The 144,179-nt window shown below is 36.8% G+C and overlaps 1 protein-coding gene and 1 long non-coding RNA gene across 20 annotated transcripts; one reads left to right on the forward strand and one right to left on the reverse strand.

The window, feature by feature from the left end:
• Positions 1-6,314: 6,314 nt before the first annotated feature.
• RBM26 (RNA binding motif protein 26) lies at positions 6,315-89,425 on the reverse strand. 19 transcript variants are annotated; one of them, XM_027557764.1, is made up of 24 exons: positions 88,875-89,408; positions 62,245-62,363; positions 61,496-61,632; positions 56,828-56,916; positions 55,931-56,148; positions 53,949-54,209; positions 52,954-53,193; positions 52,156-52,326; positions 51,669-51,824; positions 47,722-47,833; positions 46,455-46,614; positions 44,139-44,303; positions 43,310-43,441; positions 41,976-42,047; positions 35,392-35,517; positions 34,970-35,044; positions 33,868-34,035; positions 32,131-32,235; positions 29,774-29,974; positions 26,552-26,638; positions 17,022-17,135; positions 14,238-15,403; positions 13,539-13,594; positions 7,051-9,551 (listed from the first exon to the last, which is right to left on the reverse strand). In XM_027557764.1, the coding sequence occupies exons 1-22, from the start codon at positions 88,943-88,945 to the stop codon at positions 15,314-15,316; spliced, it is 3,069 nt and encodes a 1,022-aa protein (XP_027413565.1). In that variant the 5' UTR covers positions 88,946-89,408; the 3' UTR covers positions 7,051-9,551; positions 13,539-13,594; positions 14,238-15,313. The 19 variants fall into 19 exon arrangements, with proteins under 19 accessions (XP_027413576.1, XP_027413575.1, XP_027413565.1 ...); XM_027557766.1 differs by having other exon boundaries at positions 7,051-9,548; positions 13,539-13,597; XM_027557762.1 differs by having other exon boundaries at positions 13,539-13,597.
• Positions 89,426-130,517: 41,092 nt separating this feature from the next.
• Positions 130,518-133,352, forward strand: LOC113902454. The gene is made up of 2 exons (XR_003513826.1): positions 130,518-131,544; positions 132,853-133,352. It is a non-coding gene; the product is annotated as an uncharacterized LOC113902454 (long non-coding RNA).
• The last annotated feature ends 10,827 nt before the right edge of the window (positions 133,353-144,179 follow it).

Below are 144,179 nucleotides of genomic sequence, written 5' to 3' on the forward strand. Positions count from 1 at the left end.
CTGTAGTAAACAATTCTCAACGTTGTGTATCTCTGTGTTGTAGCCACACTGGGTTTCTCTCATTCTTCAAATCCACATTTGGTCCCTCGATAGTTAAGTTTGTACAACACTGTTCACTCCCTCCAAGACTATGCTCCCCCAGAGTAACTCCTCAGCTCTCAGATCTCAAATGAAAGATCACTTTTTATGGGAAGCCTTTCCTAAGTTAGATCCATTCACTTTATACTTTTACAAAGCTCTGTTCCTTCGGAGCATTTCATTTATAACTTTGCTTTTGTTCTGTTTCCTTTCCCTTTGAATGATTTCAACCCTCCTGAACTATTAAAGGTCAGGAAGAGTACATTAAGAGTCGGCTTTTTTTCTCGTCTCCCAGCTTCTCATAGGTGGTGCCATTTCTCAGTCTGAAGTCCTTTCAGGCAGCAATGCTGATGGGAAGAATTAAAAGTCAACATACACATAGGACTACTTCATCTACTGGCACTGGTTGTGGTTTAACCAGTGGGAGAAATAAGTCTGCACTAATTTCAAAAGTTTTCAAGTGCGCAAACTCCATTTATTCCTTTTACATACCTCAGATACTTGCTCTCAAGACCTCATTCTTTAGGGAGAGCACACATCCAAGACATTTCCTTAGATTGCACTCTAAACTGGGACTAGATGCTAATCTGCCTTTGTGAAAATTAAAATTCACATACAGTTGTAAGAAATAATGGTGAAAGATCCCATTACCCTTTACCAAATTCCCCCTAATCCAATGGTAAATCTTTCAAAAATTGTACTGGTTATCACAACCAGTATACTCATATTGACAGACAAAATAGAGAACATTTCCATCATCGTAAGGATCCCTAATGTTGTCCTTTCACAATCACTTCCCTCCCACCTCCAAAATCACTGGCAACTACTGGTATTCCCCATCTCAAACTTTGTCATTTCAAGAATGTTATGTAAATAGAATCATTCAATAGCCTTTTGGGGCTAGCTAATTTCATTCAGCGTAGTCTCTGGAGATTGATCCAGAAGTGGCATGAATCGATAGTTTTCTTCTTACTGTTGAGTAGTATTTTCCTGAAATGGATGTATCAGTAACCATTCACCCATTGAATAATATGGATTATTTCATTTTTTACTGTTATGAATAAAGCTCCTCTGATATTTGTGTACATGTGTGAAAGTAAGTTAAATGTTCAAGAGTACAACTGCTGGTTTGTGTGACAGTTGTTATGTTTAGATTTTTAAGAAACCACACTGTTATCCAGAGTGGCTATTCAACTCCCACCAGCGATGTGATCTAGTTTCTCTGCATCCCTGACGTCGGTTTTTACTTTGGCCGTTCTGATAGGTATGTAGTGATGTCACACTGTGATTTTAATTTCCACTTCCCTAATGGCCAAAGATGTTAAATATCTTCTCATGAGCTTATTTGCCATCTGAATGTCATTTCTGATGAAACAGCTCCGTCTTTCGCCTATGTTCTACTTGGATTGTTTTTCATTCTTGAGCTTTGTTATTTATATAATCTATATACCAATTCTGACATATACTAGAAACATGGTTTGCAAGTCGTCTTCTACTTTGTAGCTTATCTTTTTGTCCTTTTAACAGATTCTTTCACAGAGCAAAAGTTTCAAATTTTGATGATGTCCAATCTATCATGTTTTTATGGATTAAGCTTTTGGTATCGTCTTAAGAACTTTTCTTGCCTAGCTTTAGGTTCCAAAGATTTCCTGGATTTTTTTTTTCTTATTATAGTCACATATTTAAGTCAACGATCCATTTTGAGTTGAGTAAGGTGTAAGATTTAACTCAGGGTTCATTTTGGTTTTGCCAACGAATGTTCAATTGTCCTAGGACCATTTGTTGAAAAGGCTGTATTTCTTCAATTGTTTTGGCACTTTGTTAAAAATCAGTTGGACATACTCATGTGCACCTGTGACCTCTATGCTATTCCAGTGATCTGTGTCTATCTCTCCCATAAAGAGCCCAGTTTAGAGAAGAAATATTGTACGACATCCCTTCTATGTGGAACCTAAAAAGAAATAATACAAGTGAATTTACGTACAAAACACAGACTCAGAGACTTCAAGATCAAGCTTATGATTGTCCAGGAGAAGGATGAGAAGAGATAGTCAGGGAGCTTTGGGGGAGAATTGATACATGTGTATGTATGGCTGAATCCCTTTGCCATTCACCTCAAACTATCACAACATAGTTATCAGCTATATCCCAATACAAAATAAAAAGTTTTAAAAAAGAACAGTCTCGATAACTTTAGCTATAAAATTACTCTTAAAATTGGATTTCTTCCACTTTATTAGTCTCTTAAAAAATTGTTTTATTCTAGTTCTCTTGCCTTTCCATATAAATTTTAGTACAATCTTGTGTCCACACACACACAAAATTATGTTAAACCTGTGTTATCAGTGTTAAATTTGTTTACCAGTTCTGGGAGAACTGACATATTTACTTTTGGGCTTTCTGACATAGGACTGTCTCTCCATTTCCTTAGGTCTCCTTTGATACTTTTTATCAGCATTTTGTAGTTTTCAGCAGACAAGTCCTGCACACACTTTGTTAGATTTACACCTAAGTATGTGACTTTTTCATTTACTAGAATTGGCACTGTATTTTTAATTCCAGCCTCCTTGTATTCCAAGGTAGTATTTAGAAATACAAATGATTTTTCTATCTACTGTATGCAGTACACCATATTTGTTCACATTTGGAACATACGTAATTGTTCACATTTGGAACATTTCCAGGTCCAACTGAGGAAGAACTACTACAGGTAGGTTACGTACACAGCACAGTAAAAATAGGAAAAAAAAAAAAAAATCTGGGACATCAAATCCGGACATTAGGCGTAAATGGTATGGCTTATGCTCTCTTGTCAGATTAGAGCTCTTTGTGAGGAGGGACATAAGAACTAGCTCAAATTGCTATCATAATCCCCATCTTGCTCTCCCATGAGAAACGCAGGTAGGACCCTGAATAGATGTGCTCTGGAGACATGCTTTTCCATGGAATTTCCTTGTCTTTTGGTGCTACATAAAGCTTATCAGTTGAGAAAAATGAAAATGTACTACTTGCTTCCAGGTCAGAACTTCCACAAATGCAGGACTAAATCTATAGCCTATCCTTTTCCCATCCTTGGCACCTTAGATGGATCTGTTCCTTTGTGAGCACTCCCACTCTGGGAATTCTCTCCTTTTCTCACTGCTTGTGGTTTAATCGCTAAGTCATGCCCGACTCTTTTCGACCTCATGGACCATAGCCCATCAGGCTCCTCTGTCCATGGGATTTCCCAGGCAAGAATACTGAAGTGGGTTGCTATTTCCTTCTCCAGGGGATCTTCCCAACCCAGGGATCGAATCCAGGTCTCCTGCATTGCAGGCAGACTCTTCACCGTCTGAGCCACCAGGGAAGTCCTTTCCACTGGAGACCTTGACAAAACAAAATTTAAAAGACCTACTTCTTTTAGGTTGACTGAATTGTTGGTTACAATTGTTTTTAATATATGCAGTTTTCATACTATTCTAAATATGACATGCATGAGGACTGTCATGACTAGTAACTGGTTCAGTATTCAGTGTTTTTGTCAAGATACCTATTTGATTTTTACTTAAATTCTTACCTTAGGCAGACATGACAACTGTTAAATGCCAGAGATCTCGTTTTTAATCATTAATTTGTTAATTCTGAATATTAACTTGATAAGAAAAAAAATGTAAAGCTGGCACATCATCTACTAGTTATTTATCACCAAAAACCAAAACCCTAAACAAGCAAAATACTGCATTAAACTTAGTACAAATTTGCTTCTAACTCCAAACTTTCAGTTATAATTTCTAAGTATTTCTCCAACACAGACTTTAATTTAAAAAAAAATAAAGGGTATCTATTAAGTTTTAAGTCACAGATGTTACTTAAAAAAAAATAGATTGGTAATGTCCCTGAAAATTCTGATTTAAATGAGATATTAAGGACAAATAGCATTTTAACATTAGGAAAAAGAAGGTCAAAATGTGAGACTCTTAAGGTTTACTTTTTGGTAATTTGTACTGTACCCTCTTTGAAGTCAGAAATATAAAATTGGTCTTTTCATTAACTCCATGACCTAAATTCAAAATCTTCAACACAAATACAGGGCATATTATATTTCAGATTATCAGAATGATTCTCACAGCACTGAATACAAGTTCTTGCATAGTACTTCAATAATACACATTTGAGATATATAAAAAGTAAATTAATGATCAATTTAAGAAAACTCTGCTGTAACACTGTAAAACCCTTGAATACTGGAACTGTCATATTATATATTAGAAAAAATATTAGATAAAACATGACCATGGATAGCTCAGGAAAATATTCAAGCAATATTTTGCAAGGAATCTTATTATTTTGAATAAAATGACTCTTCTAAAAATGGACTTTTATATAAGGAAACATATGGAACTCATCATTTTCTCATTTCTACGTAATTTTTTTCACAGTTTACTTCTCTTTATGTACTTCAATCACGAATGTTCATGAACTTCATGGGGAAGACAAATTTTTCTGGAAGCAGTTTGCAGAGCTGAGATAAAAAATAAGGGGAGTTTGTTTTTACTGTAAATTATTTGATACCTCTTTGAGTATTCTTATAGTGGCTATGGTATTAAGAAGTGGAAATTCCAGTCCTTATTCTTTCATTTATTTTAACTTATTTAATAAAGACAAAGGTTATCTGCCCTACTGTCCAATAAGACTAGTTATAAGACTGTGTAAGTTCTTGAAAGTTTATAAAATGCTGTGACAAAAGTATACAAATCTGTACTTCTCAAGGGGGAAACAAACTGCTACAGTAGGGAATATAAAATCCTGCCACAACATACTATAGAAAATAAAAAGAGCTTAACCACTATAACAAGCATTAATTTGCTATGTTTAGAACAATTTCAGTAAGTTCAACACATTTACAAAGAAAACTGAATGAATGGTCTTTTCCAAAGCTAAATTATGAAAATAGGTGTTCATACCTATCTGCCTATAAAAGATCAAATTAAAGTATATCATTTAAAAAATAATGTACTTTGATGCAGCAGTTCTGAGAAAATATCTTGAAGAAATAATCTAAGATGTTTAAGGATATGGCATTATTTACAATAAAATAAAAGCTGGAAAAGTCCTAAGTGCCCCAAATGAGGAGACAATACACTGTGAGTCATCTACAAATGGAGGGGCTTTAAAAATGGTATATTAACCTATTACCATACACCGAAAAGACAAAGCAATATGCATTATATAATCCCATTTTAAAATGTCTGGGGATCATTTGTAAATGACAGGCTTTCTATCATCCTACCTCTTTGTCTTTTTATTTTGAATGTCTAGCTTTTCGACAGTATGTCATATGTGATTTTTTACAGGATTAAAAAAGACCAAATCCACTCATACTCTATACAGAAGTATTTCCCAGGTTAAGTGAAGGCTAACATGATTATTCTGCAAATATTCCACATATTATATAATTTTTAATAATTTTACTGTCATCATGTATTAACCAAAATCCTCTACTTCAAGCCAGAGACTTCTATTTCATAACCAGATCTCTAATTGGATTTTTATCGACTTATGCACTTTGAAATGATAATGTATTTTCCTGTAGAAATAGTGGAAGATAGGCAACTACCAAACTTATTTAACCCATGTTATAGATAACAGAAGGAATATCTGCAATTAAAAAAAAAACAAAAACAAAAAATATCACAATACTGTTCACTCAATAAAAGCATGAAATGAACATGTTGAATGCTGGAAAAGCAGATCAAATTAGATCAGGAGAATAAACATTCAGATGAAAACTGAAAATTATGGAGGGACGTTCTGAAAACTTTCATTGGCCTTCGAGGTTGACAGAAATGCTTCATGTCTCTAATTTCACTTCAGAATCTATGGTAGTCCTTCTCTGATATTAGAGTATCGTTATACAATCACTCATGATAAGGAGAAACTTTTTAGTCCCCAAATGAAATAGAGAGAACATTTCCAGCAATAAATAGGCAGGAACTAGGGAGAAAAGGGATACGGAAGATTTTTGTATATGTGTGACAAAAGGAGTCAAGAACACTTTGGTACCAAAGGTGATTTAAAACAATTTTAAGTGAGAATGGCTGTGAAGAGAGGAAGAGGCAATATAGAGCCATTTCTTCATATAAATATTTTCAGAATTTTCAACTGTGCAATGCCTGAGAGCTGCAAATTCTCCTTTCTACTCTATGTTAATATAATTGATGCAAAATGCAGGACAATTTTAAAAAGTTAACAACTGCTTTTAGTAAGACTATTTTATTTAAAAAATTTTCAAAATATAAAAATAATAAACATTATGGGTATTAACAAACAAAACAACATAATTCAACTATAAATAATAAAAATGTTGACAACCCCACATAAACACATAATACTATAAACATTCTAGGCATACAAGAGTAGTTTTCTAGTTCAAGTTTTACCATTTTCAAGTTTTATCACTTTAAAAATAAACAAAAAAGCTGCTACAGCTTAACCAATTACTTTCGCTCCACTCAAAGAGCAGGGAATTTTCCCCCCATGCCAACACACATTCATGAAATGGGATACTTATGGGCACAGGTATTAAAAATTGGAATAATCCAGTCTCCAGACAAGAAAGAATTCCTTTGGTGCTTTTAGGTTCAACAATCCACAGAAATTGAGTTCAACTAAACCACTATTAAAGGAAATCTTGTGCCAGACATGTTCTGAAGTAATATTACACCCAAAACAGGTTCAGGATTCTGAGAATCAAAAGTAAACATCTATGAATGCTTTGCTGATACTTAAAAACTGTATCCTAAGAACATTCACTAAGATGCTGGAATGAAGTCTTGCAGATGCAGAAAATCTGCACATCAACACAAAACTTGTACAATGTAAATAATACATCTCTTTACAACTCATCAAATGTTCTATAAATATTTAAGAATTACCCTGCCTCCTGATGAGTAAAAGACAGATGGGAATTGAATGCAGAAGAGGATTACACCATTTTTTAGGATTAGAAAAGTTTTCCATTTGCAACTGGGAAAACTGAGCCATGCTCAACGTATCATTTTTTTTTTTTTTTTTAGTCTAGTCATATTAACCATTCCTCTTATCAAAAGAGCTGCTGACAAATTGAAGAAAATGTTTTCTTTCTGGGAAGCTGGACACCAATTAGTATGTCATTCTGCATCATTCTCTTTAAATTACAGGGTGTTTCTAATTGGCTGGGCTCTTTACCTGGCTCATCACAGACCACTTTTATAATTATGCTGCTAGATTAGATTAAGTTATAAGCAATCATAGATTTAAGCTCAGCAAAGTCTGGATAACAGGTTGAAAAATGATATTGAAAGGTTTTGTAGCACCAATGACTTTTTCCTAAGACACTTGAGGGGCTGCATCGCTTTAAAGTTATTATTTCTCTTGTAAACAAGACCAAAAATATTCAATTGATCTGTACTTTGAGCACAAATATTTATAAACTCTATTTGAAAAAAAAAACACACATATAGCATGACTAGGGCAGCTAATAGTGTAAAATCTAAGTATATTGAAAAATATAAAGATATATAAAAGGCTTTCATAATGCAATCGTGCAGAGGTAAACTGCTTCATTCAATTACACAAAAGTGATTCTGTACAGTTATCTACATATAGCTCCATGAGAATCCTCTTCAGGAAAATGAAATAATGAAAATCCTCATCTTTAATTAATAAACATATGGGAAATTATTAAAATATGTACCTGACCTACCAGATCTCAAAGCAATTTTTCAAAAAGTGCAATGATTTTAACGAGAATTAAATCATCTCAACTTCTGATTCCCAATGGCATGTTCAATTTCATTTTGCTTTATTTTGTTTTTAATTTAAAAACAAGGGGGTGAAAAAAAAGGAAGATGACAAAATAAGAGAGAGTAGTGGTATGTGATCCACAGCTATTAACCAAACCCAAAGCTGATAACAGCCAAGTACGGTCTCTTCAGAGAATTATCTTTGGGTTTTCAGCCCAGCACGTTAGAGCTATTCTAACTATTACACAGAGAGAGAAGCTCTCCTTACAAAGAAAAAATACTGAACTAATCTGGGAAAATATCTGCAAACTCCCAGTGGCCACACGTTAGTTTACAATGTGAACTAATACAAAAGTCTAATTTTAAAATGCCTTGTAGGCTACAAGGTCATACATAAGAAAAATTTCCAAAATACTTACTGTTCCTTTAAACCAAGCCTACATTAACCATGCTGTTTTCAATTAATATGAATCAAAATAGATAATTTACATTATGTCTGACATATTCATTCTTTTTTCCTGGCGACAAATGCAATGCATACTCAAGAAAAAGTGCTTGCAGAACAGTTAACTTTGCACAAAAAGGTGAAAATGTGAGCATGGCTGAATGGAACTAAAAACAAAAGGAAAACAAGGGTGAAGAGAATCAAATATAATTTGGACTCTTAATGAAAACTTGTGATCAAGTGTTAACTTCTAAAATGTTAATGAGAATCCAAGAAGGAATACTAAGAAATTAATGTTCTGAAAACTTTATGGTGCTCATTATAAAGAGGGTATTTTGGGTGAAAATTTAGAATAAAATTTAACTTCACTCTTTATAAATAATTCTACACCATATTGCTTATAAATAAAGAACACGGACATACACCTCTTAAGGCAAGAAATCTACAGTCTTTAACAGTGTTAGACACACACTATTTCCCCTTGCTTTTAAGATTGTCTTTGATGTCTTTGTTGCAAGTGAAGAAAACAAGGAAACACTGTGTAAATTAGACGTTCATTAGATATTTCTCAGTATTTATAATTCACAGATCATCCCATATTACTTGAAAGGCAAATTATTCTCCTTGTTGACTTTGAAGAGTTAAGAATTTTTTAAAAATTATTTGGGTAAGTGGCCTTGGTGTAGACTTCAATAAATATATTTAGAAGAAACAGGCAAGTTATTACCATGTGAAAAAAATATTTTAACCATTTGTTCAAAATTATTGTAAGTAACCACCCTAACTCCAGAAATGTATCCTAAAGCCCAGAAAAAGTAAAGCCAAACCACGGTTTAACTTTTTAATCATTTTCATCATTCTAGATTGTTCATGCTGATGAACATAGTATCATGGCTTTATAGATTTCCTAGATACAATTTCAACTTGGCTGAGCCTGAAAACTCATCTCATGTTAGGAAAACCAAGAGGATTTGTTTTTCCTTCTTAGAGTGTTTAAAAACAAACAGCTATAAAGGGGAGAAAACATTTAAGTATAAGATCAGACAAAGCACACACTCAGATTTACTTCTGGACTCAGATGTACCCTAAAATTGAACTGGAAAAATAAAAATGCTAATTATGGTACATGTAAACATCTATTCAAACTGATAAAGGGCAAACATAAAGTGATAGTGTCATATTATTGTAACAGTCGTCTCCAGACAGGAACAGGTCTTGCTGTTGTAGTCACAAAGCTAAATTCAGGCAATGATGATCTCCCTCTGCTGGAAAAAGAGAAGACTATTAAAAAAAACTTTGAAAACAGTAAATAAATCTAAAACTTGAATCATACCATACAATGACCTTAACTTTTTAAAAACATTACATCTGAGAAAAGAATCAAAATGAAAGTTGCAGACAAATTTTACAAAGATCAACCATGGTTTAAAATGATTTTAACAAAACCTCTCTGCAACACACTTCATTAAGCTGCACAGATAACAGCTCGGCAACACGGTTATGATCCAAATTTTTCATTAGGAAATGTCATCATGGACCATATAGTAAATTTTTATCAGTGTGGGTTGGAAAAGTAACAATTTTAAGAAATCATTAACAAATTTCAAGATATTGATAAAAAAATAAAAGCAAGAACAATTGTCTTAAGTTTCCCAAGGACTACAAAATAATCGTGAGCTATATATGTAATTTCCTTAAACTCCATGGGATAACCATTTCATTCTTCAATCACACTGTATGACATAAAATACTATACTAAGCATAATGATAAACAACAAAAGTAAATAAAAAGGAACATATCAAAATGAGACAGTGTTTGGTATACAAAAGAAGACTAACTTGGATGATGAGATAAGAGGATGGATGAAATAAAGTAACAGGGAGGGAAGGGTTAGAAAAGAAACATAAATTGGTACAAAAAAGTAAAAAATGCTTCAATTATACTAATCTAATAAGTACATAATACTGATAAAATGCAAGAACCAAATTAGGAATTTCTCTACTGAATAAGTATAACGTTTTCATTAGAAATTACTAATGCATGTCAATCAAATTCACCAAGGTTTCTTTCTTTCTTGGGTCTTTTAGATAGCTATTCTGGATATCAGATCTGTCAGATTATCTGTCAGATAATCTGCTGTCATCTGATAGGTATACAATAATCAGAGAGCAAAAAAATCTATTCTTCTCTAAAAGCCTGTATGCTGTATACATACCTTAGAGCAACTAGCCCGTTCAAAAGTTAATAAGATAGTTTCTGAAAATATGGGAAAAGGAAATTTTTTCTTTCTGCCTTACAAATATTGTATGTTCATGATTTATCCCTAGATTAAATTTCTACTTTTAATCATATAGGGTTTCAGAAGAATGGGAATAGCACTGTAAAGGACCACAAATAAGCTAACAAGCTTACTGAACTAAGCTAACAAGCCAAAACTTTTACACAGGACATTTTTGTTTTAAAATGCTAAGATTTTTTTTGTAAGGGAAGAAAAAAAAAATCTTACAAATGTTTACATAAATTCTAGGACTAAAACTATTTTTCTATAATTAGTTTACACTACAGGTAAGGAAAAAAGAAAGAAAATATAAATTGATAGTTTGTATGATACTCTAAAATAGCCATTGATATTTCAACATACTAGATGAGCAAATGTTTGCTTTCTTTTTATAACCTTTAGAACCAGTGAGTATTGTTCCAAGTAAGACTGAAAATACAGTCCCCATAAAACAGTTCTAGTAAGAAGAAATTTCCTCCAATTAAACCATACTTTTCACAGGTAGTCAGCTAAAACAGTGAAGTCTTATCTTAATAGTAAACTATCGTTTGATACATTTGATCATATCACAAAATAAAACAAGAGCTATGGAATACTATCCCATTCATGCAACACGATTTCATTAAATGCTGAATACTGGTTAACTACCAAAATTAATTTTTAAATGTTACAATTATCCAATAACATTTAAAACAACACTGCTATGTAGAGACATAAGATACTGAATGAAATATGTAAAATGACAACTCCACCATCCCTTGAGGTAATCCTAATCAATCTTTTAACAAATGATATATAATTTCCTTCCATTTTTTCCTGAAAAAAGTAGCTGTCTACATCTCAATTCCTTCTTCATTCCCACTTCAGCCCAGATCTATACTATAGCAAAGAACTTCTAAGGAAAACTGCAGAATTAAAAAATGTATTTCAAGTTTTAGGTAAATACTATAATAAAAAAGAGTTCTAAACTCTGAGTTTAGAACTGAAAGGAAGTTGTAAGTATGAAGAAAAAGTGCGAATACAGAAGTTAATCTATACTTTTTAGGTTAAATGTAATTTGTGTAGCAAAAGCAAACATCTGGAACAGTATACAAAACTGTACCAAGACACACTGTATGACTTATCATAACCAAATCTAAGTTGCTTCTACTGATGATAGAAACAGTAACAGCAACAACAGGTAGGGAGAACTGGTATAGATATGTTAAACTGTTTTAGATCAAACACTAATATACTACCAGGGAAACTAAAGATGTGAAAGGAACCTTAAGAGATCATCTGCTGCTGCTGCTAAGTTGCAGCAGTCATGTCTGACTCTGTGCAACCCCATAGACGGCAGCCCACCAAGCTCCCCCGTCCCTGGGATTCTCCAGGCAAGAACACCGGAGTGGGTTGCCATTTCCTTCTCCAATGCCTGAAAGTGAAAAGTGAAAGTGAAGTCGCTCAGTTGTGTCCAACTCTTAGTGACCCCATGGACTACAGCCTACCAGGCTCCTACGTCCATGGGATTTTCCAGGCAAGAGTACTGGAGTGGGGTGCCATTGCCTTCTCCGAAGAGATCATCTAGTCCAACCCTTTTCATTTTACAGACAAGGAAACAACCCTGGATAAGTTAAGAGACTTTTCTAAGGCCAGAGAATTAGTTACAGAGCTTGGGAACAAAAGCTAAATCTCTTAACACTTGTCCAGTACTCTATACTTGCTCATCTTTGAATATAAAAAATTAATGGGATGGACTAGATTAGTGGCTCTTGACATTTCTGTTCTTACACAATGATAGAAACCAAAAGGCTATCTTACTCCTGAAATAGACATTTAATATTCCAAAATGTTAATAGCTTACTAATTGCTATGGAAATTCCGCTAAGACTATGTGTATACTCCTCCATCACTATTTGTAAGAAACCCCACTGGTACAATACTTAACAGAATCAACTGTTTACTAAGATGATCCCAATTGATTGAGAAGACCTTCAAGAAAGATTTCTGGAAAATTGATAAGAATTAACAAGGGAGGTAATTGTCACTCCATTATTGGAGATTTAAATATGCATTCATTCATTAATTCATCCCACAAACAACTGAATGTCCACTATGAGCCAGGTTTTATGATAATCACTAGAGATAAAGATGAATAAGACATGGTCCCCTTCTTAGAGGAGCTTGTAATCTAGTGGGGAAGACAGACATATAAACCAGATAAACTATATTACAACATAAGTACTATAACAGAGATATGAACAAAGTGCTGTATTAAAAGGGATGGTTAAGGTATGAACTGGCTAATGACCAAAGACTAGTAATTTTGTGTAACATCTACTACATTTACTGCAAACACAATCTCATGCCCGATCAATAATTACGAAGGAGGTAGCAACATAGTTTTTAAAAAAGCTGGCACTGAAATCAGAGTGCCTGTATTCAAATCTAGTCCTTCTATTTACTAGCTATCACTTTGGGCAAGTCATTCCATCTCTATTAGCCTAAGTTTCCTTACCTGTAAAATGGATATCTTAAGTTTTAAATGAGAACACATGAAAGTACATGTAGAGTACTAGTATTTTTTTTATAAACATACTCATTAATTTAAAAAATCCAATAGCAATTTAATACTAAATAATATTTACAATTAAAATATTAATGATAATAAAAATATAATTATGAACCTGATAAATGTTGCTAATATTTAATCCCCATACTTTAGGACCCAATCAAAACATTCTTGCGTTCTGATTCATTCAAAGCAACACGGTGTAAAACATTTTAATTTTAGGTTATGACAGAATTTAAGAATAGGGAAAGTGATTAGCTATTTATGAATTTAAATAAACAATATATAATTTCAGTTACATTATAAGGGAATTTTACAATAATTACACAATAGCACACTAAAATTTGCTAATCAAATTATAAAGCCAAAAATCAGTATGGAGATTTAACTGGCCTTTGAAAGATTTTCTTTCTTTATAATACCTGTTTGGTGTAAAGAGAAGAAACGTGAGCCTCTGCCAATTTGGCATCTTTCACGACTACTAAAAAGAAAAGAAAACAAACTTACCTAATGAATCAGAATAGCACATAGTCAACATACAAGAGACTATACATAAAAATATATCACAGCTCTAAGTATAGTAAAGAAGTTCTGAGTAAAGTCACTATTGTGACAAAAGACATCTGACAGTGAAATTTTAAATATAAACATGTGCATCAACTGCAAGCCAAAACGTTCCTATGAAACAGAACTACCGTTGGGAGTATATATACAACTTTAAGTGGAGGAAGAAAAGAAAAAGAGGAACAGCATCCATGAGCTACTCCACTGGCAAAAGACTATGGTGGTGAAATTACAGTTTGTGACTGTGAGGACCCCACCATGGGAAGAAAGTTTTTTTGTGTGTGATTTTCAATATAATCACTGTAATCTCAGAAGGGGCAGAAATACTTGCAACCAAAAGGATAAATTTTAAAAGATAAATATGTAGTCTCCCACCCTCCATTCTACAAAGAACGCATTTATTTCCTAGAAACTGCTATATCAACTTTCAATGATCATGTTGTCAGAGAACATGAGAGAAGTCCACTTAAAAATCACAATATTGTTGCAAATGTCAAAGATTTTTTTTATAGAAGTATAGGAAATGCACACTTAAAATATCAGACTGGAACACTTACCAAACAGTGCTTTCCTAAAGTAGTATCTATAGTACATTTCTTTATTCATACATCTTCAAATGGTCAAGTTTTCTTTCATACATCCAAAATGTAATGTGATGTTTTCTTATTCACCAAATGTTATCTCTACTTGAAGTCTGGTTCCAAACTAATCAGCCTGCTTTTAAATTTTAAGACATCTGTTGAAAGTTTATAGGATCAAACCAAACTGAAGTGGTATAAATTTTAAACAATGGATTGTACATTATTGTAAAGGTACCAGTAACCATTATTAAGAATAAGTTAGTGATTATAGCTCCTTTTGTGATAACTGGGGAGAAGGGTAGATCACCATCTGGAATGGTCTATTTATTTTAATTCTTTTTCTTTTCTTTCTTTTTTTTTCTTTTTTCTTTTTTTAAATCAAGGAACATTGTCTTTTTTTTTTGTCATTGCTTTTTTCTTTTCTTTTCTTTTCAAGAGACCATTCCACTTTATTTTTTAACATCTGAATGCATAAGGACTCAAATGCAAAGCAGTCATACACCGTTATCATTAAAACCCATATGGTAAAATACATACACAAGTCCAACAAAAGGCTAATACATAGTAAAGCCTAAGCATACTACTATGTAATATTATGAATACATAACTTGGAGACTTTAGTTAGAGTACTATGTTATCTATTCATTTTTTGAAAACATTCATTAAGATTTTAAATGCAAATTCATTCCTTATTTGGAGTAAAACAAAATTCTCTAAGTTATAACAAGTATTGGTCATTAAGTCTTCAGACCTATTCATTAAATTACAAAGAACCCAAATAATTCTGTAATGTTCAGTAAGTATGTAATAAAAACATTGCATATGTTTCTAGTGTGATGTCTTTACCAATTGTTTACTGAAATAAAACGCAAACATCAATCTTTCAAAATACAGGATTCAGAAGGTAGTTTTCTTCTCTTTTGTCTATTTGTGAAATCCATCTTCATTACATTTTACCAAAAATTGTTTTTACAAATATGTAAAAGTACATTAGATAATACTAATGAAACACAGGTAGAGTTCTATCATATGCAGATCAATGATCAGTCAAATCATCTTCTCCAAGAACGAGATTCATTGTCCTCTTCTTCTTCATCATCATCTTGAAGTAATGAATCATCCACCAAAGACTCTTCCTGAAACTTTAGGTTAAAATGCATTTAGGAATTTACCCAAAAAAAAAAGAAAAGAAAAAAGGTGACACTTTTAAATACTGATTACTCTCAACAGAGTCGAATACAAAAGGTATTTCTATAGTTAGACCATTCAAGAAACAAAAGCAACCTTTATCCACTCAAAGGTTTCTCAATACTATCTATTCTACTGCTTACATCACAGACACTAAAAAAAAAATCAAAGTTGTAAGCCTTTGTACATGCCATTTCTCCTGCCTCTCTTCATCAAATTATGCCATCTTCTATACCTACAAAACATTGCTGCACACCTTTTTTTTTTTTTTAAGAAAACATCAGTAATTCTTCTCTGACACTAAATCAACCAATAACTTGAATAAAGTTTATCAATACTTATATTTCTTTTCTGCTGTATGTAACAAACATTTTCTTTTACAGCATTCTTTTCTTTTCCCCATTCCCTTCATAAAAGCTTCTCAGACTACTTTTCAAACTTTTCAAAATACCTAATACCAGGAGCTCTCCTGCTTTTCTCCCCATTCAATTCAAACTCATGGAAGGACAAAGGTATAATCTAAAATATAAAATGACAAATCATGTATATGAGTTTCAAAATACACATTTTATTCTTGCATTTGACTATGGACATGTATAACAGCCTCAAATGCTCTCCAAACAAAATGAAGTGCCATAATGAAAATCTAATCAAGGTAAAACATGGAACCATTTAGTTTTCCCACCTTACCTTTATTCCTTAACTTCCTCAATTTTTTTTCCTACAGCTTATTTCATGATTAAACAAAAGACAGTTGCTTATTTTAGATTTTTGGTTTCAAAGGGCTCTCCCACTTCAGTGGTCTTTATGCTCCCCCCTCTCAGCCATAAGACTAACTGCTGTTATGCAAGAAAAAATATACTATTCCACACCTATATCTCTGCCAATTATAATGCCTCTCTAACTATTACCAGTCCAAGTTCTTGGTTATGAAAAGCTTTTTTTTTTTTATCACTTGGGGTTCAGCTACACTGCTACCACCTCCTTCAAGATTCTTCTGGAAAGAAACAATTATTCCTTCCTCTGCGTACCCACAGCATATTGTTCAAATCTTTATTCACCATATCAATCTGCCTTTTATTATAATTAGTTTCTTGTGTCTATCACCACCTTCTTTTCCAGATTGTATTGCTCCTTGATGATAGGGACCGTGTCTTATTCATTTTTCTGCCTATTGCAGTATCTACCATATAGCAGGCATTCATTCTAATGAACTAAAATGATATGAATTAAAACCTGAAATGTCAATAAAGTAATTAAGTAAATATATACTCTAAAACTTAAAATATCACAAGACTTCCTGTGGATAAAAATCTAATGAGCAATTATTGTCTTCTAAGAATAAATGAAAACTGAGTATATATATGATTTTCAGATATTCTTTTTGGATTAGAAATCCACAGTTATCGTTAATACATAAAATTTAATCATCTGCATTTTATCTGCTATCCCCTGCCTGGAAAGTAGCTCAGGAATAAAAGCTTTATGTTAAAATCACAGCCATAGATCATATTTTATATAAAAATAAACATTTAAGGGTAAAAGCAAATGAAAAAAAAAAAAAAAACATACTTCCTCTTCATCAGGTTCAACTTCTTCTGTTTCGACAGCTGAAATATTAGTTATTGGCTTATTCCATGCCAGCTTTAGATCCTGCCCTTTGAAACGAGCTCCATGAACTGCAGCCTAAAACAACGAAAAACATTGGAATACAGAACATTAATAATTTATGAAGAAAACAATGAAATGTTATAGTACCTAATATTAAATACAAGTGAAGACAGTTGTCTATTTTTGCTTTGTGGTTTATTTCTCTATTTACTATTTATTATTGCAGTTTATAATTTACTTTACATTGTTATTTATTTCTAAAGTCAGCCTAGTGATTTGAGTAGAGCTATTTCACTACTGGCCAATATGTGACTAGAAGAACTATGTCTCCAAGTCTACAGTAAAATGATAACTGCTACTCAGGGCAATAACTGCAAAGCACTTCAAGATTCTGGTTTTGTATTTTAATTCTTATTAATTCACAAATGACTCATACAGTAACTAGAAACTAGAAACCTCTAATAAATTTAAGGATAATTTTGCATGTGTATTTATACTTAAATTACATCAAATAATCACAAATACCATAAAATGCCTGATCCATCACTAATACAAAATACAAATATCTCAATGAAGAAAAAAAACTGAGCTTTTCTATTGAAAACTAAAGAACTTCCCTACAAAGCTTTCAGAGTTGCATATAATGAAAACTGAGTAAACAGTCAAGCCTAAATACTTGCTACATTAAATGGCTGGTTCAGAAAGAGTGCTTTCAAATTAAAGTAATGTGAACTAATATAAATCAACATTAGCAACAAACCAAAATAACTGTCACCAAAGATTTACAGCAAAACCTCAAAGTACAGCATAATGTGAAATGTAGAAACAATTACATGTTTAATGACATCTGACCACGAGTAGTATGATATAAAGTCCCCAGGTAAAACTTTTAAATCTACACATATAAATTTATGGTTACTTTAAAAGATTTCATGCCTATTAAAATGTAGCTCAGAAATTTTTAGTCCATGACCCCATCATGTCATATAACTAAAGAAATTTTAAGTACTTATATATAATATTTAAGTCCAAAAACAAATTAAGTTTTTGAGGCTGTAAATATTACATAAAAGCACATTCCTGCAAGGAATTCCAACTATCTCACACAAAATGTCTACTCATAAAATTCATGTTTTCATCCAGCTAAAGAAAATGTTAGTGATGTTAGTGATGTCATCTATAGTAAGTTCTTCAAAAATTTCTTATGATCTAATTTTGCACATCTCTATATTCAATACGTACTTCAAATGTACAAGGTGAATCTACAACTCTCTAAAGTTTTAGTTTTAAAATTATTTACTGGGTGCTGTCATCCAGGCTTTGTTGTTCAATTTACCCGTTATGCGTATGCGTTGGTCTCAGTTGTGTCTGACTCTGTGAGACCCCATGGACTGCAGCCCTCCAAGCTCCTCTGTCGATGGGATTCCCCAGGCAAGAATACCGGAGAGGGTTGCCATTCCCTACTCAAAATTTACACATTATAAGGCAGAGTAAAATTAGCATAAATCTAAGTAGCCTGGGATTTTTGGAATGCTAAGTGAGTTCTGGTTTCAGCTTCAAGGCATCAGTTTCGTGAGCCCCAAACAAAAGTCACCTGACCTTTGAAGCTTTGAAGTCAGGCCATGACTTTTCTCTAGCTATGAATATCCTAGACGGCATTTTCTTTCAATATAAGGCTGTTTCATCTACACTGAAAATTTGTTTACAGTAGCCATCTTCATTAATTATTTTACCAATAACTCACAGCAGCTTCTGTATTGGCACTTGCATTTTTGTATTATGGAGATAGATTCTTTCCTTAAACCTCATGAACCAATCCCTGCTAGCTTCAAACTTTTCCTCTGAAGCTTCCTCATCTCTCTCAGCCCTCACAATATTGAAAACAGACAGGGCGTTGCTCTGGATTAGACATGACTGAGCGACTTCACTTTCTTTCTTTATGAGGATACTGTGGCTGGATTGATGTCCTCTCCAGACCACTAAACTTTCTCCACATCAGCGGTAAGGCTGTTTCACTTTCTTTTCATTCTTGTGTTTACTAGAGTAGCACTTTCAATTTCCTTCAAGAACTTTTCCTTTGTGTTCACACCTTGAATAACTGGCACAGGAGGCCTCGTTTTTGTCCTAGCTCAGCTTCTGATATACCTTCCTCACTAAGCCTAATCTTTCTAGCCTTTGACTTAAAGTGAGCAACGTGAGACTCTTCCTTTCACTTGTATGCTTAGAGGCCACTGTAGGGTTATCAACTGGCCTCATTCCAAGGTTATTTTGTCTCAGGGAGCAAGAAGGCCCGAGAAGAGGGAGAGATACAGAATGGCTGCTTGACAGGGCAGTCAGAACACATTTATTGACTGAATCTGCTATTTTATATGGGCACAGTTTATGGTGCTCCCAAACAACCACCATTTGTTCTGTGGTCACCAGAACAAATATAATAATAATAATGAGAAAGTTCGGAATATTGCAGAAATTACCAAAGTGTGATAGAGAGACATACAGTGAGCAAATGCTGTTGGGAAATGGTGGCGACAGATCAGCATAAAGAAGCACTGCCACAAACCTTCAATCTGTCAAACAAACAATAATATCTGCAAACTGCAATAAAGTAGAGCACAGTAAAACAGGGCATACCTGTATATGTGTGTGTGTATAAAAACCACACAGTACAGAATTATATGGGAAATATCAGGAGCCTTCAATTTATTTTCTTTATACGTGTGTATATATGTGCTATACATGTATATGTATATGTGCACATCTGTATATGAATGCATTTTTTTCCCCCACCCCCAGCTCTGACCTCTGAAAAAAATTGTTATAATTAACATACTCAGTAGTAATGAGCATGCTTAGTACTCAGACTATGGTCTTTAAATACCTTTCCCAGTAATAAGAACCAGAGCTCCTTAGAGAAATGGCCAGTTCATGGTCTGGAAGAGAAAATGTATAAGATGAACCTGGAACACCTTTTCATACCAGAAAGAAAGAAAATATCATAACCCATTAGAGTCCTGTCAAAACAACTCACAACAAACCTATATAAGTAGCCACTAGCCAAAGCCAGGACACATCAGTAACTGAGAACAATGGATCAATACCCATGAAATGTTTAAATCTATGAATTTATAATTGTGTAATATCAATCAAGCTAAATCAAAATATGCATTTATTATGGATCCCTAAAGGAAGAAAGTAAAATATTTGTAAGAAAATCAGGGAAATGTAAACTCTGACTGGGAATTTAATAATATTTAAGGAATAATAATAATTTTTAGGTATAATAATAGTATTGTTTTATTTTATTTGGCCTCTAATATTCAAAGAGACACACTGAAAGGCTTACAGCTGAAATGGTATGACTGGGAATGGCTCCAAAACAAGGAGGTAGAGTGTTGTGGTGGGTGGAATATAGACAAAAAAAGATTGGCCATAAGTGGATAATTGCTGAAGCTCAATGAGGAATTTGTGGGCATTCATTTTACAATTTTCTCTAATTTCTATGCTTTGAAGTATAAATGAAAAGTCTGTTTAAGTGCTGAAGCATTTTATTCATAAGCTTGCTCTAGGATTTTGCCTATTTAGTCTTACACAGCATCATTTGAAGTTTGCACCAAATTATAAGTAAGGCGAGCAGGCAAACATATGACAGAAAGGGAAAAAAGAAAAAGGCTTGAAGATTTGACAAATGAAGGAAGAAAAAAAGTATGAAAAGTAGTTATGAGGTAGGCTCTGTATCTTACATAGAAAATGATTCTAGAAACAACATTTGGAAAAGACTGTGTCGGGGTCCAGCCCTGGTGGATCCAGGGAAATTCGAAGGAGAGACGGCTTCGGCAATCAGTATACGATAGCTTTAATTAAATATTAATTAGAGATATAAAGAGTAATAGAATGAGGATAGCTCAGTAGGAAAATTCAGTGGAGAAAAGAGGCTGAATAACTTGGTTTACGTGGAAAGCTAGTAAAATTCCAAGACAAGGAATTTACATCACCTACGTAGGCCACAGGCGTCCTCCCGTTCTCCCGAAGGAGAGGAGACACTAAGGCCTCCCCAGTCAGATCTTGGAAGCCCAGGCATAATTAGTAGGCTTGACGAGCCTCCACGTTCTAGATGGGGATTCAGCCAGAAGGTGAGAGAAAGAACGACATGGGGAGACCAGTCTTTTGAGGAACTTATCCCATTTTTTATTTTTCCAGGGTCTGTTTTTATACACTGAGATGTTATACAAAAGTCACGCGGGGTCAGCAGTCCTGACTTTTATTAAAGTCAGGTGTTTCATACAAATGTATACAGAGGTCTTAGGGGTGTTACATCATCTTTTGGCCAGGGGGCCTGCTGACAATTTATGACCCTCTCCTTGTGACAGCGGTCAGTCAACTAGAACACTTATTTCTCCAGGGGTGATTATTTTTAAAACAGACGCCACCTTCTGAAGGTACCAGATAAAGTTACATTCCTATAGGGTGGGGATGTAGTGGGTTTTAATTAAGAAAAGAATTTACTTAGCCTAAGGTTCAACGTGATTAATATCAAAGGTTAATACTTATTTCTCTTATATGTTAGTTATATTCATTAATGTGTATAAGGGACAAGAGATATGGAGATATAGCCGTAAACATTGGCTCAACAAATGAAAAACTCTTCACCAATACAATTTCTAATCAGCCCACTATACTATACTAATAGTTTTTTAACTTCTCTAAAGAACCTGTTTTTAGAAGGTTTAAAACATCTCGTGCCTCTCACGGTTGAGAGGCTGTGAACAATCACATGTGGCCGGACAAGCCTGTCAGGTGGGCTAGAGAACCTTCAGAGGAGTTTGTAGGTTGAAACACTCCTATCACGCCCAGGAATTATTTTTAACTGGAGCTCTAAGTTAACTCTTTCTCCGAAAGAGGTGGTGGGGGACAGCCCCGCGTAAAGTCAGAGGTGTAGGTGAGAGCACAAAGTAGTAAAGTAGGCAGACTCTGGTTTTGGGGGTAGATGCTCGAGAATTTCCAGGGGGACTCCTGAGGCTCGATCCCACCTTTGCGTATGTCGAGCCTCCTTCCTCATGACCTTTGCCACGGGCAGAGGTCCTCACGCTGGCTCCCGACATTGGAATAAGCAAGGAGTGTTTGCTTTTTGCCTTGCAAGTTATTTAGATTATGTATCTAAACTGAACATACAAAATGCAGCTCTTCACAAACTTACTGACAAGAAAATCCTTTGTTAGAGCTCTTATAAAACCAATGTTCTGCAAAAACACTGTGGGAAAAATGGACCTAAGTCAGAAGAGCTAGAGCTATAATCCCAGTATATCTTTCTTTTTTAGTAATCATAATGGTAAAACTATCTATAAAATAAAGTTAAAGCCAAGTTTATTAATGTTTGTTAATAACCACAGTATATAATGTTTAGGCAGGAGTTACATTAAAGAACCACCAAAACTCAAAACATGTAAAATCTGATTTTCAGAATTTATAGAGAAAGACTTCTATTTCTTTAGCTTTAAGTTCAAGTTACATGGCCACTTTCTCGCAAGCTTCAGACTTAGATTTACTCATTCTCATAGCAGTGTTCATCATATAGCAATACTTAACTATTAAGTAAATCAGTAAGAACACACAGACTGTTAAAAACACGATTTGATTTCTCTTGACTGAATCCACTTATACACTTAGTTCTTGCCACAGATTTACTATTTATTCAGTTAGCCCCATCAGTTTCTGACTTGATGTTGAACTATCCTCTATGAATCCAATTTTGTGCTTCTATCTTCAGGTCTAAAGAATGAGAGTTTTGAAATCATTTCTTCTATCTTGTTTCTATTCAGTTCCATTAACAATCAATTCTCATTCACACACAGACACACACAAATATTAATAATAGCTAACACCAAGATGGAGAAGGCAATGGCACCCCACTCCAGTACTCTTGCCTGGAAAATCCCATGTATGGAGGAGCCTGGAAGGCTGCAGTCCATGGGGTCACTGAGGGTTGGACACGACTGAGCGAATTCACTTTGACTTTTCACTTTCATGCACTGGAGAAGGAAATGGCAACCCCCTCCAATGTTCTTGCCTGGAGAATCCCAGGGACGGGGGAGCCTGGTGGGCTGCCGTCTATGGGGTCACACAGAGTCGGACGTGACTGAAGTGACTTAGCAATAGCAATACTAAGATGGTTTGGGCTTCCCAGGTAGTGAACTGGCGTCTCCTGCATTGCAGGCAGATTCTTTACCAACTAAGCTAAAAGAGAAGCTCACAGTGGTAAAGAATCCACCTGCCAATCCAAGAGACATGGGTTCAATCCCTGGGCCTGGAAGATCCCCTGGAGAAGGGAATGGCAACCCACTCCAATATTCTTTTCTGGAGAATCCCATGGACAGAGGAGCCTGGCCGGCTACAATTCATAGGATTGCAAAGAGTCAGACATCACTGAAGCAACTTAGCATGCACGCAAGATGATTTACTATGTTCCAGGCACTGTGTTCTAAGTAAACTTTGTAAGTTTTGAATCCTCACAACTACTGGGAGTTGAGGCATGGGTGTCAAAACCTACCAGTAGAACAAGAGTCTCTTTCATTTTGCTTCATACCTCTTTGAGTTTGGGACTGTCGAGTGTCATCTTTGGGACTGACTCTTATAAAACAGGAACTTAACTATCCTATTCTAAAACCGGATCCTGGTTGCTTACAAAAGTATAGGAACAATTCAGAGTAGGAAAACTAACTTTCTAACCAGTCATAGGAAGAGGTCACTTTTTTCTGTCCTCTTTGGGTACTTATCCACCTTTAGTACATTGAGGGTGGTGACAGACAAACCGGAGAACAGAAAATAAAGCAACAGGATTCATCGTCTAATTAACCAGAGTCAAACATTAACCATCTTAACCTAAAGTTAAAATGATTCTGTTAACTCAACCTAAAGCTAAAATATTTCAGTATCTTTTCTGAGGAAAATTTCTTACTTTTCAGTCATATTTGAATGTCTTTGATTATCTTATTCCTTGTACTTTTACTTTAAAATATTATGCATCTACTGACTTAAGAAAATAGATAATCATCTAATACAATGGTTCAGAAATTATGAACAATGAAGTATTTGGAAATAAACATTAAGGTGGACAAATTTATTTTCCTGGGAAAGCCTATCCTTTGGCTTGAGTTCTATCCATCCACATATTGGTATTAAATTTTTCTTCATTATATATAATGATATCGTGATGAGAGGCCTGGCATGCTGCAGTCTATGGGATCGCAGAGTAGGACACAACTGAGCAACTGAACTGAACTGAATTGAGTGATGGGACAAGTAATTTTTTGTACTTTTTAAGCATTCTTCTTTGAAAAAATTAAATATTGGTAACTCAATGTCAAACACACTAATTTTTAAATTGCTCAACCTAACTCACATCAGATCCAAGTTAACCAAAGTTGTTCTGTCACTTATTCAATCTTCACATAATTTATTGTTAAAATTTCTCTTTACACATTAATCCCTGGTCTTTCAACTGACTGCTATTTGCTTGGAAAATATATACACAGTATAAAAATATATATTAAAAAAGTTTACACCTGAAAGAGAAAAAGCAAAACCTAAGAAGGATGGCATATGTCAACAGATCTTACCTATTAAAAGCAAAACATCCAAAACTTACTTAAGAGGCAGAAAGTTTTTTTTTCCCTCAGTCATGTAAATAAACAGGGAGAAGTAACAATACACATTTTTTAAGCAGTTACTACATTCACAAATTTGGTAAATACTATAACCATCTGAATGTAACTACCATTGTTTAACAACATGACTACTTTCCAGAAAACAAATAGAACATAAAAGATGGTACTCAATCTACCTATTCAACATTACTTTGAAAATTGTCACTGAAGGCATCATTTAAAGGAAGCTCATTCTTAACTTACACTCTATAATACCTCTGAGAGAAAACTAGATCAAAACTCTTTTTCAATATAACACATATACATACAAACTTATAAGAAAGTTTTAAACTTTAATCAATTATGAATTAGCTTTAGTTTTCACAAAAGACCTTTAAATAAAAAGATTTCTTAAAACTTAACAAAACTCTAGGATAAGAAATTCCTATAAAACTATCCACTACCCACCAATCTAATTCTGAAACTCCATTATTCCAGGGCCCAGTTAACACTTCCCTGAGACTTCTCAGACACACAGTCTTTATATGATAGACTACAATGTCCCAAGAACAACTCATACCAGGGAAATCCCCAGCAGTGCACTGCCAGGGGATATTTACTAGACGAGGGTAAATCAATTTAGAAGATTTTCAAAACTTATTTAGACCACAATCATCTCAAAACTTTTGAAAACCATTCTACTCTTCCATTCCCCATTCATATTAGGTTAACTATTTGGAATGCTTAATGCACTTTCCCAAATCAAAAGGGTACATCTATTTCTCTGCAATCATGAACAAAGAACACACAGGGTTAAAAACGTTACTATGAATCCCCTACACCTCGTACTCATTTTTCTTTTTTTAATCTTTTAAATCCAGAAGAAAGACAAGGTTGCACATACTTCTGGTCATGTTTTAGAAAGATAATTCAAGATATACATTTGAAGACAACTACACTGAAAGGTGAGCGCTGAAGAATTGATGCTTTTGAACTGTGGTGCTGGAGAAGACTCTTGAGAGTCCCTTGGACTGCAAGGAGATCCAACCAGTCCATCCTAAAGGAGACCAGTCCTGGGTGTTCATTAAAGGACTGATGCTGAGGCTGAAACTCCAATACTTTGACCACCTCATGAGAAGAGTTGACTCACTGGAAAAGACCCTGATGACGGGAGGGATTGGGGGCAGGAGGAGAAGGGGATGACAGAGGATGAGATGGCTGGATGGGTGAACTCTGGGAGTTGGTGATGGACAGGGAGTCCTGGTGCGCTGCGATTCACGGGGTCACAAAGAGTCGGACACGACTGAGCGACTGAACTGAACTGAACACTGAAAGGACTCTAAAGGCTAGCACTATATATTCATGTCTTGGTAAAAAGCTGTAGAGGCCTAGATGAAGATATCCTGAGCTAGGGACACTGCATGGTTCAGCCAACTGAGTCTAAAAAGCAGCAGATGAGGGATGATTAAGAAGAGTAGCCATCAGGATTATTATTTCTGCTTCTACCTTACACTTCACCACTCCTTCTGCCAAAACAGACTTGTTTTGGGCCAGCTGAGAAAGGGAGAAAGTGAAGGGGCCCTACTGGTGTTAAAAAGAATGGAAGAATTCCTGAAGTCTCAAGACAGTACAACTTGTCATTCAACTTGGTGACTAGCTATTCTAACAATTCCATGTTATATATCAAAACTGCCTAACTGCTTTAGGACATTCTTTGTGGCCATGAATTCCACTTCATATGTCCTATGTCTTGTCAAACTGTAGTTAAGCAAAAAAAAAAAAAAAAAAAACCACTTATTATAAAACATTTAAATCTGAATTTCAATAAATTAGATTATTTGTAATACTTACTGCTTCAGCTTCTGCTCGTGTCTTGAATGTAATTACTGCATGAAGTGAAGAGTCATCGATCTGACAATCTTCAATTTCACCATATTGCTTTAAATTAAAAAAAAGTATTTCCTCCAAATAAATATTTTGAAACATCCAAAATGCTAATGGTTTTAAAATATTAAAATGCCAACAAATATAGCCCAGAATACATAACAATTCAGGGTGATAAGAAAAAAAACTATTAGTAATTCATTTTAGTACTTGATATTGTAAGATAAAGGGTAGTCTTATTTTCAAATATTATTTTATAATTCTATACTTTCTAGAATTAGGGAAACTTGACTGAACTATTCTTTATTTTTTAAATTTTTATTGGAGTATAGTTGCTTTACAATGTTGTATTAGTTTCTACTATACAGCAAAGTCAATCAGCTATAAGTATACCTATATCCCATCCCTTCAATTGAACTGTTCTTTAAATAATGGAAACATTGGTCAAAGACTGAGTTTCTTTATTGCCATTTCTTTTATGCTCATTATTCTAATTCCAGAAAATGCTAAATCCTTTCTAAAGCAGATCATTATCCTCAGAATATTCTTTGAGTTTTTTTGATTCCCAATTTAAAGCTGGGGGGCAGGGGAGGAAGAGTCAGAGGATTTAAGTAATTTTTCCAAAGTAACTAAGTTAATTACCAGGATGAGAGTCCAAGTCTTTCAATTCCAAAGTTTATCTGACTGCTGTTTACTCTTACTCTACACTCCTCTAGAACACATTCTTTGAGGACATTTACAAGCTAAGCATATTAAATTATGCTTGCTTTGGGTGTGCTGGATTTTATTTTTTCCATGTATAGGAAGATCTTTCTGCAAAGAGCAGAAAACAGCACCTTTATCACATAAAACTTCAGTCCCTTATATATCATTACTAATATCATCCTTCTTTCTTACCCTCAAATAAAATTAAAACCACAATCTCATTAAATGCACACACTACACAAAGAAAAATTCTCTAGGGCATAGTAAAGAAAATGGACCACAGAATCAGTCAGACCCCAGCTCTGTTAGTGTTAGCTGTGTATACTTGAACAAGTTCCTTAATCTCTTCATGTTTCATTTTCCCAATCTCTACAATAAGCACAATAAAGGTACCTACCTCAGAGAGGTGTCAAAATAACTCATAATATGGTGAGTTATATAAAGCATTCAGAATAAAACCAGCCACAAAATAAGTGCTCTGTAAGTTTTAGCTGTAACGTTTTATTACTATACTAGTTCCAGCGCATAAATTAAAGCATTTCATTAATCATAATTTGTAACAATGTTTAGTACTATAGGTTTTTTCTGATACCTGTCAAGTCACAGGTTGAGATAGAGAAGCTATCTTATTTAAAGACTGAAAATTTTTAAATGTTCATTAAACACTACTAACTGAGTAGAATTTGAATCTCCAAACTCATGCAAGAATGAATATCCATTTAGAGGCTCTGAATGTTTCTAAGCTTTTCTAAGCTTCCCTCATAGCTCAGTTGGTTAAGAACCCACCTGTAATGCAGGAAACCCCAGTTCAATTCCTGGGTCAGGAAGACCCCCTCGAAGAAGGGAGAGGCTACCCATTCTAGTATTCTGGGGATTCCCTTGTGGCTCAGCTGGAAAAGAATCTGCCCGTAATGTGGGAGACCTGGGTTCTATCTCTGGGTTGGGAAGATCCCTTGGAGAAGGGAAAGGCTATCCACTTCAGTATTCTGGTCTGGAGAATTCCATGGACTGTATACTCCATGGGGTAGCAAAGAATCCAACACGACTGAGTGACTTTCACTTTCTTTCACTTTAATGTTTCTAAAACCAAAACCATTTTAGTCTTATCAAAACACGTTCCTAAACTCACCTTGTCTGTCTAAATTATTTTAGCATATTCTTTAATAATTTCCTGATTAGCTATATAACTATATGTAATACACTTAAGTTTATCTGGATCTTCTTCCCCTTGGGAAGGTACAGAAACAGGGTGTATAGTAGGTTAAGTATTGGGCTACAGTATCTCCAAGCCAGAAAAAACTTTCTGATTCCTTTCTGTATTCCTTTAAAGTCATAAAGCATAAGATATTCTGGACCCAACACCATTAAATATTAATCATCTTAGTTATTTCTTAAACATACACTATTTCTTTCAATACCTCTTGATATCCTAAAAAACTATAGTTTCACATCTGTAACTACAGTTAACAGCCTGGAATATAACTGTGAACATTTAAATCTGAACATTCAAAAGGTTCAACTACCTGTGTACCTATCTACAAGCTTACCCATCCTTCAAGACCCAAGTTCCAGTTTTACTACCTCATGAAACTTTACTGTTCATTTACCATCATATGCCTGTGTGAAAAAAAGTTCTCTAAGCTACTGAAGCAGTTATAGTTTTTAATAAATTTAACTTGATTATAAATTATTTGTAGTTTTCTTTAACTGGTTTGTGTTAAACCATTATATGTAAAATCCTCTAGGGTAAAGAACTGGTTATTTACTTTATATACTTTATCTAGAGCAATTACTCTAATGCTGCAGGCAAGACTGATGCTTAGTAACTAACTTTTATGATACCACTAAGAATCACAACATGTAAGTTAAAAAGGCCTTTAGGCAGACATAATCTCCATTCTGCACATGAGCCTAACATATTCCAGGATATCCACGTAAAATAATGGATTAACAGGGACTAGACTCTTATTTGCCTTCCTCATACATCACTCTATTACCATTAGACTGACTCTAACTATACCCTGGTATCAATTAAGGCAACTTCAAGATCTTATTCCAAAATTTTGTCTTGTTTCATTTCTAGGTTAGCTAGATCAAGAATAGAGTGTTAATGAATAAAATTCCACCTTAACTTTTAAAAATCTGAATGGCCCAAGCAACATGCTCAATTTTTTCTAAAAGTAAATATCAAATGAAACTAAACTCTAGGACTTTCCTCTCTGAATCAATGTTTAAATCATTCCTGTCGTAATATCTGAAGGCCTACTAAGTGTAAGAAAAGTAACATTTCTTTCAGACAATGATTAAACAGAAAACTCCTACAATTTGCTTCTTAAATAATTAAAAGATTGTTATAGATTAATCAAACACTTTGGTGAGATTAATGGGTTTAAATTACTCATTTCATTTTCATATTTTCTCCTTTAACATCCATTACCCCCAACAATGTATCAGTATTTGTTTCGTTGGACAATAAGAAAGTACCGCAAAGTGAGGAAGAAGATCTTCTCTATCACTCTCTGTAAATGCAGAAATCTCCAATGCCCTGGGACGGTGATCCACCACAGCATGACCAGGCACACCTCGACCTCGGCCTCGACCCCTGCCTCGGCCGTGAGCTGCACCTCGACCTCTTGAATGAACTCCTCTACCACGACCAGATGAAAGAATCCCTCGCTTTGCAGCCTAGAAGAGATTAGACGAACAGGTTAAACAGCACATTACGAACACAAGCCAAGTGTTATACTCAGATGAGTCACACATCTGACATCAGTCATACAACTGAATATCATATTCAAAGAATGCCCTACAGAAGCATTTAATAATTCAAGCTAGAGTTTTAGTTTTTAAAGTGAAAGGAAATTGAGCTAATCAATTCAGAAAACAAAATAACATTAATTTAAGCAACGTTGTAAAATTATTAAATACACCTTTTCTACTAAGTCTTTACTTTCCAAGACATCAAACTATATCACAAAAAGGCCAGCCATTCTTGAGTTTCAAATAATGCAGTGTTGAATATTACTTCAGAAGTTAAACATAGAGATACAAAATACCTATATATATATATAATAAGTACATTTACACTATTATTTATTTACTAAAATTATAGGCCAAATTTTTTTAAATGATATTTTTTTTTTAAGTCACACCAACACAAGCATGAAATCTCCAGAAAGGTTAAAACACAATTTCTACGTTAACATAAAAGAAACTTATGTTTTTCAAAACTTGTTATCTTAGGACACACAGACAACCATTTAATTTTCCAAAGTAAAATATATGCAGGTTTAGGACTCCAACCTATGGCTTCCTATGACAGACAATACAGGGTCTTGAGATAAGAACAGTGACTGCTGAATGTTAAACTCTTTAATACCCGGATCCCGTACTAAATTAGATTTGTAGTATGCAGAAAGTGAAGAAGAGCCTCTTGATGAAAATGAAAGAGGAGAGTGAAAAAGTTGGCTTAAAAGCTCAACATTCAGAAAACGAAGATCATGGCATCCGGTCCCATCACTTCATGGGAAATAGATGGGGGAACAGTGGCTGATTTTATTTTTGGGGGCTCCAAAATCACTGCAGATGGTGAATGCAGCTATGAAATTAAAAGACACTTACTCCTTGGAAAAAAAGTTATGACCAACCTAGACAACATTATTAAAAACAGAGATATTACTTTGCCAACAAAGGTCTGTCTAGTCAAGGCTATGGTTTTTCCAGTAATCATGTATGGATGTGAGAGTTGGACTATAAAGAAAGCTGAGCGCTGAAGAATTGATGTTTTTGAACTGTGGTGTTGGAGAAGACTCTTCAGAGTCCCCTGGACTGGAGATCCAACCAGTCCATCCTAAAGGAGATCAGTCCTGGGTGTTCATTGGAAGGACTGATGTTGAAGCTGAAACTCCAATACTTTGGCTACCTGATGTGAAGAGCTGACTCATTTGAAAAGACCCTGATGCTTGGAAAGATTGAGGGCAGAAGGAGAAGGGGATGACAGAGGATGAGATGGTTGGATGGCATCACAGACTCAATGGACAGGGTGGACTCCTGGAGTTGGTGATAGACGGGAGGCCTGGTGTGCTGTGGTTCATGGGGTTGCAAAGAGCCGGAGATGACTGAGTGACTGAAGTGAACTAAACTGATGTTGGAAAAAGAAAATCAAGTTGCTAAAAAATTTCGAAAAAAGCATTATTTTCAGAAACAATAAGCTAAGATACAAAAAATTTAATTGTGGCAACAATGATAAATACAGGCAAGTACCAACTACACTAATGACATAAATGTCTCTTTACATCAAAATGTAATTCTGATTTTTAAATATCTTTCCGCTTTAGAAATTATCATGTATTAGAGTTCAATTTTATTAGCTTTTTCTGATATAAATAATCATATAACTAAACTATAAGAAACTAGTTTTTTCTCTTTTAAAAACACCCACAGCACCACCTATAGGCAAAACTTAAGTAAACATGTTCTTTGATGTTAATTCTACCACAGAAACTCTGATCCTTATAGTAACTCAATGTAACATGTCTATATATGCATAGAACATCTCCATAAGAACACCTGAAAAAACTGTAATAGATTTTGGTTCCAGGAAAAAAACAAAAATAGAAAAGGAATAAAATTTACTAGAAGTCGAGAGACCAGCTGCCACCTTTCATTAAATACTAAGAGATTTTTCTATTAGTTCTAAAAAAATTTGCTAACCTCTTCCTTCTTTATCAACTTCCAAAATGTTTTCCAGAGATTGCCAAAGACTGCTGATTAGAATGAATATTTTTCAAATAAACATTCAAGACCATAACAGCATACTGTGTAGTACTGATGAAACATACCTCCAGCTGTAATTCTGTGTACTTTCTCCTAAGTTCAGTGACTTCTTCTCCAGCTTGCATCTTCTTATACAAATCCAGTTCTGTGTCAAGCAACTCTTTCTGCATCTAGAAAACAGTGATTAGTAATTCAAGTGACAATAATATCCTGCATTTATATATATATATATACACACATACACACACACACAATTTTTTATAAGGAATGCTTTTTAAGTATTCCTATTTAATCTATACATTTGTTCTCTATCTCCAATCCTACCACCCTAATTCAAGCCATCAATCACCTAGGTCTACACTAATGCAAAAGGCTTCCTAACTTGTTCCTACTTTCACTGATTTCCCTACAATTCATTTTCCATATGGAAGCCAGAGTGAAATTTCTACATGGAAGAATTTTCAGGAAATAACCGTGAAAAGGAAAACAAAAAACTGAGGTTCAAATAAGGACTATATAGTACCCTTTCGCGTAAGAAAGCATACATACACACACATACCAAGAGGGAGGGAAGAGTGGAGAACAGAGTGCCAGGGATCAAACAGGAATGATCATCTATATAATCCTTTATATATATTAATAGTATAACTTTTGAATCATGTTAATTATTTATTTATTGAGAAAATAAAATTAGGGTAATTAAATTGAGAGAGTGAAACAGGAGAGAATTATGTCAATGGAGCCTCCTTCATGGTTATTACCATGCAATTGCTAAAGATTATTTGAAATAACTTCAAATCAATTAGGACTGTGTAACCTTCGTATCATCTGGAAATTAATTCTTCTATATTAAAGATACACTAAGATCCTCATATATTATGAAATAAAGTACATTTTAAAAATAAAAATACAAGAAAGTAAATCAACAAGAATAAGGGGGAGAGGAATCCAAAATTGAATACATATAGAAATAGACCTAACTTTATCAAATTAATAACATAACCACACAAAAGGAAAAAAACAAAAACGTGATCCTATACCACAGTTTGATTATATACTCTAAATGGAGTATATTGTGAAGTTGTAAAAAATGCAAACAAATTCTGAATTTTATATTTAGTTAGCTGATGAAAGTGGTATTATTTTAGCAGTTTTGGAACCATCTGAATGTGCAAGTATATACTGTATTGATGTTAGTGGGAACAAGCTGTCATTATGGGAACAGGGAAATAGGCATAAGAGAAAGAAACAAAGAACACTGTGGTGTTACGTTAGAATCAGAAATATCAATATGAACTCATGATTACACACACACACACACACACACACCAAGTGTAAGTATTTGTAACTCCGTGGAATTTTTAAAAATCACTTACTGTCATCTGAAATTAATTTGCTCAATTTCTTATGTCTAATCAGTTAATCTACTTGAATTTTCTCCCATTCAATCAGCTCATTCTGTAACAGTGACTCAAATTGTTACTTCTGTTCATTAACATTTTATACCACCAACTACTTACAAAATAAAGCTCAAACTCCTATCAAGCATTCAAGCACATATATTGTTTTGTCCTCAAGCTACTTTTTTATTTGTTACTATTCTCCTAATTATTGACTTTCTAGCTACAATGTACAGAATTCAAAAGATGAAATCAAGTTTGCTTATTTGTATTTATTAACTTAATAATAGAGAAGGGGGAGAATGGTAGCAAAGAATATTAAATAAAGAATGAATCTGAATGCAGTGTTTTAATTTTTTTTGCATGCATATGCAGTATAAATAACAACACAAACTGAAATACCTGAGTCTTAGTTTTTATACTTTTTGGAAGACAGCGTCCAGGAGAAGCAGCTTTGACCTCATCTTTCAACTTGGTAATATTTTTAGTCAAAACTTCCAAAGTTTTCATTATTTCTGCTTTATCTTCAGACTTCATTGCTTTGTTTTTCTCCAGTTTTGAAATTAACATCTGGCCGATTTTTAAAAACAAAAATGTAAGACTTAATTCTACTACTACTTGAAAGCAAACACAGCAAAGTAAATATAAAAATAAATAACTACTACTTATAGCTTATGTATTCATGACAAGGCTTACAATCACCAAGACAGCAGAACAGCAGACTGGTGACACTCTCTCAATTCAAGTCTTAATCTTGGTTTGCACTGTGAAGAACTATAGTACTGCTTAAGTCTCTTAGAATATAGATTTCTTATGGTTATAAGCTTTAAATTTAATTTAATCCCTGAAAAGTCATCAATTTGAAATAGCAATAATTTTAATTTCTAATCCATCTGTTGATATTACTGAGTCTAAGTATTCACACTCCAAAAGCAGTCTGCAACCCAGAAAGGATCACAGGAAAAGTTTACGGCTTCCCTTCACATGAGATATTAGAAAAGTAGAATATTTAATTACCTTCTTTCTTTTGTTAGAGGGAACAGTAACTGGCTAGGCTAAGAACAATACACTGGACAAAGATAAGAATAAAGAAGATAAACATGGTAAGGAGTAGAAGACACCACACAATATAGATTCTATAGTATTATAGTATAATACCATAATCTATAGTATTATAGATTCTCTGAGTGAAGATGGTTTCAGTTTTTGGTGTAAAGCATTGTGATGTCTTTTTATCAAGTATATATAAATTTAAATCAGAAAAGACATAATTTTAAACCAAATGTTCAAAAGTTTGTATATTTTTAATATTTTGAAATGTTATAACTTTTATTACCAGACATAATTAAGAACTGACACCTAATTAAATGTCATAACTAGAGCGAAACTGGCATCTTCTACTCCCTATTACCATGTTTATCTTCTTTCTTGCTATGTCAGGCATATTGTTCTTAGCCTAGTCAGATACTGTTCCCTCTGACAAATCTAACTTTGATTATTTTACCTTTTGTGTTTCAATGTGCTTTTCTAAAATTTCTTGTTTCCTTTTCCTCACATCTTGCTGAAGTTTCAGTGCCTCCTAGAGAAGTGATCAAAAATAGTATTAGAAAACTTAACTTTTCCAAAAAACCCCACAATTACTTAAGAACAGAACTGTGCTCTAAATGAGATTGTGGCAAGAAGCTTAGAAACAAAAATAAATGCAAAATTTTCCTATGTAAAGCTTAAACAGTATGCAAGTTTCAAAGATTAATCAGGACAGCCTTTCATTACAAGAAGAAAATTAATATTTACTAATATACTATGGAAAACAAAAGTTCAGTGGCGGCCAACATATATACCTTTATCTCTATTTTATGAAAAAACACATACATGCAGAAAAAGCTTCCCTATATGCAAATACTGTACACTACTAACTATACTTACCTGCTTTTTTTTCTGTGCTTCATTATTATCAACTGCAGAAGCGGAAACAAGTAAGGTTTTTTGTGCAGCCTTCAAAGCAGCTGGATTATACACCGTTTTTGTTAAGCCAGTAGATGTAGACAATACCTACCAATACAAATTCAATTTTTCAAAAAATGTATCAAGTAGTCATGATCTCCTGAGTTCCTATTTCCTTCAAAACTCAACTTTAAAGCACTCCTGTCAAAATTTAGCACACTGAACTAAAAGTACTTATATAGTAACAGTAACTAAGTCACATTTAGCATCTTGAACGGAAGAGTATGAGTGGGGGATAAGCTACACAGTGAAAAAATTTTAAAGTAATATCACATACCTTCAGGAAAAAAGCAAAAAACAAACACATAAAAACTCCAAATCAATAAAACACTGGTGGTATTACTGTCACACTGATAAAATATTAGTTGCTGAACACATTACTAGTATTCCTAGTGACTAAAGATAAACTGTATACAAGAGCACAGCAGAGGAGGAATTATGTCCTGAAAATAATTTAAAACGATCATTTATAATGGACATTTCTGACATTAACCTTATTGCTTTGTCTTCTCCATTTCTTTGCCAGCATTAGCATTACTCTTTTTTCTTTAAGGGACCTTATTCCCTTTAATTCAGCTCAGGTTTAGCACAACCATTCAAGATCTCTGCAAAGTCTTAATCACTTATTTCTTCTACCTAGGTTCCTCTATGAAATAATATTCCTATTAAAATATTTAGTAAAAATGACCTGATGATACTTTAACTTATATTTCTCTCTCAATCTCTCTTCCCTGTCCTTACTGTAAAAGCCCTGAAACACAAACCATGTCTTTCTCTTCTTTGTGCTTCTTCCAGTATCTAAACCTTGCTACCAACTAATTATGAAACCATGGGTGAGTTCAGGAACCTTTTTGGGCCTCATTTTGCTCATTAAATAAGAAAGTTCAACCTGATAGTGTCTAATGTCCTCATAAACACAAAGATTCATTCCATGAGGGTAAGGATTTTTTTTTAACATGGCTCACTGCTATATCTTCAGTGCCTAGAACAGCGCCAGACACAAAGCAAGTACTCAATAAACACTTTTGCACTAAATTAAAATGAAGTGATGGTAGATCAGAGTGAACAATCTTTTCCTCACAAAGATCAATTCAAGAAAATTAAAGCGTCAGGCTGCCTTTTTTGTCTTCCAAAAGAAACAGAAAGTTGTAGGTTCCAGAGAGTGGTTGATTACTGGTTCTTGGGAAGGAGTTTAGAGATCCCTTCAAAGAGATCTATGAATGCCATAAAACCTAAACATGAAACGTGTGAGACTGTGTAACTTTCCAGAGGAAAAAACAGCTTCCCAAGTCATGACCTAAAAGAAGTCAGAAGAACTACGTAAGTAGAAGAGTATCAGTGAGAAAACGAGTCCTATTTTCTGACTACTACAAGATCTGGACACGACTTTCTAATATTTTATCATGAAATTAGATTAGGGAACATCACAAAGCTAAGCAACTCATCACTATTCTAAGTATTCAAGAATGTCATAGCTTCAAAATGAAAAAAAAAAAAAATCTAGAATACTGTAATTATACTACCTCCATACAGCACAACTGATGTTTAAAAATAAAGGATTTTTACAGTAGTTGATATGTTCAACATTTGGTAATTTTCTTCAGTAATGAAAACACTCAAGGTATCACTAACAAATAGGAAATGGTTGTACTCAGTAAAATACAAAATGGACGTGGATTTAGTTCACTGTCTAACTTGTCACTACTTCATCATGCTACCTTACCACACTACGCAATGTCAAGCTGTATGAAAATGTAAGGGTGAGACAAACACTGTCCAAAGGGAGAAACACAAGATGATCTGCTGAAGCAAAAGGTGGAGTGTTTCATAAACCATCTTCATCATGATGGTTCTGTAACAGTTGAAAAGCTATGACCCAAAAAGATTTCTATATTCAAATAAACTTGGAAACAATATTACAATACTATTTTGTCCTTTCAAATGGTATACTATCATAAGAGCTATGAGAAAGCCAGAAGTAAAGCAATCCATATAATTTAACTAAGCATTTCTCCAATTTTAAGGAGTAGAGAATTCTCCCTTTCAAAGTATTGTTATTAATACCAGACATCAGACTAAGGTGTACTGTTTCAGGGTTAATAAAATCATCCGACAACAAGAAGATTTCTGTATTCCTATATCACTTCCTTGTTTTGTCCAGGAACTTCCTTCTGTAAAAACAGAACATGAGCTAACGTATTTCACTGAGTTTAAGACACCACTGTCTAGGAAGTCATTTAATATAACCCTACTTAGGGAAAAGGCTGCCAATTATAACCATAAACATCAACAACTAAAGATACAGCCCAATTTCAGAGGTGTAGAAATGTGAAAATAGAATGTCTTACAAACAGTGAAGTTACAAATGTTGCTATCTGAAGTTACAAATGTTGCTCACTATCTAAAGCTATTTGGTTTCAGAGTTTAGATAGTAAGTGTTCGAATAACAAAAAATACTTGCATTTTTCAAAAGATAAAAATAGACTTGTGACAGAAGAAAATCTGTTAAAAATGAAACCAGTGGAGGGAAGAAACCCAACAGAAAATGATGCTACAGCTCTAAGAATATAACCAAAACATAGCAGCCTTCCTAAACAACCACATCTCTATTTTCGAAAGGGTTTCTGCATACGCCGTATTTTTACATATTGACTTTATTTCTAGTGACCTTGCTGCATTCACTTATTAATTCAAGTTGTTTGTGAATCCTTTTGGATTTTCTACATATATAATCATATCAACTGTGAGTAAACATAGCTCTGTTTCTCCCTTTCCAACATTTATGCCATTTATTTTACCGCTTTATTATAATGGTTAGGCCCTGTACTACTGGGGAAAAGTGACAAGAGTGTACATCCTTTGTTCTTCCTGGCCTTGGGGGAATGTACTCAGTATTTCACCATTAACAAATAATGTTAGCTACAGGGTTTTTTTGCATTTTTTTTGCAGATATAACTTTGTCAAAATTAAAGAAATTTCTATTACTAATTTCCAAAATGTGTAATGTGACTAAATAATTTTATCACATGTTTTTTTCCTACTGAAATAATCACATGGGGTCCAGTTCCCCTCCCTTCAATATCTACCCCATTCCTTCCCTCAATCTTTTATTTTGTTAATATGGTGAAATAAACTGATTTTCAAATGTTAAATCAACCTTGCATTTCTGGAATAAATGCTACCTGGTCAAGGTGTATTCTTTCTATTCCCACTGCATACTTGCTAAAATCGTATTTAGGACTTCTGTGTTTACGTTCATGAGATATTGGCTTGTAATTTTCCTTGTAATACACTTGTCAGGTCTGATATCAAAGTTTTTGTTGAATTCGTAAGATGAGTTGAAAAGTATCATATCCTTTGTTGTTGAAATATATACATCACTAATACCTCTTACTTTCAAGATAAAAGCCAATTCTTCAATAAAATAGAGGTTATAATCTATTAATACCTCCTTATTCATTTCCTATATAAAATATTACAAGCCATGACTATTATTAGTACTTATTAAAAAAAAAAAAAAAACAGATTTTTCTCATGGATAAAAATGGGGAAAAAGGTATTTTGTAAAAATGACTTACTGCAAAAGAAGGTTATTACAAATTAAGTCATCCAAGTATCATTTTTTAATAATTGGTGCCAAGTTAAAATCAAACACAAAAGAAACATAAGTTAAGATGACTCAAAGCCACACTCTCAATAAGCTAGTTCTCACACGTTTCTAAAGCAAATGCCAATTTCATTCTGCATGAATCTCTCTATAGTAAGCTGAGGCATTCAGGCATCATTTTATTGATCACTCTATTCAAATAATACCTACTTAACAGCTACTACAGTATCTTAATGTAGCAGCAAAAATCAGGTTTTAAGTTTCCTCTTTCTTAGCCCTCTCTCATGCAGTCTTATATTAAGAAAGAATCACTAAAGGGTTTATTGGCTATTACAAGAGATAGGGGATAAAATTTTATATTTGTGCACTTATTTGCCTTAACAATGACAGAAATTACTGTTTAGATTCAAGGTTTGAGTTTTTGTCTGCCTTCAATTTTTAAAAAATTTAAATAACATTTGATGAACATTCTCCTACTCTTCCCTAAGACTTCTCTGCATCACTGAGCTCTAAGGATTACTACACAAAAATCCCTACTGACTAGGAACAGAAATAACAAATAAGCAAAAACAAAATGCTATTCTGTAAACAGGTTCACTGAAGCCTGGAAGTTACATACTGGTAAATAATTTCTTTCCTTAGAAGATTCATTACAATCTTTGCTGAGTAATTTTCTTTCATAAATAGCCCACTACCATTAGTGATTTTTCATAAATTAAGTTAATGCTAACTATATTAGCAAATTTATACTATCAATTGCAAATCTGTACACTTTTTATCTAAAGCTATATAAAACATGTTAAAAAATAATGAGAACAAGTAGGAAAACATACTAGAATATTTTGTAAAACTGGTAATTAGTACACTTTAATTTTAGAGTACAAGTCTTAACGTAACAGATCCTAAACATAATCAGGGTTGTAGACCTCTCCAGAATTGTTTAGAACTGCTGCAGTCCATGGGGTCGCTAGGAGTCGGACACAACTGAGCGACTTCACTTTCACTTTTCACTTTCCTGCATTGGAGAAGGAAATGGCAAGCCACTCCAGTACTCTTGCCTGGAGAATCCCAGGGATGGGGGAGCCTGGTGGGCTGCCATCTATGGGGTCACACAGAGTTGGACACGACTGAAGCGACTTAGCATGCATGCATGCATGCATACTAAGGGTAACGATCCTTATATTGTTGTGTTATTCCTTACTTACTTAGTATCAAAGAGGATAAAAATAATCAAAGTAAATATTCAGACACTGCTAAATTTAGTAGCATAGACTAAGCCACACAGATTCAGGCAGGGGCGGAGGGCCATATATGGAAAAATCTGGAGGTTTCACAGTAGGGGTTAGAGAGATTTTCAATTTTTAAAAGAATGACTAGAACTAGAATTCTGTTAGGCAGAGGGAAATACACTCCAGAAAAACCACCACCAAAAAGAAGATAAAAGAGGCAGAAAATAGCAAGAGACAATGAGCAGAAAAGGGCTTATTAGGGTAGAAAGGAAGACCTAAAGCAGAGGTAACAGAACCAGAATAATTGAGGTATGATGAGTTATTAATCCAGCAAAGTCATTTAGCTGAGAAAATTATTTAAGTTTCTATAAGAAGTTAAAGAAAGTCTGAGGGTAGGATGGTGGCAGTGTAAATTAGAGGGGGTGCCAGCCCAGAGGTCAGGGAACTGAAGGTGGCAGAGACCTACAAACACAAGTGGATGACTCTAAAGCTTCTAGACTGCACAACATGAAAATGGTGCCGTCACTCCCAGAGGTGGGTGGCTAGGAGAAGATACTACTTTACAGAGGAAATGATGAATCATTTGAGGCATTTTATGCCTGAAGTAATGCTGAGGTATCCAAGAGGAAAATGTGATATTCAGAATGAGATTCATATTCAAATTTCCAGAACTGACAAAGTTTAACACAGTAAATATGGAAATAATATACTGAAGAACCAGTGAAGAGAGCAGGTCAGCTATTTCATGAGACGTTCTAATTATCTATAATGTCAATTTCCTCTGTAATCTTCATAATGGAAAGAGCCAGGGACTAGAAATAGAAGATCCAGGTTCCAGTCTTAGCTCAGTAACTCCCAGTGTATAGATCAACCATAAAGTTTGTGGGGCCTTACCTTCCTTTAAGGTTAGGATAAAGAAATAAGAAAGATTATCCAATTCTAATATTCTGTGATTCCACGTACCTCAAAAAAAGACTAAAGATCAGGGCCATTCACTCACACCTAAACAAAAAATTAATACATCTGCACAGAACTATAAGACAGGTCCAAAAATGCTCTTAATTTAGTCAGCATTTGCTCCCCTCATTTGAAAAAAAAAAGACTAACTGCATTGTCACACTATACACAATAGCTGTTGTCATAAAAAACTTTACACCATTCTTTCCAATTTACAAAATACTCTTATATAATATTTTATTTAATCCTCATAAAACCTCAAGAGAAAGACAAATATAACCATCACCACTTATTGATGAGGAAAAGGGTTCAGAAAGATTAAGCGCACTGCCCAAAGACATGCAGTTAGTAAGTGAAGAGCCAGAGCTCAAACTCAGGTAAAGTTCCTAATTCATGGCCCTTTCTATAAGGTTATCAGAGGTTTAAAATTAAAATGTACAATATCTCTAAAGAAAAAATAGTAAGTGAAAAAACAAAAAGAATGGAGCATAAGGAAATACAGTGAGCGGCAAGTATTAAAATGCTGATGCAAAAAGTAAAAAGAGGTAGGCAAATATTTTTCTTTTTCAGCAAATGGAAAGCAAAAAGTTAGGAATAAAAGATACAGATACTATTAAGAAGCAAGAGTTTGGAACTATGAAAAAAATTAAAAAATTAAGATGCCACCTGAAAACATTTATGAAGCCAAGACACACACATCATGCTATTCTTACCTTTTCAGTTGCTGAAACAGATGGCTTTGATACAAAACCCAACCTGTCCTTCACAGATAACTTAGTTACATTCTAAAAAAATTAAAATGGACATATTCAGTGTTTCCCCAAACATACAGAAGTCTGTAGGGATTTTGAACATTCTCATTCTACTAACATATCCTGACTATAAGTACACTGATATTAATAACAAAACCTTGGGCCATTTGCAAAGACAGAGACAGAAAGAAAATGTGCTTGGAAAAATAAACAGTATACAGTAAACAGTATACAGTATTACTCAATCATGGAAAATGATGATATAAAGAAGTTTTTAAATAATTTTAAAATTATTGTGCCTGTCACATAGGCAGGTGGTTTGCTAAAGTCCCTTTCACTGATACAGAATCATAAATTCTTAGAATCCTATGTTGACAAGTAGAAAGTTCGTACATTCTAAATATTAGTTAAAAATGCGCCTGCTTCTTCAGCTTAAAGCAAATGCCATTCTTTCCTATAGTATGTTTGTTCTACGGCCAGTATACACAGTATTTGGTGATGATTTGAGATAGCAGGATTGGAGGGTTGTTTGTTATTTAGTATCTAATAATTTACTAATTTACATTCTGCGTGTTTTTATAAAATCTCAATGTCTTACTCTTCAGGAATAACCTGCGAAGACTATTTTAATAAGGTGGCATCCATTAGCTAAGTAGGATACTATATCCTAACTATCTTACACAGCAAATGTTGAAACATCTGTAGACAAAAGAAAGTTAAGTTTCAGAGACTGAGGGTGTGGAAACAAGAAACTGCCACTCGAGTGTGGAAGGGAGTGGGAAGGGAATGACATATGGAGAAGAGAACTTGAGAATCAGGAATAAGTGATGCAAAGTTCTGAGAGAGCTGCATTAAGTAACTTGAAGCTTTAAGCCTTCCCTTCCCAAAGCTTTCAGTTCAGTCTACTGCATAATTATGTCTGGAACAGGAGTCTAATGAAGTAAAAGATGATGGAAAAATAAGATTTAATACACTAAAACTTTACTTTTTAGGCAGTTTTTCTCCTCTATGAAGTGAAAAAGAATTCTTTCTCATAAATAAGTATTAGCTAGAGAAAAGAATTTAAGATTCAAATACTACAGGAAAAGTAGTCCGTAAAAATGTTATGGTAATGGTAAAAAATTTTTTTACAGGTGCTGTTCAAATACAGACTATATTTCTGTATAAGTATACACACACACACACATATATATACACACATCCATACAATTAATTAAAATTCAGATCACCAAGGGAAACTAATAGACTGAGAACCTATCTATCATGTGACAGGCACAATAAGACTTTTCATTTACCTGAGGAAGGTCTGAACTGGCACTCTGGGCTTCTGCTGGTTCAATAGTACTTGAAGGTACCGGACCCAACCGCTCTTTGACTGACTGCTTCACAACAGGCAAAATGGGCTGCTGAACTAAAGGCTGCATTACCTCAGAAGAAGAAAAAAATGTTAAATGCACTGATTAGTTCATGAGCAGGGAGAGTAACCTTCGTTATTCTGTTACTAAGTTGCCCATGCAGTTTTAAAAGTGCAGCTTATAATCAAAGCCTAATCACCTGCCCAATTCCTTCCTTCATACAAGTTCCCCATACATGTCCAAAGATACAAAAAAATATTTATAAAGTAGAGGAAAAAATAAAAATCTACCCTTTAGTATCTTTTGTCTCTCTTTAATTAACAGAAGAAAGCTAAATAGAAAAATAAGGTGCTACAGTACACTTCTACAAGCAATTAAACTTTATATATTGATTGACTTCCCGATTAAAAGAAAGAAAAAGAGAAAAAAGGAAGAGGGAAGGAAGGATTTCCAATATGAACTCCAAGTAGGAGTTTCTAGAATACAAACAGGTACTACATACTGGAGTATCTCCCACTTTAAGGGATGGTTCTATATTTTATATGTATCATCTCATGACTTCCTAAACTAGGGATGAATGTAATAACAAAATGAAAGAGCAGGTTAGAGAACTTAAGTAACTTGCTCAAACCTACATACAGTTAACAATGGTAGAGCCAGGATCTGAACTCAAGTCTACCTGACTGCATGCCTCTCCTTTTAAAAAACACTATGCCAAATGCTTTTCTTTCATAAGAAAAGCATTTAATTTCACACAAATTTCTCTTACCTTTGGAGAAGTAGTTTGCAACTGTTGGGTGCTTCCTTCTCTGTGCCAATAAACTTTAATAAAGCGATTATTTAGTACTGCTTCTGTACTTGATATAGCTTTCTTTGCTTCTTCGTATGTTGCAAATTGGATAAGGGCACCTTCAGGATCCCCATTATAGGCAACCTAAGATTTAAAATATTAAGCACAGCGAATTTGCAAATGAATCAGTTGCTTTACGTAGTAAAATGCCTCAGGAAATGAAATACTAGTCCTTCCAAGTTACAGTCTATCTTTATACTACCTTATATCGAGATTATTACCACAGTCTACTTTCACTCCAGAAGAAATGGTAACTGTGGACCACTCAGAATAGAATCAGCCTCCTCTAAATAACTTAGGAGAGAATGCTCATTGCATAAAGGTTATATATAAGCACTCAAAATATTTCACTTCTTACCCTCAATATTAATGCTATGGGAAATAATACTTATGTCAGTGAGTGATGTAGAGTCAAAAGAGGGAAGTAAACTATTTTCAAAGGAATGATCTCTAATTAAAAATTACAGAAAAATCCATCTGTAAAATTTTCAAAACTGGTTAATTCTCACAGAAATATTTCCAAGAGCACACACAAATAAATCTTAGATAAGGGAGGGGGGAAATCTACAAAACAATAGCAACAATCATATTTTACACATAAGGAAACTACGACTCAAAAAGTATGCAATTCTTCAGACCCATACAATGAATAAGTAGTATTAACAGATCCAAGGCTTTTTAGTGTTCAATAATACCAGCACTTTCGAAATTGTTCTATCAACTACTGGTGAGGCAAAGCAATACAAAATAGGGATTAAGCACACAGACCCTGAATCAAACAACCTGGTTCTGGATAACAATACCCACTCTGTAGTTGTTAAGAATTAAACAGTAATTCATATAAAATGGTGGGGCGGGGATTGTACACGGGGCGAGTGATGGTGGGGTGTTCAATTAGGATAAAGCTATAGGGTTTTTTGAAACTAACTTTTCAAAATATATATTTTATAAATAATAAGGCAAATGGGATACAGATACAGCAAAAGGACCTGTAAGGAGATAACAATCTCAATAGTAACTTGAGGAAATACAAATTGAAAAAATATAAATTAAAGAAAAAAACTGAAATAATAGTGAGATACTCAGCTTTAAATTTCTTTAAATTTAATATTACCAATGTAGTTAATTGGGTAAGGAAAATAATTTTTCGAAGTCTAGATCTACACGCGGTAGATCAAATTGAACTGCCATAAAAAGATATTTAGAGATAGTCCAGATAACATTAAATTACTACAGGGTAATATGTATGCTCAGGACCTACAACAAGGACCCACATACTTTTAAATACATATATATTTGTAAGCTTGCATACTAATTTATTGGTAGATACATACAGAAATACAAAACAAAAAATCGAAAATAATACATGGTAAGCTGTTACCAATAATGTAATAATATCATGCAGATACATGAGGAAGACAGAGAGCTGAAAATATTTGCATTAAATCTGTAGAAATCTCTACTGACTGACCCTAAGCAAGAATGCATTTTCTCATCTATTACTTAATAATATTATTTTTTAAAGGGCAACACCACAAAATTTTCCAAAATACCAACTTAAGCTGTACTCTCTAACGTCTATTCTTATCAGATTATGGGAAATAATTATTTTAGTTGAAAAGAATGCCATACAAACTGGAAAAGAAGCCCAACATTATTTCAACACTTTCAACATATCACATAATATAAACTCAATACAAAATAATCTCACAAATAACATATACCTAAGCCAAGGTCTAATTTTAGGTGAAATCAAATACAAATTACAGTTATTTATCTTAAAAGACATTCAAAAGCAGTAGAGGAAAAAGTAAATGTTTAAACTAATTAGATATTTGGGCCCCCAAAGTATCTGTTAGATATGTCCCATCTTAGAGGCAGCAAAAATAAATGTGACTAAAGCCTTCTGCTAAAGTGAAACTAAGGAAATGAAAACTACAGTAAGATTAGACTTTACCACTGTGGCTATTTAACTTTGCTGTAATTTTATGATAACCTCTATTAGGTAAAAAGTATATAATATGATCAATCAAGCCTCTTGCCTTTTCAAAGTAAATATGTTATTCAAAATCACATTTTTCTAAAATACAAAGTTTCATTTCATATCCAATTTTCTAAATTTAGAATATTACCAAAATTTCCATAATATTTTCTTGTAAAAGTATTTCTTTTTACTGTATTAAGATTTCCTCTCTAAATTAAGCAAAGACAACAGAATCACCTCATAGCTCTTACCTGCAAGTTAACCAAGGTTCCAAATCGACTAAAATGCTCATTAAGTTTGCTGATATTATTTAATTCTGGAGGAACTTTTCTAAGTTCAAGTTTGGTATTTTCATTTCCAAACTGAACCTTTTTCTGGAAACCTGGGCTGTTTGTTCTATTAAAATTTGGTCTGTAACAAAAATCAAGTTAATTAATACATTCATTTATAAATCCTGATACTTATCAAGTACAAAGGAATAAAGTTTTGCAACTTAAGTTCAATTTTCTTTTCAAAATTGAAATTGCTAGGTGATAAAGGACATTTATACTTTTTTTCCTTAGAAAATGAAGTTTCCAAATAAGTAGTGTTCTTATCTTTCACAGAAGTCAAGTAAGAAGGGTTCTTCCAGACCATTTGTTCCTTCCCACTTCTATTCTACGCCTGCTTAAAATTTTCAGCAGGAAAGGTCTACCCTCTTTCAGTCAATTTGCCCATATAACCATTTCACCATTTGCACCATTTCAGGAAAAGCTACCTTATCAAAATAATTCCTATTTTCAAATACTGATTAAAAGTAAGAAATCACTGTCTTGATCTCGTTCCAATTAAAACAAAATGTGGGGAACAACAGACCATACGCTTGACACTTGAAGAAACAGGGACAAAACTGTGGCCCAGGGAGGTTATAATACTTGCTTTAAATCAGAGAATTAAAGGCAGAGCCAGAACTATATATTATCCATTAATAAACATATGTTAAAGCTCTAAAAAATGTAATCCTAGTCTTTCCTCTAACATGCTAAATTGTAAATGAATCATCAAACACATACACTAACATTCTGATTCTCTATCTGCTTCTCTGAAGCCCTTCCTCAACAACTTCGGTGCCCATCCTATCTCCCCTGCCCCCACCAAAGACTGCTTTCTAACTCTTTACAGGAATCGCCCACATGCTAAAGCCTCCTCCCATTTCTTCCCTAATAGCAGGCTCATGACTATCCCTTAAATAGCTAGTATTCAACAACATCTCTAAGGGTTGGGTTTTTGGGGGTAGGTAGGTACAAACAGGAAAAACAATATGCTAACCACCACGCCATTTCTGTAAGCATGTACCTTCCAAGTACCAGACGACTAACATACACACTTTTAGAAAACAGATACTATATACTTTAGTTGGGGACCCCCTACAGAATAAATTTTACTTTGAAAGAGACCACTATTACTGCCACAATAATACTGCAATGATCCTAAAAATCACAGTACAATAAAATTCCTCAATTTCCTCTGCCAGCTTACTTATCAAACCAAGTCTTCTTTGTAGGAACTCCAGGCTCCCCAGAACCAATGGTTCTTTTCCTTGACTCTGAATCCACTACTATCCTCATACTGCTTTTATTAGGAGGCTTTTCTGTTTGAAACAAAAGAAAAGAAAGCAAAGATTAATATTTTCTGTTAATCATAGCCACATTCTTAAATTTACATTAAAAACAAAGTTCTGGCTTTTTGTCCAAATATACATTTTAGAAGAAACAGAAAAAAATGTACATCTAAATACAGTAATCTAAGTGATTTTAATTTACTTTGAATTCCTTTCACACTTAAATTAAGAAGAATCAGTAATTCTCATATGTCAAATTAATAATAAACAAATCATCTTGGAACTCTTAAGTTTATAGTTTTGAAATCAAATGCACAACCTATAAGATTCAAAATTTAACACTAGTGCAATGACCTTAAGAATTAACAACTTTGAATTGCGATTGAAATGAGCTGCTTATTTAAACATCAGCAAATTAACATAATAAAATTATGTTAAATTTTAAAAGGTAAAGATTCAAAAGATTGAAATGCATTGCAAAAGAACTGTAAACTGTAAACTACTTCCAATATTTTACACACTTTTAAGAGTTTGACAAACACAACTACATTTAACCTGTTATTCCCAAATGATGCTAAAGTTTAAAACATGCTAACCTTAGTCCACATAGAAAAAAATATATATTTAAAATTCCTTTTTAAAAAGGAACTGGATAAATTGGTTATTTAAATCCTTTCCTGAGTATCTCTAAACACATGTAACCAAAAGAATTCTGGATCTGTTCCAGTAGTCTTTCTCATGGCTACCACTATAATTTCCAAGCAGGTCTTCCTACCAAATCGATTCTTTCTCTCAATGAATAAATCATCTGCCCAATTATCCAAAAGCATAAACCTGGTGTCTTTCATTTTACCATCTCCATTAGCCCTATTTTAAGTCCCCAAATCAATAAGTTATAGGTGTTGTCAATTCTTTCCACTGAACTTAAATCTTTTACTTCCCAGCATTACTACCCTAAGTCTAGCTACCATCATCTCTTCTATAATTTTTCAAATGCCTGTAATTGACCTCCTATTCCCTCTGACATCCCTTACTCCCTCTGTTCTAATCAAAAAGATCTTCTGGTTTCACAAAAGTATCAACAGGCTATACGTGCTTTATCAACCCCCTTTTTCTGACTAACTCTGACTTATCCTACATCTCTTCAGCGTATCAGGTAGAAACATTCAGCATCTGACATTGCAGGCATTCACAGGACAAACTGTATTTTCTTTGCCCATTGGTATCTTCACAGGACCATTTTTGCAACACAATTTCTGGCCTTATTACTTCCTCCCAAACATGTTCGTTCACTAGCCCTTTTATAAAGTCTTTAAGCTATTCAATATCCTTTTCTACTTTAATATGTTCTTTATCTGAAGGTTCATTAAGAAAGACAGTGATGTGTTTGCTCCAACTCATCTGTATTCTCTCACTCATATTCTCTTTATTATTTATTTAAAAGAGAGGTGTTAATAAACACACAGAAGCAAGTTCCTCTTGATATACAATTAGCAAATGTGTCTTTTAGTTGCATGTATTCTGTTTTCCCCCAGTATCTTTTTAATAAATTGTTTTTCTGCTTAAAATTTTCAGCACTAGTTTTGTTGATGAAAACTACTGAGCCCTTCTTCCTACCTATCTATATCCAATCAAGAGCGTCTAGTAAGTTTTCCACTGCCTTAAAATCTAGAATGAACAATTAGCAGGCCTCGAGGTCACTTTTTTAGTAATTCCAAGGCAGCAAAAGGCCTAAAGTTTTTCCATTTGCTTAATAACAATAATTTCCTATGAAGCTTTAAGTACGAAGCATAAGAATAGTTTGCACATAATAGTCTGTGACAAATTCAAATGAGGCCATCTGCAGGCTATTATAAATGTATAATAATCACATAATGAATATTATAAACTTTTAATTATGTATATCTCACAATCCAGGCCAGTAAATTTCAAACTAAATAGGCAACAGCTGAGAACATTTTTTGGGGGAAAAGACTGAAAAAGATAAGGAAATAGAAGTACAGGTAACCCTCAGTTTAAATGGTTTGCTAAATCAGTTATCTAGTACATAAAAACAATTTATGGAGAATGTATTCCTGAACCAGCTTACAAAAACAGTACACAAAATATCTAAAGAATAGTACTAAAATAATCATATGTATAATGATTCTATGAGAAAAGGCATTCAAATTTCTAAGTAGGCATACCAGACATTTATATCTCAGCAAGCCATTTCCTGTAACTTCTAACTATATGCATGTGGAGCTGAGATGACCATAATTCCAACTTCTACATGGTTAAGTTTTATGTTCAAAGGATTTGATCCCTTCTGTCTTCCCTCAATCACCACCACCAACAAAAAAAACTGACCAAGATTTGGGGTGGGTCCAATATTGATCTATAGCGGAAAGCCACAAGGTAAGAAAGAGATGATTTGATGCTTCAGAGGTTCTAGTAAGAGCAAAGAATACTGGTATAATGAAAGAAAATGAGTGCTAAGTCATGACCGAAAGAAGGAAGTGGTTTTACTCCGAACTAGTCAGGTAGGAGACACTCAGGGGATGAGTCAATATTAATACAATGAACAGCCACAATCTTAACTGGCTATTTTTCAATTACAAGCCATCTTATAACTCTGACATAAAAATTGTTAAAAAATCTCTTTTTCTGTTGTTGTTCTTAACAAAAGTCATTAAAATGCCTCTAGGAGAATTTTTGTTGGGGAAAAGGGGCATCTACATGAAATGTTGTCCTATGACCTCATAGGATATAAGTTAAACTGGGTATAAATTTAAGCGTTCCTCACTCCATCACAAAAAGTTCTCTGAACACTTAAGACAGATGTTTAGGATCTGACAGTTTCTAATGAACAAATAAAAAAGTGCAAAGCGTAAGTAAACAAGTTTACTAAACCACATTAGGTATGGACTGCTGCTGCTGCTGCTGCTGCTAAGTCGCTTCAGTCATGTCCGACTCTGTGCGACTCCATAGACAGCAGCCCACCAGGCTCCGCCATCCCTGGGATTCTCCAGGCAAGAACACTGGAGTGGGTTGCCATTTCCTTCTCCTACTTAGTTAAATAAGTTGGACTTTATTCACAACTGATAATGCGTGACTTTTTTTTTAATTAGAAATAAAAGATGGTAAGGAAAGACTAGAAAGAAAATGGTATTTAAAGGTTAGTTGAAATAGGAAAAAAGATACATTTTTATTGGTCTATACAGTATTTCCTATAATGTCTGACAATACTGTCAAATATCTGTAGCAAATGCTCTGTCTTTCAAATTAAGGTGAATGCTTCCTCCTTTGAATGTTTATAGCACTTTTCTGGTTTGTTGACCAATCTAAATTCTTCTCCCATTCAGAAATCATATAAAAGTCTGTCTCCTCTAACAAAATTTTAAAAGCTAACAAGTCAGTCTAAAATAAAATTTTTTGCTTAAAATATAAGCAAATCAACATCAAATTCTAACATGTCAAAGCAAACAAAAATAAAATATGTATCAAATATTAAGTCTGCACAGCTCATTTCATTTTCTAAACTATGAAAGAATGTATCTTTAGGAATTAAAGCATTATTCTTAAGACTTTAAATGAACCAATTAAGACTGCAAATGAGAGAATGAATATACCTCCCAAAAGCTAGAAAATTAGTACTTTGGGGAAAGTCCTTTCCCCATGGATGACAGAATAAAACATCACCAGTACTACAAATAGGGTACCACATACTACCTTTTCTCTCATGTTGAGACCAAAGAATCCAAGGAACAAACATAACAACATCCCTTACTCAAACCTAATAAACACAAGACCAACTATTCTTTTTAAATGTTTTGCCACTCTTGATATTATGAAAATGACGGGAAGAAAAGACTCATCACAGTACCTCTGGGCGGCAAATCCATATCCCCTGATGTGAGCCCTATCAAGTTGGGCCTTTGTGCATGCACTCTGTGTCTATACATTGGTCTGGAAGTGTTTGTTATACTTGGGGCTTCAGGATTGTAGCCATCTGTGTCATATGTATCTGGTAATACAAAAACTGTAATTAAAAAACAATTATAAAACTCCATTTGATAATTTTTTATACTAATAATAGAAAAACATATTACTAATTTATAACTCACATTTTATATGTATTTTAAAAAGTAGTTTCAGAAAAATAAAATGCTGTTAAAAACTTCGTTTTTTAAAAATCGTAACTGAGGACTTATATTTAATGTACATTTACCATGTCTACATTTTATTCCATAAAATTTTAGTGAGAATAGACCTGATAGAGCAATTCACTCTCTACATATTTTTAAATCCCTCACCTAAAACTCTTCTCTAAACTATATTACATTATTAATATAGAAAGGCTAAAACTGCACCTGCAGTAAAAAGAGAGGGTGGAGCAGGAGGTGGCTGGTGATGAATGCCAGTTGTTACTACAGTAGGAACAGAGCTGGTTGCAGAGTTTGGGGGAGCATCCATGCCAGATGGTTGCAAAGGAGGAAGTGGAGGTGGTGGTCCTGTCAAAACCAAAGAATAAGAAATATCATCTGGAAGCAAACAAATAAAATAAGTTATTGTATATCCAAACATGATATGCTCATTTATCAAATAATAGTATCTATAAAAATCAAGCTCTTACAACTGAAATAGTTTTCAAGGGTAAAATATCCATTTAATGTATTTCAAAACAGGTTTGTCTTAAGCTCTAAAGGACTATAGACAGCTGGGATTCATTAGGGACGTACATAATTCAGGGTCACCCTAAACCACAGTAAACCACAGTTTTGGCTGGGCCACGCCATGCTAAGTCACTTCTGACTCTTTGCGACCCTATGAACCATAGTCTGCCAGCTCCTCTGTCCATGGGACTCTCCAGGCGATAAAACCGGAGTGGGTTGCCATGACCTCCTCCAAGGGATCTTCCCAACCCAGGGATCGAACCCGCGTCTCTTATGTCTCCTGCATTGGCAGGCGAGTTCTTTACCGCTAGCGCCACCTGGTAGCCCATTAGCCTACAAAATATATTCCGAATGGGAGTATCTTACTCTCAATTTCTAGCAGGCATATATAGGATTACTATAGATACTTCTAACAAAGGCAAGCATCAAACTATTAATTTTTATAAAAGACTATGAATGGGCAGATAATAAGTATAGGCAAACATATTTCCTCACCTGTGACAGGTGGCAGACTGGGTGGTAATGGGCCTGGCGGTGGCACAGGGGGTCTCAGATTCACAGGTGGGGGTGTAAGAATTGGTGGTGGTGGAGGGAGTCCAGGAGGAGGTGGTCCTTCAACAACAGGAGGCTGTGCTGGGAAAGGCAGCATACCAGGAAGATTGACATCTTCTACAACTACTGGGTCACTTCCATGATCAAAAGGGCACATATCTCCTCTCATACAGAAACCCTTTTCTGTGAGGAAAAATAGAAAGAACTATGAAAAGTGCTGGACAAACATTTTCTCTAAGCCAACAAAAGTAAGATATTTAAAAATTGGAATATTTTTAACATTGGGCAAGTATAAATAACCATAAGAACTACCTACCAATTTCCAGTAATATAAAACCCTCATTAAGTGATAATATAGCTAACATACACATTAAAAAATGTACCACCAAATTAACATGAGTATTCCTAGCTAGCAAACTGATGTAAAATAGGTATTTGTCTTATTTTTATCATTAGAAACATTTCCTTTATTTAAATCTCTCACTTAAAACTTTAAGGATACTGCAACTACAGCTTTAATACAATTTACAAAATTTTTACAGTAAAACCTTAAGAGTCTTCAGTTCATTTATAAGTCTTATATAGGTGATACATTTCTAGATTTTACTTACGCTAATAACCCTGATTTTTAAGTAAGTTTTGTCAAGAACGTTTCAGTCGCCAACTTCCTGATAAATAACTCAGTAGATATTCCTCTTTGGTAAATTCCAAAAATATGTTAAGACTTAAGTGCAAATAAACACAATCTTTAAATTGATATTAGTCAGTGGTGACTAATGAAGACTTCAGTAACATACTGAGGAATTCATGAAGTACCTAAAATTAATTTCCCACTATTTCCAAAAGATTAAGTATTTGAGTGTGTACAACCTAAAATTACAGAATTTACTCAGCTGAAAATATTAATTCATACTTCATGAAATGGTTGACAGGCTTACCATCATAGTCTCTACACCGTTTCTTTGGCATTGGTGGTCTTACGTATGAATTATGGTCCACCTGGTCTTCATGAAATTCAGACCAACTTTCGGTAGTGTTATTACCATGATGAGTAGGAGCAATTACTGTAATAGTGCTGCTCAAAGTAGGTACAGGGTAGTGGCCAGATGAAATATTAGGTACCGAAGAGACTGGAGTATAATTGTTTTCTAACGGATCTGCTCTATCCAGGTCATATTTAGGTTTTACCAGATCCCTTTCTGCAACAAAATATAAATGACTTGAAAAACTACACTAGATTAAAAACAACAACAACAAAGTCCCAAATTTAATAGATATTTTTGCTAAACATAAAAAAAAGTTCAAATTTTACACAATCCTCCTTTTAAAAACAACTCAATATATAAACAATGTTTCAAGAAAAGTTATTTCTTTTTGTTATGACCTAAACTAAAAAGCCACACATAAAGTTGCTGTACTTAATGAGATTTTTCTTGGAGTTTTATTTATAGAAGAGAGATTTTTTTATTTTCTTCATTGAAATCTTAGTATGCAAAACTTTAGCCAATAAAACCAAATATGCAATACAAGTACAGTTATTTTTTCTGTGATGAACATTTAGTTTTTATCCATTAACAGGGCCTAACAGGGCTTTATACAGTGAACACTGCTGAAGATGAGAATGGATACTCAAAGAGGAAGGAAAAGGAGTTCATAATAGATACAAACAAATTAACTGGGCCAAGAAAAGAAAATTTACCATGGAAAGAGAAAAGATATTAAGGAGATCAGTTAAGTGAAGTAATGCGGAGAAAGGCCTAGAACACCTAGATGATAGGAAAAAAACTCTTAAGAACAGAGTAACAGAGAAATACTGGGATTATAAAAAAAAAGTCATGATTTTCTAAAGGCTAAAAGTAATACACAATAAAGGTCACAAGGGGAGTATAAATCTAAGCTTGAGTAAAGGTGTTTTACTCTAAGGTGTTAAGCTGTTTTATTGCCTGCAACAAAGTCCTTTCAGTAATACACACTGAAGGAAAAATTATACAGGTTGAAAATGACACACTCTTACAAACTCACACATCTGAAATGAAACTTTTAAACTGTTTTCATAGTTTTGAGGTCTAAGTGATAAACAAAACTGAAGATATTTAAAAGATACAATTTAACAAATTTTGATCTATGAATATACCTATGAAACCAAACATCACAACTACAGTAAGGTATATATTGTACATACTCATCATCCCCCAAAAGTATCCTTGTTCTCCTTAATGATCCATCCCTCCTTTACTTCATCCCAGGCAACCACTGAATTGTTTCCTGTCTATGATGACAGATTAGTGTGCATTTTCTAAAATTTTATCTCCCTCCCTCTATCATATACACACTCTGTTTTCTGTGTGGCTTCTTTCAATCAGCATGATTATTCTGAGATTCATTTATTTTGTTGCATGTATCAATAGTTTTTTTTCCTTTTTATCCATTCTATGGGTGTACCACAATTTGTTTATCCATTCACTTGCTGATGGACTGTTTCCAGCTTTTGGTTATAACAAATGAAGCTGCCATGATCATCTGTTTATGTCTCTGTTCGGAAATACACTTTTATTTCTCTGGAAGTAAACACTCAGGAGTGGAATGGGTCATTAGTAGATACAGGATTAACATTTTTAAGACACTGTTGAAGTGTTTTCCAAAGCGTTCCAGCTTATTTCCAATCCTCACCAACTCTGAGTAAAGCTAGTCTTTTTAATTTCAATCATTCTGACGGGTATGCAGTAATACATTGTGGTTGTAATTTGTATAAAATAAAAGTTTCAAAAGAAATTTTTAAATCGTCATTCGGACATATAAAATACAGCAAGATAGAAAAAATAAAGATAATACTGACAAAACAATTTTTAAAACCTTCAAATACAAAATGTTTTTCACAATAAAAGTGCCAGGCAAAATATACCCATATGTGATTATTTACCCCTGCTTCGTGTCCTGCTCCTGCTTCTAGTCCTGCTTCTATCCCTATCTCTGTCACGAAGCCTCTCTTTACTCCAACTTCGACTCCGACTCCTGCTGTAACTGCGACTTCGCCCTCGTCTTCTGTTGTACCGGTCTCTGTATGAATCTCTTCGAGGAGGGTTTCGATCATAATCTCTTTTGCGAGAACGATCATCTTTTTTCCTCTCATCACGACTTCTAAAGAAATATATGAACTTTTTTATTGAAAATATTCAAGTGGATACAGGAAAAACTCTAATCAAATGCAAAAGTTCTGGTTTATTCTTGTAACATCATGATTCTTTATTCCATTTTACGAATACAAACATAGGAGACTCAGAAAACTGAAAAACTTAACATGATCTGCTTAAGCACTCTAAAAGCCCTTCACAGTACCCATCCGCACCCCCCCACCAAAAAAAAACCCAACTCTTTCAAAGTCTTAATCATATACACACAGGCATCTATCCATACGTCCTATAGTATATTCTGTCTTGCACAGTCTCATAATTATAGGAAAGTATCACAGGCACTGCACTCTAAATGCTTTTGAAGCTTTAATGGGAAAAATAATTTATTCATTCTAAAGGAAAGCTTTGGGTAAAAAAGGTCTCAGAGTAAGACTTCACTGGAATTGAAGTTAGGAATAAAAATAGTAACAATAACTAACATATGCCAAGCACTGTTCTAAACCTCACTTTCAGTACCTTCAAATCTCACCTAGTTATTCTTGATAGAAAAGGATCGAGTTACTACTTTCCCACACTAATAAATCAGTAGATAATACTTGCCCCTATGTAAAGGAAAATCAAGTCTAAATATTCATATAAAGAAAAGCAATGTCTAAAAATTAAACATGGTTCAAAGAATCAATCACCTATTTTCTCTATATCGGGAGCTTGACTGAGGAGGACTGTGATTTAGCCTTCTAGAAAACTTCTTCTCTCGCTCTTCCTCCTTTGTGATCTGATAAACAAAGAAAAAAGTATATAAGTTTAATAAAAGTTATTCCTTGCCATGTTACTGCTTCAATGACTTAGCTGGTATTAAAATATACGGGAAAGATTGAAGGCCAAAGGAGAAGTGGGTGGCAGCTGATGAGATGGTTGGGTAGCATCTCTGACTCAATGGACATTCACTTCAGTTCAGTTGCTCAGTCATGTCTGACTCTTTGTGGCCCCATGAACCACAGCACACCAGGCCTCCCTGTCCATCACCAACTCCCAGAGTCCACCCAAACCCATGTCCATTGTGTTGGTGATGCCATCCAATCATCTCATCCTCTGTCGTTCCCTTCTCCTCCTGCCCTGAACCTTTCCCAGCATCAGGGTCTTTTCAAATGAATCAGCTCTCCGCATCAGGTGGCCAAAGTATTGGAATTTCAGCTTCAACATCAGTCCTTCCAATGAACACCCAGGACTGATCTCCTTTAGGATGGACTGGTTGGATCTCCTTGCAGTCCAAGGGACTTTCAAGAGTCTTCTCCAACACCACAGTCCAAAAGCATCAATTCTTCTGTGCTTTCTTTATAGTCCAACTCTCACATCCATACATGACTACTGGAAAAACCATAGCCTTGACTAGACATGAATTTGATCAAACCCTAGGAGATAGTGAAGTACAGAGAAGCCTAGCGTGCTGCAGTCCATGGGGTCACAAAGAGTCAGACATGACTTAGCGACTGAACAACAACAACAAAATACAAGAGCAATATACTCTTCTTCTGAAAGCATTCAAACAAAATAAATTTCTCTTCTAAGTACAATTAACAATAAAAGGCTTGCTGAAAGTTAAAGTGAATGGTAAAGAAATTCATAAATGTTTATCTTAGTTAACAGTAGTGACAAAAACGTTTTAAGCAAGTGTCCTCACTTTACAGGCTTCCCAGGTGGCACTAGTGGTAAAGAATCCACCTGCCAATACAGGAGACAAAAGAGATGCAGGTCTGATCCCTGAGCTCGGAAGATCTCCTGGAGGAGGGCATGGCAACCCACTCCAGTATTTTTGCCTGGAGAATCCCGTGGACAGAGGAGCCTGGCAGACTAAGGTCTACAGGGTCACAAAGTGTCAGACATGACTGAAGCGACTAAGCACACACACATATCCTAATTTTAACATAATTACTAGAAAGCCAATTTTATTCCTTCTCATGAATTTGGTCTGGCACCAAACACATCAGGGGTTTTAAAGGAGAATGCAATAGAATTAACCAAGTCACAGAGAAAGAAAATGCTTGAGAAAATAATACACGTGAAAACAGTTCTCTAGTTTCTCCTAGCAGTATGACAGCTATATAGTCCTCTTCCTACAACCCATATTATACAATTAATAGAAAGCAGTCCTTAAACACATTCCCATGATCAGTGCTGCTTTCCCTACACCAGTTTTCCATGCTGCCCAAAAAAACTGGTTCCACAGGACATTAAGAGATGTTATTAGAGACAAAAGGATTTATTTAGAGGATAAACAAATTGAGAAAGTATTAAACATGAGCCTCTATAAATATGATAAGGCTCAAGATTTTTAATAAAAACCCTAAGATATTCTGATGCAGATAAGTCTACAAGATAGCATAAAAACAAATAAATAAATGTAATAGCATAAACATGTCCAGGTTTATGCCAGTTGTTTCAGCATCCCTTTGGGTAAAAGCCTCTCACTGTCAAGTACCCCTGAATGAGAAAGTAACTGAAATCCTATCAACAGACCAAACTCTGAGAAACAATGCTTAAAAGCCTTCTTATAACAATTTGCTTTTTTTTTTCTTTCTTTAAGTACTTTGTTCAACTCTTCCTATCCATTTCAACCCTCCACTTGGAAAATAAAACAAACCAAAACCTCCTGTTGCACTTTTCCCTTCTATTTGCTTCCATGCACTCTTGTAAGTAATCTATGTTGACAGATAGCCATATTCTATGGTACTTGCCCAACTGGGAATTTTTAAAACATCCACAGCATTTAAAACACAGACTGCCATCCTGACATTTCAGTTCTGAAAGACGAGGGATAAATATCCTTCACAACTGGTCAAAACAACTATGGTGAAATATTATTATACCAACAGATGTAAGACTAAGGCTTCAACATTAATTTATCAATGGGTAAAATTTAAATGAATTATTGTATATCTCTATGTTGCATAAGCAGTTGCCAAGACAATACCCACTATCCCATTTTTCCTCACTAATGTTCTAGAACCCCTGTACTATTAGGTACAAAGCATGAAGTTATAATAATTTCTGGTCTTCCCCAGCGGATAAAAGTAATGGGGGTGTTTTATGTATGTGTGTGAGAAACTACATATATGTACATGTGTGTAAATGCATTCAGACACAGAGATAAAAATACATTTGAGAATTATTACATAATACACAGCAAATATATTACTACATAATAAATATATATTATTTATATAATCTGGACAAAAAAACAGGGTATCAGGTGAAAGAACCAAAGGTCACGATTAAACCACATCACCCACCACTTAACATCCTCAACAATAATTGCAGCTATCGTTTACTGAGAACCTACTTTGAGCCACATACTCTGCCAAGTGTTCACAGACCTTATTTCACTATTCCTCACAATAACCCTATAATATTTCCATTTCACAGCTGAGTAAAGGTTGGAAAAGTAGTATTTTCAAGGTCACAAAACAGTGGCCGGGAAAGGCAAAAATTTAACCAAGATTTGTTTAACCTAAAACTAGACTAACCATGGACATATTATATTATAGCTTGTCAACAATTATTTTTAAAATTACAATCTTTAACATCAAACTAAGGAAATCTGAATTAGTATATGATTATTATACAAGAGTGGTAAACTTGTACAAAAGGTAAAAACTTCAAAAATTCTTAAAGCATAAGTTATTTCTATTGCCCTGTGAAGGCCCTTTTATTTGACTACCTTAAAAATAGTCCCTTGCAAAATGCATGTAAGGCAAAAACAAGCAGATCTACTAACAACTGGGTTATTTTCCTAGAACACAGATAGTAGGAGCCCATACCTGTAAGATACTAGGCACAAAAGAGTTCAAAGCACACCTGAGACTGTTATCTTTGAAAGGGCTGCTGGAGACTTCCCTAATGGCGCAGTGGATAAGAATTCGCCTGCTACTGCAGGGAATATGCGTTTGATCCCTGGTGCAGGAAGATTCCACATGCTGCAAAGCAGCTAAGCCCACGCGCCACAACTACTGAGCTTGAGCTCTAGAGCCCAAGATTGACAACTACTGAGCCTGTGTGCCACAACTACTGAAGCCCACACGCTTAGGGCCTGGGCTCTGCAACGAGAAGCCACCACAATGAGAAGCCTGTGTACCGCAACCAAGAGTAGCCTGTGCTTGTCGCAACTAAAGAAAGCCCCTGTAAGGCAACAAAACACCCAGCGTGGCCAAAGAAATAAACGGAAAGGGCTGCTGACAAGGGAAGCCCTTGGGTGACATCTGCAACTATGACTTCTGGAAAGTTCCCATCATTCCCTAATAATAACAGTTCACTATGCCTGAACTGCAGATGGTGACTGCAGCCATGAAATTAAAAGATGCTTGCTCCTTGGCAGAAAAGCTATGACCAACCTAGACAGCATATTAAAAAGCAGAGATATTACTTTGCCAACAAAGGTCCATCTAGTCAAAGCTATGGTCTTTCCAGTCATCATGTATGGATATGAAGAGTTGGACTATAAAGAAAACTGAGCACCAAAGAATTGATGCTTTTGAACTGTAGTGTTGGAGAAGACTCTTGAGAGTCCCTTGGACTACAAGGAGATCCATCCAGTCCATCCTAAAGGAAATCAGTCCTGAATATTTCTTGGAAGGACTGATGCTGAAGCTGAAACTCCTATACTTTGGCCGCCTGATGCAAAGAACTGATTCATTTGAAAAGACCCTGATGCTAGGAAAGATTGAAGGTGGGAGGAGAAGGGGACGAGAGGATGAGATGGTTGGATGGTATCACTGACTCAAAGGACATGAGTTTGAGTAAGCTCCGGAGTTGGTGATGGACAGGGAAGCCTAGTGTGCTGCAGTCCATGGGATCACAAAGAGTCAGATACAATTGAGCGACTGAACTGGATTGATGCCTGAACGGTCTGGATAAACAACGGTCTGGATAAACAACGTGGATTGTGCTAAACATCTGCTTTCCTCTTCAGAGTTTGGAAGTTTCGTAAATCCTAGGCTGAAGGTGGCCATGTAAGCAGTCCTAAATAAAAACCCTGGGCACTGTGTCTCTAAGGAGCTTTCCTGGTTCACACATGTTGTCACTACACATTAAGTGCATCCTATCTGACTCCACTGGAAGAAACCTCTGCAAATTTGTTCCTAACCCAGACTTTGCATGATACACTTTTTTCCCTTTGTAGATTTTGCTTTATATCCTTTCACTGTAAGATATAGCCATGACAATGACTATATTCTGAGTCTGTTAATCAAACCTGGAGGTGGTCCTGAGGACTCCAACACAGGTACAAAAAATAAAACTCAATTTAACTACTCCAAATATGTTTTTAAAGAACACAAAAGTTTAACACAAATTCTTACCTCTTCTTTTTTTATATCTTTTTCCTGGTGCTGAAAAAATTCTACCTTTAAGCTTCCTGATGATGGCTGCTCTGGAGGAGGTAGATAACTCTTTGTATTCACAGCATCAAAAAGTTTTTCCACAAATATCTGTGTCTCTAACAATAAAACAAAACCAGCACAGATTAACAGATTTCCTAATTATTCTCCACTTCTTCACATCAGACTTCAGTATGATGAAATATATCTTGATTTTTACAAATCTAAAACTTATACTAAGACCAACAGCTTCCCAACCAGTGTGCTATGGTACAAGTCCCATAGTAATACGGATTCAGTCAATTCTCAGGATGCTGAGGACTAGAATGAATGACCGGAGCCTGTGGGTCAGTCACCACCAGCCATCACTAGTCTCCATGTACCCTGCCTAGGGTGCCAAACAGAAATATTATCATTACCTAGTTCCCGGCAAAGTGAAAAAAGTTGAGAAGCACTGTGCTAGACAAAATCAGTAGTAGGTTCCTAAACAGTACTATCTTTCAGTCATTTTCTTAATCTTTTAAGGAAAAATAGCAGCATTCTTTAAGAATGAGCACAGGATGTTAACAGAAAAAAAAAAAGATTTCCATTATAAATAAGCCATGAATAAAACCACTAATTATACTGTCTGTTCAACTTCATTACAGTTACAGCCTGTCTCTTACCAAACTCCTTTAACACTCTCTGAATCTTAAGTTATCAAAGCAATATTTTGAAAGCAAAGATCTTACCTTTTTGAAGAAATACATCCAGCTGATCAATACATAATGCCTTTAACTCTTTTTCACTTTTGTCTTTCTTTACCAAAGCGAGAACATACTTTGCCAGGGCTGATGGATCTGCATCACAGCTGAAGAAAAGAGCAATGTTGAAGGAAATTTAGCCATAAACAACTGCATACTCTATAAGTTCCAATTACAAACTAAGTCAGCATGATAGTTAAACAAGTTAATATATGTAAGCATCATCTAATTCACAGAAAGCAATGATGAACTAGAAGTTTTTCTCCCTCATATTAATATATTTTACACATTACATATAGTCATCATTCAGTATCCTACCAAACATACACTAATACATGTACTAAAGATTCAGAAAGTTCTATTATTTAAAAAAAAAAAAAAAAAGAAGTTACAACAAATTATGGACAATACCAAAATGTCAAAAACTAATAAGCAATGTGGTACCAATAAAAATACCAAGAGGCTATTCTCTTCCAAACAAGGTAAATAACTGTCAAACAATATCTGGAAAAGAGGACAATAAAGGGAAACTTGAAAACATACCACACAATATATACTTTTAATGAAACAAAAGAAAGTTTATAAACAGACCCAAATACATATAGAAATACAGATTTTATAAAGATGATATCCAAATCAAGGAGGAAGAGATGAACTACAAAATAAATGACACTGAGAAAACTTGGCAGTTATTTTTCTAAAAAATTAAGTTGGACCCATAATTTATTCCATATACCACAGTAAAAACATGAAACCATTACAAGTATTAGAAGAAAACAAGAAAAAGTTTTACAACTCTGGAGTAATGAACACTTTCTGAATTGCATTGCAAAAGGGTAGTTTGATTATATTAATACAAATAAAAGCAAAAACTTAGGAGTGTAAAGAAGCCTTAAATGAAATACTAAACAGAAAAACAATAAACGAGTAAAAATACAACCTCATCCATCCATAAGAGAAATTCAAACTTAAACTATATTGAAGTATCATTTTTCTGTTACAAAGTTAAGAAAATCTAAATATATGAAAATATATCCTAGAGGCAAGACTAAGGGGAAAACAACCCGTTTTCATACATTATGGCTGCTGAGAGGAACTCAGTAGATACTCGAGTACGGCATATCAAGGTTACAAATACAACTGACCCAGCAATTCTATTTCAGTGAATAAACTTTACAGATATACTTACATGTTCAAAATGACTTGTGTACAAGGTATTCAGTGTCACACTGATTATAAAATAAAAAATCTGCAACTGTCCATTTACAGAGGACTGGAAAAAGAAAATATACTAAGTCTACACAAGGGAATGGCATACAACAAAAGGACAAAAAAGAATGGGGGAGTTTTCATGTCATGGAGAAACCTATCAATTTGTTACATTTAAAAAGCGAGATAGAAAAAATCTGTATAGTATATTACCATGTGTGGGGAGAAAAGGAGATTATACATTTGGATTATATGTCTGAATAATGGAGTATGTATAAGTATAAACTATGCTTGCCCGTTGATTGGGATGGAGAGTAGGAAGTTAGTGAAAATGAAACAGGGTCAGGAGGGAAAGTTTCTGATGCCCAAACCATGCCCATCGAATTTTTAAAAAGCAGATAACTGTTTTTCAACTAAGCTAAAGTTGTTACGTATTTAATTCACGATCATTTTCCAAGTTAGGGTGAATAAAATCATAGCAACAGCTAATAAGCACTAACATTTACCGAACCCTTATTTGAGCCATGAACTATGTTCCATACTTTACACTCTGTATTTAGCTCTCATTTTACTGATGAAACAGAGGCTCAGAAAAAAACTAGGCAAACTACTTCAGACTACATGTTAGTAACAGAACCAAGATTTAAACCTGAACTTCTTACTCTAAAGTCCACTCTCTCAACACTACAGCCCCCAACTGCATTGTTTCTTATAGCGATCTACCCAGAAACCAGACCTCCAATTTACTTACTGCTACAAACTTCTAGTTACAGCCACCAATTTACTTTTTAGCCATCCTAGCAAAAAGCCCCTACAATGCCTCCCTACACACTTAGCTGCTGTCCAAGGCATAGTTCCTCTAATTTATTCCCTCCTGTGCTCTTTCCCTGAGTCCATTATTTCGATAAACCTCTGAATTCCTCAGCCCCATTTGCCTTTCTACTATTTTTCTATGCCACCAACTTACCAAAAACCCATCTCAGAACCCACTCCACCCCCAGGTTAGATTTCACTTCCTAGCTTGGGTTAATTTCATGCCAGCAACATAAACAATGTTCAGTAAATTGTATTTTCAAAGGACAGATGACACAAAAAGACTTACCAATCATGGCTTAAAAAAAAAAGACAAATACATTAGGGAATTACAGTGGGGAGAGATAGTGACTACAAACGAGGGGGAGAGGTAGGATAACTTAGTTCATTTGAGGAAAAACATGATACATTAGAAAAGACCCTGATGCTGGGAAAGACTGAAGGCAGGAGAAGGGGACGACAGAGGATGAGATGGCTGGATGGCATCACTGACTCAACAGACATGAGTTTGAGCAAGCTCCGGGAGATGGTGAAAGACAGGGAAGGATTTTAGCCTGGCGTGCTAAAATCCATGGGGTCACAAAGAGTCGGATCCAACTAAGTGAATGAACAACACAACGATACATGACATCCTTCAATTTATTTTTATTGCTCTTTATTGTTAGCAATCTTAACTCTAACAATAATAAACACAAAATATAATTCCACAAGTTCTACTAAAAGTTCAAATACTAAGAGTATTAATAAGGAACCTATATACATTAAAGTTAGAAAACTATAATACATATACCAAAAAGTCTTAATTCCTATACATACCTGGAATGTAACAGTTCTACAGAAGTATAGCAGTAACACATCACTGAATCAAAAAGCACATCTTAAAGACAGTGAACAACTCTGGGTGCACAGTAGTAACACTTACGGAAAATCTGACTGCAAGTGAATCAACAGGTCTAATACAACCATCTGCAATTTTGCTTCATTTATTTTATAAAAGCTGTACAAGTCTGATACAGTATCAGAATTGAGAACTGCTCTATTAAGGAACCAGTACATTTATGATATGCTGTGAAGACTCCCTACAGTACATGGCTCTGGTGACTGTCCAAACTTTTCAGTCTTCCCTTCAAAAGGCAGAGCCAAATTCCCTACCCTTTGGAGAGTAGGCTCAATTTAGTGCCTTGCTTCTAAACAATCAGAACATGGCAGAAGTGACAGTGTCTGACTTCTGAGGTCAGACATCATCTAGGTCATAAAAGACACAATGGCATACTCTTTGTTCTTTTTCTGGAATCATTTATTCTACAGAAATCAGCTGCTATGCTTCAAGGATACTCAAGCAGGTATGGAGAGTACCATGTGGCTATGAAATGAGGACCCCCCAGGGTGGACTGAGGTCTCTCGCCAGTAGCCACATGTTAATGAACATGGAAGCCGATTCTACAGCCCCAGTGGAACCTTGAAAAGACTGCAGCACTGACCAACAACTTGAGCACAATCTCACGAGAGACTACATAGCTAACCTGCTCCAAATTTCTGACCCACAGGAATGACACATGTCATGAGATGATCGTCTGCTGTGCTACTAAGCTAAGTTTAGGTTATCTGTTAGTAATCCCAAATCCACTTTTCTCATAGATCTATTTCCATTTATTCACAAAGACTTGAAGTGGATTACAACCTAAATAGAAAGAAAAAAAATTCATTTCAATGGTACATGAGATTTTTAAGCACTTTCTCTTTGAAATTTAATATACTTATTTGAACCAACCATTTAAAAAATGCAGACAAAATGACTTGTGGTAAGTTAGCTTTTTCATGTTTACCATAATGAGCATGAAAGTACTTAAATCTGTGATGAAATAAGCATGAAGAAATGGGACAATAACCTCACGCTGTACCTACAGACACACTTATACTGGCAATCTGGTAACTGCACGAGAGACCATGAAATGATACTTATTCATGTTGCTGCTGCTGCTGCTAAGTCACTTCAGTTGTGTCCGACTCTGTGCGACCCCATGGACGGCAGCCCACCAGGCTTCATGTTAGGTAACGTGAATAAGCACCATCAACTAAACCTTAACCTAACGAGGCATCAAGCTAAACACACTTTAGTTTACCAGAAATTACTGTGGTAAAATATATATATATATTATACTATCACTATCTTATACTGTTTTATTGCAACTGCTGTTAATGAACAAATTCAGAGTCTCTACACTGAGTCCAATGCTATAATCTGACTATTGGTTTGATAGCTGTGGCGAATTTTTAGTTTAATAATGACCTTTCTAATAACTGTCACTTCACATTTCTCTTAGCCAAACATCAAATCTATTCCATTTCCTCCATTATTTTTTAAACAGGACACTATTAAGTGAATTAAAATGTTAGCAGTGAAAACTGTGGAGAAAGATTTTTTAGATTATAGTCTAGACTACAGTTTTATAAAACAGCAAGATAGAATTCCTGAATTTTTGCTCAAAATCTTTTATTAGAAGCAATTCAAATCAAATCAAGATCTAAGAAGTCACAACAATCATAATGAATCAACAACCATACAAAAAAATGCAAAATACTTAAAACGGTCTGAAAGGCAGATTACTTTTTAAAATGTTAAGACTGCAAATTACATAGTAGAAGTAAGGTTTACAATTTCACATTTAACAGCAAAACAGGAAATATGTATTTGGGAGGTAATTTTTCTTAAGTCCTATAGGAAGCCATTTCATATTTATTTCAACACTTTTAAAAACAAAAGAAGGTATGTACTTACAAATTACAGCTAAGTAAAAAATAATCTGAACACAGAAGTTTAATATACCAGAATGTCATGGGTCAGGGACAAAAGGCAAACAATGTGCTCTTGTTACTATTTGTCTTAATTAAAAGTACCACTGCTACTTCATCTGAGCATAGAGCAATAATAACCTACTATGCAAAATTAATGAAGTAAAAATATTTAAATTATGAATCAAAAGAAAACTATATTCTGATAGTAACGGGTAAGTTATTTTTAAAAACTGTGTCCATGGTAAGCAAAGACTGTTCATGAGGTACTTTACCAGTTGCTGCTACTGACAATAGGTTTGTGATTTGAATGACACTATATCTTGTCAGAGCCAGTCTACCCTCTGCTATACTACCAGTATTCTGGAAGCATGTGAAAGAAAAGTGGGGCTAAAATCGTTCAGATTAGGGAAAGACAAAAAAAGAATCACATTTTGAAAATGTTAAGGACAAAGCAATAATACTGAAACAGTGATAAAATTCATTTCTACTTAGAAACAGGCTGAATTTCCATGAAGTTTCGTAAGTACTTCTAAGACCAGCAAAAACATAATCTGCCAATAAAGTATAATTCTGACCACAGAGCGCTCCAACTTCAATCTTCTGTGTGTCTGCTGTGGGGAAGGAGTCAGGGAGGGGCGAAGGGGAGGGCAGCACGTAAAACACAAAACAAGAAACTACAAAACAGCACTGAGGAGTGGGAGATGAAAGGGAGCAACCGTGTACTTTAACTGATAAAAGCCAAATGAGATAACGTGTGAAATGAAGGAAAACAGATCATCAAGATGGGATGACACCAACTGAGAACTGAGACCTCGAGAGGAACAGTGTCGCTCTCCGTGCAGCAGGGAGTGCCACTGCTTCCCCCACTTCTAGGTGCCGCGTTTTGTAAGTGTATAAACAAACCCAAGCATTCTTAGAAACTGACCAGAATGGAAATGTGTATCATCATCAGATAGCTTGCTAGAGATTCTTGGCCTGGAAAACTGAAATGTCAGAGTGAACTTGGTAGGTTTTCAAATAATTGAAGGGCTATCACAAAGAAGGAGGATCACCTTTATTCAATACATCCTCCATGGGATATAATTAGAACCAGTAAGTGGAAGCAAGAGATTCTGGTTTAAAATAGAGACGGAATTTTTTAATAATCAAAGGCCTCCCAAAGGCTGAATAAACTGCCTGTAAGAAAGTGAATTCTCTATCATTAGAAAGGTTTCAAGCCTAAGTTCAACAGCCCCTGGCAGACAAGCACTAAATTAATTAGATAGTAAATCCCTCACAAACCTCAAAGAGTGTAATCCTTAGGTTTAATTTGTTCATGGGGTATTGTGTAGATATATAAAAAGATAATACAGCATTCTTTTCAAATCTATAAAAATGAGTAGCAACTTTATACTACACTATAGATAAAATATAAACTATATAGTTTCATCAAAAATATATCAAAATCCAAAAATACAACTTCTTACTCATATATGTAGCCTCTGCATCTAAAACAGTAACTAAGACAATACTGAAAGAAAGAGAAAAAGAGAATACACGTACAAATTTCACTAGATTATTAGCTCACTTGTCAGGGCCCTTTCTTTTCCATTTTTATAAAGTTCTGAGAATAAAACTTTAGTTTATTGATTATCTTCTAACAGCATATTCACCTTTCAAAAATATTTAATAAGCACCTAAAATGTCAGGTACTATTCTAGAATCCTGGGGATACAAATTTGAAAACCATAAAGTTCCTATCCTTACAGAATTTATTTCACTGGAGATGAAGGGAGCAGACAGACCATACATACATACAAACAAGGCATTCTCAAGTAGACAAGAGTTCTGAAGAGAAAAAATGCAAGGTAAGGGAATACAGGGCTTCCCTGCTAGCTCAGAGGTAAAGAATCCACCTGCCAATGCAGGAAAAGGATATGGCAACCCATTTCAGTATTTCAGCCTGGAAAATCCTATGGACAGAGGGGCCTGGCAGCATAGTCCATGGGGTCCCAAAGAGTCAGACATGACTTAGTGACTAAACAACAATAAGGGAATAAAGTACAGAAAAGGAGTGAAGGGGGAAAAGAGAAAGAAAAGGGAAGGAGAAGGAATGAATGAGTAGATCCTAGGTAAGATTATCAGGGAAGGGTATTTAAACACGGATCTGAAGTTAGATAGGGAACAGAACATAGTACAAGCAAGCTTTTTTGGCTTTCTAGAAAAAAATCCTTCTTCTAGAAAAAAGAAGGAACCCAACAGGAAAGACCTCAGGTGGGAATCTACTTGACACACAGGGGACAGGAGTCCAGTAGGATGGAGCAAAGTGAGCATTCACAAACATTTGGATCTCTCACTTTTGTAAGGATTTAAAATTAACATCGGACCACTATGAAGTCATTCAAATCAATGATTTTAAAGGCATAAAAACAAAACTTTAGCAATCTCTGAATACACTCTGTTAAGGATATAAATAATAATAATGCCCCTGAAAAGCATGGGGTGAACATCTAAGAGGCTCATTCTCCTCCAGCTGTATCTGGGCAGGGGACTAAATACATCTGGGCATGTACTAAATAAGCTGGAAAAGCCAAAGCAATGCAAAAGATCACATTTTTAATAAAATCTCAAAAGAACTTTATTTTCTTAAGAAAGACTTCAAAAAACACGAATCAACAGTCACTTTGCTATATAGCAGGGACTGGCACAGCACACAACACTGTAAATCAACTATACATTTTTAAAAAAGAACCCAAATATAAAGGCTCTAATTAATCCTATCATCATCATATTAGCTTTTATTTTGTAATTAATACTTTCGAAATAGTAATGAGACAGTAAAGTGAAAAAATACTGTACTGCAGTACAATATTTCAAAGAGTAGTTGGTTTCGTTTTCTTCAAGTTTCTTGGAGGCTTTAGAAATTCAGTGGAAGATAACTGATGAAATGTAACCCAAGCTTCCATTTTCAGTAATCTTGAGAAGGAGGAACTGGAGGTGGCAGTGGGAATTAAAAATTAAATTTAAATATGTTAACTCAGTAACTTTAGAACACGGATATACACCCACGTCTGTTCCTACCAAATTTTCACTTTATATTCAAGAAAAATATCTAATTTGCATCAAAGTCATGCAACTATATTCTGTACTTCAAATTACTCTTTTAAAAACCCAAATTCCACTGCAACAGACTATGTACATTGAAAAATTCGATTACCATAGTTTATTATACAGCTTCATCCAATTCAAATAAAGAGGGAAAATAGATTATTTGCATGTAGTAATTAGTTACAGGAAAGGTTACTCATTTAGAATTATTACATGCCCACTTCATTCTACAAAATAATATGAACATCACAGCAAGCATATATATCTAAACATGATCCATCCATGACTATCACACATACCACTTATCATCACTGGTAAAAACTTATCACAAAACATGCAATTGTAATGCTGAAAACTACTTAGTTAGTTCCTTCATTCTTTCATATTACCCTCAAGAAATGGCAGGAATGCCTCCTTACCTTGAGAGCAGTGGTTCTCAAATTTTTGGTCTCAGAATCCTTTTACACTTTACGCATTAGAGAGAACCCAGAAGAGCTTTTACTAAAAATGATTCTATATGCCATTATTTATCATAATAAAATTTAAAACTGAAAAAAATTCTACATTATTTAGCTTAAAATAACTAAATAGACCCATTACAATTTAACATAAATACTTGGGAGGAGGCAGGAAGAGTAAACAAGAGGAGGAACTTATGGATATAAACAAGTGGGAAGTCCAAGTGTAGGCACAGCTAGATCCAGGAGTTTAAATGCTATTACCAGGACCCTTCCTTTCCATTCTGCTTTCCTTTGAATTTTCTTCATTTTGAGGCAGGCGTTCTCCATGTGGCAACAAAAATGGCCCTGAGCAGTCCTGAACTTACATTATTCTGACAGCAAGAGCAGCCTCCCCTCTCCAACAGCATCATCATATTGGTTCTGGGAAATGACTGACTTTCTCTAATTTGAGCTATATCCCCACTGCAGGGCAGCCCTGCACAGAGCTCAATGACTAATTGAATAACCTGAAATTAACACACATACCCCCTACTTTTTGAAAATTTGCTTTATGTCATTTTGTGAAACTTTTACTGCTAACTAATAACCACAAGAAATTTGGAAAGGATTTTCACTTTTATGAGAAAAGCTGAAAAGCTGCAAGTCTCCAGCATTTGTTTTGTAGCAAGTTGAAGAGAAGTAGCTATTATCATGGGCAGACAGAGTGGGGCTGCGAAGATCCTCTCCCAGGAGCTACACTAGGCATCTCAGCATCAGGCCACCGTGCTCTGAACTGTGTCTGTGAGCATCTATGCTTTATTCCAACTTATTCTGTGCACCCATTAACAAGATGTGTCCTTAAGTAATGACTTCTTCACTTCATGACATTCTGGCTTAAGGAAAGTTTCACAGGAACACTGTTTTCAGAAATCAGGCGAAATCTGTACCCTATACTTTTTATGAATACAGTTATATTACCACAAGAAAATAAAACTTTGGTAAAACTGATAATATTTCTTTTTTTTTGGCAAATACCGTTGATGCCTGGCTTAAATAATAGACAGGTTCTTTTATCTTTTACATTTAATCCATCGTAATATGCTATGAACTATATTTCATATATGAAATATATGAAGAAAATACCTCCTCAACTGGTATACAATTGGAAAAATAGGGACCTCATAGACTTCATGGAAGGGTCTCAGGAAATCCCAGGAGTCACACAGTTGAGAATCACTGCTTTAGAAGTTATTCATCAAGTATCAAGTGTCTAATTCAAAGACAGTCTTCAAACTCCCTAAGAGTCAGACTTCATACTTTTCAGTGCAAAAAGCAGTAGCCCAAATAGCAAATTAATGTTAACAGAATTCTCTCTCAAAAGAGAAGTAGACTGCAGGTGAAATGCTGATATGGCACCCCTCAACAAAACTCCATTATTTCTTAAATGTTTTACATTTCAATTCACAGCTGAGGAAGAATCAAATTCACTGGGAAAGGGCTCTGGCTTCCAAAGGCCACTTCTTAGCTACTTATATGTGGGTTCCCATTTACCTAGTTAGAAAACAGATCTAAAGCATTTCATCCCTTCAGGTACTAGCAGAGGCTAAGGAACATTTTCTCCCCTGACTAAGAAGGGGCAGAATTATCCAAAAGAAATAGCACTAAGACTAGAAATCTGAAAAACCTAATTCTGTCATTCTATTTTCAATTAAATTCTTACTACCTGCTCCCTCATATGTTAAAAAAAAAAAAAAAAGTCTGGCTAATACTGTGTAGCTTATGATAGACTTCTAGGTTTTTTCTAATATTGCCACAATAGTTTTCTAATATTGTTATCAAATCACACTGAAATTTTTTTCACTAAAAAGGGGATACTTTCCACCTCACAAATCTCACAGCTAAAGAACTAAGCTTCAGTTTCCTTATCTGAGAGAACAGCTGCTCTGCCAAATTAGAAATAATTACAAATAAATATGATTACAAGTGAGAAAGCATTAACCTGCAAACACCAAAGCAAATGCACTACTAATGAAAAAACAGATTAAAAATGTGAAATTATAAGATGCTTATTATCACCACTGCCTTTGAAAAGATGTTAAAATTTAGTTACTATATTTTAAGCACTATTCCCTTTCAAATCTATGTTCTCTTCTAAGCCAAACTGTCAGCTTTTCCTTGAAGCAGTCTGGTATTGAAAAGCACTGAACTCCAAAAACCCAGGTTTTCAGATTTCTAGTGTTATCTTACTTTATTCATTTATTACGTAATCCTGGGTTAGTATTTTATTTCTCTAGGCTTCCGCTTTCTCATTTTTAAAACAAAGGCACTGAACCATATAACCTGACCAAGTGGGTCATTTTTTAGGAATAAGATACAAAAGCTTTCACCATCATTGCACTCGACCTCCCCTACTTTAATTGAATTTAAAATAATTCAGTATGTAATCTGAAAAAAAAAAATTGAAAAAAACATCCAAAATGGTTCCTCTAGATCTTTTTCAAAAGCCACAGAACTCCCTCTTCTGAACTGGTGAGCAAGGTTTGAGCCTTGGGAAAGATAAAGAATAACTAAATAGAAACATTTTACATATTTTTCCTGAATTCCCAGGAAACAAGATCTGTACATATTTCTATCACTGTTAAAATGTTACTATTGGTGTACTTGTCTGTTTCAGACTAGATAACAAAGTCTATCTTTTCCCTAGAACCAATCACACTGGTGAAGAACTGTACTAAACACCACAATAAGTAATAGCATTCTTAATCAGGGGTATATCAACTAAAACACACAAAAAACAATTTTCAGTTAAGATCAAACCCAATTATAGCAAATATAAAAGTGTGCCAACAAATTCAGAGCTGTCATGGATCTCAAGAAAGGTCAATAAAAAAAAGTCCACAAGCATTTTGACAAGTCCTTCCTGGCTGCTTTTTCTTCCATACCCTGACTGCTGAGATGGCCCTCATTTCATTAGTACACATGTTCAAAGAATAGTACTTCTATCTTCCTACTTTCTGCGGAAGTCCAAACTTAGACATTTTACAACTCACTCTCAAAACTAGACTAAAAAATTGCTATTTAGTCTTTCTTGTCTCCAAAATGTTACAACTTAATCAAATCTCTAAATATCATAGTTTCATTCTTAAAAGAAGATCTGACCAATTACTCCGTTACTTTAATTAACCCTCCCAGTATCCTATAACCTAGTCCCCAAAATGTCCATACACTTCACTATGGCATGATTCATCCCTTCTTAATTTGAAACCAACAAAGGCTAGCTGGAGTCAAAAACCTTTTCCTAAGCATAATGAATAGTCATAATTCCTCATAGAACTGCTCTTCCAATTTGGGGCACTCGATGTCTTAAGAAGTTTCAAAACTTTAACATATCCAATTTGAGAAAAGTGCTTGAAATACTTCACAGACTGGTAAGTACAAATTTATGAAACTCTTCAAAATGAGATCTCTTTCACAATCTGTTATTATAAAAAACTTTTCTGAAAATGTACAGTAGGTACTATAGCCATCATCAAATAGTATAAATACAAGGGTCACACTGACAGTTTATTTTTTTATGTTTTTATTTATAACTGAAGATTTTTATAAGTGCTTTTTCCACATCAATTTTTAAACTGCCAGTAAGCAACAGAAAATTGATAAGAATATAAGCAGTTGTTTTCTTGCTCCTTCCCTTTTCTTTTTGTTGGGTAACCAACCAACTCTGTGAAGACCTGGAATCCTAAAAGGAGTTTGCTCAGCCCTCCTATTCTTCTTGACTTTGCTAGTTGAAAGCTGGGAGTGCCCTGGCAGATCTCTTCTAGTTTTCCTTCCCTACTTCCACAACTACTCTTGTGGTTTTAGCTGGTAAGTATTGAGTGTGTATACACTTCACTGTTTTATAATACTATTGCCACGGTCCCTCATCGATGATGATAAGCAATTAGCCACTATTTGAGTCTTTGTTTTCCTATATGTAAAGTATCTGTCTTTTTTCTCTCTTTGACTACTTTTAAAAGTCTTTTTATTTGGTCAGCAGTGTGTGACCATGAAATGCCCACAGCTGTGTGTGAGTGTGTGCACAGACACTACACACACATATTTTATCCTGCTTGATTTTGCCAATTTGGATTTATGTTTTAATGTCTTTCACCCATTTTGCAAAGTCCTTGGTTGTTATGTCTTCAAACATTTTTTCTGCTTCATTTTTCTTCCCTTTTTCCAGGACTTCAGTAACTTATATTTTAGACTGTTTGATACTGTCTTACAGATCTCAGATGTATCTTTTAAAATTACTTTTCTCCCTTTGACTTGGATATTTTCTATTTTCCTACATTCAAGTTCACTGCTGTTTTTTTTTCTATGGTGTCCAGTCTGCTTATTTCAGCTATACTTTTCATTTCTAGATTTCTCCATTAAATTCTTCTGAATAGCTTCTGTGTGTTAACTGAAGTTCCCCATATCTTTGTGCCTGTTTTCCAAATGCTTAAATAAATTCTTCAGCATTTTTATCATAGTTAAAGTTTTTGTCTAATAATTCTAATACTTGAGTCATCTCTCCATTGACTATTTCTTCTCAAGTGAATCTTACTTTCTTACTATTTGTGTTCCTTGTTATTGCATTAAGCTGAAAATTTTGTGTAGAAGAACACTGAGGTGGAGACTCAAGTAAATAAGATTTACCTTCAGTAAAGGGTATGTCCTTTCTTTTGCTAGGACACTAGAGTGGAGTCAACTGTTCTGTAACTGATATGGCTTGGGTTTTGTAAGAAACTTAGTTTGATTCAGTTCACCACTGGCTTCAAATGTTTTTGAGGGCATGATCAGGATCATCTTTTTTTTTTTTTTTAAACTGTTGCATTATGATTTAATCTAATTGCACAATATTTGAAATCATAACCCCTCTAGATTTCTAAGAGAAAGATTATGCATGCCTTTATATTCAATTTTGCACTGTTACATTTGAATCACACAGTGAATTTCACATTATGATGGATCAATTTAGAACTCCCATGCAACACCTCAAATTATATAAAATGGAAACAGTTTTTAAAGGTTTGTGGCCATGATGTTCAGTGACCAACATTTTGAAGTACCTGATACATTATAGTCCAACATTGCTGTTTTAAAAAAAAAAGTTTTTATCACTAGCAGGATCTTGCCTTTTATAAGAACTAGAATCTCAGCATTAACAAGATTCTGGATACCTGCCTGTGCTTTACCTCCAGGCCCTAGTTTTTAAAACTACAAGAAAAATATAAAACCAATGGCCTAAGCTTTCCTCTGAAGAAAGAAGGAAAAGCCAGCAAATTAAACTCTAAGTAGAAAAAGGAAATGATAAAAATATAACACCAAAATAGAAAACAATCAAAGCTAATACTGTTCTTGGCAAAAGATGAATAAAATTGATAAACTATTAGCAAAATTGGTCAAGAAAATAAAAAAGTAATATTACCAAAATCAGGTATAATTTTTAAAAGAGGAGGGGAAGCATCAAATAGATTCTAGTCATTATATGAATAATAAGGCAACACTGCAAACAACTCTGTGTCAATAAATCTAGCAACTTAAGAGAAAAATCCTTGAGAAACATAAATTACCAAAAGTGACACAAGAAGAAACAGAATACCTAAATAGACCTATACCTAGTAAATAAACTGATTTTGTAATAAAAGATCCATTTCACAACTAAATCTTCATTCCCAGATGCTTCATCAGTGAAATCTAACATTTTAAAGAAAAAATAAAATACACACAGCACTCATAAACAGAAGCAAAACTTAACAAAATATTAGCAAATCAAATCCAGTAATATGCATAAAAAGGATAATTACATCATGACCAAGCAGGGTTTATCTTAGAAATCCAAGGTTGGCTTAACATTTGAAAACCAATCCATGTAACGTACAATATTAACAGAAAAAGAGAGAAAAGCACGTGATCATTTCAATAAATGTAGACAAAGATTTGCAATTCTTTACCTTTTCATGACAAATCATTCTGCAAATTAAGAACAGAAGAGAATTTCTTCAATCTGGTAAAAGGCAATTATAAAAAAACCTAGCACTAACATCAGTTAATACTGAAACACTAGGTCTCTTTCCCCTAAGACTTGGACAAAACAAGGATGTCAACTCTTAGACCACTTCAATTTAACTTGCACTATTGTTCCTAACCTATACAAGAAATGAAAATTTAAAAAAAATCAGAATGTAAAACTATCACAGATAACATGACTGATAAATTTCAAAGGATCTATAAAATAGCTACTGTAAATAATAAGGGTACTTAGTTGCAAAATACAAGGTCAATATGTAAATATCATATTTCTATAAATAACAATAGAACTTGAAAAATGATCCTCTTTCTTCTAAAATTGATCTCTACTTTCAACTCAATCCCTATCAACAATCAACACAGGCCTTCTCGCAGAAACTGAAACACTGACTCTCACCTTTATAGGGAAATGAATCCAGCAAAACCGAGACAATTTTTCAAAAGGACAAACTAGGAGGATTTACATAACCTGATTTCAAAAATTATAAAGTTATTTAGACCGTGTGGTATAAGCATCAGAATACATACATATCACTGGACCAAGACAGAGTCCAGAAATAGACTCATATATACAGTTAATTATCAACCAACATGCCAAATATCAGTGGACCAAGACAGAGTTCAGAAACAGACTTATAAGTACAGTTAATTATCAAACAACAAGCCAAGTCATCCAATAGGAAAGTCTTTTTTAGGGACCATTTATGGAAAAATTAACAATATACTTATTTTAAAAACAGATAAAAGAGCCACTGGCCCTACCTCATTCCATATGCACTTCTGGTTTTTCGTTTCTTGACTCCAAACAGCCTTGAGCCAGGGCAGCCAGTCCCTGTCAGGGAGAGTCCTCCTGAGTTCCCCAGAACAACATGAGCTCTGGCAGGTGCTGGGGACTCGGGGAAGAGGCTGTTCCTGGGCAGAGTCAATCTGCCACTGAAACAGACTACTGGGCTGGCTTGCCAAAACTGTTAATAAACACAAGTTTGTGTGCCTGATGGACACACAGGTAGGCCAAACAAGCCTAAATGTCAGAGTTTGGAGCAGAGAAACAATTATTACAGGGCCAAGTAAGAACAGGTGGCTTGTCTGAATGCCTCCATATACATTATTTTAAAAATTTATTTGAGATGAATGGACCTAAACCTACCAAAAGGCAGAAAATTTCTAGAACATATAATGTCTTTATGATCTTGGAGGAGATAAAGACTTGTTAGACATAACCATAAAACAAAAATAAATTGGACTTAATAAAAATAAAAATTTCTGCCCACAAAATGACATTATTATATAGTAGTCCCCCCTTATCCACAGGGCTTCCCAGGTGGCTCAGTAGTAAAGAATCCACCTGCGCTGCTGGAGACATGGGTTTGATCCCTGGCTTGGGAAGACCCCTGAAGAAGGAAATGGCAACCCACTCCAGTGTTCTTGCCTGGAAAATCCCATGGACAGAGGAGCCTGGGGACCTACAGTCCACGAGATCACGAGTCAGACACGACTGAGTAACTGCACGCACACCTTATCCACGGTGGAAATACATTTCAAAACACCCAGTGGATGCTTGAAACCACAGATACACCCTACTATACACTAAGTTTTTTCCCACACAGGGATGTATGCATGCTAAGTCGCTTCAGTTGTGTACAACTCTGAGACCCTAGGGACTGTAGCCCACCAGGCTCCTTTGTCTATGGGATTCTCCAGGCAAGAATACTGGAGTGGGTTGCCGTGCCCTCCTCTAGAGGACCTTCCCGACCCAAGGATCAAATCCACATCTGTGTCCTGCATTGGCAGGTGGGTTCTTTACCACTAGCACCACCTGGGAAACCCAAGAATACCGGAGTGGTTGCCATTTCCTTCTCCAGGGGATCTTCCCCACCCAGGGATGGAACCCAGGTCTCCTGTGCGTCTCCTGCATTGCAGGCAGATTTTTTACCCGCCACTTATACACACATACCTATAAACATATTAGGTATATAAATGAGAGACAGTAAGAGATTAACAACAATAATAAAATAGAATAATTATAACTATATACTGTAACAAAATTCACGTGAGTGTAGTGTTGCTTTCTCTCTTCTCCTTTCAAAATACGTTATTGTACAAATTGAAGGCCTTTTCCATCTTAGGCACTTACCACACAGCTGTCAAAACTTTTGCACTTTGAAGTGTGACAGCAAAACTAGAAAGAATTTTTCTCCTTTTTCACAATTTCAGAGATAGACGATTCATTCTTACTATAAATCTCAGCAACTTCAGTACCGAATTTTTTCTTTCCTTATTAAGTTGAGAATTTCCACCTTTTTGTTTAAAGGAAGCACTTTATGGCTTCTCTTTGATATATTCAAACTGCCTGTCACTAATCTTGAGTGCTGCAGTCATAATTAAGCAAAATAAGTTACTTGAACACAAGCACTGCAATATCACAAGAGCAAAGCTGATAACCGGGACAGTTACTAAGTGACAAACGAGTGGGATATGCTGGACAAAGGAATGATTCACATCTTGGGCAGGACAATGCGAGATTTTATCATGTTACTCATAAGAGCATGCAACTTAAAACTTATAAATTGTTAATTTCTGAAATTTTCTATCTAATATTTTTAAACCATAGCTCATCATAGGTAACTGAAACCACAGAAAGCAAAACCACAGATAAGGAGGGACTACTGCACACAAGTCACAAAGGAGGGGAAAAAACCTGTAGGTCATGTATTCTACATGAATAAAGAGCTCCTAGCAATTGGCACAGAGAAGGCAATGGCACCCCACTCCAGTACTCTTGCCTGGAAAATCCCATGGATAGAGGAGCCTGGTAGGCTGCAGTCCACGGGATCGCAAAGAGTCGGACACGACTGAGTGACTTCACTTTCACTTTTCACTTTCATGCACTGGAGAAGGAAATGGCAACCCACTCCAGTGTTCTTGCCTGGAGAATCCCAGGGACGGGGGACCCTGGTGGGCTGCCGTCTACGGGGTCGAACAGAGTCGAACACGACTGAAGCGACTTAGCAGCAGCAGCAGCAGCAGCAGCAATTGGCAATAAGATAGCCCAATTTTAAAAATAAGTAAGACTTAGCCACGGGCTTCCCTTGTGGTCCAGCTAGTAAAGAATCCGCCTGCAATGCAAGAGACCTGGGTTTGATCCCTGAGTTAGATCCCTTGGAGAAGGGAAATGCTACCCACTCCAGTATTCTGGCCTGGAGAATTCCATGGACTATACCGCATACAGTCCTGGGATTGCAAAGAGTCAGACATGACTGAGAGACTCTCATTTCACTTCACTTCAGCCACTTTACAAAAGATGTGACAGTCAATAAACACATGAAAAGGTCCTCAATAGTATTACTCATCAGGAAAATGCAAATTAAAACCATAAAGAGAATTAAACTGTCAGTCCAAAAAAGGTAAGATGTCATTTTATACTATAAAGGTTTAAAAACAACAACAATGAAAAAAAACCTTAATAATACTAAATAATGCTGAGGATATGAAGCAACTGGAACTCTCACAAATCACAGGTAGCAATGCGATATAGTTCAACCACTTTAGAAGTTTCTTATAATAGAAAACATGCAGCTACCCTATGACCTAGCAAATACGCCTCTAGGTATTTACCCCTCCCCCAGAAGAAAATACTTCCACAACTACTCAATTAAGAATATTCACAGCAGTCATATTCATAATGCCAACATCAGAGTGGATGTCTTGCTAGAAAGAAAAACTCAGAAAGAGGCACTAGAGAATTTTCCAGACAAAGTTCTAGATCCTGTTTTATATGGTGATTACATAGGTATATGTAACTGTCAAAACTTATGCAACTGATCTGTTTATGTTAATTACAAACTGACACATGATAAATACATACACTATGGCTCTATCTGTTCAGCAAATCAATAAACGATGGTTAAATAAACTATGGTATACCCATTACATTAAAATACTATGCAACCTGAAAAAGGGGGGGGGGTGTCTCTTACGTATTATATTGAATGACCTCCAATTATAGAAAAAAGGAGAAGAAAAATATATATAACATATTTGTACAAGTGACTGAACACACACACAGAATATGTCAGAAAGAACCAACGAGTAACGTATCTCCAATTACTACATCTTTTACACACACACAAAATACTAAATATAACCTCAAGTTAAAAATAAACTTTTACCTATTTCAGAAGTTACCACCTGTAAACTGAAAAAGACTTTGCCACAGAAACAAAGTAGTAGGAAGGTAGTGAATAACTTCAGCAGGAAGCATTTACCATCCACTCATTCCTGGGGAGTAAGGAAGCAGGAGGAAGAAAAATTCCTAAAAGCCTACACTTAGCTCAAGTTTTGGTCATTCTCAACACAAACATACCAAACACTGGAAAATATTATTTTCCATTTTGTTACTAATACTATCCCTATACCTGGACTTATGCATATAAAATAATTCATTTAAAAACACTGTAAGCCAAAAAAAGGAATTGCTAAAACAGTAAATGCTAAATGCATTTTAACTATTCATCACTCAGATGGAAAAATCAATTAAGACTGCAGCAGTAAAATGTGATAAGAAAGTCATGAAAAATATTTTAGCCAATATAGCTATAAAATTCATCAGACTAGAATTACCATAATTTTTTGTGCAGCTCTATGGAGCTAAGAAATCTTGCATATAGCAGCATTCACACACTTTAATGAGTACGTGCTAATATTTCTGTGTCCTTTCCCTCTTAAAAAAAAAAAAGAAAAATCAGAGTCTTTAGTTAATTTGAAAGTGCTGTAAGGTAAAAATAAAGTGAAACAGACCCAGAGCTTAGTAAATCTTCAAAGTGCTCACATATCTGCTTTTCCGAAACAGTTTTATACAAATGCCTTTCTCTCTCCTTAGATCATGGGTGCACAAAGTAGAAATTTCAACTAATGCATTTGAAACCCAGGTGTACACCCGCCACGAGGCACTGTGCTGGGTGCTATCCAGGAGAACACTTAACATTTTGAGTTTATTTTCAAGGACCTTAGACTCTAATAAGAACAGTAAAACAAAAGAATTAACTACTGAACAAGTCTGCAAATGATGAGTTTCAAAAAACTATGCAAACTAGCACTAAGAGAGGAGCCTCATGGAAGTCACTGATTTCAACTGGACAGATAAATGGCTTTCTGGATGAACTGGAATTGCAATGGACCTTTGATTTCAACGTATATCAAAGAAACCAAGATAGGCATTACATCACAATACACAGCAAAACTCTGGAATAGAAATGTCTTGTCATTAATCCTGTCTCTTATCATTTATTAGCCATGAATGAAGTATATTACTTAAACTTCCTAAGAGTCAATTTCTTCTTCATCTTTAAAATTGGGATAACAGAACCCAGCTCACACGCAATGAATGCACAAACGTTAGCAAATAGTAAGGACTCAACGAATGTTACCTTCTATATAACGTTGGGGGGAAAAGGACAGTATAAACTGTGTGATAGGGAATCAGAATGTAAAGTTCAGCTTTTGTTGAAATTAAGACTTATAACGTAAAAAGTAGGAAGATATAAACTGGAAAGATAATTTGAAACAGACATTAGAGTTCTAAAAGTCAAGTTAAGAAGTATGCAATTGATTATTTAGAAGTGCTGAAGATTTTGATCACACAATACAATAAAAAAGCTGGGTATCCAGGCCAAAAGAACTCCAAACGAGAAAAAGACTGGAGATAGGGAGGTATGTTAGAAAGCAAACTGCAGTGGTTTAGATAAGGAGTGCAGGGTTCCCTACTGACCGCTGTCATTAGTAAGAATTATTAAAATAAAAAGACAGAACCCAATGACTAACTGAATTGGGGGAAAGGAATGGAGGGAGAAGCCAAAAAAATACAAGTGCAAGCCCAAATAATTTGGAAAAATGAAACAGAAATAAGTGAATATTTTATTTTCAGAAACATACAGTGGTTTGAAGTTCAGGTGAAAAGGAGCAGGCACAGAGCTAGCAATCAGAGTTTCAGAGTATAAAACTTTGAAGCAATTAAGCCTAGACATACCTATGAGAAAAATAAATGCTTACAGGTACTCTTGAAAAAGCTCTCAAATTCAAATATGTATATGCAATATCCTGAGGAAGGGAGTCTTTAATCAAACTTTCAAAGCAACTACAACATACACACACATACACAGTTTTTAAAATCACTGGCACGTATTACAATAGAAACCATCCATAGGAATGAATGTGAATAAAGGGTCAGGAGTGGTAATGATTAAGAAAAAAGACTCAATGGGAACAGAACAAAGAAAAATACAATTCAAAGGCAGGAAAAAGAGCTTAAGGAGATAGGACTGATTTGTGAGAAAGAGAACCAAAATATTAGGGATCTAAGTCATGAGAAGTTTAAAGAAAAAAAAAAAAGCAGCTATCAACACTGTCTAATGTCATACACAGAGGTCAAAGAACTAAAATTTCTATAAGTCTTTACATTTAATAAACAAACTCAATGGTAACACTGGGGTAAGCAATTTCGGTTGCACATGAGTATAAACTACTGTTAAGGCGTTAAGAAGTAAATGGTTGGGGACAAATGGGTGAAAAAGTAAAGGCTGACTACTATTGCAAGATTGAACAGTGACAGGAAAAGAAAGCTAGTGTGAAAACGACTAGAAGTAGGATTTAATTCGTTTTGGTTTTTGCTGAGCTTAAGGAATTAGAGACTGACTATACCCAAAAGGGTCTGCAGAAAATGAAAGATCAAAGGAGGGGAAGAGTAAATAAAATTCAGAAACAAAAAGATCACCTTTCAGTTCTCCCTATAAAACAAAAATATATTTTAATGTGGTGAGAAAGGTATAATACTAAGTGTGGGTAAAGGAGAAATGACTACAAAACTCTAGGTTTCTGTCTTAGACTCTAAAGCACTGATAATCACAATGCCTAAGAACTTTGTTCCTTTACAATAGCAGTTACTGCTGCTGCTGCTGCTAAGTCGCTTCAGTCGTGTCAGACTCTGAGCAACCCCATGGACTGCAGCCCACCAAGCTCTTCCGTCCATGGGATTTTCCAGGCAAGAGTACTGGAGTGGGATGCCATTGCCTTCTCCACAATAGCAGCTACTACTACAAAAATCTAATAGTAAAAAAAAGTACACATACAGAGGCACACATAGAGGAGTAGGAAAGGATACACTGCATTATGTTGTAGTAAGCTAAGAACAAGGCTCCAGAGTCAAAACATTGAGTCTAAATCACTGTTCAGTCACACGTAAGATGTGTGACTCTGGGCAAGTATCTTAACTTCATGCTTCAGTACCTCAGGTGTCATCACTTGCAAAATGGAGGAGTATTTACCTCATAGAACTTGAAAGTAATACAAAGGTTTAACAATGTATACAAATGTTAACAGTAGCAATAATAGCAATGTAACCTGTGTTTAATCAAACTGGTATTTAAGATCAATACAGTGTAACTGTTGTACTTATATCTTCCTTATTACTGTAGCATCTGTGAACCTTATCAAATTTATTTGACTCGTCACAGCTGTTGTAATCTGGTCTGTTTTCTATGTTGTTAGCAGTAGATAATATAGCTTTAAAATACCTTGGACTTGAGAGCAGATAACTTATTTAATATGTTTTCCCCCGGTAACTGTTGCTAAAAGTTAGGCATTAAATACCATATTTGTCTTAAACTTTAAGCTAAAAATTTGGTTAGATATAAAAGAGGAAGAAAAGGTCAAAATGAGTGAAAGAAACCTAAGTAGACTGAAATAATGCCTGCCTGTAAGACTGAGCTCCCCAGATTGCACAGCAGGTACTCTTTGTATTTCAGAACATTCCCTTTGGGTAAATGCTTTTTTCACTGCTTATCTCTCTCTCTCTCTCTCTCTCTCTCTCTCTCTCCTGGGAGTTGGAGGGAAGGGGCTGGGATCTTAAAAATATGTCTCATTTAATTCTTTCACCTACAGAAATAGGTATAATTCTTCCTATCATACTAACAAGGAAAAGGGAGGTTCACTTGCCTGTTGGCAGAGCTGAGAGATCTGAACACTGGTCTATGTGGACACAAAAATGTTTTCTTTCCACTACACAACGGTACCTCCACAGCACGACCTAGTAGCAGCACAAAATGAGGCATTCTGCTCTTCACTACTAAGTTCAACAAAACTTGGGCATGTCATTAAGTCTCTCTCAATTTTATTTTTGGAAAAACTAAGGGGTTTGATTGGAGAAGGCAATGGCACCCTACTCCAGCACTCTTGCCTGGAAAATCCCATGGACGGAGGAGCCTGATGGGCCGCAGTCCATGGGGTCGCTAAGAGTCGGACACAACCGAGCGACTTCACTTTCACTTTTCATTCTCATGCATTGGAGAAGGAAATGGCAACCCACTCCAGTGTTCTTGCCTGGAGAGTCCCAGGGACGGGGGAGCCTGGTGGGCTGCCGTCTACGGGGTTGCACAGAGTTGGACACAACTGAAGCAACTTAGCAGCAGCAGCAGCAAGGGGTTTGATTAGATCTTGAGGTTTCCCTTAAACTGAAAATAATCCATGATTTTATTAAATCACATTTAGTGATATGTAAACTCACAAAAAGTTTTAAAATACAGCACAAAGTCTTTTGTTTAAAAAACAAAAAAACATCAAAAGAGAGCTTAATGTTATGAAAAAGAAATCAATGATACAGGAAAGACCAACATCTATTTTATTTTATTATAAGCATGTATGACTAAGCAAATGTTTTGGAGAACAAAAACATCAAGTATTTCAAGATGATAATTTTAACACATATATTTTCAATAAATTATGAAAAAGAAAACTTGGAATCCTGATATACCTACAGACCTTATAATCAAATAAAATACAGATTTACCAACTTCTATTTCATGTTGAAACTGCAACCAGGTTGACTCCCCACCCCATCCCCCCAAATGTCCATCTGAAAACTCTCCTCCCCCAAAAACCCTTCACTGGCTTCCCACTATCCTTCAATGACATCCCAAATCCTTAACATGACTCAACAGTCTCGTGCAATCTGGCTCCTGTCTCAGGAGCTATCTGCCGCTATGGTTCCCCTGGCTCTTTTTTTCACCTTTCCTTCCTTCACTATAGGGTCATCATACGATCTGCCATCAAAAACCTTGCTGTTACAACTCTCCATTCCCATCCTTTTGCCCCAACAAACTACTCATCCTTCCTTGTTGAGATGAAATACTGTCAGGCAACAAAAGTCTTTCCAGATGTTCCAGACATATATTTTCATAGCACTCTGGATTCATCATGCTCACCAGTCTTATAGTTACTTGTTTAACATCTGTCTTCCCTGGTAAACGATACGAAGATGGTCATTTCATGTCATGTTTCCTACCGTTTCACCCATATCTTAACACACTGCTTAGCACAGAGGACATTAAGTGCTCAATAAATACTTACTGAATTAATACATTTAAACTACAAGGCAGGTCCAAAACCATGAGATACTTTACTAGCACAAATAAGTTAAAAGTTCTATACAAATTTCAAGTTCTATCTTCGTATGGTCCTGCCTCAAATAGATGCCTCAAATTTGGCCAAAAAAAAAAAAGAAAAAGTCTCTTTAGATAATAAACACATCTTAAAGTTTCACAAAACCAAGGTTAGAAACCATAGGTCTTAAATAACTGGAATCAGCTTTAAAAGTCATCTAAAAGAATTCCCCTGAAGTGCAGTTAAAGGGACAAGAACTTGGATACGCGTTCAATTTTACCACAGCAGTGTACTTTACAAAAGGACCAATCCCAGCTCCTCCCACTGTCTAGGTTCTACAAGTAGTGCCTTATTCCAGCAGTGAAGACTGCAGGGCTACAGTCATCTGAGTATGCTACATGATATCTGAATGTGCTTTATTAAAACTACGAAAAAAAATTACAAGCAAACACACTAATCAGCTATAAATAATCTTCTCTTCAATAAGAAGAAAAAATGGTAATAAAACTAAGTAATTTGAGAACTGCAGGCTTATACAAGGGAATGCTATTTTAACGCAAAACATTCTAAGTTTTCTGTTCACCTAACATTTACTGAGTGCTAATTACAAACCAGACAGTGTTCAAAGATTTTCTTAATACATATTCATTATTTCCTCCCTCTCACACACGAGGAAGCGGAGGCTCTGAGCTAAGTTACTTACCCAATATCATACAGCAGGTGAGTGGCAGAGACAGAATTCAAAGGCAGCCATTCTGGCTCCACGGTCTCAACAACTATACTCTACTGCTGCCCACTCTCTCCAACCCATTGAAACAGGGCTTCTATCTGCACCATCCTGCTCCAGTGAAACTTTTCAACAAGTTCACCAATGACTTCTACCTTGCCAACATAAGGGCCCCTCTGTCTTCATTTTCTCCATTATGCAGTATCCCACCAAGGTGACAACCTTCCTCTTTTGTTATACATCTCTTTCATTAGTGACATACATCCCACTTTTCTTCCAACCTCAGACCTGAACTCTCTTCTTTTCCTTATTTACACGTTCTTCCTCAGAAACTTCCCAGTCTCGTGACTTTAAATACTACCTGCATGAATGCAAGTATTTCCACTCTTGGCTTGAGTTCTAGACGCATACCCAACTACCTATTTCACATCTCACTTAGATGTATTTTAACAAACACTTTCTACTTACTGGTTAAAATTAACCACCCTTCTCCCCTCAAACTGTTCTCTCCAAGCCTCCTCAACCAACACACATTCAGTTGCTTAGACTAACTTCTTAGTCATCAGTCACCCTTGATCTTCCTTTCCCTTATCTCTCACATCCAAACCAGCAACAAGTCCCACCAGATCTATTTATTAAACATATTTGTCTCCACTCTCACTCTAACGCAAACATCTACAGCTTGGCCTACAACTTCCTTCAGCATGGTCCCCTTATTTCTATTCTTGATCCCATAATCTCTACAAAGTAGGCGGAGTTTTAAAACAAAGTCAATCTCTGCCTGCTTTAAATCATCTAATGTCTTCCCATTAGATTTTAAGTAAAATCTTAGCTCTTGACTATAGCCTAGAAGATTCTACATTATTTGGCCCCTTCCTACTTCTCCAACTTCACAACTTTCCTTTTGTTCCCCCTTCACAAGATTCCCTGCAGCCACAACAGCCTTTCTCTTCCCCATCGAACCATGATCATTTCCGCTACAGGGCCTTTGCACTGGTCGTTCCTTCTGGAAGGAACATTGTCTTCCCAGACTTTCACACAGTTCCTTCTCCTCCTCAGGTGTTGCTGCACTGTCACCTCCTCTGAGAGGCCTTGTTGACACTATTTTACATGATCTCTAGTATTACTGTCACGACTCTTTACTACCTGAAGTTAGCTTATTTACTTTTCTATTATGCCTTGTCGATTTTGGAATTTAAAAACTCTGGCCCCAATGCCTCCCACAGTACATAGAAGGCGTTTAATAAATCTATTAAATAAGTGGATATTCTGCATTGCACTTTAAATTGTTTATTGTAAATCAATTTTGATCAAAACACTTGGCCCATATTTTTTATGTATTAAAAGGTAAACCCTTAAAATTCAATTTTTCCAATCTAAGACATTTCAGCACTTCGAACCACCACCCCCCCCCCCCCAACACACACACACACACGAGTACACCTATAGGATTCTACTTAAAACTGCCAAACAGTCCATATGGTTAGATTGCATTTTCTTCCTCCAAGCGAACAAACGTGCAGAGATGAGAAAGGGAAATTTTACTGGGCACCTTAGCACCTGTTAACATTTTCAATCAGTTAAGAGCCAGACAGCACATGGTAGACACGGCCTTTCTTTCAGAGACGGTATTTAGGTAAAACATGAGTGGGCTGGGCGAGAACTGTTCTACATCCCTAAAAAGAGCTGTTCACTTCATTTAAAAAAAAGCTAAGTAAAACAGTCTACTGAACAGATCATGCACGAGTTCGCCAAAAGAAACCGACCTGGGGGCCCTCGACAAATAACGAGTTGTGTGTTTAGGCTGGGGTCGGTCTACAAATAACGGGAAAACAACAGGAGAGCCATCGGTTTAAAAACCAACTCAGCGATGAGGTAAATCAGCTCAGGCTCCCAGGCGTATTCTGAACCTGGGAACGAAGGTGGCGGAGGAGGCGAAAACACAGAGCCTGGGACCTCAGTTCACCGCTTCGGCCTCCACGGCAGGCACTTAAGGCAACTGGGAGTTCACCTATCTCCCCCTTCCATCCCTGCAAGTAAAATAGCTCCCGAATACTCACATGGGCTCGAGAGTCTTGCTGAGCCAGGACTTGAGTGCCTCGAAGTTTTCAATGATCATTTTAGAAACCATCCACAGCGGCCCCGAGGCCCGTCACACTCCTCCGCCCGCCCAGGTCGCGGCCGCTACAGCCGCCGCTGCCCCCGCCCCCTACTCCGCGCGCCGCCCGCGTGGGCCGCGGTGGGAGGCGCCGGTGGCAGGTTCCCGCGAGCCCGGATCGGCGAACAGCTCCGCGGGGACCGCCGTAGGCCGCGAGTCCACGGGGTGCCAAGGGCTCCCCCTCCCCGGACCCCGGCCCCGGCTGAGGCAGCAACGGTTTGCCCGGGCCCTCCCCCTTCCCTCCACCCCAGCCAATCTTCCTGGACCAGAGCGCGACACGCGCCTAAACACGGGCTTGCCCTCAGCCCTGAAACCAGGTGCTTGCTGGCAACGCAGAAGAGGAAAAAGTGAAGAAAGCGAAAACGAAGGGCAGCTGAATGGGAACGATTCGGGGGGTCTTCCCGGCTCCCAGCACCCCCAAGAAGATGGCTGCCGACAAATCTCGCGAGAATTGATGAAATCTCGCGGTGACTCCCGGAGCCTGCTGGGAAGAGACGTAAGTTGGTTGTTTTTTTTTTTTTTCCTCCCGGAGTGCACGCTGGGCAAGTGTGGCGAGTCTTGCTTGTTTGCCTGGCTTGTGGGCCTTGTGCTTTTCCACGCTTTGGTCTTGCTAAGGAGTAAAGACTTTATTTCTTTACTAGGAGGGAAAGGCTGTTGACTTCAGAATCCGCAGGAACTTCAGCAGCTCGAACTCTATACCAGACGGCGTGGCCCGTCGGCTGGAACGACACTGCTACTGGAGCGCTTTCTTGAGAGCATCCGCTCGGCTGTGTTGGGACACAGGCGATCAGGGGGTTACAGGTGTGCTGCGCTGTGCTGCCTCCTCCTTTTGTCCCCAGGGTTCTGCAGTACTGTATTCTGGATATGCTGTGCTGTGGACAAGATTGGGAAGAACGGGATGGTCTCATCTAACGCACTGAGACTTCCGGAGGCTTAGTTTTGTCCAAAATTACTCGATTTATGGCAAAACACTATTGATATACTAATGACCTAGGGATTCCTCCAGCCCTTAATTCTCAAGTAGTTTGTTATTATCCAAAATTTTCAGACTTAAAACCCCTAGCTAGAAATAAGGGAAGTATTTGTTGTGTTTTTAATTCTATTTAGAACTGATTCAACCAATTCTGTCCATTTAGAACTGATTCAACCCCAGATAGGGAAATGACATAGCATCAAAAGAGAGAGCCTTTCTATCAGCATCCTAAACAAATTACCTTCATTTCTCCTGAGTGGTCAGATAAATTTGATTCCTGCCTCAATTGTTCTATTCGCTGTTACTTACTTCCATTAAGGTACTAGGTGGAACTTTACAAACTGTTTACTGCCTGTAAACTATAATGAATTAAAAATAATTCACAATATAAAGATACTTAAAGTAGATCAGTAAAAAGCTTTTTATGGCAGACACAATGGTAGACTAAATTGTTAAGAACTCTGAGTTTGTAATTTTCCAAAGTGTTCCTTAAGCAATAAGTGGAAAAGATTTGATCAAGTAAGAAAATCAAGACATTTGTAAAATACAGCATGAAAAGTATTTTGCAAATTAGAAGCCAGCTTTTGATTAACCAGAGTGTTGATGAAAGTGATTTAGCCAGATGAAGCAAGCTGAATGCAAAGTGGCAATTATTGTGTGTTTCCACTTACATGAGGTACCTAGAGTAGGCAAACCCCTAGAGACAGAAAAATAGAATGTTAGTTGCCAGGAGCAAGAGGGACAGGGGAGAATGTGAAATTATTTTTTAATGAGTAAAGAATTTCAGTTTGGAATGGCAAAAAGTTTCTCGAGATAGGTGGTGTTGATGGTCACACATCAGTGTGAATTGTGAGTTCAGTTCAGTTCTGTCGTTCAGTCGTGTCCAACTCTTCGGGATCCCATGGACTGCAGCACGCCAGGCTTCCCTGTCCATTACCAACTCCTGGAGCTTGTTCAAACTCATGTCCATTGAGTCTGATGCCATCCAACCATCTCATCCTCTGTCGTCCCCTTCTCCCACCTTCAAGCATCAGGGTCTTTTCAAATGAGTCAGTTCTTCGCATCAGATGGCCAAAGTATTTCAGTTTCAGATTCAGCATCAGTCCTTCCAATGAATATTCAGGACTGATTTCCTTTAGGATTGAGTGGTTTGATATCCTTGCAGTCCAAGGGACTTTCAAGAGTCTTCCCCAACACCACAATTAGAAAGCATCAATTTTTCAGTGATGAGTATTCTTTATGGTCCAACTCTCACTCCATTCATGACTGCTGGAAAAACCATAGCTTTAACTAGACGGACCTTTGCTGGCGAAGGAATGTCTCTGCTTGTTAATATGCTGTCTAGGTTGGTCATAGCATTTCTTCCAAGGAGCAAGCGTCTTTTAATTTCATGGCTGCAGTCACCATCTGCAGTGATTTTGGAGCCCAAGAAAATAAAGTCTGTCCTTGTTTCCATTGTTTCCCCATCTATTTGCCATGGAGTGATAGGACCAGATGCCATGGTCTTCATTTTTTGAATGTTGAGTTTTAAGCCAGCTTCTGCTTCTCCTCTTTCACTTTTATCAAGAGGCTCTTTAGTTCCTCTTGAATTGTGAACTGTTCACTGAAAAATGGTTAAAATGATAATTTTTTAATATTTGCCACAATAAAAAATGATTTGTAAATTTAATATTGCTAGGGAAAATTGCTAGGGTAAAATCCCAATTGTTTAGTCTGTTGTTTAGTAGCCTTGCCACAGGCTGACTCCACCAGTGTTTTCAATCTCATCACCAACTGTTGAGTCTTCTGTTAAATGCTGTATACTCCTGGCAAACTGATTATTCACTGTTCAGGGAATGCTTCCACTTAACTTCTTTCTCTGGCTACGCAAACCTTGCCCACCCTTCTCTTTCGATTATCACTGCTGCTATTATTTTTGATCCTTCTCTTATTTTTCCTAAACAATAGTAACAGCCTTTTAATTTCTCTGCCCTTAGCTGCCCTCATATCAGTCCAGCTTCAATGCCTTCATCGCCATTACTTTTAATAGCAATCTTTGTAAAATGTGGATTTAATCATGTCACTTCCCTGCTTAAAATCTGTCTCAACTTCCACATTGTCTTCAGGATAAAAATCTAAAATTCATAAATATTTATAAAAGACCTCTTATAGTCAAACCCTTCTTATATGCCTTAGAAACTTCTTTCACTGCTTTTCAGTCTTTGCTCCAGCCATCCAACTATTTCATGTTCCTTGAAAAAAGTTGTGTTCTCTCACTAAAGTGATCCATTGCAAAATGTTTCCCTCCCTTGCACTTGAACCCTACTCATCCATCAAAATTCAGGGCATACAGCAAGCATCACCTTTAGAAAACCACCCTTGACCTCCCTGCTCTAAAGCAGGAATCCGTCTTAGGCTTGATCACATCAGCCTGTACTTCTGTCTATTGTAACAGTCATTGCTTTATTTTTGCAATTATCTGATTATCTGTTCATTAGTAGACTAGGTTTTCAATCTTCTATTCCATCTCCAGCCCTTGATATATACAGTCAGTTCTCAATTTGTTAAATTAATCAGTTACAGCCTTGCTACTTCCATGAAACCTTCCTCTAAACAGTTACAGTGCTTGTTGCAGTAACTTATAGTGCTTGTTACTGCTCCACAAGGAGTCATCAGTGCTTCCTAGCATGATTCTCTTTCTTAACCACTGTTTATCCCTCATCAGTTCAGTGCTTCATCTTTGGCTTTGTCTTCTAATTAGCTAATTAGCTAATTCATAGTTAGCTAATATAATAATCAGTGCAACTGAGAAAAGACTAAAACAACCGCCATAGACTACTTTCTCTATTCAGTAACAACACTTCCAGTATTAGGTTACCTACTTCACATTTTCCAGCACACCGTGTTCCTTCAAAGCCCTGTGACTTTGTTAGTGCTGTTCCTTTTGCTTAGAATGACTCCTCACTGCTGAAATACCAGGTAGCTGAGGCAAATGTTGCCTGGTTCTTACCTGTAGTGTGTGTGTGTGTGTGTGTGTGTGTGTGTGAGTCGCTCAGGTGTGTCCGACTTTTTGCGACCCCAAGGACTATAGCCCACCAGGTTTCTCTGTCCATGGGATTCACTGGGCAAGATTACTGGAGTGGATTGCCGTTCCCCTCTCCAGAGGATCTTCCCAACCCAGAGATCAAACCCTGGTCTCCTGCATTGCAGGCAGTTTCTTTACCATTTGAGCTACAGGAAAGTCCTGTAGAATAGGAGTTAAAACAGTATGAAAAATAGACAGTTTTTCTTCTGTCTGCCTAATTAGAATATAAGTTCTTTAAGAGGACTCATAATCTAGGACTAGGATTCAAGTTTATTCCTCTCTGTTCTTTCTGCACTTAGCATAGTGTCTGGAACTCAAAACTGTTGAAGGATATAGGAAGGAAGTAGAGCAGGGGAAATATTTTTGATAGGTAGGTCATAATGATATATCTCCTGGTAGACCTGCATCTCCTTATAATTTACTTAACTGCCCTGATCCTAGGAATAGTCTCTGGAGTATACTTAACTCCTCCTTAGGTTCATCTAGTTCTCTCCCAGCTGATGGAGACAGTCTTATTATCAGTGGTGCTTCAGGAGTTTTGCTTAAAAACTTAGCCTGTGTTTCACCATCACAAAGATTTTCTGTATTTTTTTCTTCTATTTCTTTTATATTCATTACTTTTTACAGAGAATCACTTTTAGATGTTTATTCTGTCTGGAATACATTTCTTTATTTGACGTACTGTGGGGATCTAGCCTATTTTTTCTTCACACAGCAAGCCAGTTTTTGTCTGTGATTCTACTCAACAGTCTCTCCCTTCCCCATCGATTTTTGATGCCACCTTTATCATATACGCATATTTCCATTTATGTATAACTCTGGTTCTGACCTCTTCTTCAGTTGGTCTCTGTCCATGACTGTGCCAGTTCCTGGAGAAGGAAACAGCAACCCACTCCAGTGTTCTTGCCTAGAGAATCCCAGGGACGGGGGAGCCTGGTGGGCTGCCGTCTATGGGGTCGCACAGAGTCGGACACGACTGAAGCAACTTAGCAGCAGCAGCAGCAGCATGCCAGTTCCATGTTGTCTTTATAGACTATCTTACTGCGTAACAGGGAAAATCCTTCCCCTTTGCACTTCTCTTTCAAATTTGACTTAGACTTAGCTAAACGTGAACTCTTGGTCTTGCAAATACTTCTTAGAGCAAGATTATTGAGCTTAGCAAAAAAGAAAAAAAATCCTTCATTGAATTTATCGAGTAATTTGGGTTGGCATTCTGTGTGAGGCAGTCACAGAGGTACGTTGCTCAGATCTGCCTTTGAGAAAGGACTCACACCCAACTGCAAGGCATGTAGTTAGCTGACATTCTTCAGTTAATTTCTTCTGGATTCACCTCAGCTTTCAAGCTGAAATTACACTATTCTCAGGACTACCTCTCTCTCCCATGCCCATCCTCAGCTAAAGACAGTAAGGTGTAGGATAAGGACATATTCAACATTAGGATGCCAGGGGCTTTGTCAGTCCTGCATGGCAGTCTGATGACTCCCCTGCCCAATACAACTGCCTCCCTTTCTCTTTCACAAACGCTATTCTCCAATAAACCTTTTGTACTTCTACCTCTGTCTCAACATCTACTTTCCAGAGAACCTAACCTATGACACAAATCATCCAATTCATTCTACTTTTATAATTTTTTTAAAAATTATAGTTAATCCAACCATCCCTTCTGGCCCAATAACTTCTTTGAAACCATCCCTAGCCACCTTAATTTAATATGATCTCTCCCAGGACGAATCGTTTACATTCTAACAAGCATTTTTCTTACCATGGTCATCATTGATTTAGCCCCTATCATTTTATTTTTTACTGCACACGCACTTTAGCCTCTATGGCCTCTTTAGTACTCTGTTTCATCAGTTGCTTCCTTATCTCCCATTTCCACTCTTGTGCTCTATTGAGTCTTTCCAACTTGTCACTCGACAAATGTTTACTGAAGGTCTGCTCAGTTTCAGATATACTACTACTCTTTACTGACAAGACAGTGATGAACAAACAGGTATGGTATCTGCTCATGAAGCTTATAGCCAGACTTCAAAAGGGAGACATTTAATGGAAAGTCATATAGGAAAAAAATGTTAATGTTTATAATTAAATTTTAAACTTTAATACAAACTATTTAGGTATTCTGAAAGAGAACATATGAATCATTATAATAGTATAGACTGAAAAGACTCAAGAATAGCTTCTCTTAGGACGTAGTGTTTAAATGGTTAAGAAAGGGAATAATGAGTAGAAGCTAGCCATGTGAAACAAAATAGAGACAGGAACATTCAAGGCAGACATGATAGCTTGTGGGATGGTCCTGAAACAAGGATGAGCTGGATCTGAAAGGAAGACAGAGAAGTAGGAGGGTATCAAGTTAGGGGGAAACATGGTGTATAGGTTAAGTTAGGTAAACAAGGACCATGTTAAGATTTTTGAACTAGATTTTATATAAAATCTGATGTACAGTCATTGAAATTTTTTCCATATGACAGGATGAATTAAACACACGAACAAACACACACATGCATACTTCTTTTAAAAGAGAAAGCCTAATTAAATTTGGGACTTTTTCAGTAAAAGCAGAAGGGAGGCAAATCACTTTTAACATAATATTAGCAGGATTTTTATTTCCGTCTAAGTGATTAAGAGCATGTTAATAAAGGGAATACAGTTTTCTCATCTTGAGATTAGACACTAATAACTTGGAAAGAAAAATAATGCTTGCTGTGGTGAGGTATATCCTTAGGTAATTTAAAAGAAAACGCTTCAGCAATTGCTAACGGTGTGAACTGGGATTAGAGGACATTCTATCATTTCCCTTAATAAGTTCAGAGCACTTCTAGTAAAACAGTTTGTGAGACAATCTCCAGTTCTTCAGTGGACTCCATTTATACCTATAATTGCTTATAATGACTGCATAGAGCAGTACTTTTGTGAAAGGGACCCAAAACAGTACAGAATAAAAGGACCAGGAGTCGTGCTATGAATGCACTGAAATTTTTTATTTTATTCCGTGTAAGGAGAGAAAAAGGGGTTCCCTGGTAGCACAACTGGTAAAGAATCCACCTACAATGCAGGAGACCCCAATTCGATTCCTGGGTTGGGAAGATCCCCTGGAGGAGGAATAGGTTACCCCTCCAGTATTCTTGGGCTTCTCTGGTGGTTCAGATGGTAAAGAATCCATGTGCAATATGGGAGACCCAGGTTTGATCCCTGAGTTGGGAAGATCCGGAGGAAAGCATGGCCACCCACTCCAGTATTCTTGCCTGGAGAATCCCAACAGATAGAGGAACCTGATGGGCTACAGTCCATGGGGTCAAAAAGAGTCAGACACAACTGACTGACTAAGCACAGCACAGCAGCACAAGGAGAAACAAAATCCTTAGGCTGAAAAAAAAAAAAAAAAAACAATACTTTCCAATAAAAATATGCAAGCCACATACATAATTTTGTAGTGGCCTCATTTTCAAAAGTTAAAAAAAAGGTGAAATTAATTTTAATAATATATTTTGTCCACATATCCATAGTATTATCATTTCATTGTGCAATTAATATAAAAATGGTTGATATATCTTACTTTGTTGTTGTTATTAAGTCTTTGAAATTCAATGTATATTTTTCCATCTACATCACATCTCAGTTCAGACAAACTGCATCACACGTGCTCAATAGCCACACATCACTAGTGACTTTGGTCCTGGACAGGGCAGCTTGCAAACTTCGGAGGGTGCCTCTTGTGGGCATTTGATTGTACCTGAGGACTGTTGTTTCAGTGTTATTAGTCGTTTCCCTCTGCTCAGATTCCAGCCCCCAATAAGAGTGGGCTTGAATTTCAAAAGCCCTAAATAAGGTTCTGCATGGTTACTTTTGTAATAGACAGTTTTATCCTAAGACTTCTAAGGAAATGAGAACAAAATGTAGAGGTGAACCTTCTTCAAAAGACTTTATTCCTCCCCTCTCTTCTATTAGCCATAGTGTAAGAGAGACAAGGGGAAGACGGGGTACATAGAGTTTTCTTCTGATTCTTAGCTTGAAGGACAAAGATACCTCCACAATGAATGTTGGTTTAAAAAAAAAAAACAACAATGGAATAAAATGATATGACAGAGTCCTGCAGAAGATTTCTAAGGACCATATGGATATAAGCATGTAAATACCTACTTCTCATGGAACACCAAAGTGAAGTTTGTGAATCTGCTTTGCTTTCTCTTGGGGTGGTTTTCTTGAGGTCTTTTTCCTTACAATAGCTAATGGGATATCCTATGTAGCACAAAAGATGAAAGGAACCCTGGGGATCTTGGCTCTCAGTGTAAGCTGTCAGACTCACTCAAGCTATGGTTTTTGTTCACCAGTGTTCATTTCTTCAATGAATGCATACTGAGAGCCTACTATGTGACTATGAATTGCCCTAGGCCCTGGAGATACAGATGTAACTAAGACAGGCAAGGTCTCTACCTTCATGGTACATGTATTCTAGCCAGTCTACTAGGCCCTCCAGGGATCTTTTTGCCTGCCTTTTTTAATGCTTTTTGTTATGGAAAAATTTTGATGTGTACAAAAGCAGAAAAAAGTATAATCTTTCCCATCATCAGTTGCCATGATAATCAACTCCTGGTCAGTCATTTCATTGATATTCCATCCTTTCTCCTTACCCATTTAAGTTATTTTGACAGACTGACATCGCATCAATTCACTGACAGATGATTTTAGTAAGTGTTACATATTTGATTCTGCTGGAAACAGATTTTCTACACTTGTCATCATCTGTGGCAGTTTGTGTAGGAGACATTGTGCTTGTGTATGAATATGTAATACATGTATATATGCAACATATAGCATATGTATCATCAACCTTCATGCAATCAGTAATATATACTGAATCTTCCTCTTAAGAACACTTAGAATCTACTCACTGTCATGCAACCTAGACTATACACTGCAGCCAAAGAAATCCATAAAAGCCCATTCTAATCATATCACTGCTTACAGCCCTTTACTGACTTCCCATTTCTCAGGATGAAGAACAAATTTATTAACAATGATGTCTAACCAAAATTAAGTGTGTTTTATGATATTAAACCCTGTGCTATGTACTTTATTATGTTAATCATCACAGTTTAGCATCTCCATTGTACAGCTGAGGTAATTCAGGCTTTGAGGGCCAAGGCATGGCAGAGATTGAACCCAGGTCAGTAGACAACAAAGACTACGTCTTTAACCACATCTTTGCTAGACCTTTCATTAACTGGTGCCTGCCTGACTCTCCAGCTTTATCTCTCACTTCTTTACACTCTACAGTGTACACTCTACAGTGTACTTTACACTCTACAGTGCTGCCACACTAAAGTATCCGTAGTTCTCAAAGAAACAGTAGTGCATTATGCAATAGACAAAGTGGTATGTGCTGAATACCAAAACAGGAACATGAACATATTAATATATTTTGGAGAATTCAAAATTTCTTTTAAAGTATTAAACTATGCATGATGAGAAAAATCAGGACTTTCCTACATTCCTACATGTATTTTATAGTTAGCATTAGTCTTTTTAAATTTTATTGTTTATTTATTTATTTTTGGCTGTCCTGGGGCTTCGTGGCTGCGCGCAGGCTTTCTCTAGATGCGGCAAGTGGAGCTACTCTCTAGCCGCGGTGCATGGGCTTCTCACTGTGGGGGCTTCTCTTGTTACAGAGCCTGGGCTCTAGGCACTTGGGCTTCAGCAGCACAACTACTGGCTCAGTAGTTGTGGTGCACGGGCTGAGTTGCCCTGTGGAGTGAGGAATCTTCCCAGACCAGGGACTGAACCGGGGCTCCGCGCATTGGCAGGGGAACTCTTGACCCCTGGACCACTAGGAAAGTCCTGTATTTTCAATGGAAAAACATTGCAGTATTTTTGATGCATTGGACCTATAAAATCCTTCATCTATTCCTAGCTCTCCTTTATTCTATTCTAAGCATGCTGTCCTTTATTCTGTTTCTTGTACAAGGAGTCCCTGCTGTTTAGAACCCTATGTTTTACCTGCCCAACCTGCCCAACCCTATGCTTTACCTAACTCCTAAGCAACCTTCAGGATTTATCCTAAAAATCACTTCCTCCAGGAAGACTCCTCCAACTGAGCAAAGTGTTCACAGTGCTTATCTGATTATAATTTTTATCACCCTGGAATATTAATATTTGTCTATCTACCACATTAAAAGTTTAGGTTACTTAAAGGCAAAAGCTTTTTCCATTCAAAGTTTTATTCTTAGTATCCAACATATAATAGGTAGTACTTTTTTTTTTTTTTTTCCCCAAACAAAGGTTTATTAGCTTGGTGCAGCAAGGAGGTGTATATTTTAAAAGGTGGAAGTTAGGGAAGATACCTGTAGAGTTTGCAGGACTGGAGTTAGTCATTGGATGGCCTTGGCAGAGATTGGTCAGAATTTGTAAACTAGGAAGTTGTTGGAACAATCAGTGGTCTAATCTTCAGAAGACATGACTGTGTGGAGTTACTGCTCAGATCATCAGCTTCTGATAGCAAAATTCAGGCTTAATCTAAGGAAAGTGGGGGAAACCACTAACTAGGCCAGCCAGGTATGACTTAAATCAAATCCCCAATGGATATGCAGTGGAGGTGACAAATGGATTCAAGGGATTAGATCTAGTAAACAGTGTACCTGAAGAACTATAGATGGAGATCCATGATATTATACAGAAGGCAGCGAACAAAAGCATCCCACAGAAGAAGAAAAGCATGAAGGCAGAGCGGTTATCTGAGGAGGCTTTACAAATAGCTGAAGAAAGAAAAGAAGCGAAAAGCAAGGGAGAAAGGGAAAGGTACATCCAGCTAAACACAGAGTTCCAAAGAATAGCAAGGAGAGACAAGAAAGTCTTCAATGAAGAGCGCATAAAAATCGAGGAAGGCAACAGAAAGGGAAAGACTAGAGATCTCTTTAGGAAAATTGGGGATATCAAGGGAACATTTAACCCAAAGACAGGCACAATAAAGGACAGAAATGATAGAGACCTAGTAGATTTCAGAAGAGATCAAGAAGAGATGGAAAGAATACATGGAAGAACTATACAAAAAAGATCTTAATGAACCTGGTAACTGTGATGGTGTGGACAGTCACCCGGAGCCAGACATTCTGGAGTGTGAAATCAAGTGGGCCTTATGAAGCACTGCTGTCAAAGTGGATGCGATGGAATACCAGTAATGTTATTCAAAACCCTAAAGGATGATGCTATCAAATTGTTGCACTCAATATGTCAGCAAATCTGGAAGACCCAGCAGTGGCTGCAAGACTGGAAAAGGTCAATCCTCATCCCAATTCCCAAGACAATTGCTCTCATCTCCTATGTTGGTAAGGTCATGCTTAAAATCTTGCATGGTAGCCTTCAGCATTACGTGAACCAAGAATTTCCAGACATCAAGCTGGGTTTAGAAAAGGCAGAGGAACCAGGGATCAAATTGCCAACATTTGCTGGATCATAGAGAAACAAGGAAATTCCAGAAAAACATCTACCTCTGTTTCATCGACTATGTTAAGCCTTTGACTGTGTGGATCATAACTGTGGAAAGTTCTTAAAGAGATGGGAATACCAGACTATCTTATCTCTCTCCTGAGAAACCTGTATGCTGGTCAAGGAGCAACCATCAGAACCCTGTACGGAGCAACTGATTGGTTCAGTGTTGAGAAAGGAGTATGACAGGGCTGTCTGCTGTCACCCTGTTTGTTTAACCTATTTGCTGAGCACATCATGAGAAATGCCATGCTGGAGGAGTTACAATCTGGAAGTAAAATAGGCTGGAGAAACATCAACAACCTCAGATATGCAGATGATACCACTCTAGTGGAAGAAAGTGAAGAGGAACTAAAGAGCCTCTTGATGAGGGTGAAGGAGGAGAGTGAAAGAGCTGGCTTAAAACTAAAAAAACTAAGATCATGGCATCCAGTCCCATTACTTCATGGCAAATAGAAGGGTAAAACATGGAAGTAGTGACAGATTTCCCCTGCTTGGGCTCTAAAGTCACTGCGGATGGTAACTTTAGTCATGAAATCAGAAGACAATTGCTTCTTGGCAGGAAAACTATGACAAACCTACACATTGTGTTGAAAAGCAGAGACATTACTCTGCCTACAAAGGTCTGTATAAGGCTATGGTCTTCCCAGTGGTCACATACAATTGTGAGAGTTGGACCATAAAGAAGGCAGAACACGAAAAAATTGATGCCTTCGAACTGTGGTGCTGGAGGACTCCTGAGAGTCCCTTGGACAGCAAAGAGATCGAACTAGTCAATTGTAAAGGAAATAAACCCTAAATATTTACTGGAAGGACTGATGCTGAAGCTGAACCTCCAGTATTTTGGTCACCAAATGTGAACAGCCAATTCATTGGATAAGTCCCTGATTCTGGGAAAGATTGAGGGCAGAAGGAGAAGAGGGCATCAGAAGATGAGATGGCTGGATGGCATCTCTGATGCAATGGACATGAACTTGGGCAAACTTTGGGAGATGGTGAGGGACAGGGAGGCCTGGCATGCTGCAGTCCATGGGGTTGCAAAGAGTCGGACACAACCGGGCAACTGAACGACAACAACTGCTGGGTTAGTTTGTCTGTTGCCTTATTTAGAACACAATGAAGTGCTGTGAAGAGTCTGAACTTAAGTGTGTCTTGATTATCATGGTTTTGTACACTTTTTCTATTTTGTGACTCATGATACAGTTTTGCAAGTTGTGGTTTCTGTTTCAACTTTCAGTCCCTACCCCCTCACATCCTAGTTGCCAGCTGAGCTGATTTTTCCTTAATCAGAAGAACAGTGATAAAATTCCTGTACTCAAGAAGTTCCCAGTTTAGGTTATTACAATATAATCTGATATATGTCATAATAGAGATATGAGTAAGTTGTTACAGAGTTCAGAAGAAAAGACTAACTTTTTTAAACTACCATTTTGTTGAAATCCTACCATATGCAGAGCTCCATTTATAATTATGTACAAGGCAAGTTACATACATTATTATTAATCCTCAGCAACCCTGTGAAATTGGTGCTGTTTTTCTTATTCTTATTTTAAAGTTAGGAAATTGAGATACAAAAAGATTAAATAACCCACTGAAGGTCACCTACCTTAGAAATGATATGTCAAGGACTTTATTAAACATTTGGTAGGCACTGTCCTAGGCACTTTATCCCATCTCCAAAGTAGACTTTTGAAATAACCACTGCTCTTTATCTAACTGTCGAGGGAACCAAGACCTGTGGATGTAAAGTAATTCATCTAGGATGAGAGAGCACGTGACCACATTGTAGAAACAGAATTCAGACCCAAGCAGCCTGGCTTCATGGTCCATGCACATGACCACTTTGTCCGTTGCTTCTCTTGAGCCCTGTCATTGGGCTCTTACATCTTTGTTCTTAACCACTGTACTATTGTACATTCGTTGGCAGAGGAGAAGTCTTACAGAAGGGCTGAGTGTGGGCCAGTGAGGCAAATAAGTAGGATATTTCCAAAGGGGTCAGAGAGATGAGGCTGTGCCATTTTATTTGGAGGAGGGACCTGTACAAAGCCCCAGGGGCAGGAAAGGTTCTGCTCACTTGGGGAACAGTATTTGAAGAACTCTGAATGCATAGGATGGGGAATGGTGGCACCTGGTAGAGACTTGTATATTGGGACCAGACAGGGACTTCACAGTCGCCTCTCACACTTGACTGAAAGGATGTGCTTCTTAATGCCAGTGTTGGCTCTGAATAACGGTTCTGATCATAATGCCTCCCCAAAGGAAAGAGATTTGTTATCATCAAGGGTACTCATGCTAGAGACAACTCCAAGAGAATGTCCAGAAGTGGGTTAAGCAGAGAGACATTTAGGGGAAAAGTGCTGCTTAGAGATATTCTTATGTCACCACTTTCAATCCGTCCAGACTCCTGAAGAGTAGCTTTTATTTATGGAGTTCTGGGAGCTGACATGCATTTGCTCTTTACATCAACCCATAAAGTAGGTATTTTTCATGTCCCAGCTGTATAGATGAGAGAACTGAGGCTCAGAGGACTCAAGGAATTTGGGCAAGTGGTAGAGTCAAGATTTCAACCTAGTATGTCTGATTCTAGAGCCTGTTCTGCCATATAGCCTCAAGAATCTGTGTCCTTTTAGCTTGTGAGTGTGAATGTTCCAAACACAGTAGGCAGGTAAATGCCTTGGAGAGCTAGCAGTCAGGAGAGGGAAAAGCAGTGGTGAGACCAAGATGGGGGACTAAGAACTTCATCTACATCCATTCTGTATCAGACCCACCCCTCTCTGCATACATCACTGGGATTTATTAGTTTCCTAAAGAATCTGCCTGCAATGCAGAAGTCCTAGGTTCAACTCTGGGATCAGGAAGGTCCCCCAGAGAAGGGAATGACAACCCACTCCAGTTTTCTTGCTTGGAGAATTTCATGGACAGAGGAGCCTGGGAATTCCATGGGTTTGCAAAGAGTTACTGCTTGGATAGCAAGAAATAATCCAAAAAACTAAGGCATAAAATTATGATCCCCCTTGGGCAATGGAGCTCCCCTCAGGTTTTCTGGGACATGGGTTCATTAGACAATTAGCGGACGTGTTTATGTTGACCCTTCTGTTACCAACCTAGTGATTTTCTTACTTAACTAATGACTGGTAGCCTCATTAGGAGCTGTAGGCACAGAAAAATCTTCTCTGACTCTGGACAAGTGATGATCTTTGTGAATTTGGGGGTATGGCAGTTCACAGTTTGTTCACACTTTCCACATTCATGCACTTTCACAGTTTCCTTCCACAGTGATTTTGGACTTAGCTGTGTGATTTGCTTTGACTGCTGCTGCTGCTGCTGCTAAGTCGCTTCAGTCATTTCTGACTCTGTGCGACCCCAGAGACGGCAGCTCACCAGGCTCCCCCGTCCCTGGGATTCTCCAAGCAAGAACACTGGAGTGGGTTGCCATCCCCTTCTCCAAAGCGTGAAAGTGAAAAGTGAAAGTGAAGTCGCTCAGTCGTGTCTGAGCATGTCTTGAGTTGTGTTGCTCTTAGCGACCCCATGGACTGCAGCCTACCAGGCTCCTCCGTCCATGGGATTTGCCAGGCAAGAGTACTGGAGTGGGGTGCCATTGCCTTCTCCGTTGCTTTGACTAAATGAGACTAAAGTAAATATGCCGAGATAAATGTGATACAAGTCAACAACTTGAAAAGTGTTGCACATCCTTTTGAACCCTGAGAACCCTGAGGCCACCATGTGAAGAAGTCCCAACTAGATCCAGCCTGCCAACCACCAGATGTGTGAAAAAGATCAAACTAAACCACTCAGCTTCTGCCCAGTCAGCCCATGATGAGAAATAATAAATGGCTTAAGCCACTAATTTGAGGTGGTTAGTTATAGAGTGAACACTAACTGATACAAAGCCCAGCCAACACACAACTGAGGCTTGTAGTTTCTAAAACACATATTTTTCTTATGACACAGATCTAGCTTTCATTCTATCATTCATTCAACCGATATTCATAGTTGATTTACTTGTAAAAGGAGATTCATGTTTGAATGAAATTAAGCTAACTTCTGCCATCAAATGCTGAACAGCAAACCTCTTAGGAACCAGCACATCTCTAGGAATTTACTTGTAAAAGGAGATTCATGTTTGAATGAAATTAAGCTAACTTATGCCATCAAATGCTGAACAGCAAACCTCTTAGGCAAACCTCTTAGGAACCAGCACATCTCTAGGAATTAGAGCTGCCAATATATGTTCCTTCATGGACATATTCTATAGAATGCTCGTGCATCCCAAAGACACAACAGCAAGCACCTACTTTCGGTATCTGTTCAAGAAGCAAATGATCAGGATAGAGAAGCTAAATGATTGAGCTTGAGTCTATGCCTCTCTCTTCCCCAAGGAAGAGGGATTTACTACCAATGTAAACTAGAGAACAGGGCACATCATCACACATAGCACTTCAACAGGAATCAAATTCTGATTCTTTTTCTTTAATAATGACCTTGTTTGCAAGTGATTTTCCAGAAGATGGATATTAACTTAATTTGGGAATTGTATATCCAAAAGGCAAATTCAAATCACAAATAAAACACACAAGAACCTAAATAGCCCAAACAAGACCAGTGGAAATTATCTTTGGGGAAGACTTACTGGGAGTCAAAGAAGCAATGATGATCTATGAGAGCTGCTTAGCTGAGAGGTTCTGATAAGGGTCTCTCATGAAGTTTCAGGAAAGATGACTGCTGAGGCCACAATCTTTGAAGCCTTGCCTGGGGCTAGAGAATCTTCTTCCAAAATAGCTGTTCGCAGGAGTCCTCAGTTCCATGCCACGTGGTGCTCTTCATGTGGATGTTTGTGACCTCATGACATTGCAGCTGACATCCCCCAAAGCAAGGAAGCCAAGAGAGCAAGTAGGAGGACACTACATCTTTTATGAATTAGCCTTGGAAGTCTAATACCTTCACTTCCACCATATTTTACTCATTAGAGTCAAATACAGCCCACATTCAAGAGAGAAGGAATTAGGATTCACCCACCCTGGTGGCTCAGCTGGTAAAGAATCCGCCTGCAATGAGGGAGACCTGGGTTCGATCCCTGGATTGGGAAGATCCCCTGGAGAGGGGAACAGCTACCCACTCCAGTATTCTGGCCTGGAGAATTCCATGGACTGTATAGTCTATGGGGTCACAAAGAGTTGCACACAACTGAGCGATTTCACTGTAGAAATAAGATGTATGAAAGAATCTGTGGATGTATTTTGAAGCCATGGCACTAATCTTAAGGCTGGGTGAATACTACATCAGTGATTTCTCCAGGGGCCTCAGTAGAGAATTGGCCGCTTGCCTGCCTTTACTACCTTTGCAGATAGAGACTTTGGTGATGAGTTGATTAATGTCTAACATCTCCCTTTCTAGAAAACAAAATGCATAGATATGTATGTATAAACATAAGTTATACTGATACAAAAGATGTGTAGCACAGAGTTTGCAAATAATAAAGTATACAATACTCTTTATTTTATTATAAATTCCACACAACAAATTGGTTCTCACAAAATGTTTTTGTTGATTTTTGCCAAGTACTTATATCTAACATTTTCTGCATCACTTTCTTACATCTAGACAATCCACCAAACAATACATCAGGCCCAGTCTCTGAGCACTTGCCATTTCCAAATGCTCCCACCATAGCCAATTTCAAGTTACTGACATGGTATCACTAAATGCAGACCTGGAAAGAAGTTTGCAGTAACACACCATCATACAATATTATCACCATTCAGATACAATAGATGTAAATAATCTGAGTCACATAAATAATAATAAATTAGAATAATTAGGAGTATATGAGTTTTGAATACTTTTGGGAGTACTTTTTTGCCTTTTTAATAGGATTAATGTAATTTTAAGTTTAGACAATTTTGTTTTTAATAAAATCTGTGTTTGACAACTAGATTGCAACCTTCTTGAAAAATTAGCAGTCAGGTTTCATAGGCCGCTAACAGCTGACTCCAGCACACCATTATCTTCCACCATGTGGGGAATTCCCAATGTTTCAACAATCAGAATTGAACACATGAACCGACCAAGAAAAACAACATCTTATGTAAGAAGTGTGAGTAATTTGAAAGAGGAATATCAGCAGAACAAAGTAAATACAACTGATAAAAGAGAAAGTTGAAAACCTGAACTGCTTTTTAAAAGTATCCTTAAAGAGATTTAAATAAAGCAGAAAAAAATAATTTAGTAGATAAATTGAAGAATAGGATGGTCACCACTGAGACACTAATCAGTGATCGGGAACATAGAAATCATAAAAAGACAGGAGAAGTAGCTAGTAATTTTACACAGCACATCACAATCATAGATTATGCTATCATGACAAAGAACAAAATATTTACAGTTATTCAGAACTGTCATGTAAATCGTTGTTTAACTATGCATTTATTTTATATTCCTTCTAACTTCAAAATATGCATATGGTATTTTAAATACATAAAATATTAATATACTAATCCAACACATAGGTTTTATGGTAAAGCTATAATAAATTTAAAAACTAAAGAGGGAGTTTGGGATGGACATGTACACACTGCTATATTTAAAATGGGTAACCATCAAGGTCCTACTGTATAGCACAGGGAACTCTGCTCAGTGTCACGTGGCAGCCTGGATGGGAGGGGATTTTGGGGAAGAATGGATTCATGTAGATGCATGGATGAGTCCCTTTACTGTTCACCTGAAACTATCATAGCATGTTTGTTAATCAGCTAAACCTCAATACAAAATAAAATTTTAAATAAATAAAAAGTAAGTTAAAAACATTTTTTAATAAAAACTAAAATTGTCCTTTACATACTGTGGTGTATGTAGAAAATTTGTGCCTGTGCAACCAACTTACGTGGCACCATGTTCCGAAATATTAAAGGCACATACTCAATAAAATTTTAAGATTTTATATTGAAAATATGAGTGATATCTTAGCAGAACTTCACAATGGTAAAATTATGGAAAACACAGTTTAGAGTTACTCTTAAACACTGATGTTGCTGCTGCTACGTCGCTTTAGTCGTGTCCGACTCTGTGCAACCCCATAGATGGCAGCCCACCAGGCTCCTCCGTCCTGGGGATTTTCCAGGCAAGAACACTGGAGTGGGTTGCCAGTTCCTTCTCCAATGCATGAAAGTGAAAAGTGAAACTGAAGTCGCTTAGTCGTGTCCAACTTGTAGCGACCCCATGGACTGCAGCCCACCAGGCTCCTCCACCCATGGGATTTTCCAGGCAAGAGTACTAGAGTGGGATGGCATTGCCTTCTCCCTGGCAAATGAATTAAAGGCATTAACCATGTGCAAGTGTGTTTCTAAATAAAACCAAAATTTACTCTGATATGCTACTACAGCGCCAGCAGAGGGAGCTCAAACGTTTTTGTCTTTTTTAACTAACTAGAGAAAATTATTTTCTCTTTCAGAACTACTGGATTCTGAAAAATAATGTAGTTATTTTTCAAATAGTAAAAATGTATTAGTAAAATGAATATCATATTTCTTGTTAATAAACATTATTGAACAATGTATTTTGTATTAATACCACCTATTTCACTTAGAAATCACAGGCAATTAAAATTCTTTCCATTTATTTTTCCAATAGCCTTTACTTAAAAACAATTTTTTACCAAGATATTGTGGACTGAACTAAAATGAAAACCTTCCAGTTGCATATATAGCACATGTTACATAAATCATGACACATTTTAAGTGTAATTCTTCCATATGTAATAGAATATAAACATGTTTCCATCCACTTAATTCTCAGCCCCTCCACATTCATGGATAAACATTCATTATTAGTTTCTTTATGTATACTTCCAGAATTTCTTTATGAATATACAGATTTACCAATACATATGTTTCATTGTAATCCATTTTTTTCTCATGCAAAAAGCAGCATGTCATACACCCTATTCTGTACCTGACTTTTATTAATATTAGTTTTGTTACTAATATATCTTGGAAATCTTTCCATAAATCTACTTTTTTTTCCACTTGTATAGTGGATAGCAAGTGCATTTTAAGAATGTATCATAATTTATTTACCTGTGACCAGCTGATAAACTTTTTAGTTGTTTTCAGTCTTTTTCTATCGCAAATAATTCTTCAATAATTACCTTGTATACATGTGCCATGTTATATATGTGAAAATTACGCCTGAAGGATTGGATAAAGTCCACAAAGTCGAATTGCTAGGTAAAAGGACATATGAATTTGTAATACTGGATATTGCCATCATGAAGTTTATACCAACTCATATTCCCTCAAGTGCAATGTAGTCATTTTGTTTCAGTTTTGCCAACTGAGTGTTATCAACGTTTTTAATTTTGCCAATCTAATAGATGAAAAATGTATCTAGTTGTAGGTATATTATATGCTTCTCTTATTATGAGTTGAGTATCACTGTTAGAGCTTTTTGTATTTCGCTTCCATGAACTTACTCTTTATAACTCTTTGCTTTATTTTCTTTTGAGTTGTCAGCTCGTTTCTTATTAATTTATAGGCTGTCTCTCTGTAGTAGGGAAATTAACCTTTGTAACATGTGTCTCCACTTTGTCTTTGGGCTTACAGCATTTGTTTGGCATACAAAAGAAAGATACAAACTTCAAGTTATAAAGTAAATAAGTACTTTTTTAAAAAAAGGTAGTTAACATAGCTGTACTCATTCTTCAAAATCTATCTTCCCTATAGAGGGCAGCAGCTAAATTTCTGTTCAAATCTTTTGGCCTTATGTGTGTACTCGTTGCTCAGTCGTGTCTGACTCTTTTCAGCCTTATCTGGACCCTTTTAATCTGTCATGTGCAAATTAAGCTTAGGTTTCAAACTAAAGATTTGAGCAGAGAATTTGGAATTTTCCCTTTCTGGAAGTCTGCTGTATAAGATTTTTTTTCTCTTTCCTTCCAGCTGCAGTAATCACCGCGAATTCATTAATTTGTTTCTTGCTTCTTTAAGCCAGTATAACCGTGGGTTTCCATCCAAGTTTTAACTCCCTCACTGGAGACTACATTCAGGATAAAACTCATCTGTTACCACTTCCTTCAAGTTCTTACTTCCCTCCAGATTCTGCCTGATTTTGGTCACTCTCCAGCTCATTAAGGTAGTTGTTTTCTGAGCTGTTTTTAAAATCATGATGTATATTTGAATGATTACTTTGATGCCCATGCAGAGAATTGGGTTTAGTGAACAAAAGATTGGATGCAGGAAGCCCCAAGTAACAGAATGATGATGTCCTAAAATGGGACAATAATCATGAGAAGGCCAAAATCAATGAGAACATCTGCAATCTCATATTGGTGAGCTTTGTGACTCTGAACAACCACATTTGACCCATCTAAAATGTCCTTCATTGTATAGGAAGGATCAGAAAAGAGGTTGAGGAAGCAGCAGCCAGTATTATTAATTGCTTGTTACCAAAAATAAATGAGGGGAAAAGAAAAGTACTTGTAACTTTAAGCAAAAATATTCCTGTCCCATTTCTCTTCACTTGACAGAAAATAAATTCAGGCATCTCCTGAAGTACCACTGATGTTCAAATGTAGAGTTGCATTATGTCAAGGAGGAATTTTGTCAGCTCCTGGCAATAAAAACCTGACTGCAATGGCTTAAATACCTTAGAGTTTATTCTTTTACATATAAGAAACTCAAAAGTGGGCTATCCATACTGGTAATGAAGTTCTACAATGGCAGCAGGAGTCCTTTCTTAATTCATGGTTTACATCCTCAAGGTCATAAGATGGCCACTGGAATCACAACCATCATGTATCTATTTCAGGGAGGAAAAAGTGGACAGGCAAGGAGCAGAACTCCTCCAAGCTTTCTGTTAGTAAGACTCTTCTGATAAATCCTAGCTTATGACTTATGTCTATCATCTCTTTGACCAATACTTTGTTACATGGTCATTCCTACCTATAAAGGAGGTTGGGAAGTACTTTTTAAAAAGTACGCTAAGACAATTGGCACCTTGGATAAAACTGAGATTATGTTACTAAGGATAAAGAAGAAAATGGAAATTGAGTAAGCAACCAGCTGTCTCTGCCACATGTACCAAATGATTTTGCTGGAGCTCTCTCAACCAACTTAAGCCAGTATGCTGCTGCTGCTGCTGCTAAGTTGCTTCAGTCGTGTCCGACTCTGTGCGACCCCATAGACGGCAGCCCACCAGGCTCCCCCGTCCCTGGGATTCTCCAGGCAAGAACACTGGAGTGGGGTGCCATTTCCTTCTCCAATGCATGAAAGTGAAAAGTCAAAGTGAAGTCGCTCAGTCATGTCTGACTCTTAGTGACCCCATGAACTGCAGCCCACCAGGCTCCTCCATCCATGGGATTTTCCAGGCAAGAGTACTGGAGTGGGGTGCCATTGCCTTCTCCATTTAAGCCAGTATATATATATGTGTATATATATATATATATGACTGTATATATACATATATATTAGATTGTATATATATATACATATATATAAGATATGTATGTATTTATGTATATATTAGATTGTGTATATATATACACACAATATGTATGTATGTGTAAATATATATATATATATATATATATATGTCTACACGTTGACCTGAATTAGCAAACTCTTGTCTCTGTCTAGGCAAAGCCAATCTAGGCACTCAAATGATCCCTGGGAAATTTTACTTCCTTTTATCTCTCACCTTTGCTCACCTTTCGTCTCTCAGCCAGCTTAGATGGGCTCTCCCCTCATAGTGGCAAGATAGCTACTAGAAAGACTGAGCTTACATTTTCTCAATTTAGCAATCCCAGAGAAAAAGATCACCTGTTTCTTACTAATGTTAGAATGAGTCATACGAGGGACTCCCAGGTCCCTTGAAGCACATGTCTATTCCTACCATCACTGTAGATAGAGCATGTGCCACTCTGATTGGCCACATCTGCATCAAGGACCCCATCTTTCTGGGTCAGTCCCGATCAAACCATATGAACTGAGTTGGAGGAGGCATGTTTCCCTAAATTAAGCTCAGTTCCAGATATCAGGTAGCTGGGTACCATGCAAGCAAATACAGCAGACCTTGTGCAGAAGGCAAAACTTTGAAGGAAAAACAATAATTTAGGGACTTCCAGTCTAGGAATGAAAAGACAAAATAGACAAAATACTGGTGGTCTATAAATCTCTTGCAGAATTCCTGTTGTCTTCAATAATATTCAACAATACAATGTCTACAGGGAGGAAGTTTACCACAAGCCAAGGCTCGTAACATTTTGAGCATTATGAAAAGCTTTCATAATTCTGAAGCAACCACCAAAGTACCAAGAAGATTTTCATAAGTATGCTATTGATAGGAACATTTAATCGTGAGCACTCTAATAATACCTAAATCATGGAGATTCAAAGTGTTGCACAATTATAAAGTAATCTTTCCAACACTCCATAATGAAAAAGATTATGAGGAGAATAAAGCGCAAGGCAATGACCTGTTTTTTTCCCAAGGTCACAAATTGAATCAGCAGCCAACCAACACTGCTGACTTGCAAAATAATATGACTCATTCTGCTCCACATTTCCATACCTTATTTTAGTTTATCACAACTATTGTTCTTTGGGGGCATTTGTGTGTGTGTGAGTGATTGGCAGAAAATGAAAATGGCCGTATGTTTGCAGCTTAGCATCATCTGCCCTAGGGAGATAATAAACAAAAGAGGAGAACACCAAACCTCAAATGAAAGAAGCAAATAGAGCACAGCAAAACACCTATGAAGAACATTTGCAGTAGCTAAAAATAACTGAGTGGAGTGTAAATTAAGGTATCGGAACTTTCAGTATTCAGTATGACAGTGTGTACACTTAGAATTTATTTTGTTTTCTTTTAACATAATACTGCACTTAGAGAAAAGTTTCAAAAATAGTACAGAGAATTCTGGAATAAACTCCACCCAGATTCCTCAAATGTTAACTTTTATTGCACTCACTCTTCTTCATTTTCTCTCTCTTTCCCTCTCTTATGTGTGTGCCCACCCACATCCACACCTGCAACACACACACCTGTGAATCATTTAAGAGTAAGTTTCAGATACAATATTTCTCTCCTGCTATGTACTTTAATGAATATTTCCTAAAACCAAGAACATCTATATAGCCACAGTACAATTTTCAAAATTAGGAAATTAATACTGATAACAACACTCTTACGCACTATACATCACTTACTCAGATTCCACTAATTGTTCAGTAATGTCAATTATAGCAAAAGAAATTGAAGATCATACATCACATTCAGTTGTCATATCTCTTTACTTTCCTTCAGTATGGAAGTCCAGAGACATTCTTTGTATTTTATGAAGCAGACATTTTTGAAGAGTGCAAGACAAGGATTTTATAGAGTGTCCTTCAAATTAAGGTTTATCTAATACTTCTCATGATTAGATTCAAGTTATGCACTTTTGGCAGGACTATGATAGAAATGAGGTTGTGTTCCTCTCAGTGCATTATAGTAGAAGGAATGCGCTGTTGATTTGTCCCGCTACGGTTGAAGTTAATGTTGATCATTTGGCTATCATTTGGCTATCATTTGGCAATGTGGTATCTGTCATTTTCTCCACTGTAGCATTACTATGTTATCTCTTATAATTAATAAATACTTTGTGGAAACATAATTTGAGATTATGTAACTATCTTATTGGACTTCCCTGGTGTCTCAAATGGTAAATAATTCATCTGCAATGGAGGAGACCCGGGTTCATACCCTGGATCGGGAAGATCCCCTAGCGAAGGGAATGGCTACACACTCCAGTATTCTTGCGTGGAGAATCCCATGGACAGAGGAGCTAGGCAGGCTACAGTTCATGGAGTCACAAAGAGTCAGACACGACTGAGTGACTAAGCACACACACAACCATCTTATTACTCCTCAAAAACTTACACACCAGTTTTACCATCTATTGATGACTACTGCCTAAATTGATTAGAATGAATATCTTTTAATTAAACGTGTTTCTAAAATGTATACCAATCATGCATGCTAAGTGTTAGCATACTTACTGGACTCTCATTACATAGGTGCATTCTCATAACCTAAAAAACACTACTATAATAATGAGGAGTTGAGATACATTTTTAATACACCTACTGATGATCTGAGTGTTCAGTCGTGTCCAGCTCTTTGCAACTTCATGGACTGTAGCCAGCCAGGCTCTTCTGTCCATTAGATTTCCCAGGCAAGACTACTGGAGTGGGTTGCCATTTGTTCCTGTAGGGGATTTTCCCAACCCAAGGATAGATTCTGTGTTTCCTGCATTGGCAGGCAGATTCTTTATCACTGCTCCATCTGGGAAGCCTACTAATGACCTAAGGACCATCAGTTACCATGAGTGATCCTATTAGGGCATGAAAATGTTCTAAAATTGACTCCATAAAGCTACTAATTGAATGATTGAATTATACACCCGAAATGAGTGATTTTATGATATGTAAAATATGCCTCATTAAAGGTATAAAAATAGGAAGACATATGAGTTAAGGAAATAATAAAATGATTTAAATCAGAACACAGAAGCAAATGTCTGTGAAAGCAATTATTCAGTGTCATGATATATATAAATAACAACTTACATCTAAATCAAAGTTTCTTAACCTTCTTTTATATCATGGACTCCTTTGGCCATCTGATAAAGCTGATGGATCCCTACCAATAGCCAAGACATGAAGCAACCTACATGTCCATCAACAGAGGAATGGATAAAGATGTGGTACATATATACAATAACATATTACTCAGTCATTAAAAAGAATGACACAATGCCATTTTTAGAAACATGGATTGACCTAGAGAGTATCATACTGAGTGAAGTAAGTCAGACAGAGAAGTAGGACTATCATATGACATCTCTTATATGTGGAATCAAAAAAGAAATGAAACAAGTGAGCTAGTGAGCTTACAAAACAGGATGAGACTCACAGACTTAGAGAATGAAATTATGATTGCCAGGGGAAAGGAATAGTTAGGGAATTTGGGAAGGTCCTGTACACACAGCTATATTCAAAATGGATAACCAACAAGGCTCTGTTGTATAGGACATTGAGCTCTAATCAATGTTATTATGGCAGTCAGGATGGGAGAGGAGCGTGGGGGCGATAGGCTACATGCATATGCATGGCTGAGTCCCTTCACTGTTCACCTGAAACCACCACCGCATTGTTAATTGGCTATACCCCAATACAAAATTAAAAGTTTAAAGTCTGGAAAAAAAGAATAATGTTTTAATTCAAATATATTTATTTTTTATATATTTATTTTATTTTATATATTTAAATTCAAATATAGTCAGCATTACTTACATAGTTTGCATTTTTAAATTGTAAAATCCATTCCCTCTTTAATCTGATAGCGTACTTTGTGTCTAACTGAGCGCGGGTAACTGCCTATGTGTAGCCAAGTGAGACCATTAAAGCTGCTTTGATGTTAAGACCGCAGGTGAGCTTAAGAGCAATTCAAGGGACAAATGAAAAAAATGTAAATTGGTTGATTATCATCTTTGAAGTTTATGCAGACATTTGTATTGGTACTAAATAACTTGTGCATGGTAAAAATTTGTTGTTGGTAAGTATGAGATAAAAATATTCATCATTTTTGCCTAGCAATGACTGGCCCCTGGTAAGTTTCAGTAAACATTTTTTTAATTAAGTGAAAATAAATGTTTTGAATAATACAATTACAAACAAAATCAATTATATTGAAAAAATTAACTTTTTTGCACTGTAACAATGTATGAGCTTTAAAAATATGCTAAATAATGATACATTTAAAATACAGGCAACTTAAATTTAAATTTTATTTTTGCAAGTTATCAGTGTGAAGCCTGTTGTTACTTAGCATGAATAAGAATGACAAACTTCCTTTGACATGTCCAATGACATCAAGTTTACTTCCAGTTACTGTGATTTAGCTTCGAGTGCTGACAATCCATGTTCTCAAAAACATATTTTCATAACTTTAATTAAAGTTTTCACTGCTTGCTTAACAAAGAATGGAAAGGTTCTCTCAAAAATCTCTAAAGTTGTTTGAGTTTTATGAGGTTACATAGCTTCACACGGAGAAGGCAATGGCACCCCACTCCAGTACTCTTGCCTGGAAAATCCTATGGACGGAGGAGCCTGGTAGGTTGCAGTCCATGGGGTCGCTAGGAGTCGGACATGACTGAGCGATTTCACTTTCACTTTTCACTTTCATGCTTTGGAGAAGGAAATGGCAACCCACTCCAGTATTCTTGCCTGGAGAATCCCAGGGACAGGGGAGCCTGGTGGGCTGCCGTCTATGGGGTCGCACAGAGTCGGACACGACTGAAGTGACTTAGCATAGCATAGCTTCACCACATGGAGGCCCAGAATTGCTCTGCAGTTGGCCAGCCCCACTGCAAGACTGTCTGTGGACAGGGAGGCTGAGAGCTAATACTGCAGTATTTTTGAGGGAGTGATTAGCATAAATGGTATTTTGAGATATATGCAACAACTTCACTGTGATTTGAAAGTCTCTGTGATTTCCATTGGTTATAATGTCACAGGAACTAAAATTTTTTGCCAACATTCATACCTGGGGAACTTTCTAAATTTCAGTTAAATATTACTGAAAATAAAAATATAAATATTTTTTACCCATCAAGACAACAACCTGCTGAATTCTAGCCACAAGAGTTTGAGCATCCAAGAACTTTAGGTTAAGAAGTCTTGATATAAACAGATAAAGTAAATGGAATTTCTATTCCTCACATTTTGACTGTTTGGTACAGTTACGTAATGCCTAAAGACAGCATAAATATATTTATAAAGCCAGGATGTTTTAAGAAAAGAGGAAAATTCCTGGTTTTGTCTATGTTAAGCCTGAAGACTCAAAAATAGAAGCCTAACTCTCAGTTTCTTTCAAGATTCTTCCTCATAAAATGTGGTCAAAATACTTAGCGCTGTTAAAAATTATCCAATGGTGAGACATCACTTTCCGCTCTTTCATTTCTAGGCGTTATTCCAGCCTGGGGTTTTTCTGCCTCATCAGTTGTGATAGGAAGAAATTGATCTTTTGTTTCTTATTCTTATTTCCAGTTTGAGGTTACCTTTTTGTTTTTTTCATTTTCATCTAAATTTAGATGTTGAACTCTTCTTAAACTCATTGCAAGCATGAGAAGTCCAATTATTTGTTCTTGAACAGTTAATTCTTTCCCATTACAAACAAGATTCATTTTGCTCCAAAATGTATATCAAGTCCTTTCAATCTCTGAAATAAAAAGATTAGAGATGTTTTCTGCTGCATGCATGCTCAGTTGCTCAGCTGTGTCCAATTCTGTGCAACCCCATGGACTGTTGCCCCCCAGGCTCCTCCATCCATGGAATTCTCCAGGCAAGAATACTAGAGTGGGTTACGACTTCCTCCTTCAGGGAGTTTTCTGCTATCTATATATTAATCAAAAGAAACATTTCTGGAATTAGGAACTGAGATATAATGAAAGTTGAACTGCTGAAAGTCAAATTGTGCTTTAATCTGTGTTATGCCAAGTCGAGTACTTTTAAGACTGTCTTTGAACCTCAGTTCTCTTTACGTGAAAAATGAGGGGTAATGTTATCTAATCTCTAAGGTACTTTATATCGTTGCATTTTCAAACATTTAAAAATTTAACAAGTCAAGATCATATCTGCTGGACAAAGTTGGTGTCCCCTCCCCACCCCACCCCACCCCCCACCCCACCCATCTCCCAGTTTGAACTGGCTGATCTGTCCATTCCTTAGCACTTCTGAGTACCTCTTGTTAGCAACTCAAGCTGTCCTTGACCCAGGAGAACTGCTGTCTTCCCTTCAGAGGATCAGGAGCCTGGAGCAGCCACACCCTGGGGAATATAGCCCCTATTCAATAATTGACTGACAAAAGGCACCAATAATTGACTGACAGAAGGCACCAATAATTGACTGACAGAAGGCCCAAAAGTTGGCCCTCTTCCATAAAAATGAGACCAGAATTTCCCGTAGGACTGGACTTAAGCTAGTGTTCCAATGAGATTATATCCCTGCTAACCGTTTATCCCCTGTACTAACCTGCCTCTCTCACCCATGCTGTCCTGAGATCACTCTCAACTAATCATTTCTCTTCAATGAGAGTCTCCAACTCAGGTTTTGCTTCTAGGGAACTCAATGTAAGATAGCATCTTAGAGTAGGCATTCAGCAAATCTCTATGGACTGACTGAGTGAATGAATGAATGGAATCAATCTGCTTATTATTAATTGTAAAAGTTATAGACCAAGGCTGAGAAAGCTTCGTATAGTTTTTAGCAATAATTATGTATTGGCAATCTTTCCTAGCAAGTACTATGGCTATGTCTGCCTGTAAATTTGCCTCTCTTCATTTCTGATAAAATTAATTCATTTCCAGAAAGAGCTTCCCCCAAATGATTTTTCAGTATTCAACAGAGGATGCGCCATTTTTAACCCTAACCATTGGACCAAGTGATCAAAGTCATGAACTCAATATAATGGAGAAAAGGAAAACTGAAGCTCATATCCCCAAAGTTCAGCACCTTTGATTATTTATTTCTAATGCAAGGGGGTACATTATCAATGTATTAGCAATACAATATTAAGAATGTATGAGAAGACGATGCAGTAAGTGCCTAAGTGCGAGCTAACTTTCAATTATTCAGTGACAGAGTTGAGTAATGTAGATGTGTGGGATGGGAACGGATTATACATCTTGTACCAAACTGCAGAGAACAGACAAAACTCTAATTTATCAACACATCTTCATATATCAACTAATAAGACAGGTGTTTTTTTTTCCCCAGTGGAAAAAAAAAAGCCGTGTGTTAGTTTTGAAACATTGTACTGGAAAGAAATTTCCTGTAATTACTCCTCAGAACAATTGCAAATACAAGACTTGCACCTATTTTGTAAGAAAAGTAAAACCCCAGATAGCATCATTTGGGTTCTGGCTCCACTGATGCGTGGACCCTGTCTCTACTCAGTTCTAGCTGTCAGTTCCCTGGCCTCAGATTATCATCTGTGAGTATTCAGTTGTTAGTGAACACCTATTTGGAGATCTTAAAGACATTCTCAGTTAAATGTAGTATAAAATTTACTATTTGCTTTTTTACTTTTTGTGAAAATGCAGCTGAGCAGAAAAAAAAATGGTTTTCTTTAAAATTTGTTCATGGCTAAGGAAATGGCAACCCACTCCAGTGTTCTCGCCTGGAGAATCCCAGGGACAGGGGAGCCTGGTGGGCTGCTGTCTATGGGGTCGCACAGAGTCGGACACGACTGAAGTGACTTAGCAGCAGCAGCAAACTGCATTTACATGTTATTGTTATGGTTTTTCCAGTAGTCGTGTATGGATGTGAGAATTGGACCATAAACAAGGCTGAGCGCAGAAAAATTGATGCTTTTGAATTGTGGTGCTGGAGAAGACTCCTGAGAGCCCCTTGGACTGCAAGGAGATCAAATCCGTCAATCCTAAAGGAAATCAGTCCTGAATATTCATTGGAAGGACTGATGTTGAAGTTGAAGCTTCTATACTTTGGCCACCTGACGGGAAGAGCGGACTCACTGATGCTGGGAAAGATTGAGGGCAGGAGGAGAAAGGGGTGGCAGAGGATGAAACAGCTGGATGGCATCACCAACTCAATGGTCATAAATTTGAGCAAACTCCAGGAGATCATAGAGAACATAGGAGCCTGGTGTGTTGCAGTCCATGGGGTTGCAAAGAGTCGGACATGACTCAGCGAGTGAACAACAGCACATGTTATTGTGGGGCTTTATATAGCACAGCGCAAAAAAAAAAAAAAAAAAAAGGTATGATTTGTTTTAGCCTAGCATACAGTGGGCATGTATTCCAAATGTGGGGGAAAAATGTTGAAAATCCTGGTATCCATTTTCTAGGGCTGTTATAACAAAGTAACACAGACTCAGTGGCTTAAACAACAGAAATTTATTTCTCACAAAATAAATTTATTTCTGGAGGCTAGGAAGCCCAAGATCAAGTTGCAATTTGTCAGCAAGTCTGGATTTTTCCCCAAGCCTCTCTCCTTGGCTTGCAGACATCCATCTTCCCACTGTGTCCTGGAGGGGTCTTTCCTTTGTAACTGTGTCTGTGTCCTAATCTCTTCCTATAAGGACCGCAGTCATGTTGCATCAGTGCCCACCTTATTCTACCTTGAACCTCCTTGAAAGGCACTATCTCCAAATACATTGAGGTACTGGAGATAGGATTTCAGTGTAAGAATTTGGGGTGGGGGACATAATTCAGACAATAATGGTCCTTTGTATTGGTCTTATACATTTATAACTCTGGCTTATATACTAAGAGAAAGCAAAAATAAGTACTTAAATTATTTTAAAATAAGAGTTATGAATTATGGAATCACTTTTTTCCTGGCCATTTGTTTGGAGAATTATGTGTACTAATTAAAGTTCAGTCATTGTCATCAGCTATATTTTTGCTTTGGTTTTATTTTTTCTCTTCTTTTGCTAGTTCCTAAATTCAAAACTTACATTATTGATTTGAGACTTTTCTTCCCTTTTCATATAAATATTTAATGCTATAAATATCCTAGTAAGCACTGCTTTAGCTACTGTCCCTCAATTTTAAGATTCGTTGTATATTAAGATTATTAGCCCTGTTGTCTATATTATGTATCAACATTTCTCCCAACTTTCAATTATACTTTGACTTTTTTATGGTTTTCTTGTCATACAAAATTTTAAAATTTATGTAGTCAAATTTATTATTTTCTTATTGCTTTTGGATTTTGAGTCATGATCAGAAAGTCTTTCATTGCATGGAGGTTGAAGAGGACTTCATCTATTTTTCCTTTAGTACTTTCATGTTTTTTTTTTAATTTATGCATAAATTCCTAATTTATTTGGAGTTTATTTTTGTTTATGTGTGGGATATTAATCTAATTTTATCTTTCTACAAACAGCTACCCAGCTGTCCCAGCACCACATACTAAAAAGTCCATCTTTAACCCAGAGACTTGAATAGGCATCTTTCTCATGTACTAAATTTTCATAAATATTTGGATCTAATTTTGGCTAGTCTGTTATATTTCACTGGCTTGTTTGTCTATTCATGTGCCAGTACCACATGGCTTTAATTATCATGGATTTGTATGCACTAAGTGTTTTAATAATTGGTAGAGCTAGTTCCTGGGGTTCCCAGGTGGCACTAGTGGTAAAGAATCTGCCTGCCAAAGCAGGAGATAGAAGAGATGCAGGTTCAATCCCTAGGTCGGGAAGATCCCCTGGAGGAGGGCACGGCAACCCACTCCAGTATTCTTGCCTGGAGAATCCCATGGACAGAGGAGCCTGGTGGGCTGCAGTCCATGGAATCGCACAGAGTCAGCCATGACTGAAGTGACTTAGCATGCATGCACGCAGGGCTAGTTCCCTGGTAGTGTTTCCTTTTTCAGGGTTTCCTGGCTACTCTTGCTGTTTATTTTTCTATATGAACTTCAGTATCAGGTTGTATATCTCCACAAGAGCTTACTAGTATTTAATCTTGTTAAATTAAGTCCCAAATTTAGGGTCTAAATATTTTAATATCCTAACTCATTCAATTTATTCTATATCCCTTCCAATTTTATTTCATCATAGATTTGATGAAATAAATCTCTAATCATACCCACTCCAATTATATCATGATCCATGCCACTTACCACTGTGTGATACAGTAGTGGGCCAAGAATACTCTTTTGTATTAATACATTAGACATGTCCTTCTCAGGTGACACTGACCAGCGAATCTTTTGAAAATGGGTGTTCAACTATTTTCTAATCCAAGCCATCCATTTAATCCGTATTTCCCCAAATGTTTCACAGCATTTGTCAAATGTTCTACTATGGTTCAAGTCACCCTTGATCTAAGCCATTTTCGCTTTTTGCTCTAAAAACAAACATTAAAAAAGTCCTCTCTTTTAGGAAAATGTATGAAGCCAGAGGCCTAGAAGCAGTTGGCCTAACTGATTAGTACATGTATTCGGCTGGCCAAAGAGTTTGTACAGGTTTTTTTCATAGGATGTTATATCTGAATGAACTTTTTGGCCAATCCAACAAAAATTCAATTATAGTTCCAGTTTGGGAGAAAAAACTACCTTGAAGATAAGGAGTCTGTCTTAGGGAATACACTTATCCAAATACTTTGAATCTGAGACTTGTACGGTACTCTCTACTCCCCTACATAGCAGTAGAGACCAAGAGGTAGAAGTAGGAGCAGCTTCTCTTTCTGGTCTGCCTAATAATCCACTTACAGAATCTTTGCCTCCTGTGCTAGCAGTTTTGAGCTCCACTGGTTTGGGAGTCTTAGTTCTCAGGAAAGAATGATTCCACCAGAAGACAAAATAATGGTTCCATTGGACTGAAAGATAAGATTTCCACCTTGTCATTCAAAGGTGACAGGAAGAAAAAAAGGCACTCAACTGCCTGGTATAAGTGATCTCAATTCCTCAGGGGAAGTTGGGTTGCTACCACACATAGAGGCAAAGAATACTTTATCTGGGATCCAGGAAATTCCTGGAGGCTCATTACTTGATGGCTCAGATGGTAAAGAATCGGCCTGCAATGTGGGAGACCCAGGTTCGATCCCTGGGTTGGGGAGATCCCCTGGAGAAGAGAAAGGCTACCCACTCCAATATTCTTGCCTGGAGAATTTGATGGATAGAGGACCCTATAGGGTACAGTGACCCCCAGGGGGTCACAAAAAGTCAGACATGACTTAGTGACTGAACAACAACAAAGGGAATATTAGACTTTGCCAGGAGGGGGCACTAGTGTGCCCCTCTAGGCAATACCTTCAGTAGGACACTTCCCTTCCTTTCCTTCCTAGCCTACTGTGCAGAGGAGCTCAGTCATATCTTGAGGCCATGATCTCCCTACCACATGCCTGAACAGCTCTGCTCTGACCTGCCTTCACCTTCTGGCAAATGATGTATCACTTCCAGCCCCTCACCACCTCCAGCAATGGTGAGCTCCTTCCACAGACCAGTGCCAGCCTGTACTCAGACCACTTCTTGGGCTGCACGGCAGGCTGTGTTACTATAGTAGCTGCTTTCTCTCTGAAAAGGCTCAAATCCTAGCCTGGGGTGGTGGCAGTGGGGGTAGGGGAAGATCTCTTGGTACTTAGTTCCTTTACTGTCTGTTTTCACAGCTTACGGATATTAGCTTTATTTTTTTGCATCCGACATTGCTGGACTCCTTTTACTCAGTTTAGTAGACGACCACCTTCTATTATTGAACAATTCTTTATATCGAACTTTTCCTGTTTAAATAATTGGTGTGGTTTCTGTCTCATAACTAGACCCTGACTCATAAACCCACTGAGAAGAAAATTATTTATTTTTTTTATCAAGTAAATTACCTTTTGCTCATTGGATTTACTAGGGTAGAAATAAATGTCCTAAAATAGATTACATTTTGTTTTACAGAGTACTTTCTGTTCTCTAAGCTCCTGTCCCCAAAATGAAGAGGATGTGCTATGGAACCTGATGTTATCTATTATGAAATACACAATAGGAACCTTTGTGCTTGACTAAGTGTTAAAGTTCTGTGAAGCATTGTTGTAAATAATTGCCTAGAGTCACTATATAATAGCTAGAGTGAAAATTGTTGATGGTTCATAAATTGTATCAGTTGGTACAAATGAGTCAGCAGCAAGTTCACTAAGTTTTCTCTTTTTAGGTCTTTTATTTTGAGCACTATAAAAAGCTCATTGTAACTCTCAGTGGTTAGAAAAAAATGACATTCTCTGCGGCAGATCCTTTTAACAGAACAGTTTGTGACTGATCCCTGAAATCTAAAACGCAGTGCAAAACTGGGGGTAGCTTTTTTAAAGAAAAAACCTTTAATACCTAACAGTCAAGACAGAAACTGGGCCCTGAAATTAGGCTGAGTTCCCTACTCCCATTAAAGCAAGCTGATAACTCTAGCTGACATTCCAGGAAAGTGTTTCTGAAACTTTAATTGGTCCAGTGTCACCTGGTGGGCTTGTTAATACACAGATTGCTGGATCCCAGTCAGAGTTTCTGATTCAGTACATCTGGGGCAAGAACTGGGGATCTGCACTTCTAATCCATTCTCATGTGCGGTAGGAGAAGAGAGCGACAGAGGATGAGATGGTTGGACGGCATCATCGACTCAATGGACATGAGTTTGAGCAAGCTCCAGGAGATAGTGAAGGACAGGGAAGCCTGGCATGCTGCAGGCCAAGGGGACCCAGAGAGTTGGACATGACTGAGCAACCGAACAACTCAGGACTTACTTCCTATGTTCTCCCATTATTAATCATATTTTTCTCTCTTTCCTCTGATTTAACCCCAAACTGTTCACACTTGCTGTTAGTATCCTGAGATTCATATTTTGGTACTATATTTTGCCTTCAATTCCTGTACCTCTTCATCTTTCTTGTTTAGTTGCTAGGTCGTGTCCCCATGGCCTGTAGCCTATCAAGCTCCTCTGTCCATGGGGTTTTCCAGGCAAGAATACTAGAGTGGGTTGCCATTTCCTTCTCTGGGGGATTTTCCCAACCCAGGGATTGAACCTGCATCTTCTGCATTGGCAGGCAGTTTCTTTACCACCGAGTCACCTGGGAAGCCAACACTTGATCTAACATTTTTAAAACTTGGCACGTTTTTTTTTTTTTTCTCTTTTTGTGTCTTTAATCATCGGGCTTTAACATCTCCTATTGCCATAGCCTTCCCATTGCAGGTTAGGTTATACTAAATTCATTGCAGCCCTTCAGCCAGTGCCCCTCTTCTCTTTCCCTCCTCTCCCCCACTTTTAAGCCCACAGACACATTTCTCTACTGCCAGTAATGAATGGTATTCATGGGATTTGGAGAGATGAGTTTAGGATGTATTGATCTTTTCAAGTTAATCCATGCTGGAAACTAGAAGGGCATGAAGCAATCTTTAATAATCCAATTTAAAATCTTCCTTGGGATCAACCATTTAAGAAATCTGTAGCATAATCCTCTTATCTCTTCTGAATGTGATGTAACCTTTATTTTACTCCTGCTCTGAATTCATCTTTCACAGTCCCTCAAGCACCACAAATACATAGGCAAGGTCTTGTTCACATTTCTTGGCCTTTCTTACCCGGCCTCATCTACCTGTACTGTTCTGTGCATCTCTGAGATTCATCTCATGCGTTGCCTTTTCTGGGAATCCTTCCTAAATGTCTCCTCCCATAGGTATAGCTAATCTGTAACTATTTATCACACAACTGATATGGAATTTACTTAAGTGAGGAGACTTTATTGCATGTAGATTGTGGACATGTTTGCAACCTCTCCTTTCACTGTAGGTTGCTATATTTTTTTTTAACTAACATTCATTTCATGATTGTCCACCAAAAAATTTGTTCTCCCCGGAGAGAAAATATTAGAACAGCATAAAAAATGAGAAGTGTGCCTTCTTTATATCATTAGCATGCCATTGGGTCTCACTTGGGGCCCATCCCATCAAGCTCGTGTTTGTATCATGTAGGCAGCACCAATTAAAAGCAGGGTTACGACATTTCCTCCATATTTAGACTTGATACCTGTTTCTGACCACCATGGTTTCTGATGTTTTTCCTCATTTCCTGTTGATGACTTCATCTTCACCTCTTGGTGCTAATGATTTATATTACTCCTCTGATGACAACCAGAGAATCTTATCTGCCTATCCATGTCCACTCTGAGTAAGCCCTGTTTCTGGGGTCATAGTCTAAAGTGATGACTCAGTCTTGTAGAACCTGGCTTTAAAGGGTAGTAAAAATACACACTCTGACATATATATCTTATATATTTTATTGTGTAACTTCCAGTGAAATATTTTCAGTAGAGAATACCAGATGACAGGAAGCTAGGGTGGTCTTTCTCAACTAGTTCTGTGAGCAAATTTGGCCATATTGCGCTAAGGCATCCGCTGTGTGCAATGACTTAACTTCTCTCCTATGCATCTAGAGTGGTTCCAGTTATATAGCCATCTGGAGAGAATAGACATAATTGTCACTCATTTGTTCATGTTCTTTGCAATGTGGGCAAAGTGTGTTGCTTCTTGAGTCCTGCAAAGTACATGTGTTTGGGTGCTGGAGATGGTTTTGTGACTGTCCAGTATATAATCCTGCCACATCAGAGAAAGTCCCTTATTGGAGCAAAGGCAAATTAAAGCTTAAGCCTTAGGGTCCCTTGCTTGCATAACTCCTCCTCGGGAAGGACCACAGAAAATACGAATTTGTTGGTTTTTACTTTGTCTTCAATAGTGTCTCCCAAACTGAATACATTTCAGATCTCATAAAACCAAGATTTGCTGCTGCTCTTCTTACTTAAATCATGCCCACCTGAAACTCCAGGGTAATTAAATTGTTGTTGTTTAGTCTATAAGTCATGTCCAGCTCTTCTGTGACCCTATGGACTGTAGCCCACAGGCTCCTCTGTCCATGGGATTGCCCAGGCAAGAATACTGGAATATGTTGCCATCTCCTTCTCCAGGGGATCTTCCCGACCCAGGGATCAAAACTGCATCTACTGCATTGGCAGGCAGATTTTTTACCAGTGAGCCATCAGGGAAACCCTATAGTTAAATTATATGGTTTCTAAAACTGTCTTAAGCAAATGCTATTATGTGTGTCTCATCCAGGTTCTAGGTAGAGTTTTTACTGTGTCATAGACACCATCTTACTCCTAGTACATAGGTTATATAAAAATGACTTGGGCTTATTAATGTCTTATTGCCACCATGCAACAATGGCCAACTGGAAACATGCATGAAACATGCTGGAACCATGGCAGGCTTGGCTGGGACTCCCACATGCAGGTGCTAGCCCCTGGAGCTGGAACTTGGGCTTCTTTCTTTCTCTTTTCTCCTCCTCCCCTCCTTCCTTTCTTCTCTTCTTTTCTCTCTCTCTGCTTTTTCTTCCTTTTCTTTCTCTCTCTCTCTCTTTTTTTTTTCCTTCTTGGTCAAATAAAAAAAAAAAAAAAAAAGGAAGAAGGGAAGGTGTGGGGGAGGAAAGGAAGTAAGCAGAAAGGAAAAAAGAAACAGCTTGCTATGTATGGTATTTAAAATATAATCTCAGTTTATTCTTTAGACATAGTTCTACCATTTGACACTGTCCATGAGTGAGTGTGAGCTAAGTCACTTCAGTTGTATCTGACTATTTGCAACCCCGTGGACTGTAGCCTACCAGGCTTCTCTGTCCATGGGACTCTCCAGGCAAGAATACTGGAATGGGTTGCCATGTCCTCCTCCAGAGGATCTTCCCGATTCAAGGACTGAACCTGCATCTCTTATGTCTCCTGTGTTGGCTGGTGGATTCTTTACTACTAGCGCCACCTGGGAAGCCTATTCCAGAGTTATATGCTTTTTTTCCCACTATATAGACATATATACACATGCATGTGTGCGTGTAATATCACATATATATATATTTATACACAAAAATTTTATATATATAAATAAATATATACAACTACAATTTAAATGTGAAATTACCAAAAAAATTCAGTGTGAATCTTATTTTTTCTTTTGCTATCTCCCCTTTCACCCACTCATGAGTATACTAAACCAATAACACTACAGTGCGTATCATCTACTCACTGTGATTACCAGGACCATTTGAATTATATGGTGAGAAATATTTCTGGAGTTTTAAACCCTCTTGAACTATATTGGAGCCTTATACTCTTTCCTCTGAATTGCTTAAAATATAGTTTTTTAAATTTAGGAGAGTTGCTCTAAATTAGATTTTAAACTACCTAAAATTAGCTTGTGTCCAGCCTTTTTCTCCAGACCTACGACAAACTCTAAAATAACAAAATGTAAGCTCCTTAACACTCTCCTACATCATCTTCTGCCATTCCCACCTTCACACCTTATGTTCCAACAAAACTGAGCTGCTTAAAATTCTCTAATCCTGTTGGCTCCAGGGCTGGTGATGGGAGTTAAGTACAAACACAAAGATGTTTTCTATGGCCCATTCACTAGGGTTTCTCCACTTTATGGGAGGTTAAAATGCTAAAAAGTATGCCAAGAGCTCTAACAGAAAATGTTAGCCAGTAAGTTTTTTCAAAGGTGAGGATATTTACTTATGATAACAGGTTTAAAGTGTAACAATAAAATAAAACAAAGATACTGGGGTTAAGATATCTTTTTTTTTTTAAATCACTTGAGATTGCAGTATAATGTACAAATTGAATGTGGGAATTTTGCTTGCACTGGTAATCTTTGTCATTCTAGGAGAGATACTGTAAATAAAGTTTTGAATAAACAGATCCTTAATAGAATGCCTAAGATTGCAGTTCTATATTTTATTTTGGACAATTACTGATAGCATTTAATGGGAAAATATAGTCCACAGTCCCACAGGAAATAAGATCCTCCTGCTCTTTTTCCCCCAATGGAAATAAAACATTTTATCTAGGAAGCAGAAGAGAAAGCCAATTTTATATAAATGGTATGCAAAACATAGTCATTGATTTTAGACTTCATTATACCAGTGTTCAAATAAATAAGAGCCCTACAAGAGAAATGACCAAAAAATAATAAAATAAAATAAAAACAGGGATTATTCTTGTGGCTCTAAAAGGTCATTAGAGAGAAAAGAGGATGAGTCACAAACCACCTCAGCAGAGCTGCAAATTGGGGCAATTCCCCAGAACTCTGTGTGTGGAGAAGTGGGGGTGGAGTGTGTTACTACTTAGAAAACAAGCACCTAGCAACAGCTAGGCAGTGACTCAGGGCAGTGACTCTGAGAGAGAGGAAATGGCGCAGCCACTGCTGAGACAGGTCTAAAATTTGGGTCTGTAAATCAGTACATGCCAGCTTCTACTGCCTTCAAAAGAAAGGGGTGGACTGCTTCTCCCTTCTTCAACAACGTTCCAGTTGCCCCTGTTTTCATATCCCATGCAATTCCACCTCTAAAGAAATGTGGGCCAACCAGCTGAAGGGAGGGGTGAAGCTGTGATATTTGTCCTCACCCAAACTGTTGTAGAACTTCATGAAGGGAAGTTAATACAGTTGGATTCTTTTGGGGGTAAACAAAAGAGAGAGAGAGACGAATCTGAGGCTCATTCGACAGCTGGAGAAGGTGCATAGATTTTGGCTACTTGATCAGTCTTTCAGAAAAGATTTAAAAAACAAACAAGCAAAAAAATAAAATGAAAAGAACTGCAAAGTGTAAGTTTAGCTCAGTAAAGAGAAAGAGTCATAAACAAAGAAACTGAGGGAAGTAATTCTGTGTGATAAAGTTTGTGGATATCAAGTATTACTGTGAATAGTATCAAAAGAGAAAAAGCTGGGCAAGTATCTATCATCTCTAAAGCAGCCCAAGTTATTTCTGAACCTGTAGCCAGAAAATTAGAAGACAAAAATAAAGTTTAAATGGATCTTTTAGTATGGGTGAGAGCTTAATACACTCAAAATAAGAAAGTTGTCTGGTTAGAAATCATTCTTGGTCCCTTAGATTGTCTAATATCTGCTGTAACCTAAACCACACTCTTCAGTTGTATCTGAATTTTGAAAATGTTGCTCCATTAGCTAAATAAGGACAGTCCTGAACCCACTTTGAGAAGCAGGAATTCTGATACTACCTCATTCCTGGTGACCTTAGCAAGTGTGTTAGTACCTTTCTTCTTCATATTTCTCCAGTGAAGGCTACCAACCATCCCTTCCTGACCTGATGCCCAAATATAAACAGGCTAGTGCATACCTAACCTCCCCCTAAATATAGCATCTCTAAAAAACAAAAACAGGATGAAATGAAAAGTGGCGAAGAAGAGCTATTAGAAATTTAACTATATGGTAGATAAAATCTTTGATAGAAGAGATGAACAATGAATTTAAGAAAATCTACCAGAAAAAAAAAATGACAAAATATCAAAGAAAAAAAACCTTCATTAAAAAAAATGTAATAGATCATAAGGATCAATCTAGGAGAATATCTGAAGAAAGAGGAGTTCAAGAAAAAGAGAACAAGCAAGTTTCCCAGAATTTAGGCCATGAGTCTTCAGATTGAAAGTATCCTGTTGAATATCAGCAACATAAATGAAGAAAGATCCAAACCAAGGCATATGGTCATAAAATTTCAGAACACCAGTCATGAAGGAATCATGAAAGTGTCTTTTTTTTTTTTTTAAGTGTCTTTACATGCAAGAGAATTAGAACCTTATGGCATCAGACTTGTTAGCAGCTATCCAGCATCCTAAGGACAAGGAAGCCATTCTTCAAACATTTGTGAGACAGTGATTTCCACCCAGACAAATTGATAATCAAGTATAAGGGTAGATGGGTTCCCCAGTGGCTCAGTGGTAAAGAATCCGCCTGTAATGCAGGAGATGCAAGAGACCCAGGAGACACAGGTATGATCCTGGGTTGGGATGATACCCTGGAAGAGGGCATGGCAACCCACTCCAGTATTCTTGCATGGCGAATCCCATGGACAGAGGAGTCTGGTGGGCTACAGTCCATGGCATCACAAAGAATCAGACACAACTAAGCGACTGAGCATGAGCACAGTGAGGGTAGATAAAGACATTTGCAGATACCTGAGAATTCAAACATGAACTTGTAGGAAACTACTGGAGAAGGTACTTCAACATGAGGGAGTATCCAGGACAACAAACTTCAGGGGCTACAGGAAAGAAGGGAGCCAACACAAGTAGGAGACAAAGGAACTGGCCAATAGCAAAAGGTCACCCTGTATGACAGCTGTGTAACATCAGTTCAGTTTAGTTCAGTCACCACCCGTGTCTGACTCTTTGCGACCCCATGGACTGCAGCACGCCAGGCCTTCCTGTCCATCACCAGCTCCTGGAGTTCACTCAAACTCATGTCCATCGAGTAGGTGATGCCATCCAACCCTCTCATACCCAAAAATAAATCAAGATTAGAACAAGAGGATGGGGGAGCCTCCTGGGAAAGAAATAGAAATAAAATATTATCTGAGGGCTTTTGTCGTGGCCCAGTGGTTAAGAATCTGCCTTGCAATGCAGGGAACATTGGTTTGATCCCCAGCCCAGAAAGATCCCACGTGTCTTGAAGCAACCAAGCCCTTGAGCCATAACTACTGAACCTGGGGACCCTAGAACCCACACTCTGCAGCAAGAGAAACCACTGCAGTGAGAAGCCCACTGCAACTGGAGACTAGCCCCTGCTTGCAGCAACTGGAAAAAACTCATGTGCAGCAGCAAAGACCCAGCACACCCATAAATAAATAAATAAAAATTTTAAAAAAGAAACATTATCTTACATGTTTGAGTACTTGAAAAATACTGATATTTGAGAGATAAGGTGGACAATGTATCAAAGACTCTTGAGACATTAGGAAGTTACCAATATTAATGTTAATAAATGACAATATAAGGCAAATATTAATGCTGGGGAAAACGGTGTTTAACAGGAAAAAAACATGATTCTGAAGTGTCAACACTGACATAGTCATAAAAATATAAACACTGAATATCGATTTAACTTAAAATTGTGGTATAACTACATTGGGAGAGTGGCAGATGTAAGGGAAGTAGGATTGGTGGTATAAGAGATGTAAATCTCCATTTACCATAGCAGGATATTAATAAATAAACTTGAACTTGATAAATGAGACATACCAGTATAAGTGGATTATTTACAAACATGGAGGTAAATACCAGAAAAAAGTGTAAGTATTGAAAAGAATTTCATCTGGGGAATAAAATGGAGATGGGTTAGGGGTTATAGTAAGAGACTGTATTTTTAATTGGCTATTACTTTACTAAAATTTATTCCTCTCTTTTTCTCCTCCTCCCTCTCCTGGCCCGTTGTCTTCCTTTCTTTCTTCCTTCTCGTCTTTGTCTCTCACACACACATATATCCACACATCTATGAATTAAGAGTTTGTGTGTCCAAGCGCAACTTGACACTTGAAAAGAAAGGAAACCAAGAACAAAGACTGATTTCCAATTCTATCATACCTTAGCTTATAGGGTTTATTGCCTTGACAGCTAAAAAACCTTGAATGGAGATGAGAAGATTAAAGTCCAAGACACTGGCAGCTCTCTGGGACGTTGCTCATTGGGTTCAGGTTAGTTCATGACTAGAACTGGGGCTGTTGGGGTGCTTTTGGGGGTGCTTTGGGTGGGAGATCATAAATTAGGGTGCTTGGAGCAGCACACAACCAGTTTTGATCTGAGTTCATATAGTGTCCATGTGCAAGTTATTATAAAATACTCTTTCTCAAGACATTTATTGCCACATGCCAAAAAAAATCATAGTAATGAATATATGTCGGTGATGACTATGGACACGAACAGAGCTCTCTGGAATTGCATAATCCAGCAACAGCCCTACTGATAATTAGAGGTAAGGAAAGGATGGATGAGGATTGTGAGGGCTCTGAAGGAAAACCTTCCCTGTTTCATCATTTCCTTACGATAATTAAACAAATGTATGGAAATGTTTGGTAGATTCTTTTCCCCTAAACCAAGGAGCTGTAAAGATGAAAAGATGTAATTCATTTCTATTAAATTAAATCAGCTTCTATTAAAGAGCAAAGCTCAAGATAAACATTCAGTAATAACAATAAATAAATAACTGACCTGTTGAAAATTATAAAATCTTCTTCACTTTCTGTTACCTGAATTGCATTCCTTTCACCTTTGGGAAATGTAGAGCTAGAGATCTCTTGTCAGCCTGTCTCAGGTTGAGTCCTAGCAGCTTTACTTTCTAGTTCCTAATCTTAGGCAAGTTATTTAACATTTCTGAGCTCAGTTTCTTCATATGAAGAATGGAGTATATATGATACTCCACAGAGTTCTTATAGGATTAGATGAAAAAATGTATAGTAAGTATTCTAGAAACTGGCACAGAGCAAGCACTCGATGAGTTTTACAGTTATTACTAATCCAGACAATTTGTTATTGTTGTTTAGTTGCTAAGCAGTATCCAACTCTTTTGTGATCCCATGGACTGTAGGCCACCAGTCTCCTCTGTTAATGGGGTTTCATCACCTTTAGTCATATTCTTATATAACAGTTGTATCAGATGGGATTAACATTTGGCAGCTAGTAACAACCAACAAAAATAACAAATTCTTTTTTAAAAAAATTATTTTTGGTTCCGCTGAAGCTTCATTGCTGTGTTTGGGCAGAAGCTGCTCTCTAGCTGTGATCCATGGGCTTCTCATTGCTGCGGCAACTCTTGTTGCAGAGCCAGGGCTCCAGGCCCACAGGCTCAGTAGTTGTGGTGCAATGGCTTAGTTGCTCCACGGCATGTGGAATTTTCTTGGACCGGGAATAGAACCTATATCCTTTGCATTAACAGGCAGATTCTTAACCATTGGACCACCAGAGAAGTCAAAAAATATCAAATCCTTTAACTGCTTTTCTCTTAGGTAAAAGAACTTTGAGGATGGATACTTGAGATATCATAGGGGAATGCCAGAGTCATCCAAGACCCAGCTTGTTCCTATATTCCTACTCTGCCTTTTGTAGCAGGCTTTCATCTTCAAGGTTTTCTCATGGTCCAAGATGGCTGCTGAAGCTCTGGCCACCACGTCTGAGTTCCAGACAGGAAGCAAAAGAAAGAAGAGAAAGTAAGAGGGTGCCAGCAAGCTGACTGTTCCTCTATTAAGGATCCTTTCTGAATTCCATGTCTGGCTGTGTTGGGGGCTGTGAAAGGACTTCTTTAGTTGGTCATAAAGCTACTTGGAATAAAATCAAAGTTTTGTTATTAAGTCAGATGAGGAGAATGGGTATTGCTTTGGCAGCTAGCTTCTTCGACAACTGTAAACCAGGACCTTAACATTGCCATCATAATGAAGGTTTAATTGATCTAAACATGACTCCAAAATTATGCTGTCTTCATTTTGCCCTGAGTAAAGATATGTTTGAACCAATGGAATGCAAGTTTCTTTGAACTTGAGGTTAATTTACTTCAAGGTACAAAACTAAGATTTTTGAGCTCTGAAAGTAAGACAGGTAGCCAGTCATCTTTATTCTGCAGTTGGTACACAAATATATATATACACACACACGTATGTATGTATTTTGTCATCCTGTATTATTCGTGAATCACAGTTCAGTTCAGTTCAGTCACTCAGTCATGTCCGACTCTTTGCGACCCCATGAATTGCAGCACGCCAGGCCTCCCTGTCCATCACCAACTCCCAGAGTTCACTCAAACTCACGTCCGTTGAGTCGGTGATGCCATCCAGCCATCTCATCCTCTGTCGTCCCTTTTCCTCCTGTCCTCAATCCCTCCTAGCATCAGAGTCTTTTCCAATGAGTCAACTCTTCGCATGAGGTGGCCAAAGTACTGGAGTTTCAGCTTTAGCATCAGTCCTTCCAAAGAACACCCAGGGCTGATCTCCTTCAGAATGGACTGGTTGGATCTCCTTGCAGTCCAAGGGAGTCTCAAGAGTCTTCTCCAACACCACAGTTCAAAAGCATCAATTCTTTGGCGCTCAGCTTTCTTCACAGTCCAACTCTCACATCCATACATGACCACTGGAAAAACCATAGTGAATCACAGAATATCTCCAAATTGATATATAAGGGATGAAGTCAACCTATATATAAGGATCAACTCTTTCCTTGGCCCAATCATTTAAAAATGGCACAGCTAATTAACATGGAAATAAATATAGTCTTACAATTGACATACTTTTTCAGTAAGAATGTCCTAAGGAAAGTTCTTACGACATCACAAAATGTAATATGGCATAATACATAAAAATGTAACTTTCTTCTTATAAATTCTTACTTTTTATATAAAAGAGAATTTACATAATGACAATAACGTTTTTGGAAGAGAAAAATTATAATTCTCCTATGAGAATGAAAGTTTCATAATCAACATGGAGGCATCACTGGCTTAAAGGCATCTACCGAGGTCAAGGTAGATCCTGCTTGGCCTGGGATATTTCTAGTGTTAAAATGGAAAATCTAGGACTTCCCTGATTGTCCAGTGGCTAAGATTCCGCACTCCCAATGCAGGGGGCACAGGTTCAATCCCTGGTCAGGGAATTGGATTCCACATGCCACAGCTAAGAGTCTGCATGCTGCAACAAAGACCCAGTGTAGCCAAGTAAATAAATAAAAATAAATATATATTAAAAAAAGGAAAATCCTCAATCCTGGAAAACTGCACTTCTGGGCAAACCTGGACAGTTGGTTACCCTACTTTTAGCTAATGTCAGGGTAGCTAGTTTAGGGTAGCATAAAAGAAATGATTAATTTTTTTCAAATTTGGATAACAGAAACCTAACAGATGATTCACTTGTTAGGAAACACTGATTCCCAGAGTTAGAGATAAAGGGGGATGTTTCTGGAAATGGATCAGGAGCAGGTGGGAAAGAAACAGCTTAGCAGTCACATGCTAACCAGTCTAGCCTGCAGTTATTGTTGCATTGCAAGCATGTGTTTGTCTGCTGCTGACACTGAGTCATGCTTATAAAGCAAGTAAGTATTAATTACTGAAGAGGACTTTCATAGTGAACCTCAACCTTAACTTTAAGTGTTAGGTCATCAGCCTCACATCTCATGTTTCAAGCTCTTAGATAGGGTTATTAGGTAATACACAGAATGCCCAGTTAAATTTTATAAAACCAATGAACAATTTTTAAAAGTTAGTATTGAGAATAACTTTCAATAAGTTTGTGTATCCAAATATTGCGTGAGACATACTAAAAAGATGTCCATCACTTGTCTGAAATTCAAATTTAGCTGGGTGTCTTGTATTTTTATTTGCTAAATCTGGCAACCATGCTGGGAAGAAAATAACTCAGCGTGCCCATTAGTACCAGGACAAACACACAGCTTCTTCCCTGAATAGGGCTCTTGATCTTTCTTTATCTTTCTCTCACCAGCCGTCTCTCATCACCTGCTTGAGACGGACAGGTCTGGGGCAGGGGCAGTGGTGGTGAAAGGGGAGAAGGAAGAATTTCTTCAACCTTGTCCCTTTCCCTCCATGCCCACCTGTCAGTATCTATGTTCCTACACTTTCTTCTTCAGTTCTGATCTCAGAACTGAGACTCTGCTCCCACTGAGAGTCATTTCCCTGCCAGATAAAGGCTACGATCTCAACTCCCCCAGCTTCTCCCTCCCCGCTGGTTCTCTTTCTTTGGCAGGTGAACAGTCATAGCTCTGATTTTTAACCAAAGGCACCTCTTGGCCCTCTCCTGCCATCCTCTCTCTTCTCTTTTCTTTGAGGGACACTCTGCACTGGTGGGTTTCACACCTGACTAAGCAAGAAAACACTACCTGGAAAATGTTACTAAACTATCTGCTCGATCCCTTTCCAGACCAAGCAGTTTCCTGGGGGTGTTTATCTTCACCACATTTAGACAATTCTACCTCCTCAGTATCTCCGGGCTTTATCCCTGTCTCTGAGAGCCCCCTGTCCTTGCTGTGGCCCAGGACAGCATGACTCCTGCCAGGATTACTGTAACACTCTTTCAGTTGCCCTGCGTGTGTGTGTGAAGCTGTGTCCAGCTCTTTGTGATCCTATGAACCAAAGCCCGTCGTCAGGCTCCTCTGTCCATGGGATTCTCAAGAATACTGGAGTGGGTAGCCATTCCCTTCCTCCTGAGGTTCTTCCCTACTGAGGGATTGAACCCAAGTCTCTTACGTCTCCTGCATTGGCAGGCGGGTTCTTTGCTACTAGTGCCACCTGGGAAGCCCTCCAGTTACCCTACGTGCCTCTAATAGTCTGAACACACGTCCACCTGATCCTCAGATTAATTGTAAACCCATACTTTATCTTGTCACATTCCTCACTGGAGTCCTTAATTGACTTCTCCTTGCCTCCAGGATAAAGTCCAAGTTCCTTAGCATGCCAAATAGAGTCCTTAATTATGTGGCCTCTCCTAACCATAGTGCCCAATCACTCACCATCCTTCTCCCCAAGTATATTTAACCACCTGCAATTTCTGCAGGCACTGCACATTCTTGTTTCTCAGGTTTTACTTGGGCACTTTCAAAATTCCTCCCACTGGGAACATCTTTAGCCTACTTCCTAACCTCACTCCTCCTTATCCTTTGAAATAAAGGAATTACCTGCTCACCTCTCTACTTTTGCTATATGGATAGTAAGCTCCTTGAGGGCAGACAAGGTATCTAATTCTTTTTTGTAATCTCACTATATACCATGGCTTCCCTGGTGACTCAGACAGTAAAGAATCGGTGTGCAATGCAGGAGACCTGGGTTCGATCCCTGGGTCTGAAAGATGCCCTGGAGAAGGACTGACTACCTACTCTAGTATTCTTGCCCAGAGAATTACATGGACAGAGGGGCTTGATGGGATATACAGTCCATGAGGTTGCAAAGGTGAGCGACTAACACACTATACACCACAATGTCATAAACATTATTGTTGTTGTTTAGTACCTACAAATACTGTTGTGGGTACTCCATAAAAGAAAGAATGCCTGGATATACTCCTGAAAGATTGAGTTAAAAAAAAATTAAAATTCTAGAGGCTATTTCCCTGGTAAGAAGGGTTAGAATGCAAATTAAAATTTCAAAAGGCAACTGAAACTTAGAAAATTAAACTTACAGGTGGACAGGATCTCAGAGTTCTTATAGTCCAATGTATGAATGCCTGCAGACTTTAAAAAGTTAAAATATTAAATGTAACTCAAATTTACACATCAGGATCAACTAGGTCTGTATTTAGCAACGTTTCCTGTGTTTTTAAAGTTTTGTTGTTTTTCCTGTACCCTTGATTCTTTGGCCTTTCCTTTGTCTTTCGCTTTATTATAAAATCCAACAATGGCTACCAAATTTCCTAAAAGTGTGTTAGTTACTCAGCTGTGTCTGACTATTTGTGATCTCATGGACTGTAATCTGCCAGGCTCTTCTATGCATGGAATTCTCCAGGCAAGAATACTGGAGCGGGTTTCCATTCCCTCTCCAGGGGATCTTCCCGACCCAAGGATGGAACAAGACTTTCCGACATTGCAGGTGGAGTCTTTACTGTCTGAGCCACCAGGGAAGCCCCAGTGAATTCAGTAAATCCAACACCTCAATCTGAATGATAGCATGTCTTGTCTATTCATCCCTGTATCTGAATCTCTTTGCTAAACACGTTGAATGTCTCACAGTCCATTTTCTGTTTCTTACTTGTGGCCTGGGAGTAGAATGTTTTAGCTGAGTCAAACAACTTATTTCCTTCTGCCAGTGCAAGCTTTTATCATCAACTTTTTATGTTTTCTGCATATTTTTACTATTAACTATTTATATAACATAAAATTATAAAAACTCTGAGCAAAAATGAGTTCCTATGTGAATAATATTGTTCTTCTACAAGATATATAGGAATCAATCCTGTATTTGTGTATGGTAGATACAAAATACTTACTAATCTATTTTGCTTCACCCTTTATGCAAAGTTTGTCTTCTGTTACAAAGAGCAGAAGTGTAGTATGTGATGTTTTTCCAATCCTTTTTTTTGTGTGGTAAAATACAAGTAACATAAAATTTACCATCTTAATTGTCATTTAAAAATATATATATATATTATTTATTTGGATGTGCTGGGTCTTAGTGGCAGTAGGTGGGATCTAGTTCCTCGACCAGGGATTGAACCCAGGCCTCCTGCACGGGGACATGGAGTCTCAGTCACTGGACTACCAGGGAAATCCCCGTCAATCATTTTAAACTGTATGTGCACTGTGCTTAGTTGCTCAGTCGTGTCCGACTCTGCAACCCCGTGGACTGTAGCTCACCAGGCTCCTCTGTCCATGGGATTCTCCAGACAAGAATACTGGAGTGGGTAGCCATTCCCTCCTCCAGAGGATCTTCCCAAGCCAGAGATTAAACCCAGGTCTCCTGCATTGTAGGCAGATTCTTCACCATCTAAGCCAACAGGAAAGCCCAAGAATACTGGAGTGGGTAGCCAATATTCCTTGTCCAGGGGATCTTTCTGACCCAGGAATCAAACCAGGGTCTCATGCGTTGCAGGTGGATTCTTTACCAGCTGAATTACCAGGGAAGCCTGAAAACTGTATAGAGAGAAAGAAAATGAAGTCACTTAGTCGTGTCCAACTCTTTGCGACCCCATGGACTGTAGCCTACCACACTCCTCCATCCATGGGATTTTCCAGGCAAGAGTACTGGAGTGGGTTGCCATTGCCTTCTCCAGGGGATCTTCCTGACCCAGGGATCGAACCTGAGTCTCCCACATTGTGGGCATGTGCTTTACCATCTGAGCCACCAGGGAAGTCATAGTTCAGTGCTATTGAGTCCATTCCTATTATTGCCAATTGTCACTAACTTCCACCTCCAGAATTCTTTTTATCTTGCAAAACTGTAACACTATCCCTTTCCCCAGGTCCTGGCAACCACCATTCTACTTTCTGTCAGTACGATTTTGACTACTCTAAGTACCCCATATAACTGGAATCATACAGTGTGTGCTTTTTTGTGACCAGTTATTGACTTAGCACAATGTCTGTGATGTTTATCCATGTTGTAGCACATTTCAGAATTTCCTTTCTTTTTAAGGCTGAATAATATTTCACTGTACATGTATACCACCTTTTCCTTATCCACTTCATTCATCCATGGACACTTGGGGTGCTTCCATGGTTTAGCTATTTTGAATAATGCTGTGAGGAACATGGATGTACAAATATCTTTTTGAGGTTCTGCTTTTAATTATTTTGAGTATATACCTAGAGGTGGAATTGCTGGATCATAGGCTAGCTCTGTTTTTAATTTTTTTGAAAGAAATGTCATGTTACTTTCCACAACAGCTGTATCATTTTACATTCTTACTGACAGTGGAAGGGTTCCAATTTCTCCAATTTCTTACCAAAACTTGTTGGGTTTTTCTTTTTTTGATAGTTGTTGTTGAGCTGCTAAGTTGTGTCCAACTCTTTTGATATCCCATGGACTGTAGCCTGCTAGGCTCCTCTGTCCATGGGATTTCCCAGGCAAGAATACTGGAGTGGGTGGCCATTTCCTTCTCCAGGGGATCTTCTTGATTCAGGGATCAAACTCATGTCTCCTGCATTGCAGGCAGATTCTTTACCATTCTTTACCACTGAGGCACCAAGCCCCCTTTTTTTTCAATTCTTTTTTTCATAGTTCAGTTCAGTTCAGTTCAGTTGCTCAGTCATGTGTGACCCCAAGGACTGCAGCACACCTGGCTTTCATGTCCATCACCAGCTCCTGGAGCCTGCTCAAACCCATGTCCATCAAGTCGGTGATGCCATCAAACCATTTCATCCTCTGTTGTTCACTTCTCCTCCTGCCTTCAATCTTCCCCACCATCAGGGTCTTTTCCAATGAGTCAGTTCTTCGTATCAGGTGGCCAAAGTATTGGAGTTTTCAGCATCAGTCCTTCCAATGAATATTCAGGACTGGTTTCCTTTAGGATTGACTGGTTTGATCACCTTGCAGTCTGACTGGTTTGATCTCCTTTTTTTTTTTTTTTTTACAGTAGCTATCCTAACTGGTGTAAGGGAGTAACTTGTTTTTATTGTTAGGATTATTTGGCCTATTTTGAATAATTGGATAGCCTAAAGTACTTTTGTTTTTATTGGTCATTTTTGAGTTTGTTTACAAAGCTGTTGTTGTTGCAAATAAAAGATAAAACATACTGCTCTCATTTCCTGAATATTGATCCATAGTCTCTCTGACACCAAATGATCAGTGACCTTGAACTGATGACAACATCACATGGGCTTCCTAACCTTGAAATTTGCTTTTAAAGTCAGAAACAGTGACTGGCCCTTTTTTGTTTATTTTTGTTTAATGACTATATTTAATTATGTTAAAAATTACTGCTAGGCTTCTTTGTTTTTAGCTCTGTAAATGGATATTGTGATTATGTTTAAAAAAGAGTTCTTACTTATGTGGTAATCATTTCACATATATGTAAGCCAAGCCCTTTAGCTGTATACCTTAAACTCATACAGTGCTTGAGGTCAATTATATCAATAAAATAAAAAATTAAAGACAAAATGAAATATTACAAATAAACAGAAAGAGTTCTTACCTTTTGTTTGTTGCTTTAGCTGCTCAGTCATGTCCAACATTTTATGACTCCATGGACTGTTGCCCTGCCAGGCTCCTCTGTTCATGGGATTTCTTAGGCAAGAATACTGGTGTGGGTTGCCACTTCCTCCTCCAGCATCTTATCTTTTTCTGTTGTTCAGTTGCTCAGTCGTGTCCAACTCTTTGCAACCCATGGACTGCAGCATGCCAGGCTTCCCTGTCCTTTACCATCTCCCTGAGCTTGGTCAAACTCGTGTCTACTGAGTTGGTGATGCCAACCAACCATCTCATCCTCTGTCGTCCCCTTCTCCTCCTGCCTTCAGTCTTTCCTAGCATCAGGGTCTTTTCCATTGAGGTGCATCAGGTGGCCAAACTATTGGCCAAAGCTTCGGCTTCAGCATCAGTCCTTCCAGTGAATATTCAGGACTGATTTCCTTTAGGATTGACTGGTTTAATCTCCTTGCAGTCCATGGGATTCTTAAGAGTCTTCTCCAACACCACAGTTCAGAAGCATCAATTCTCCGGTGCTTAGCCTTCTTTATGGTCCAACTCTCACTTCCATACATGATTACTGGAAAAACCACAGCTTTGACTGAATGGACTTTTGTTGGCAAAGTAATGTCTCTGATTTTTAATATGCTATCTAGGTTGGTCATAGCTTTTCTTCCAAGGAGCAAGTGTCTTTCAATTTTGTGACTGCAGTCACCATCTGCAGTGATTTTGGAGCCCAAGAAAATAAAGTCTGTCAATGTTTCTTATGTTTTAAAGATATATATTAAAATGTTTACAGAGGGACTTCCCTGGTGGTCCAGTGATTGGGACTCCAAGCTCCTGACGCAGGGGCCCCAGGTTTGATCACTGGTAGGGAGACTGGGTCCTGCACACCACAACCGAAAGACCCCTCATGTCACAGCTAAGATCCAGTGCAGCCAAGAAATTAAATAAATATTTTCAAATTAAAAAGAATGTTTACAGAGGAAAATGAAATAACGTCTGAAATGTGCTCTAAAATCATCCAGTGGAAGGTGGAGGGTGAGAGCCGGTAGGTTACAGATGAAAAAAGATAGGTCATTAACTGATAATTATTGAAGCTCAGTGATAGATTCAGGGAGGTTTGCTGTATTAGTGTCTTTAATTCTGAGGAAATTATAATTTCTCTTTATAAAACGTTTTTTTAAGCTGTGTTTAATCCTGTAAGTTAAGTATATTAAAAGATGTATGGTAGTATGGTGAGAGTAGCTTTTCACTTAATGCAGAAAGTAAAGTTAAATAAAACATGTATATCACAGTCACATATTGCTTTTCTTGCACTTAATCTTAGCATAGATGACTGATGGTGTTCTCAAATGATATTAAGTTTGTATAATATTAGAAAACATTTTAATTACTAAAACTTGCTTCATTAGTTGAATAAAATTGGGGCAAAAGCACATTACTCCTAAATAGACCCATAATGCAAAGTCTACTTTTGCTGAAAGATGTACCACAGCTCTGTCCAATTGAACTTTCTGCAATGATGGAAATGTTCTATATCAGTGCTTTCCAATATAGTAGCCACTATACATATGGCTATTGAGCTGGCTCATGTGACCAAGTGGCTAGTGAAACTGTAGAATTAAAATTTAAATTCTATTGATTTTCACTTGTACTTTTAAGTGCTTTTCATTAGAAGATCTGACAACTCATATTTTTCAGTGAAGATATATATCCCTTTGACAAGTAAAAAATAGTTACAAATTTAGTCCATAAATTTAAAATTGGTGATTAGAAGTCTAATAATACTGCTTTATAGATGATATTAAAATTTAAGCTTAGAAAGCATTATAAATATTATCTACAAATAATGTTACAAGATTTTAAATTTAGTTAGTCAATTACATTTATCTTGCTTTACAATTTCAGTTTTTAGTATATGATATCAAAGATTTTTAATAGCTAAAAAGTAATATTTATAGAATGCTTAGCATATGTGAGACACTATTTAGGTATTTTATATGTATTCAATGTATTAAAGATTAACAAATTTAATCCTTATACCAACCTTAACAGGTTCAGTTCAGTTCAGTTCAGTCACTCAGTCGTGTCCGACTCTTTGCGACCCCATGAATCGCAGCACGCCAGGCCTCCCTGTCCATCACCAACTCCTGGAGTTCACTCAGACTCACATCCATCAAGTCAGTGATGCCATCCAGCCATCTCATCCTCTGTTTTCCCATTCTCCTCCTGCCCCCAATCCCTCCCAGCATCAGAGTCTTTTCCAATGAGTCAACTCTTCGCATGAGGTGGCCAAAGTACTGGAGTTTCAGCTTTAGCATCATTCCTTCCAAAGAACACCCAGGGCTGATCTCCTTCAGAATGGACTGGTTGGATCTCCTTGCAGTCCAAGGGACTCTCAAGAGTCTTCTCCAACACCACAGTTCAAAAGCATCAGGTCTTCATCACTCAGCCTTCTTCACAGTCCAACTCTCACATCCATACATGACCACAGGAAAAACCATAGCCTTGACTAGATGGACCTTTGTTGGCAAAGTAATGTCTCTGCTTTTCAATATGCTATCTAGGTTGGTCATAACTTTCCTTCCAAGGAACAAGCGTCTTTTAATTTCATGGCTGCAGTCACCATCTGCAGTAGGTACTCTGTTAATATTTCCATTTTTCAGTGAAGAAACTGAAATAGAGAAGTAACCTACTCAAGCTTATGCTAACAACTTCTGGGGTTGAGGATTTGAACCCAGAAATTTGGCTTAAGTTCATATTCTTAATTGCTTTGCTATACTTCCTCTTTTGAAATAATTTGGCTAAGAGTCAGACACAACTGAGCGACTTCACTTTCACTTTTCATTTTCATGCATTGGAGAAGGAAATGGTAACCCACTCCAGTGTTCTTGCCTGGAGAATCCCAGGGACAGCGGAGCCTGGTGGGCTGCTGTCTACGGGGTAGCACAGAGTCAGACACAACTGAAGCGACTTAGCAGCAGCAGCAGCAGTAGCAGCAGAAAAGGATTAAGAATGAATGATTAATTAGTGTGTTCACTAACTAATGTGTTCATAGTTTGAAGAAAAAATGTTCAAAGAAAAAAATGTGTTCATAGTTTCTCATCACTTAGGAAAAATCCTATGTAAGGTATTGTATTACAAGGTTAAGTAAAAAAGGATATAAAATTGGATACAGAGAATCACTCACTACGTTTATTCCTCCTTGCCCCTCTAAAAAACTATACTTAGGGAAAAGATCAGAAATACATATTTTGTCTTTTTTGTATGTTCAAATTTTCCATAATAAGAAAAATGTTTATGAAAAAACTTTAGTTACTAAAATCATAAAGCATATTTAAAACTTCTTTATGGTCAATATTAATATTTGGTTTTAGAGGAAATCTAAATTGAGATTTTTAGGAAAGCTTATTAAAAATTCTCTTGAAAATTTTAGCTATTTATTTTCCCAGATGCTCACTCTGAGAATTAGTTTTAGTTGACTCTGAAGATACTTTTATTTCTAATAAGTTATTAGGTCCACATTCCTTAAAGATATCACTTTACTTATTTGTCTGCTAAACAAAATGAAACATTTTTTTTACCTAAAGAGACAAGTCTTTCTGCTAAGTCACTTCAGTCGTGTCCGACTCTGTGTGACCCCAGAGACGGCAGCCCACCAGGCTACCCCATCCCTGGGATTCTCCAGGCGAGAACACTGGAGTGGGTTGCCATTTCCTTCTC

Source organism: Bos indicus x Bos taurus, chromosome 12 (genome assembly GCF_003369695.1).
Source record: "Bos indicus x Bos taurus breed Angus x Brahman F1 hybrid chromosome 12, Bos_hybrid_MaternalHap_v2.0, whole genome shotgun sequence".
Lineage (NCBI taxonomy): Eukaryota > Metazoa > Chordata > Mammalia > Artiodactyla > Bovidae > Bos > Bos indicus x Bos taurus.

Bases quoted from the DNA above. Each gene is read 5' to 3' on its own strand.
- RBM26 (XM_027557764.1), bottom strand. From the start codon at position 88,945: ATGGTTTCTAAAATGATCATTGAAAACTTCGAGGCACTCAAGTCCTGG. The intron at 42,048-43,309 runs GTAAATGAAAAG...TAATTTTTTTAG, and splicing joins CCAGTTCAGACCTTCCTCAG to AATGTAACTAAGTTATCTGT. The intron at 17,136-26,551 runs GTAAGTATTACA...TCGTTGTTTTAG, and splicing joins CACGAGCAGAAGCTGAAGCA to GCTGCAGTTCATGGAGCTCG.